The sequence below is a fragment of the Perca flavescens genome, chromosome 23, assembly GCF_004354835.1.
Source record: "Perca flavescens isolate YP-PL-M2 chromosome 23, PFLA_1.0, whole genome shotgun sequence".
Lineage (NCBI taxonomy): Eukaryota > Metazoa > Chordata > Actinopteri > Perciformes > Percidae > Perca > Perca flavescens.
Window position 1 is genome coordinate 13,503,420 of NC_041353.1, and position 144,179 is coordinate 13,647,598.

At 40.3% G+C, this 144,179-nt stretch overlaps 4 protein-coding genes and 1 long non-coding RNA gene across 7 annotated transcripts in view; all 5 read right to left on the reverse strand.

The window, feature by feature from the left end:
* LOC114549815 (uncharacterized) overlaps positions 1–28,533 on the reverse strand; it is a 36,764-nt gene extending 8,231 nt beyond the window's left edge. Inside the window, exons 1-3 of one of the 2 annotated variants that reach the window (XR_003691582.1) lie at positions 28,271–28,533; positions 27,950–28,028; positions 21,785–21,860 (exon numbers count right to left, since the gene is read on the reverse strand). This is a non-coding gene — a long non-coding RNA (uncharacterized LOC114549815). Of the gene's footprint in view, positions 1–21,784; positions 21,861–27,949; positions 28,029–28,270 lie in introns of those variants that run through there. The other variant, XR_003691581.1, reaches the window with a different exon arrangement.
* A 22,119-nt stretch (positions 28,534–50,652) lies between these two features.
* Positions 50,653–71,227, reverse strand: rassf8b (Ras association domain family member 8b). The gene is made up of 9 exons (XM_028570758.1): positions 70,800–71,227; positions 60,256–60,426; positions 57,735–58,085; positions 57,397–57,602; positions 56,839–57,042; positions 56,609–56,683; positions 55,698–55,820; positions 54,790–54,916; positions 50,653–54,209 (listed from the first exon to the last, which is right to left on the reverse strand). Exons 2-9 carry the CDS (start codon positions 60,365–60,367, stop codon positions 54,094–54,096), a joined length of 1,314 nt encoding a protein of 437 aa, XP_028426559.1. The 5' UTR covers positions 60,368–60,426; positions 70,800–71,227; the 3' UTR covers positions 50,653–54,093.
* A 14,968-nt stretch (positions 71,228–86,195) lies between these two features.
* Positions 86,196–100,140, reverse strand: pkp2 (plakophilin 2). Its single transcript, XM_028570716.1, has 13 exons — positions 99,823–100,140; positions 98,935–99,005; positions 95,436–96,007; positions 95,140–95,278; positions 93,910–94,117; positions 93,529–93,706; positions 91,487–91,601; positions 90,980–91,141; positions 89,600–89,776; positions 88,959–89,112; positions 88,249–88,441; positions 87,933–88,020; positions 86,196–86,937 (listed from the first exon to the last, which is right to left on the reverse strand). The coding sequence occupies exons 1-13, from the start codon at positions 100,013–100,015 to the stop codon at positions 86,869–86,871; spliced, it is 2,319 nt and encodes a 772-aa protein (XP_028426517.1). The 5' UTR covers positions 100,016–100,140; the 3' UTR covers positions 86,196–86,868.
* A 2,624-nt stretch (positions 100,141–102,764) lies between these two features.
* Positions 102,765–121,288, reverse strand: nudt4b (nudix (nucleoside diphosphate linked moiety X)-type motif 4b). The gene is made up of 5 exons (XM_028570738.1): positions 120,846–121,288; positions 107,474–107,584; positions 105,541–105,585; positions 105,248–105,335; positions 102,765–104,480 (listed from the first exon to the last, which is right to left on the reverse strand). Exons 1-5 carry the CDS (start codon positions 120,939–120,941, stop codon positions 104,260–104,262), a joined length of 561 nt encoding a protein of 186 aa, XP_028426539.1. The 5' UTR covers positions 120,942–121,288; the 3' UTR covers positions 102,765–104,259.
* Positions 121,289–136,774: 15,486 nt separating this feature from the next.
* The window catches only part of ube2nb (ubiquitin-conjugating enzyme E2Nb), a 7,456-nt gene continuing 51 nt past the window's right edge, over positions 136,775–144,179 (reverse strand). The window contains exons 1-4 of one of the 2 annotated variants that reach the window (XM_028571031.1): positions 144,147–144,179; positions 142,204–142,450; positions 140,796–140,936; positions 136,775–138,691 (exon numbers count right to left, since the gene is read on the reverse strand). The exon at positions 144,147–144,179 is cut by the window's right edge and continues 51 nt beyond it. In XM_028571031.1, coding sequence (XP_028426832.1) covers positions 138,648–138,691; positions 140,796–140,936; positions 142,204–142,435 — 417 coding nt within the window. In that variant the 5' untranslated portion in view covers positions 142,436–142,450; positions 144,147–144,179 and the 3' untranslated portion in view covers positions 136,775–138,647. Of the gene's footprint in view, positions 138,692–140,795; positions 140,937–142,203; positions 142,451–144,079 lie in introns of both variants that reach the window. The other variant, XM_028571030.1, reaches the window with a different exon arrangement.

Consider the following 144,179-nt stretch of genomic DNA (forward strand, 5'->3'; position numbering starts at 1 on the left):
AGCTTTAACTAAACAGGACGTCACTGGTAAAAATGGCAGTGGATGCAGCAGCTGTAAGGGCAGAAAAAAAAGCCAATAGAGTTGTGAACTCAGAAGGTTTTTCCCCAATTTGAATTCCCATTGCAAATTTGTCTTTAAACAAAATTGTCATTCTAGTCTCCATCTTCTGCCGGTCATTGTTTTAAGCTCAGTGATTGGATATTATTTGCCGAAAAGCAACTTGGGAGTCGCAGTTAACTTTCATTCCTAATTTTTATTCACAGCCAAACTATCTGTGAATAGCAGCTGCTAATTAGTTCAGTTATTAAGAACAATTTATTAATTTATAATAACTACAGTAGAGGGGATAGGTAAAACTGTAAGAATGTGGAATACATTTTTTTGGTGCATCTCACAGAATCAACAGGCTTCTTCAAAATTAGAACACGTCGATGGCATTTGACAGCGATTTCCCCCCACAATCAAAAGAAATATGGAGGAAACATCAATAGACCCTATGGTGATAAAATATGAATCCAAGTTAGCTTTTTACTGCATGGCGCTTCTGTGCAGATCTAACTACTTACATACAGTGCGTACTGTTCCTCAACACAGCATGAGGCATACAAATCACATAGCACATTTTCCTACAGTGAGGAAGTCATTTTAATGCAGCTAGTCTCAAAAAAAGAAGCTTTTAGGATATGTATCTGTTTAAAAACTTAATGTCCCAACAAAACTGCTCTAAATAGCTGCTATTAGGTTCCATATAAACCCACAATATGAACAACATTACCTCTACAGTATATGGAACATTAAGAGCAGTCTTTCTTCACAAAAGGCAAACAGAAAGGTTTTGTTTCTGACTCAGATCTGGGTCTGATCCTCTGAGGCATTGTGTATACACACAGTGTGCCATGTTTTGACCCAAATTGCTTCTTTTTGCAAAGGGGATTGATGTAACTAGGCATTTGGAGGGATCTGTACTAGTTGTTTTACCTTGTTACATGACATTTTTCTTTAAGTGCTAGATTTTGTTGCGGATGGATGAAAAGCTCATGTTTCCTAAATGCCAACACTCCCCGATCCGTCCGTCTGTTTGTCTGGATGAGCAGTGTACAGCTGATCATACACATCTTAAAACAGCCCTGGGGGTCAAAGGCGTGAAGCAGCGACATGCCTCACCAAGCCTCGGTGCCTGCTAATGGCCCCCTGTTTGTAATGGCATCCGTATAGCACCGCTTGACGAGCTGCCAAAGGGGGTGTTCTGTTATTGCGGAGCCAATCACCCACTAAGTATTTGCTGGCTCCTATTTCCTCTCTGCTAATGTGTGAGCCTCCCCAATGCCGCAGCTAAATCGACTCTTTACGCCTGACTTGTCACCCTGCAGCGATGCACAGAGAATCCCAAAGATGCATCGTCGGAGGGCAGCCCGACGTCTCTGTTGCCACGGATACGTCCATGGGCAGGGATGTGGTTGGGCGGGTTATGATGCTTTGCTGCAGCCCTAAATCACTGAAAGTGATGGTGTTCTATGATTAGGATGATAAAGCTGACATGACCTTTGCAAGGGTGTTGTTGGTGGTGATTGCTCACTTTAATGTGTCTTTGGATCCACTGTGTCAGATGGCGTGTAGGACATGGGTGTGTATTTGTAAACTGTGGATCTTGAAGAAGTCTGGCGTGGAAAGAGCAAAAATAGCACTAAATAACATTCTGTTGCCAGCCTGTCCAATGTGAAGATTTGCTGCATTTCTTTGTCTTAAAAGACACGCATAATTTTCGGGTTCATGTAGTTTGGGTTTTTACTGGAACATGTTTACATGCTGTAATGGTGTTAAAAAAAAAAAACACATTATTTTTCTCATACTGTGTGTCGAAATATATACCTGTAATCATGCCTGCCATTGTAAGACTTCACTTTTAGCTAAAATTGATATTAAATTAAGTAACTAATTATTTCATGGACGACTTCATTGTGTTGTCAGAGCTACCGGCCCAAAACTGCATCACGTTAAACAAATTTATCCATTTAGTTTTGATTTAAGTTGTTTTCTTCATCTTTTTTGGAAGTGGTAGCTAAGTTCTTTTGACGGGAGCAGCTGCCAACTTGCTGCTTGTACTTCGGTATTCTTTGTATTGTAGAAAGCCATTGTTGTTCATGCTGCTTGGGTATCTTTATAATTATATAAAGCTTAATCAGTATAAGTATAATGAAAATATATTTACTGACTATTACAGTGCTGTGAGAAACCCAACAGACATCCAATAAGACAAAGCACTAATGAGGATAACAAAAGAAATGAAAGCCACTTAAGTAAAACATACAACAGTTCTGGATAACTTTCTGTTAAGGTTTCTGTGTAAGTACAGACTTTGTAGCCTGACGGCCTCATTATAGCTACAGTTAATATAATTCTGTGATGATTAATGACCAGCATTTTTTTTTTTTTCAAATGGGGTATATCTCATGCTGAAAGGAAAGTTTGTATAGATTTTTCCAGTCAGGTAGCAATGTCAAACTCAAAAATGCACCTGCACGGTAAACAGAAAGGTGCCCTGCTGATAAGAGCAGCAAAAGGCAAAGCTATGAAAGTGAGAGGCAAATAAACCCAGAGAGATGGGAGTCCTCAAGAGGTCTGTGAGGGAATGAGTAATATGTGAAAGCAAGTCGACGGCTAGAAATCCCAGACATACTTTGCCCCCCGTTATCGGCATGGGCAGATGTGCCTCAGTCTTCTCTGCAGCGCTCCCATTCGCCACATCCATCACAGAAGTGCACCTTGGGAGATTGAGAGGATGTTGCAAGCGCCAAGCCCACCATCTGCCGTCGTTTAGAAATAAATGACAGGCCCAAACCTAGTGGGAGACTGTCTCATTCCACTGCCAGCGCGGGTGCGATGACGGGTCTGCCCAAGCTTCCCTTTTCCCTGAAATCGATGTGTGAGACCCCTGCCAGTCATGCTGGATTGTGCCTCGGAGAGAGACTTGGAGTGGATTTGGTCGGTGAAGCACAGCCCTTTACTCAGGGGAGCGGGCAGGTGGAACAGCGTGGTGAAACCAGCTGTCTCCCCACTGATTACAGCAGCCAACATGGAGAGTTGGAGAGCTCATAGACTCGAGGTGGCTCCGACTGGAAAGCAGCTCAAGCTCTGCTTTATTTGATGAGAGGTTTATTGATGATCTACAGATAAATACACTCTCACTTATAACAAGCTAGGCGTTTTATGGGCTGTCTGCAGGTAGCCCTTTTATTCCAACATATTCCTACTGATTGATATTGCACAAACACACGTGCAAAGTCCACTGCAGAGGGAAACAAAACTGTGCAATTTAGCAGTTCTCCCAAGGTGAAGATTAAGGGAAATGAAGTAGTCAAATGAAGCAAATGGACAATCCAGCTACTCTGCGAATGATAAATTAAGCCAGAAAAATCATAAAACTAACACACAGTTATAACCCTCATCAGGAAGAAAAACTGCAGCCCAAATATCATTTGCCTAAAAGACAAAAAAAGCCTCCCCCTCCTTGTCTTTAATCTCCTAGAGGATGATTTCCTCAAGCTTTTCTTTGCCAACACTATAAGAACCGGCAAAGAATTACTTCACTTAGTTCTCGTACGTGACAGCTAATATAAGTTTGGCCCTAGAACTGAGAAGGGAGGTAGACTTTATTAATTTCATGGATTTGGAAATGAGCCGTGGTGATAAGGCTATCACTCTCTTATCTAGGGATGGCGGGGGCGTAATTAAGCCGATAGCCGGCGATGATGAGGAAGTGGTGTGAAAAAAAGCCTTGGGGATATGAGGGCGGAATCTTCAGGGCTCGTTTACCAGAGGGATGATTAGATTGGCACTTAATTGCCAACCTTTTCTATTTTTAGGGTGGGAGGTTTTCTTATGAGGAGCCCTCCCCCACTTCTTCGATTTTTGTCTTTCTTTGTGTGGTCAAGGTCAGTTTAAAGAATAGTTTGATTGCTAAATGGGCTGAGGCTAAGTCAAAGGGGTTTGCAGTGGGTTAGATTGAAGAAGGGGAACGTGCCTACCTTCCTCGCCTGTGTGGCTATCTGGGAGATTGGGGTCAAGAATAGTTGGACTGCAGTGTAATAGCACAACACAAGAATGTTTGCTAGAAACGGTTAAGTTTCATGTATTGAACTTTACCAAGAGCCTCAAACTCTGATAATTGTTTTGCAGCAACGAAACAGGCTTACCTATCAGTTTTTATTGATTCCTCGCCTCACTGTCTCACTATACTAAAAGTCCCAACTCAAAGCCTGGACATCTTCTGAATCCTATTTCATGTCTGATAATAACGAGGTACCTCGGACCAGACCTACAGAAAATAGTTTCAATATTCTCTTTGCAGTGGCGGAGGTATAAAATATAATATATACTTCATTCCAATCAGAATCTGCAGCACGGAGAGTTTAAACGGCTCTACTCTTCACTAACAATTACTGTCAGGGTAATCAAGATAGAGGCGGAGGAGCTGTACAGCGAAAGTGGATGCACTGCCCAACTCTCAGGCATGAAAATGTTTAGCTGTCAGAAAGTGTAAAACCACAACTGAAAGCTGAAAGTCAACCTGAACCAAAAGTGGTTAAAAAAAATCATCATCAAAAACAATTAAATCCCTGCTGTAACTCCAAAGTCCAGTGAAGTCCAGTCACCTTTAGCATTTTGCACTTCAGTAATTTCATGTTTCTAACTGAATTCAAGGTTTGACGGTTTGTCTTGATTACGCACCATTCCTAATCTCATGTAGCAAACGCGCCCATTTAGACATACAAAAATCACACTGAACAGCATCATAACCCTATTCTGTCGAACGGGTTATTCGATCCCAACAACGCATTAGTCTCTCCATACTTTTCGACTTCCCCACCCTGTACTTGTTCCATCTTTCCTATTGAAGATGTAAATCTTCAAAAAAAACATGAATCATGAATATCTACTTTTATTTATTTCTCAAACAGGAGGAAAGAGCGAATTTGTGGGGGACTACTTTCAGCTGAAGTTTGATACATATTTGGAGCTTTTGTGAGTATTTACAGCAGCAGTACAGTGTATTTGACATCCAGTCAAATTTAACTTGTAATAAAGGAAAATGTCAGCCAGTGCAACAGTGTGGCTCATTGTTGTGTTTTTGGAAAACAATGGAGCTCTAGGGCGCAGAGGAATAAGCTGCATCACACACTCAGACTTGTTAGCAGGTTAAATCCATTGTTGGTTGTGTTTTTCATGGGATTTGTTGACATTTGCCAAATTATAGTGTTTCTAATTCCGGCTCTGATGTAGTTGTACAACACCTTTGAGCTTCTGGACACAAAGGTGTCTGAAAACAAATTATACATGGCATTTCTTTAGGATTTTTTTTGTATCCTTGGAGTGCCGAAAACTTTGATAGGGTGACTTTAAATTACCTGTCCACTAAGATATGATTGCACAACAAGAAGCAATGCTCAAATCTAATGAAGACCTTTGTGCGAGACAGATGTGAGAATATCCCTCTGGTGCCCCCTGACACCTTCCAGTGTAAACATCTCAGTCTGCAGAAAGGGGTCTGCAAATCGGCAAAGCCTGCCTGTAAAACCATAATCCCTGCTCCTCCGACAGATGCACGGGAGAATAGAGTGTTATCACCCTGGTTGACACACTCCTGTGTTTTCTCCCAGCATCCTCGGGGGTTTATCATTCCAGGATTTATTCCATTATCCCCAGCACACCGGGGCTGTCCTCGGAGCAGGGGAACAAGATGACTTGTCAGGGTCGCAGAACAAAGAGGGAGCATCATGTCGAGTAGCGGATTAGACTGGGAGAGGAAGTGTGGGGCTTCAGGGGAGGGAAATCAAGGAAAAAGTGATGCAGGAGGAGAGGGAACGTGAGGAATGTACGAAGTAAAAGAAAGGAGGGAAACAGAGACTTTTTTCTTCTTTTAAAGCTATGATGTTGATTTTCCCCCTCTGCTAATTGTGGCTGATCAAACTTCCTGTTTTGTATATAGAAAACCTCCTACGTTCTTTTTTTCTTAACATTTATGTTAGATAAAAAAAAACATGAGAAAAAGTGGTATTGTTCTGTTAATTCTGTTCTTCTGCAGTGGATGCTGCTTGCTGTGATTTGTGCACCACAAGAGTAAGGTTGACATTGTGCAAAGGAAGAAGATGTACTGACCTATAAAAGGAGGTCTGAAAGAATGACAAGAGCACAGGGGAGTTTTATGTTGTTAGAATGGAAACTTTTTGCCTTTTGTTAAGCATAATTTCAATGTTCTCCCTCCTCTTAGAGATCTACTTCCTGTCTCACCTAAAAGGTCTGCTTCGTTCTTATATTTTTTGCTCATTATAGCTTAATATTCTACAGAAACAAGAATATGCTTAGCTATATAGTAAATATAGAGTAGTTGTCTAAAGGTGTTTACACTTTGCAACATAAAGGGCCGCAACAAATTATTATTTTCATTATCGATTCATTATTTTCTCTATCGTCGGCATCAAGGTAATGTCTTCTAAAGTCTTGTTTTGTCCAATCAAAAGTCCAAAACCCAAAGACATTCAGTTTATTATCATAGAAGATTTAGAAAATCAGCAAATATTCAAAATTGGAACCAGAACGAAGCTGTAGCTGGTGAATTTCTGACATTTTCAAATCGTTTCAGCTCTCATAATATTTACTATCTGTACTATAATGCTGCAGATACATAAATGTGAGCTTATAACTCTTTCACTGACTATAAATGCCTCAAGTCTGATGTAATTCAGTTGTGGGCGGATAGATAATGATTACAAATGCATTCCTTTTAGTGTTGAACCTGACTACAGCTAATATGCAACCTGATACTCTAAATTTAAATTAATATGCTTTGGTATTAATGTGTTCAACCTGAATTTAAAAACAGGACTTTGGGGTTTTTCCTTTTTTTTTATGTGCAAATTAAATTTGAAAATGTTCTTTGAGATTAAGATACAACACCAGGTTGCAAAACTACAATGAATATCTTCAACATATACTGTTATTCCGGGGTTACTTATAGGGAGTGTAAATACTGTAATCCATCTGTAGGTTTTGTCGGTTTTTTTCTCATAGTCAATCGATTACGCATTCAAGTGAAGCTTCCTGGAGACAAAGACCTAATTTTGTGTTTAACCACAGCAGACTGGACCTTACCATCTCCATGTAACACACATACACACACGCAGGTGACACATCATCCCACGTTACATCCAAAAAGCTATAAGGCGCAGACAAGCGCACGCGGCAACCCCTAGATCCCACACTTCATTACACGTCCAGCCAACCCTGACTGGAGTAAATCGATGCAGGATAATAGCCAACTCCCTCACCCCTCCATCACTCTCTCTCACGTCTCTCCCTCCTCCATCCCTCTATCCCTCGACCCATCCACCCCTTCATACCACTGCTCATCCATTCATCTTGCCATTTCTACATCCATTAATTTTCCTCTATTTCTTCCATCCCTCTATTTCTTTCTACTCCCTCCATTTAACTCCATATCACCCCACCATCCTCTCGCTAACAACCCCTCTACATATCTCTGTTTTCCCTCCACCCATCCCTTCTTTCCTCTCTGTCTCACCTGTCTGTTTTCATCACCACTGTGGATCATTCCTCTTCTCAGGTGCGGCTCCTGTAATACCGCTGTCGTATATAACATGTCTGTTGTAATCACTGACAGCTTGGCCGTGCTGGATTGACAGTAACAGGGATAATAAGCTCATTTTGTATGCGTTGCTGTGTCACTTCTGTCTGTCTGGGCTGCTTCCTATAATTTAGGTCTGCTGCATCTCTGGGGAAAGAGGTGTTATTAGTCTGCTGAGGATTGGCCGGGGTGTTTAAAAATTCCATTTTGTTAGGGGTGTTGATTTACACGCAAACAAAGAAGTTGCACTTTGTAATGGCTAAATTACCTTCATTTAACAAACTAAATTGATACTGGCTGCCAGTGGAAGGGTATAAAAGCTGCTGGAAGGGTCAAAGTTTTTACAATTCTTCAAACTAGCCTTGGAAATAATTTATTGGTTAATGGCTCTCTGCAGGCGTGTTGCATACAATTAAAGCTGTGATCCATTATCGCTAAAACCAACAAAATGGCCTGTCATGCTTGCTTTGTTCACTTTCATGAGGTCCAGAAATGAGCACCCTTAATCACTGTCGTTGGACTGTAATCTGCAAAAAGTACAAAATTAATTTGTATTTTTGTATTTTCAAGCATATTAAGCCACTTTAAAACATGTTTAAAAGGCCCAAGTACAGAACTATTACCTTAAAAGGCCATGTTAACTCATATTTAAGGCTTTATAACCACAAAAGGTAATTTTTAAATGTGACAGCAGTATTATATATGCATTATGAACTATTACAAAATGTGAAAGTGCTCAGTTCATGTCTATATCATTCACAGCAGGCAAGCTACAACTTCACTTTTCTCTGTCAGTCAAACCAAGTACTCAAAAAACACTGAATAATTAATAATTAAGCTTTAAACAAGGACTTGATTTGTGAGTCACAAGATTTTCTGGTGACTAAACAATGACAGTGGTTGAAAGGGGAGGAAAAAAAGAAGATGCATGAAATATTCAAGAGAACTGTGATAAAGCGAGGCTCGAGCAAAAAGCGGAAGACAGCTCTCTGAGAAAAATCTGACATCAAAGACCTCAAACCTCCCCTGCAATATTTCACACATTCAGGGTGCAAAACATTCCTGTGGCCTGAATCAAAATCACTGCTCACCAAGTGCAATACGTTTGCAGAAATTGGTGTTGATGCACCGTGCAGCACGCACAACAGAGAATGGAGAGATCATCCAATTGAAAAAATGGACACGTTAGCAAATGTCTGAAAGCTCTAAAGTAAATGTCAGTCTTGAGTTATTAATGACCTTTATCTCAGTAATAATTATGTGGTTGGAATCTAGATCATGAAATAATGAGTGTCGATTCTAGTACTTAAAAAGGTTTTTTTCCCACTCAATCTTAAAACTGTTGTATGTCAGTCTGAAAGCACATTTGTTCAATGTGTTGACAATTTAACTTGTCATCATAGTTAAAGCACAGGTGTTGGCTCTGTTCTATTCAAGTGCAATACCAGGACCCTGAAACTGAAGCAGCTAAATGTCCAATATTCACTCTCTTTTATCGATTTTTGGTCTCCACCAACTCCTGAGGGAAATATCTGTTTCTTTAGCTGCTAAATGCTACACTATGTTCACCAGCTAGTGTACAGTGGGCTTTTACAGTTTTTTCGCTGTAAGAGCAGTGAGAGTGAACCAAAAGTTGCATGGCGGACAGCTAAACAATAAGCTGAAACTGGCTAGAAAGATCTGAGAGGTGCTGTAGCTTCAGGTGCGATATGCCCTTTCATATTGTCACATTGTTTTCCCATTGTTGTGATACATTTAGGCCTATACCATAAAAATATAGCTAAATTTGCTGAATCAATTGTGTGTGATATTGGCAGAAATTGTGACTTTGCATCATTTTGTCACAGGTTTGTTGACTGATTTTGTAGTTTTTTTTTTTCTCCACAAACTGGGAGATATTGCAACTGTCAGAAGTTGACATGGCCAGATTGGACAGATAGTCTAGCTAGCTGTCTCAATTAACCCTGCAGAGATCTGAGAAGCAGTTAACCATAGTCCTCATAAATCGAACAGAGTTTAAAATTCCAACACAAAGAAAGCGGATAGAAACGGACATCGGCGAAAAGACATGCATCCAGCGGAATTTCCTGCGGCACCGGAGCAATCCCGGAAGTGAAACGTCGTGGATATAGACTAGAAATAATGTAACATTTGGTTAAACAGCATTACACCCACGTACAGACTGTGCCAGAGTTGAGTCTAAATAAGTGGAATTTTTTATCCTAAGTGCCAACACTCAAATATTTACTTACTTACTCCCTCAGGTTGTGTGTGCCTGAACTTAAACCATCTGTTCACATAACCGAGGCTCATGCTATCACACACTGGGTCTCTATGTGCTCCAGCCAATTTAAGGTGACACTATTAGAAGCCACACATAAGTGTGTGTGTACCAGCTACCGTGGGTCTACCAATCTGAAAAAGTCCATTCATTTTCCACACCTGGACTAGATGATGGGTACAAGAGGTATCACAAGCAGACATCAAATTTGGAAAGGAAAATTTGTCTGCAGCTTAACTATTGGGCAACATTTCCCATCAGTTCATCATGTGATGAGCCGTACACGTGTGTTACCTCATTTACCGCCTGGAATCCGCAGCAACACTGGCTTCTACAGTGGACAGCTATCAGCCAGCAGGTTATACAACAGTGTGAACACCACTAGCTGTCTGGAGGAGAAGACACATTCAAGTTTACAGTTGAAAGTCTTTAAAGAATAGCAGGTGGACAAAGTGACGTTTCTAGGAATGAATGAAGGCAGATATGGATGCACAAACTTCACACTCAACTCTGTTGTTGACAGTATGATGTGATTTATTTGGAATCGCTTGTCGGCTCTGAGAAACATTTCCAAAGCAAACAGACTACATGATGACACTGATGTCCACATTTCCAAAATCTATAGTTCTCAGCTGTCGTAAGATTGAAAAGCAGCCGCCTTCTTGTCAAGACTGAAGCGAATAAACATGAAAAACTATGTGTGACTCTTCATTTCAAGAATTCTTCTTCTTCATCTGACCAAAGGATGTAGTGAGAAAGGCCTGTGGACCAGTATAAGATAACACAACAACCTCTTTAACTACAAATGTCAATAACAATCTCAATACTCACGCCAAAACTTAAAATTAACTTCAAACATGTCGACCTGAAGCGTACTGAGAATCAAATATTCATGATCTCACCATAAGAGCAACTACGGATCAGTCACACTGATGCTAACAAGGGGGGGTATGAAGTAGATGTAACAGACGGTGGGTGAGGCAGAGCAAACACTGCGGCAGCAGCTGCTCTCTGCAGTACAACCATTAAGATGGGAGGAGGCGACCCTCCTAGGAGGAGGCGCATAATGAATGTGCATTGGTGGCGCGCCTCAACATCTGTGCACCCCGAAGCCCCGCCATACCTTCACCTTTTTGTAGATACACCCATCTCCTGCTTCTTTTTTATTTATTCAACTTTCACGTTCTTTTTAACTGCATTTTCTTGTGTGTGAAAGCGACGGCGACATGGAAAAGGTGGTAGAAAGTTAAAAAACTAAAGAGATAGAGACAGAGAGGGGGAAGTGTTAGGCGGAGGAGGAAGAGCATCACCCCCTCCCCCCCTCCCCCTCACAACTTTTCTTTGGGTGCTTCTTATAAACCAACCATCTATCTCCATTATACCCCCAAAATTGCTATTTGTCGCTTTGCGGGGAAGAAATAATCAATATGTCTTGTGGGGGCAGCGAGCGCATTAGAGGAAGCAAATTGATGTCTCTCGCCCCAGCGCTCCTCACCCAGCACACTGCACCACAGCTAATGGGAAGCCTCGCTGGCTGGCAGACAGGGAGCCAGCATGTGTGTGCGTATGTGTGCATATGTGTGTGTATCTCAATGCACATGAGTGAATGAATGAGCGAGTGGTCAGGCAATAGGGAATTTGTTAATGCAAAGTGAATGCCAGTGTTTGGCTTTGTGTTTGTGTGCTCATGTGTTTGTGTGTGTGGGCAAGTACACCAGCATCCAGTGTGTGTGTGTGTGTGTGTGTGTGTGTGTGTGTGTGTGTGTGTCCTGTCTGTTTGTGTGTGTCCAGTGCCGACACAGCCTTATCTCTCCCAGCCATCCGGTTTTAGGTCTTTGGGCTGTCAGAGGCAGATAGCCCTGTCACTACCGCAGCATCCCCTTTCCCCGAGAGCCTTGAAGGCTTCCTATACTGACTGACACTTCCAGAAAATCCTCACCTGATAAGTGCATTGCAGACGGACGTGACTGGCCCAGTAGTCTATCTCCTCTGCCCGGCTTTTATTTCATTACACTTCTCTATCATTCTCGACCACAGGCAAGAGAAAGTTAAACATCCTTTTCTTGATTTCTAAAACATCTGTTTTTCATCCAACAACTGCAATTTGTTTAATCTGCTGTCTCGATGTTGTTGGTTTGACCCTCGTCAGTATTGGCTGCGTGTTAGAAGAATTTTATTTGCAGAAAAATGCATAAAACTTAAAAGGTGAATGCAGGGGCTGAGACCTGTGTGCTGGCTATTAGTGATGAGTTACCCCAGTCATTTTTGCGTTTTATATTTTTGCATTTAACTGCATTTTATATTGCATTGCCCCCAAAAATCTATATTTAGTCTCTGGATTACACATAAAGCACCTTTTTCTAATCAATGGCTGCAAACTGCAACAAGTATTATTCCGTTTGAGATTTTTCTCTTCATCTATGAAGGACAAACCTCTCTTGTTCTATAAAATTTGGGCATAGGTACTGAGAAGGCCTAAAGACCAGGGTTTCCAAGCTATGGGGTATAGCTTGTATCTGTAGAAAGCACTATGAGCTACAGTACTGGATACTGTTTGGAGACAACTTGGTCAATTGCTCATTTTGACTGTTATTCCAATTCCATGTATGGATTTCTATTAGTGTTTTTCTGAGTTTTTTTTTAATCCATTTATCATTTAAATTTCTTTGTTCATTTTCTAAAACGTTTAAGTGAGATTCAAATCTTGTGCGTCCCTGCTTGTTCTTTAGAGGTCCACATGTAAATGCAAAAAGCACAAATGCAAAACTGATGCAACAGAATAACATCACTGTCACTGCATTAGGATATGAAAAATGAATATGTAAATAGTGTGACTGATAGTATGAAAGTCAGAGAATACATTCATCTTTCTGTCACACACACACACACACACACACACACACACACACACACACACACACACACACACACACACACACACACACACACACACACACACTCTATCTCTGGCTGTGTCATCGAAGTGCTCAGATGGCTATGTGTCGCATTTCAGACAGAGGACGGGGGGCATCACAACAGGATTCTCGATTATCCATTTATTCGCTGCAGAGGGCATTAGGGGCCTGTCAATCCTCATTTACCCAGGCTGCACTTGCACAAAATTAGAGCCATGACCACACACACATTCGGCATTGGCTAATTTTGTGATTTCTTTAACACAGTTTAATATTTTTATGTTCTTTTCCTTATCATGTATTAAATCCAAATGTATTCTGATTAAGAATTAAAGGATACTAATCCCATGAAAAAACCAACAATGTTTTAGTCTGTCTCTCAATACTTTCAGACTCAACCCCAAGATGTAAATCTTTAAAATTGGATGACAAATGTATACTTCTATATTTAAAAATAGTCTTAATAGCTTACTAACACTGCTGGGCACTATAGTTTTTGGCAAACATTACTCAAACTGGAGGAAATAGTGTATTTGTTGGGGACTGTTTACAGCTGCAGATTAATAATGTATTTGAAGCATCATATTTTGAAGCATCAGGACGTTGGGAAAACTAACTACAACTACAGTGCCCATGTTCATTATAATGAAGGAACATGTCACCCAGTCAACATTGTCAACACTAAGTTCCCATTATTATTCAGAAAAGGACAAATATTTGGTTTGAATATTCCGCATTAGACCTTTTTCTGGATATAGCATTTTCCCATTAAGACATATGGGATATGCCGGTAGGAGTATGCGTCACAATTGGGTTTGTTCCCACAGTTTAAGACCTCCTGCCAGTTTACGACTTACGGTCAGCTCTGTGGATTGCTATGGTTGTTGTACACAAACCAACCAGCCAACAGTTCGCAAGGCTTGGGTAACGATGCGTGCCTAAAAGAAAAGAAGGAGAGACACACCTACATTTAAACATTATGAAAGACTTTGATATTAACAGGCTTTTGCATATGTGCAAATTTCGCAACGCCGACCTGTTCAAGAAGGCGGTTGAAGGAATGAAAGAGGGAGGCTGTGTTCGCACGGTCCAATAAGTTCGGACAGCTATTTTCATTAGCCATGTGAACAGCTCAGTAGAATAATATTGTCCTTTTCAGAACAAGTGCAAAACCCCGAATATTTTCAGCAAGCAAATGTAGTCAGTGTGACTTGATGTGTTTTTGGACAACAATGGAAGTCTGAAATACATTCGCCGGCATTAGAAAATGTTACTGGTGTGTATTTTTGGGACCATTAAGCTCGGCAGCATCCAGCGTTTTGCTTTGTTGCAATATCTTTGTTGTGGTGTCTTTTCACTGCACTTCCCAGAGTTCACCTGTCATTCAGTTTCTCTTTAAATTTTCTTTTGATTAACTTTCTGTGTACAAACACAACAATTGTGCGTCGCCGCAGGTAATTCATGGCTTTGACGGATACCGAATCAAGGCTGTCACTGCACAGAAGAAACCATGGCAATTAGAAAAGCCCTGTGTGTGAGTTGGCTGCTGCATGCACCGCTGGGCATAAATGAGTCTAGCAGCCCAGGCAACGTAGGCAGAGCTTTAACACACGGCAGACACGCCTAAGACTCCCATTGTGCCTCTCGCTAATCCATTTCCACCCTAACAAGCTGCTGCCTTCGAACCCAGCCATCCAACCGCAAGCCTGTCCACCGTCTGCTGGGCTTGGTACAGCTCCAGTATTCTGACTTTCAGCAGCCATTTTAAGGTCTCTCTGGCAACACTCGCCCTCCTCTGTGTTGAAACAAAGCTGTAATGGTTTAGCATTGAAGTGCTGCTACTGTACTTGTTTATAATGCATGTGTTGAAAGTGGCTGGCTGTGAGTGTGTCTTATTAATCTGTTTATTTTTAGTCTGTGTATCAAAAGTGAAATTCTGGCATGTAATAGAGGAAATCAGTATCACATTTACAAAAGATTTAGTCTCATAGAAACGTACATTTGAAGATTGGCTGAAATAAAATGATCAGAAAATGCAGACAGCAGTATTATACTGTATTGTCAAGCCAGAATAGAACGCTGTCCTCTGCATTACCTTAAAGTCTTAAATATTTTTCTCCATTCGAGACTGAATGTTGATTACTTCACTCTGTGTGGAGCTCAGGAGACTGTTTATTTTTTTTTCTTTCACCAACGGAGGTACAAACGGAAAAAAAAAAAAAAAAATAAAGCAGCAGAGACACCACAGAGAAATGAACAGTGCATTTTCTCTATTGAGCTGAAAATTGTGGAGGCACTTGAACAGCACAATTTATTGTCCTCGCAGCCGAGAACGTCACCTCAGCTGAAAAGAGCGGCGCATTGAACAAATAAACAAAATGAATACGAGCATTCAAACCCTTTCTGTGTGTGTGATTGCTTTAAATAAGGTTGTTATTAAAAATCTCGGAAGAAATAAAGGAGAGTTTTGTTTAATTCTTTTTAATGCTTTGTGGTTTAGTAGGCATTTTGTGTCTTAGCCTGACTGCACTTCTTATCCCACCTGTTATCAAAGTGACAAACTTCCCTTTGGGCTTGAGCACCGGCATACTCCCACACAGAGACACTGGGTGTGATGAGATAAAATGAGATGGGAGAGATGATACAATATGTTACAGGGGGAAGCAGCATCAGGTGACTCAGCTTACTGAGGCGTCGCTGTCTACTCTGTAAATGCAAATCTTAAAAGTAAAACTTTTTTTGTTGTTACTTCTGCTCTTTCTCTCATCTTTGTAATAAAGTACAAATGCCATTCAAATAATCTCAGGGCAGTTTCCTAGAAATGTTAATGTGTAGGGGGATTTCTTTTTCTGAACCCTCTCTAATGAACAACTCTTAACGTGTAAATTGAATTTTAAATAATGAATGAAAGTCAGTGAAACAGGAGCCACAGTAAAATGTGTGTTAAACAAGATTGCTAATGGAAAATAGGGTTCAACAAAAATGTGTTTCTTTAAGCAACTGACTTTCATAATTGTCTTTTTTAAAAAGGCATTTTGCCTTCATTTAGATGGATAGAGGTGACAAGAAATAAGAGAAGATGGATAGCACGCAACAAAAGGTCTCTTGTTCGAATCAAACCAGGGACATTGCACACATGGTCAGCATCTAAAGCCACCAGGAAACCCCAACTTTCACTTAAATTGTCTTTATTGAGAGAGATGACCGTACAGTACAAAGATGACATGAAATGCGGGAAGAGAGAGGAAGCAGCAAAGGTTGGGCATAAACCAGTAGATATTGCATTTACATGGTAAGCGTCTTAAGATTTTTGCCCCCCTAGGGCACCTTGAATTTAACATTTCAAACACAACATGGTCTTTTATATAAAATTAGGCCTGCTGTATCTCCACAACGCAACAGGACATACTTCTTTTTCCAGCCACAAGCAGCAAAGCAGTTCAAAGCAGTGTGATATCTTTCAAATGAAGATGAAAGTCAGTGGTTGTTTATTTCACCTGCAGTTTGACTGTCTGCATGTATGGTAAGACAGTACTAAAGCAATGTTTTTTTGTTTTTTTTACAATGTTTGAATTAATAGTCACACAAAATAGAAATTACATATAAACCTAGCCTACTCTGCTGCTGAAAACCAACAAAGAGGCGTTTAAGATCAGTATAGTAAGGATTTTCTGTCCTGCTACTGCTAGTTTAAAAAAAAAAAAAATCTACTCATATTCAGACTGATAGTAATATACAGTACATTATTTTAAAATGAGATATTTCTCTTTCATTCAAATGAGCTGCAAATATTCCTTAGCACACATGAAAGAGAGAGAAGAGTGTTTTATAAATTTATGGAGAAGATGTAAATACAAGTGTTGGTCAAACAGCTGACCATTATAAGGTGTAGAGAAGAGGTAAGAAGAAGCTGAAATATGGTTGGATAAATGCCCTTTCAGACTGGTTTTGAGTCCCTATAGCTTGAAACTTTTGTTAGTGACCGGTTGCAAGGTGTGTGTAAGTTTTTCAATCTGAAAAATAAACCTCAAATGTGTGTCCTTGTGAAATATTACTTTGCAAAGTTTTAAAGAAATCGAAAAATTTAAGATAATGTTTGAGTACTAAACAGACATCAGAGCATTAATGTGATTTCTACAACATATTTTTTGCCTCAAATTTGCACAGCTGCTCCCATGTCTCGGAGCCCTTCAGTGTCAGTCTGTTCAAAGTAACTGCTTCTTAGCACAAAGGCAGACACAGTGAATATGAACAGAATAAGCTTCCAGACAATAAAAAGGCAGCACATCAATAACTGCTGGGCTGGGCTTAGCAGGGGGGGGGCTTATTGGTTTAATTCTCAAAATACACTGAGATGGGAGACTGCATAAGAACAAACAACTGAAGCGGGTGTAAGCTTGTGCTCGAAATCCAATCTAGCATCTTTTTCAACACGTACAGCAGGCCTAGTACAAATATTAGCACTACTATTGGGAAGCAATCTGGCTGTCACCATATTGCTGTTGTTTTTTTAGCAGAAGCGTCAGTAAACAGAGCTGAACAGACACTGAATTCCGTTTTGCTGCTCTAGGAGAGGTTGTACTGGTAATGAGCAGTAAGTTCAATGGCTTCCATCCTTACTGCCGCTGTGCCTCGGCGGGCTTGTGCAGCGCCCTGGAACAATGGCATTGTCTGTGTGTTATTTCAGTTGAATGTCATATTGTCTAGAGTGTTAGCACACTGAGCAGAATGGCGTGGAGGGTGGCATGTTAGAGTAATCCCATTACTTCTGTGTGGCAGCTAATCGCCCACTATAGCCATGTTTCCATCCACCGGATTTTGTTTTTAGTTACATTTCTGAATTGAAATGCAATTGCTTCAGTTTTCCTCACATTCGTTACATTTAGCAAACACATTTTTTTTTTTTCTTTTCATGAGAGACTTTGTTCAGTATTTATTTCAGATAACATCAGAACATGGAGAGATGTTTGTTGGTAGAATTGAAACAGAACCTGTGATGTGTCCTCCATACACTGGAGAAGTAAACACTAAGACAAATAACACTGGGAGTCAGCCAGAAAGAAAAGCAGACAATCCGACACTGAACAAGAGAACACATACAGGTGGTAACGAGGGACAGGTGACATTAGGGTTGACGAGGAACACATCAGGGCGGGGCAGACAATCAAAGGCGGGAAAACACACAAGGCAGGTAGACAAACAAGACATAAATAAAACAGGAAACTAAAGCCTACCTCACACTAGAAGACTTTGAAAAGGTTAAAGTCTGACACCATCTCACATCTAAAGACAATCATCTCACATCTAACGTTAAAGACTATCATAAAACCTACGATAATATCAAAAACGTTTCATTTTGTCGGAACGTCAAGACGGGAAAAAGACTGACTCGGACTGAGTTTTATGACCACCTCACACCAAACGATTGACGACGGGAGCGCTTCACAACTTTAGCAAGACTCTCATGATTTAATTCCGATATTGGCAACACTGCAAATCTGCAACAGTGGAACCACTTGAAAAGTCATTTGGTGTAAGGTCGGCATAACAAAACCCAGGATCATGACAGATCTAGCTTTGGATTTTAAAGCAATAAGCAAACACCACATTGGCAGGGCTGTAGCTACCACTGAGGAGTCATGTACTCTGTGATATCCATTTTATTGTGTATAATGACATAGGATACAGATATTATATGTTATGGATTTTTAAGGTTCATTTTTAACATTTTTTAAAACATAATTTGACTGTTTTTAGGTGCAAAACTAATGTAGAATTTAGGAATCTCCACCAGAATTACACAGTTGGAATCAGGCAACGCGTTCTCACTCCCAACTCGTCAAATACGGCAGCTTGGTCAGTGGCGCTCAGCGTCTGTACCGACGCACAAGGAACCCTCGACTGCTCGACTGCGTGAGATAGCTGAGTTTGGTTGGTAGTCAAACTTTTTTTTATTCTGAATGGGTTCTTTTGGGAGAATTTGACCATAATATTTCTAAAATCTTGGCTATGGTCCAGCGCAGTGGGCAGCACAGGATTACAACCACTTGTTACTTTTTTTTGAAATTTTATATATTTGTTACTCCCAAAGTGGCACTGGTGAGACTGGGAGCAGTTTTGTGTTGGTAAACCTGCCATTTGGGTGAAGCAGAACAACCTGCAAACAAAACAAAAATTACAGGCAAGCAGATAGGGAGCAACTTCAGCATTTATTTGGAGTTGTGTTTTTGACCACTTCATGAATCTAAGTCCAATATTCACTCTCCTACTTGCTCCGGTTTGACCTCCACCAACTCCTGAGTGAAATATCTGTTTAAGTGGGCCATAGGCTCAATTACCATTGTGTTACCTCATTCTGCAATAGATAGGGACTTAACTGAATTTTTTTTTTTAAATTAAATTATTTGATATTATTACTTTAAATTACTTTTAAAAAAGTAACTTTCCCCAACACTGGGACAAAATATTGTTAATAATCTGAATATCTATCTCTAATGCAAACTCATACCCATACTGATGTGTACACACAGGGACATCTAGGTAAACATGTCTCTGGATTCTTGCCCTGGATAAAACCGACAAATTTCCCTCAGTGATAATTTAAAGCCTCTATCTTAGGCAGGAGCACTGACGTCTATTAGATCTATAAATCATGTCGGGCGAGAGGGGTAGTAGTGGGGGGTGTGCAGTGAGAGCTCAGGGTCGTAAATCTCATTACCTGAGACTGCTGCCGACCCCCACCCCCTGTCCTCAATCTCTCCTATTATCAGCTGACCTTGACCGCCGAGGCAGACACTTACACTCAATCAGGGCTGCAGAGGGTGTGCGTGTGCCGCTGTGTGTGCGCGTGTGTTTACCTGTCACATTTGTGTCGTGATATTTGGACCCCCTTTGTCCCCCTCCTTATCTTAAATGAGGTCTGAGGAATTTTTTAAATGAAAATATCTGTTCATTTTTGCTCCTGTCATTGGCTTCTTTCCATCGAGCTTGCCCGTCACTGGCTCTTAGAGACACACACACACACGCACACACACACACGCGCGCACACACACGCACACTTCACTCTCAAATATTTGCATATTATTTTCAAATATTTTAGGACTGTACAATCAGAACTTCTGTTAAATTGAAAAATATGCCCCATTCGCTCAATTTAATTATTTAAACAATTTTAAAACAAAATAAATGAGAGCACCAGGCTAATAGTCCTTGATAAAATGATGAGATGAGATAAAATGATAATTTATCATCACAAATGGCCTATATGGTGAACTTCAGTTTATGAATTTTTTTTTGCTGTAAAACGGCTAATAAACGCACACCTGTAAGCACACCATGGTTCATTTAAAGTCTAATGATCTGATGTTAAAACACAGTGTAACACTCATGCTTTACCTGTCTGTCAGAGAAGTACAGCAGAATATGAGTGTCCTTATAGCATCATGCATTTATTTTCTATCTATTACTTTTGACTTTTCAGAGGCAAAAATCAGCATTATTTTTTAGCCATGTTTGTGGCATGGCTTTACGGATGGCAATATCAGTCTGTCAGTTGGTCGGCCAACCACTTTGATCCAGACTCAAATATCTCAACACAATGTTTGAAATTTTGTACACCCATTCATGGCCCCCAGAGGAAGAATCCATGTGACTTTGGTGACTTTTCCTTTAGTGCTACCAGCAAGTTGACATCTGTGGTTTTAAGTGAAATACCTTGCTAACTATTGGATGAATTGCATTGGCATTTGGTACAAACATGCATGTCCGCCTCAGGATGAATTTTGAATTTCTTGTTTACTTTGAAATACCTACAAAACTAATGGCATTCCCCATCAGCCTTTTTATGATATAAAATCAGGTCTACTGACATAGCTTTAACATAAGCATTGTTTTCTGAGCTTGTCTGTTGTGCAACGCATTTTTCAAAATGAAAATCTAAAATGATACTTTGCTAGTATATTTTCTAACAATGGTTGTGTCTATTGGTTGAAAAGCCTAATATGTAGTCAATTTTTGTACAACCTGCTTTGGCAGTACTGTATCAACATACTTGTTGAGGCCAAAAAAAGCATTCAAACCACAAATATTGTAATTAAATTGCTGCTGTTCGGTCTTTCATTACAAAGTGGTATATTACGGTTTATAAAAGCAATTATTTAGTTGAACTTGCAGTGGTTTTCTGCTTTGCGCAATGCCAAGCAACACTTCTGCTTTACTAGAAATACGTCAAACCTCGGCTTCTCACTGCAACTTTAGTTAAGTTCATAACTTGACACCTGCTGACATCACAAGTTGGATCTCCAATCAACACAGATGGAACGAGCGCAGGTATATGTACGTCGGCCAGCAATCACAGCTCCTGCTACAGGAATATTTACCTTTGGCTGCAGCAGTTACATAAACTTGGCAAAACTTCGACAAACAAGAACAATAGTCCTGTCCTGGTCACATAGGGTGAAATTTCTTTTTGTTGTGTAAATCAAGCCTCTGGCAGTGCCCTTGGTTTCTGTGCTGCCTGGCTGAGATCTCCTACTGCGTTTTGACTACCAGCACCAGTGAAACAGACATAATGAATGTTAGACTTCCAAACAGAGTCTGGCGCTGCTTGCCGTCTCCATATTTCTCCCACTTTCTGTCAGTTGTTTGTTTGTTTCTCTCCCTCCTCCTCCTCTTTTGCTTTCTCTCTTTCTTTTGTGTTTTCTTGCTAACCCTGTGCACCTAAGCCTCTCGCTTCCTCTCTAAAAGCGTACATTGCTGTGATTTTGTGCCATTAAAAAAATCATTCCGCATAATACCACGTGTCTCCTTAGGAACATGGCAGTATGTCCTCAGTATGTAATCAACTGTAGTCTTTCAAAGAAACAGAAACGATTAAGCTGCTGACAAAAATCATTTAATTAGAATTCATCAAATTAAAAGTAACTTCATGTAGAAGTGGAGATAATTCAGTTTGCAGCCTCTTCCTCCTTACATCATATCTTCAACTCTGCTTCCTCCAATGCATCTTAATGGGTTTTCATGCCTGGAGCAGATTGAAGGCTGGAGTTGGAATCTGCAGTATTGTGGTATATATCTGGCTGTTTCAATAATAACTCATATGACAACACTCTGGGCTATCACACAACCCCCAAACTGTCACTGTTCTACCAATGTGCCTTTGGGTCGACTCACCCTGAATAATTTAGCCACAGTATTCAGCGAGTGAGTTTGCCCAGAGGAAGTTCCTGAAAAGTACATCATGTCTGGCCCGAGGCACGATTCATGGGATGGAGACAGCTTCAGTCAAGTTTGGTGGCTGAGGATGTGCCCAGCACTAATCACTAGTAAATCCAGATATATCAGGACATAGTCTATATCCATGACATTACACTTCCGAGATTCTTCAGGAAATTCCGCCAGATGAATGTATTTTGCGTTTTCTTCCACTTTCTTTGTGTTGGAATTTTAAATTCGGTGGATTTATGAGGATCATTGTTGACTGCTCCTCAGATCTCTGCAGGGTAAATTGAAACAGCTAGCTAGACTATGTGTCTGATCTGAGTTTTCTCTCGCACAACTGTTTTGCAGCTGCTCTGTGTGGAGCTTAGCGCCGTCCATGACAATTCTGGTAGGTTTAAATAAATGCCATTAAACCAGAGCACGTTTTCCTCCCACCCCCGAACGTGATGTTGTGGAGTAGCCAGACCCTCCTTCAGCGTGCTTTGTAGGAGGGTCTGGCAAAGCGAGACTAATCAGGACATGACCCGGGGCGAGTGTCTGTGTGTTCGCCAACACTAACATGGAGATGGATTCTGAAATAATCATTCCACCTGGATGGAAACGTCTCAATACGTCTCATTAATGCTGATGGAAACATGTAAGGTTATTTAGGCTGGAATTATTGTTCACACACAAACGTCTTTGTGGGTCTATGCAGAGAAGGGTGTTATGGGTAAAAGTAGCTAATAATGCATAATACTTGTTCTTTTAGAATCAATTGTTTTTATTAAATGCAATTTAAAGCGCCCGTGGATTGAATTTGAAAATTGACTGTCTGAAAAAAAGAAAAGACACTGAGGTTCATACCAAGGTTATTATAGTTTAGCATTTTTCATTAGTTTTTATTTTTATTATGTTTTGACTTTGTTTTCAAATCCAGTTTAGTTTTAATTCGTTTTTAAAACGGGTTTGCAAGTTTAGTTTAATTTTTCTTTTTAGAAAATGCTTAGTTTTAGTTTAGTTGTTATTAGTTTTAGACTTTTTTTGGAATATGGGTTATTTGTCAGGGGCAAGATTCAAAAAGGTCAGAAAAAGGATTGTGTAATAATAACAACTCAACAAAAACATACAATTTTAGAGATATGTATTCACAATGTATTCAACAATAACACAAGTACATAAAATGTACATTTGATGAGAACAAATATGTAAACAGTGTACACAAGATGCCACAGTCAGAGCAAAATGTGTAAGTGACGTGTGGCAGGAAAAAACCTAAATAGCTAATAGACTAAAGAAGACAGACATGAACAGGTGTTTTGAACTTTGGTTCGAGTAAAGTGGCGAACTTTTTGAAGTCGATCGACTCACACAGTTGTAGACATCCCAGTATTAATACACATATTAACCCACGCTTCCTCCCGCTTTTGGTGTTCCTGCGTATTTACTAACCAGCAGCTATTGGGTCGCCGGTAAAAGCCCTCCTGTAGTGTTCTCTGTCCTACGGTTGTCTCGGTCATGCTGCCTGGTCCTGTACCCATACATCCATGCCCTGTACCGGGGTTAGCTTCTGTTTCGGGGGAAGGGGGCTTTGCGTTCTCCTTTACCTTGTTTATCTTGCTTCTCAAATTTACTTTAAAATTCGTACGATTTTTCCGTTTAATAAATTGTATATTTGTATTACACATATTTTACCACCTTCCACTGTAAGGCACTTGCTTTTATCTCACACACATAAGTCATAATCAAATAGGACTCTGCCGCTTTCTTCAGACTTTCGGTACCGCCATGATGTTGTGGTCAATTTGACATGAAATTTCTGGGTTCCCAGTCGGAAACTATATAAGTCTATGACATAGACTGTATGAAAACAGGTCTATGGTCGGAAATGTCAACTCTGAAAGATAGAACGTTATTTGCTCTATGAAAGACATTGACAAAGACAAAAACTAAGGACATTTACTTGATTATTTTATTTTAGTTAGTTTTGCCTCGTTTTATTTCAGTTAACAAAAATGTTTTTTCCTACCTAGTTTTCGTTATTTTGTTTTGTTTTCGTTAACGATTGTAACCTTGGTTCACACCAATTCCCCCTTCCACATAAATCAAACAAAAATGAAATGGAACAAACCAATTTCCACCTGGATCGTCTAATTTTTTTCTAAAAACAAAAGAAATCCTATCTTATCAGAACAATTTTAAAGATGCAACAATCACATGAAGAGCTCTATGTGATTACTCAACCCAAGAGTGCCACCCTTGTCAGAACATTCATATCTGGAGACTGCAATTTTGGACTACTGTATCATCCTCTACACATACCCGAATAGTCAATAATGAATTGTCTTACGCGAAGCTCAAGGCTTTGTTATGTCCTGTAGGAGTCAACTACAACATTGGTAAGAATTAGTCTTGCATTGCCAGACCTATCTCTACGTTTAGCTTTCTAGCTCAAAGTTTGTTGTTATTTCCTGAGGTGACCAGAGTTTGAGAACGCAACACACAGAGAGTGGATGGCGATGGACATCTGGCGCATGATGTCACGCAATTATCCTGGAAATGTACTTCCATTGATCCAGACTAGGTAAGAACTAAATAATAATACTTTACTGTGAAAAAGTCATATACGGCTTTAAAGTCTGTCTTCAGTGCTATACCACCTGTACATTCCATTTTAAAGCCAAATACGTAGTTTTTTTTTTTTATTACATCGTTTTCACGGTCTTGTGTGAAAATATGCACATTGATCATTACATGTAGTCAACTTTTCCATCAATTAATCTATTTGTTATATTTGCCTGTTCAGTGTCACTGGGGCCTTTAGCCAATCCCAGCATGCATTGGGAAAAAGGCAGGACACACACACACACACACACACACACACACACACACACACACACACACACACACACACACACACACACACACACACACACACACACACACACACACACACACACACACACACACACACAGAGTCCTGTTCCGCTCTGCCATGCTCTCAGGACCACCTGAGGGTACCACATCGCAGGTTTGTTTTTCCTGTATCTGCTCCATCAGAGAGGAGCAGGCCTCATTAGTGTGTGGCCCCTGTAGAGTCCTAGGGCCCCAAAACCCAAACAGCCAACCTACAGTTGCCCCTTGGGCCCTGAGCCCAAAACACAACAAATCACTGAAACAAAAACGTGTGCTAGCATCCCTAATACCCAAATCTTTACACTTCAAAAACACAATTATGCTAATGCCAGGAATCATTTGCCATTCCAACTCTGATTTAATGCGGCCTTTTAGTGGGGAAAGCTAATTAGAGGCTTTAATTAACATGTGCGACACAAACTGAAGAGCAGTGCGAAGGAGCCTGTCGATCATGGAGGAGCACAGCGAGAGCGGTGAAAGAGGGAGAGCGAGAAAGGGAAGTCTGAAAGCTATGCAAATGAGTCGAGGGAGCGCCACAGGGAGGCGTGGATATCTGCCGCTACAACGGTTTCTGTAAATATCACCGTGACCCGTAGACAGAGTGGAGCCAGCTCATTAACACAGATTGGAAGGTGTCACCAGAATTCAGGCCACGAGGGTCAGCGCTGATACAATGCAATCTGAGCTGAGGGTACCATCATTAAACCTGGGACAAAACACAAGATATAAGCTCATGCACTGTAATGCAGATATTCCATTGCAGTCACATCATCCTTTACTGTATACAGTAAGGACCTCAGGGTGGATGGCCCAGTGCACTGCTGGAAACTCACTACACCTCTATACTGTGCCTCTGTAGTTGCAGATATATTTGCTGCCCAAATGCACACTGTGATTGCATTTATAGGCTTCTCATTAACACAGATTGGAAGGTGAATTCTACACAACTCTGCATTATTGTTGCACAACTTGAGCTCAGGATATCATCATCATTACAACAGGTAGCTACGAGCAGAAAGTGAAAATAATCACCTTGGGTTTTTGCAGCGCTGCAGTTTTCCCCCTGAATATAAACTAGGCCACAGAAAATAGGAAATTGAAAAAGAAGATTGGAGCTGAAAATAGAAAAAGTCAAGGAAATGTGGCTGTTAACGCCGAAGCTTTTACTCTGTTTTCACTTAGATTGACATTTTCACAAAGTTCTGCTGCACAAGGAATGCACTTAAAAATTTAATAGAAAGATGGTTAAGGGCTTTCTTCATTTCTCATTTTTATTGGTGAAAGTACATTTTGTGCCACCAGTTTAAAGTGGTTCTTTTGGGGGGTTTCATTAAAACACATTAGTAATTTCCATACTTGATCTATGTGGTTCTATGTGATCTAATAGTTCTGCTTAAACTATTACCTCCTGATTAGTAGATCATATTGCTTAGCAATTTTAACCATTTTCCATGTTTTACATTTTTCAAAAACAGTACCATTTATGCGAGGTATGGAGTGTTTTAATGTACATTTAATCAAGTGAATGGTTTCTTTCTATTGCAGTTTATGTTGTAGTTTTCAAAGCCACATTGTCGTTTAGTTGATTCAGACTTAACTACTTTTAAATCTCTTCTTAAAACCCACCTTATTTCCTTGGCCTTTCCCAGCAGAGGCTGACATTTTTGTGTAATTATTTTGATTGTGATACTGTTTTATGTTTTAAATGTAGATGTTGTAAATGTTTTAAATTATTTAACATTTTTCTGTACAGCACCTTGTGCCACGTTGGCTGCTTTTAAAGTGCTTTATAAATAAATTTGATTGATTGATTGATTAACTGTAAGGCTCATTCTGTTTTATGCTTTCAATTTAGACTTTGTAAAAGGTTATATACTGCAGGAAATAGTCATTATTGCTGCAGTGTGAGTCTCTGCAGGCAGAAGTTACTTTACTTCTACATTGCTGAAGCTCTCAGTGTAGAAATCTGACTGCATACTGTACTGTATGGGCACTACAGGGTTTCCTCTTGGGGATCAATGCAGCGGCAGGGGAGTGAAAGTGAAATGTGCAGCTTGTCTGATGGTTACATGTGTAACCACTTTAAAATTCATAGAAAGAGCAGTCCAGCTAAGTCCTCGGTGAGGATTACAGTTTTGAAGTATTGAGCGTTATTCTCTGAGATCCTGACCTTTTTTCATTCACACTGTAGACTTTCCAAATGTACAGACACAGACAATGAATAGTAAATGTATTATTAGAATTAAAGTTGCACATTTCATGAAATCACTCCCGGTTATTGACATTATTTGTGTTCTGTATATTTTTTAGCAATAGCCATTTAATGTAATGTAACGCAATGTGTTTGTCATTGCCAACATTAATAACAAATTTGTATACTAAACAAGACATTGTTTTGCATGTTTTGCCAGCAGGTCAGTTTTACATATTTCATGGAGTAATGAAAGAAGGAGCAGCCACAGTGAACCTCCAACTCCTCATCAAGGTAATCAGGTTATCTATGTCCTGCTGTTGTGCTGAAAACTACATCCGCCGTGTGCAGCATGAAATTAGATTGTGGCTGCCGCTTTTATTGACTGACCCCTTTTATTAAAACAACATGAGTCTGTAAGCAGATACACCAGCTGCTCTTCTGTTGTGTTTCCAAGTGTCTGCTTAAAGTGTTAAATCACACAGTGTTACACACTATCACACTTGCTGTCGATATAAATCAAGTGGGACTGAAATCTTGTAGGATTTAACATTTCATTCAATCTTTCTTCTGCAGTAGATCATGTTTAAGTAAGTAGTGAATGGAAACCTTGAAGCTATGACCAGAACACTACTTATGAAACCCCATAAATACACTGAGGGATCACTTGTCTTGTCATTCTGAACAAATTGAATACTGCTCACACTTCATAATGGCTGATCTAAACTTTCGGCTACCATCCGTCATTTCAAGGATATTTGTTATTAATCCTTAACAGGAGACAGTGAGAGTATAGTGAGGCTCACCTCTGTGTTCGGTCTTCTGAGGTTTAGTCACAGCCAACAGTCTTCATGGCACATCATGTCCTCTTCACCTGAAGACAAGCTGTACAAAAGGAAAACAAGAAATTCAGTGTTGTAGTAACATCCATCTCATTCCAGCCAAACTAAATGATGATGATGTTTTCACCCTGGAGGTAGAAATATTTCCAAGGCTGCAGTTTCAAAGTTTGAACAAACCTTAATCCAATGAAATGTTTGGGTAGACTATGAGCTAGTTTACGGTTAAGGGTTTACTCACACCGCTCTCATGCTGTAATATTTGGTAGCAGCTTCAATGTACTTTACCTGGCCAGCAGGAAACGGCAGACAGACACAGTTAGCCACTAGCATGTCAACATAGCAGAATAGCATTTAGCAGCTCAGTCAGATTTGTTTTCTTCAGAAGTTGTTGGAGACTTAAAACTAGCTAAAAAGTGAAAGTGAATATTTGACTTGTGGCAAGAAACGCAACTTCCAAATGAATGCTTGTGATGCTCCGTGTCAGCTGGATGTGCAAATAGGCAGCAGTTTGCTAACATGTTTGCCTTATCAACCTGAAGGGTGATGTGGCCATGTTGTGTTCACGGCTTGATTCTACTGCCCCTAGGTGGCCCAAAAAGTCAGTCACTTAGAATATGACACTAATTTGCCTGATGGGGGTGCTAGAATCTCTAACTTAACAGGGCACAGCTGCCACACTTTTGATCTGACAGTTTTCAGTGTTTTCAAGTTGAACAAAAAACATGAACAGTCGGTTACTGGCCTGTGTTCTGTTGATTCAACTCAAAAAAATAATTGAACATTAGGGAAACATGTATTTTAACGCCTCACTGCTGCATTGTTATGTTAGCTACAGTACTTTTCTGCAGATGTTTTGCACAAGGAGCTCTTTTTGAGTCACTGAATGAACAATGCAGCAGTGTGACATGTATATCAGAGAATCACTCTCAAGGTCAGTGACTATTAAGTGCTTATAAAATGTTTTTAATAATATAATACAGCAGGAATATATTTGCCTGAGGACAACAGGGATAAATGGCAGTGCAAGAGGTGAGCCCATACTGAGCCTACAAAAAAAACAACTACAAATCCCACCTGTTTTCAAAAGAACAAGGTTTAAGCAAGTGGTGGAATGTATCTAACTGCATTTACTCAAGTACAATTTAGAGCCATGTGTACTTCACTTGCTTTCTTTTTATGCTACTTCATACTACTCCACTACATTCAGAGGGGAATTTGTACTTTTTACTTGATGACATTTATATGAAGCTAAAATAACTAGTTACTTTACAGATTGAGAATTAACATTAAAAACACTTGATAATCTTATAAAATACAATGCATTGTTAAAGATTATTCCAACAGTTTACAACCTTTTAGGATTTTGACTCCTTACAAAAAAACAGTATTGTCTATAGGCTACTTGGAGCACCTTGTCGTGTTTTTGCATTTGCAGGTTTTAATGTCTCAAATGAGGATTTAACACTTTTCTTCATAATTTATTAGTTACTTTTGCATTGCTAGACCTAGCTCTATAGCGTTGTGTCAGCACTGGAGTACGGTCTGGCTACACCGCTTATCTATTCTGGGATAGGGGGGAAAAAAATGCTCTGGCTTGTTTGTATTTCTTAAAACCAATCACAACCCCAGATGCAGCGACGGTGCCCTGCTAAATAAATAGCAGAGATAGCTGAAAGGTACAGGAGGGAAATTCTTTAACCCAGCAATGAACATCCATAATATTTAATAGTTAATGAAATATCTTGGAGTTTTTTTCTAGAAACGGGCTGTGGGACATTTTCATGGGTGTTTTCCACTACTTTGTCATTTCATAGACTAAATGTTTAAATCGGTTAGTCCAGAAAATAATCTTCAGATTAATTGATGTTTAATAATGGTTAGTCCCAGCCCTAATATACTTTTTAAAACAAAAAGTTATATTTTGCTGATTAAAGCCTACTTCTGTACTTTTAGTAAGATTTTGAATGCAGGACTGTTGTTTTTTTGTTTTTTTACATGTACAGGTACTTTTACTCAAGTAAAGATCGGAGTAGTTCTTCACTACTGAGTTTAAGGAATGTAGAAAACCATGTCCAGATTAGGGCCATGGACCTGCAGTGCAGCAACTGTGGTTCTTTTTAAAAAAAACGTTGTGGCCCAGAAGTAGATGCAGATATTTGAAAAATGAGGCCTCCACTTACGAGCGCACCAAGATTTGTTTCTGTCCTGGAAGAGCAATAAACTCAAAGAGAATTGTCATTATTTCATACCACTCATGAAGATATCAATATAATGTAGAGAGAAATGCAGCTGAAAAAACAAAATGGTAGTGTTGCTGAGGTTGGCATCAGAAGGGCATTTGTAGTGAACTTGATTAAAATAAAATTGCTTTCAAGAGCTCTCAGCAGGCTGGAAGGTTGAGTGGGAGTGCTCTCGTGTGCAGCGCTGGTGGAGTTTCACAAACTCTGCTTTCAGAGTGAGGAAACAAGATGAAGAAATGCTTTGAAAGTGCCCGAGGACAAAGAATGAGGAGGCACTAGTGACATGGTGGTGCAATACTACCACTATTATTATTTTCAATACATTTTCATTTACATATCTGAGGCTGGTGAGATGAAATCCATATATGTCTTAAATGTGATTTTTAACTATCTGTGATTAAAGGAGTTTAGGTTGCTATGTAAAATAGATTTTGTGTTTGACATTTAACCCTTGTCGTTTGTAATTACTAAACTACACTTTTCCATGCCATAAATCAGATAACAGCATTTACAATACATGTGTTACTCCTGACTGTAACTACATGAAAATGAAGCAGAGGAAAGAATATATGTGTGGGCATGCATGTGGAAATAACCCAGGGGTGGAATTTTTCTTGTTAAGTATTCACCTGACAGGAGTGTCAGATGGATTGTGATATTGGGAACTGTCAAATTTGTGTAATTATTCCCTCTTGAATTCAAAAATGACATTAGGAGATCAAATACCGTCCCTGATTTCCATGAAACGTTCACCTAATTGGCTTTTAAAGGGTGGAGCGAGTGCTGGTGAATAATTGAACTACTTGGTTTTAAAAGTAGTCTGACTTTGGTAAGAATACTATTGGAAATCCATTATTGTGCAGGGTTAAACTTGACTTTTTATAGTCCCACTATCCAGAAATGTAATTTGCATTTGATTTCAATTTTCATTTTTCATCCAGGATGGCATTAAAACATCATGTCAATCTAGTCATGTGTGAACCCAGAAGCAACCCCAGCAGAAAGACTCTAACATACATGCCATATCATTGTGTTTAAGGTTTTCTTAAAACATATCCGTCTTCGTGTAGTTGCTTTACAGGTCAAACAGATCAAAGAATCTGCAAATAATGACAATTATTCAAGAGTTCACCTCTCTGCATCGGGTTTACTTTGATTCACACTAACGTTGTAGCAAACTCTGTAAACATATTCACTGGTATTTGAACATCATCCAAAATGCATTTGCATATGCACTGTAGTGTAGCATAGTAAACAACAGACCCAGAGATTAAACTACAAGTAATCTATTGTTACATGATAAATGAGCTTGTCATCACAAACATATACAAACATGTCTTTCTTTTGTAATTTTTGCTATTGTATTATTTTCTTATTTTATTTTTAATAAAAAATATATTTTTACGAGACTATAATGTGCTTATTTTGTGCATTGGAAATATGCTTATTTGCTTTCTTGCCTACAAAAAAAGATGAGGTGATTGAGTGGTATCAATCATTCATCTCCCAATTTCCCAAAATGTCCAACTGTTCTTTTAAATTTACATTTCTATACCAACTTATTTCTGTTTAGTGTCACTTGGGTCTTAAACCAATCCCAGCATGCACTGGATGTAAGGCAGGGAAACACCATGGATTAGTCGCCAGTAGTTCTTGCAGACTCAAGTCATTAGATTTAAAAGATAGAGTTTATAAAATTTTATATTTTATTCAAACAGCCACCCTCTCTTTTAAGTTTGTGAATCACTTATTTGGACTCTCAGAGATCTTATTTTGGAAAGAAACTGTGAGATGTAGCTGACAGTAGCTGGTAGTGAATTGGCGTAAAAGACAGAACATGTAGCCCACAGACAGACACGGAGACAAGACGGGACACTTCAGTGACCACGCTCAGATGGGTAAAATCCCCCGGTCAGACAAACTCATCCCACACGATCGATAGCTGCTGTGACAACAGCCCCTCTCGTCACAGACTGGAGAACAAGCTGTTGTGAAGGTCTGAGAATGGAAGATAGGCCCCTGGAGGGGAGGCTTGATTTACGAGCCCAAGTCAAGATAGAGGCACAGTCGCCCACGTACTGTGGATGGCCTTCCTACCGCATCAGTCTCTCTGCCTGCCTGCTGCTGTACTTGTCCTCCTCCCAGTGTCTATTTCCCTGCCTGTTGACAGCTGTAATGGGCTGAAATGACATACCACCCAGAAAAACAATTCATTCCTGTTCTTTACCTTCAGTTGGATCTGTTGGATAGTTAAATATTAATGTCACCTTCAGCTTGTTTTAGTTATTTTTTGCAAACTTAACCAGATGGGGAATGGCGCTTGTTGATGTTTAGATAGATAATGCCAGAGAAAGTGCTGATTTTAACATGTCATGTGGCTGTCGACTACAGGGAGAAACAAACTGATGACATCAGGAGGTTAACTGTGTGTTAGACAATACAACGACCCTGAGGGAAGAAACACAGTGCATTATTTTGTGGGGGACATATCACCTTCGTAAACTCAGTGGTATCTGTCGTAGCAGACATTAGGCAGAGAAGAAGACAAATATTGGATTCTAATGGTACAGAATTGATTCGCTTCGGTTACTGACTGCAGTAGCATTTACTGAAATGACTGAAAACATGTTGGCCATTAAAAGAGGGCCAGTGGAACATTTGAATGTGGATGGAGTGCGTTTGTATGCAAATCTTAGACGTGCATTCCTTCCATCACAAAATTTGTCTTAGTTGACGATAGGGCTGTAAGTAGCAAATGTTTTCATTATTAATTAATTCGCCAATTCATTTTTAGATTAATCTTTTTATCCACACACTGTCCAAAGATATTCCATTTACAATGGTTTAAAAACAGAAAAAGGCAGTAAATCCTCACATTTTAAAAAGGCCCTGAACACCAACTTTCCAATCAGCTTCTTACCAATGGGTTGCGACATGAAAATATTTTCTGCCAACATTAGAACATATATGGTTGTTTAAGAGATTTTAGTATTTATTTTTATTGGGCAGGGCTCAGCTGGAAAAAGATGATGTCACATATTTCTCTGCACCAATCAGGATTTAGGGACATTTGAATCCGAATCTGACAACAGTTGGTGGGTTGTTTGGTCACTGTAAATCCAATCTGATCACAACCAATACAGTCTAGATAGGGCAGATAAGATGAATTTTTTAAGTGTTAATAAATTAGATTTAAAAATCAAGATAAAAAAACTTTAATTGTTGCATGTCATGAATATTTAAGGTTTAGAAAAATACTTTTGACTTAAAGTTTTCAGGGGCTTTAAAACATGATAGAAATGAATAGCCGACTAATGTGGTAACTGATTGTCAATCGGTTAATCGACTAATCGTTTCAGCTCTATTTCATTTAAAATCTCCAACGAGGCCTTTAAAAAAAAAAAAAAAAAAAAAAAACTCAATACGTATCAGTTCTTTTACTTGGTTGTTAGTGTGGGAGTTTAAAAATATTGTAGTGTTGCACTCACTGCACAGTAAGTTGATGTAAGTAATAGTATCTAGCATCTTGAAGGTAAAATATAGATAGAGACAAGATATTTGAAACAGCTTTAAGAACTCTAAGTGAGATCTGCCAGCCATTTAGCAGTGACCACACATTCTGGCGATATATTTTAAACCCCAAAATCCTTCCACAATACATGTTGCACCCCCCTCCCCCTCTTTAATTTATCGGGCTGCTGTTGAGCGAGTGAAGACACCCTGCCTCCATCTCTCTCCTGAGCCGTATCAATATTCATGGCTCTGCCGAGTGCGTTTGTGCAATGGCTGTCTCATTAGCCTTTGATCCCCTTGCGCGAGGCCTGTCGGAGCGTTGATGCGCCAACAACAGAGCAGCGTTTGAAGTGCAGAGAGAACAGCTGCTTGCATTGATCTCCATATACTTTCTTTGCCATCCACCCGCACGTCCACACATACACAGATGCTGCCCACAGGCACATGAATACATGCATCTACTGTAGGTCTACTTAGTAAAGTCTGACCTCAACACTGCAAGCCTATCATGTTTATACTATAGTATGTACAGGTCATGTAAAATAGGGAGCTGAAACAAGATGTCAACAGAGAATTAATCAGCAACTATTTTGATATTCGATGAATATATGATCATTTTCGAAGCAAAATCTTTGATTAAAACCTAAAATTCAATGCTTCAAGCTTCTTCAATGTCAATGTTGTCTGTGTCTTTTAGTCTCCTGTAATAGTGAAGTGAATACTGTGGGTTTGGGATGGTTGGTCAGACGTCACTTTGAGCTCTGGAAACTTGTAATGGACATTTTTTTAATAGTTTCTGGCATTTTATGGACTAAAAGATTAATCAAGAAAACAATCTGCAGGTTAATGGATAATAAAAAATAAAATTAATTGTTAGTCGCAGCTCAAGTAATATATATTAAAATCTGTATCTGTTAATCCTCAATAATACGATTAATAAGTGGCAGGATAATGTCTGTAATCTGTAAAATGATGGGCTGAATATCACAATTATGTTGTCTCAATCAAGACATGTAGCAGGATAGTCTTGTACTTAATTATCTTATCAACAGGTATTATGCAAAACACACCATCCTAGAAATTTTCATTGACGGATCAAATAAAAAAAAACAGTTTGAGCTAAGATCACATAAAGAATATGATTCATACTGAAGATTCATAATAGGGTACTTTCTCTAACAAGATAGGAATGCTAAACTACTGAATGATACTGCAAGCTGGAACAAAGCGGTGAAAAGCCCCGTAAAAAGCTCTTATTTGCTTCCAGGAGGCTGTTGAAATTACAGAAATACTTGCTGAAATCAGGGGGATTGTGGTGAATCCCACAAACATAATCAAGTGTATTCTGTTTTTTATTGCATTTTATATAATATAATAATCCACCTTCCCTTCATAAATTATCAACAGTAATTGTATGAGAAATCAGTACAAGCAGCCAAAAAGGACATGACATCATACGTTATGCAGCCAAAGCACAACTACTGATCTACCACAACGCCACTGAAAGACACAGGCTCTGCTCAGTTCTTGAATTTTACTTGAAATTATACCGTATTATGCCATAAATTGCCACCAATGTTCTTTGTTATTACAGGACAGTTCATGTCCTCTATAATGTTAAGACGTTTTTCGACTGTGCAGCAAGAAGGAGAGGGTCCAGTTAGTATGACATCATGACATCTGCACAAAGACAGTCCCTGCGCTAGTCCACTCAATAATTCTCCACTCTGTTCTGAAATCTGCTGTATCTGAGGAGCACAGTTAAAGATGAAGACTTGGAGTTTGTCTGGGCTATTGCCCCTCTGGGAACAGGTTAGCAGATCAATACGGCCAATGTGCCTGATAACATTAGACCGTGCTTAATGGCACTAATGAAGAGAGTAGTTGGCAGATACTCAGGGAGACTTAGGTCAGAGAAACAGACTGTTAGCCGCAGAGCCAGTTTAGAACATAAAATGGGGTTTGGGGTATTTTAATGACTGTAGTTGCACTGGAAACTGTATTAATTCACTGTTCCTTAATACTTAAGGATTGGTATAAGATATTTTAAAAGATAATGTCAATTTTTCTTACAATAGATGAAGATCACAAGAATAGATTCATGAAGCAAATGTGGAGAAAATTGTAAAAAAAAAAAAAAAAAAAAAGGTCAAAAATAGTTCAAAATAATCACTGGTACCATTTCGAAACTAATCATTCACTGTAAAATCTCACACGTAACAATAATGGGAGTTAGGACAAGCTTTGAACTGCACATGCAAGTGAGTCATTTTTAAGGTCTCAGTGATGTGAGCTGTTCTGTACACCAACTGTGAGTAAAGGACAAGAAGAATAGAAACAATGTCAGAGCCAAGTGTTTGAGGTGATCAGCTCTTTTCAGTGTCCTTTGTAACATCAGGTCACACTGTGCTGAGAGTGAGTCTGATTGCACAAAATGTTATCAGTCTTCAAATGTCAAAGAAACTGCATCTCAGCAGAATCGCTGCTGACATTTTGATAAATCAGATCCTTTTTTGCTCCATTTCCTCACACCCATATCACACACACACACACACACACACACACACACACACACAGCAACCTGCTGCTGAAAAGCCTCAGCAGGATCTTTGCGCACACACGCGCACACACACACACACACACACACACACACACACACACACACACACACACACACACACACACACACACACACACACACACACACACACACACACACACACACACTAAATACCTCCAGCGCCCGACTGCTGCTAATCCACAGTCCTGATAAAGACGAGGAGAGAGAGTAAAAGGAGTAGAGGCACAAAGAAAACGTACCTCACAGCGGACGTTTTGGTTTGAACTTCAGGAGCTGCTGGGATGCACTGCTGAGGCGGGACTGTCTTCTCCGGTCTTCTCCGGTCTTCTACCCCTCGGTCTTCTCTGGGATGGAGACTCAGGAGGAGAGCTGCTCCTTCGCTGCCTCCTCCCTGCCTCTGGCTCGCTCTGCTACTGTCTCAGCCCTTCTCACTATCATACCTCCCTCCCATGCTGCTCCCCCTCCTCCTTTTCCCCCTCCTCTTTTTACTCCTCCCCTTTCCTATAACCTGCTCCCTCCTGTCTCTCGTCTCTCCTACACCACCCTACTCCTCAAACTCGAGGGTGACAAAGGGAATCAAGGCTTCTATCATTAGTTTTTAATGCTAATATTGCACTGTGGACTAGAGCTGTAACTAACGATTATTTACATTATCTAATTATTTTTCCAATTAATAGATTAGGGGAAAGATGCCCATTATAATTTCCAAGTCCAACTTGACGTATCCACATTCCTAGTTTTATCCAACCAACAGTCCGAAACCCAAACACATTCAGTTTACTGTCATATGATGAAGAAAAGCAGCACAATTTTAAAACGCAACCCAACAAATGTGTGACATTATTAATTAATCGATTAGTCGTTTCAGCTCGCCTCAAATGATGGTCCAGTGTTGCTGAGATGTTGCATGTACATGAGGTAAATTAAGGCAAAAGACTTGTAATTTATTGATTTCCCTTATTAAAATGATACAGCTCCCAGAGGAAGAGATGTAGATTAAGAGAAGCAAATGAGTTAGTAAATTATTTTTTAGATTTCACATAATGTATGCAGGATAGGGATTGTGCAAAAGGGGCTGAAACTCAATAAAAAAAGGCCGCTGGTCGTGTTTTGTAGTACTTTCAGTGATTGTATCGAACATCTGGTGCGTTCATAGCTTTCCCACCGTCTCAATGAAAAGAAACGACTGGACTTAATTCAGAAAGGAAAAAAAAGAGGCACTCATGGCTCAGTAAGGTGCTTTGATGAAATGATATCCCCCCTGTGTGTTTCCACCTCTAACAGGTGAATAAGATTAATTTGTTACCTAGGTTTTTTTTAAATCAGATGACCGTTCTTTGATTCTTCGGCACTTGCCAGTTCTCGGTCTTTTTCACTCTCCGTCTCTTTTCCCCTCTCTCCAATAGAGAGCCCTCCACTGCCTCTGCCCCTGTTTCCATAGTGACACTTTCCCCGACTCTGGCTCAACATAATCAAGTGAACGGGATAGGGGTGGGGGTTGGGGGCGACAGAGGGAAGAGGGAGTGGGTAGAAGGAATGGCCAAGATGAGAATGATAGAAAAATAGGCGAGAGATGAAGAATCAAATAATGAATAAAGAGAATATCCATAAAGATGGTTTGTCAGTGGCAAACAGTGCATCTATGCCTGATGTTGGGTTCAGATAAGGTGCTTTGGAAAGCCTTGGCATATGGTTGAAATAATTATCATGCTCATCAAACAACTGGATGGCCACTTGTGCTTTGTGACAATGCTCCCACCAGAGCAGAAATGAATTATGGGATAGAGTTGATCAATCAGAATTTTAATGCGAGTGGTGTGCTCATCATGAGTCCACTGCATGATGCCAGGCAGAGATGGTGTAAACCGCATCAACTGCTGGAATAAAATAATGTTCAATGTTTAGACCAAATGTGATATTTAAGCCATTCTGCTGCAGCTTTTTAGCCATGCTAGTGACAGGTCTCTACTCTGGAGGGTCGATCTGTCCGTCGGTCAGTCCACCACTTTGATCCAGACTAAAATATCTCAACATCTTTTGGGTGTATTGCCAAGAAATTATGTAGAGACATTCACGTTCCCCACAGGATGAATACTACTAATTTTCATTTGCTGCCACCTGACAGTCAAAAATGTTGCAAATCCAGTGAAATATCTCTACACCTACTAGATAGATTGGCACTAATTGGTACAGACATTCATGAATTTCCCACAGGATGAATTGTAATAACTTTGGTTATGCTGCGGTTTCATTTACCTCAGTAGTCAAAGGTCGCAACTTGCTCCGTTGCCGAAATTCTGCCGGATTTCACTCATTTAGGCCAGATAGCCGTTGCCTTGGGCTTCCTTTGGGTTGGCATTTTAAACTCCGGTCGATTTATGAGGACTATGTTTAACTGCTCCTCAGATCTCTGCGGGCTAATCAGAGTTTTCTGTTGCACCACTAAAACAATTTTTGAACGTTTACATGTTCCACCGCGGCGCTGCGGCTGGTCTGGCAAAGCGAGACTAGATTACTGTGGACTGCTTTTTGTATTGTGTGATTAACGAATGGCATCAAAATGGCTTGTGAACTTACTAATTCTCTATCGATCCCCGAGCTGTTGTGTTGCTGCCTGCCTCCCTCCACCAGGAAGGTCAGATGGCAGGGTCAGCCACTCGAGAACCCAGTACAGATTTAGAGTTGTGATTAAAAGGACACTTCTTCAGGGTGGACGCCAGGGGTCATGAGGATCGTATGTGGGACTTTATGGCTTATAGGATGATTTCTCTGACCATGATGCTTCTCTGCGGTTGTTGTGCTCAAGGAAACACAGTGGTGTACATTCATACCTCCACCGCCAAGAGAAAATAAATTGCTTTTTATTTGTGCTCTGAGAAGCCGAGCTGGATATTGTGCTACAACTTTGGAGAATATCTGGGTCCCACCCACAATTTATTTTAATCTATTTTTATTCTTTTCTTTGTGCACAGACAACAAAAGAACAATACATTTCTTTCTCAACAAATAGTTCTTTTTTTTAATTATGAGCATTTACCAAAAGGTAGAGATTAACATTTACAGCAAAAGTGCATTTCCAATAATCTGCATACATTTTTCTCTATTAAAGTGATATAAAGGATATTGTACCACCTTAAAAGGTCTGTTTCTGGAGATTCTTTTTGAGTCTAACATACTTAAAATGAGTGCCAGAGATGACTCAATAAGATTGAGTTACGTGCAACTAAAACATACAAGTGAGAGAACCATTAACCATTTGTTTTGATTTGTATATGAACCAGAGCTGAGCATCTATTCAGTATTCTTATTAGGGCTGTCTCAGTGTCATTTTTACACATATGGGACAAGAAAATTGCCCATCCTGTCTCCCTGTAAAAACCAAATTGGATGTTGGGCTTCCCCCTAAGTTCCGTATGGACAACATCCCTATCAACCAATTTGGTGATAGCCCTGTCTATAAGAGTACTACCAGGCCGAGCACAAACTTGTCGGAAAGATTTAGGTCTCTCTAACTCTAAATTCCAATCTCAGCCTGTTAGTTATCCCTGGCTTTAGTTTAGTTGGCAGAATGATTGACAGCCGGCTGATTGGGGAGCTGTGGATTTCTGTGCCCTCAAGTCAGATTCTGGAGGGATTCAACCAATTACCGCTCAAGGGCATCAAGACAAGGTGCAGAGGGTTGACGCGAGTGCAGGTTGTACTCTAACCCCTCGTGGCGCTTTTGCACGCCAGAGGGTACAGTAGGATGCAGAGACAAGGAACTGCAGAGATTACAGAAACACAATCAGACCTGGCAGGTTATGTCTCTTGTAATTGGAAGAAAAAGACTGTTTCTATTACTTGTGAGAGAAACCTTGAAACAAAGGAAGAAGCAGGAGGTAGATGACAAGCTTGTGTCACTGTCAGTGATTGTGTGAGACCTTGCCTAGAATATGGGCTTTCCTCTGAACAGCATTCAGACTTTCACCTATTTAGGATGATAACTGCCAATAGGTCAAACATATTTATCGTAGTATAGTACACCAAATCATCTACTTTTACATTTACTGTAAATATATTGGTGACACTTTACTGTACTTTATAGGCCCATCATTTCCTAATCATTTGCTAATGCTTTCCAAGGAAGTTTCCAGTCAATACATGGTGTAATTAGGTGGTAAACAGGAATTTCCTTGAAAGGAAAACTTTATTTGAAGTACATATGTATCATGTATTCATGTATTATTGGAAACTACATTCTTCATTCATATGTGGAATTGTATGCATGCCTTTTGACACATTTCACATTTTTGTCTGTTTAAATGACCTGCTGTTGTGAGTTCTGCATCCTGGTCCAAAACTGACAAGTCCCAACAAGTATTGGGGTTTATGTTGGGTTTGATTATTTTCATATTTGATTCAAATTGTATTTAATTTAGTAAGAAAAAAGGCAGAGTATAGCTAATGTAAGACAAGCTAACAGTGAGTAATGGCTAACATATAAAAGAACATGGCTTCAGATATAGGTTTGGGTCACAGATTAAGCAGTACCAGCATGGTTTAGTCAGGTTCAGGTTTGCGCCTCAGTTTTAGACTTGAGCAGAACTCTTCTGTGTTATGGCTAAAAGACTAAAGGGTTATATAGCAATTAATTGAAATACATTTATCTATTTAGAATGATACCAACTGACCATTGTCTCTATTTTTCCTGTAAGTAGTACCAAACATACATAGTTCTTTTGAGGAAACTTGAAACTTATTAGGATTTTTCTGAAATTACTGACACAGAAAATAAAGCATTACCATTATAATACATCCACTACTTTCTTTCACTAAAAAGTGAAATGTCACCTCAGACTGAACCTATGAATCTGCCCTCAAAAGGTTACAAGAGTTTAAATTTAGTACGACTGTTCTGTTCAATACACATCTGCTCCTACCCATTTAATGTCAGCATGGATTACTATGTTGTGTTAACAGGTAACTCAGCCTGGGCGATCTTCAGTGTTTCCTCTATATTGATTTTGTAGTGGCGGCCCACCATGGCAAAATTTCTGCCACCACGGTATCAGAAATAGGGCTGTACAAAAAATGTAGTTGCGGTTGCCTTTTAAATTATCCTGCCGGCATAATGCCCCCCCCCCCCATTAGCTGCCACTCACATTGAAATTTAACAACAACAAGTAGAACAATTCAGACGTCATTGGGCCCATCCAGTTTAACTCCACATACTGTTGTGTTGATGTAGTTTATTGTCAGAACGTTCGCTTTCTTCCGAGTTGACTATTAAACGAACAGTTCCACTAAAAACGTCACTGCAGTGGGTCTGTTCTAAGTGTAGACCTGTTGTAGATGTTATGTGCCCTATAGTTCCTCAAAAAATACATGTGTGTGAATAGAGTTTAATAAATATATTAGTTTGTGTTGCAGCGAAGTGTCAGTTCCGTTTCATACGTAAAACATTTGGCTTGGGGGTTGTTGTTCGGACAGACCTGCCCCCACTGCTAAAAAAAAATCCTAAAAGAAACGCTGATCTTGAATTATTAACATCCATTTACAGCATTTGCCGGTAGTCAGCGAACATTTACAATACTTGTGATACTTATTATTTATGCATTTATTGTAACAGGTGTTCCAATCTCAAATCCAGTGAAATAAGAAATGAATCACAGCTGAAAATGAACGTAATTAAAAAAAGAAAGAAATGTTTATAAAATATTTTGTGGTTTTATTGGTAGCCTATAAGTCAGGGGTTCCCAACCTTTTTTGTGCCAGGGACAAGTAGGCCCCTATATTCATACATTTTAATAGCCTAATTTTAAGATGCATCGTTTTTAAACATAGGCTGTTACTGTTTTACACAGTGCTTAATCTACAGTGGTTTTATTTGCCTAACAATCTATTTCAACTTTCAGACCAGTTCACAAAAAGTTTCCCTTTACAAATCAGGTCTATTTCAAAAGTAACTCACACAGCACTCATTCACTCACCAGCAGGTGGCAGGAATGGCAAATTGTATTTCACCTGTCAAATCTCTCCAGAGCCACTAAAGACAATTACTTCAACAGCAACTCAGTGTTTCACTCACCAACAGGTGACAACAAAGGCTAAATGTATGAATATAGGCCTACGTAATAAGAGCCCATTTCAACAGACAGTTGACAACATACAACAGAACTACAATAACAACTCACAGTCATTTCAGCCAATCATTTCTAAAAGTGTAAAATTAGAGATTGAGCTTTAACCACAACAAAAAAATACTGGACCAACAAGAACAAAACGATTTCAATGTGAGCATAAACTGTTTAGTGATATTACTGTATTTTTAGCTGTGCACAAGACAAGCTGTTCTTCCTGGACTTCGAAAAAAAAAGCATAGGTCTATATTCCATTTTTCAATTCAATTCAATTTTATTTATAGTATAAAATCATAACAAGAGTTATCTCAGGACACTTTACAGATAGAGTAGGTCTAGACCACACTCTATAATTTACAAAGACCCAACAATACCAGTAATTCCCCCAAGAGCAAGCATTTAGTGCGTCCAAAACAATGCATCCAAAACAATACACACAACTTCCAGGATATGAAAACGAAATAAAACAATGCACACAACTTGATATGATAAAACGAAATTAAAAAAAGGACCACTTCACAAATATAAATGAAAACTAACTTACAGTCTGATATCCATATCAGTGAGCCAGGGATTGGCAGCCACAAGAACAGATAGCAGATATCAAAACTTACCGCTGAGCGTCCAACTCACGTTTCTTTCTTTCTTTCTTTCGAAAAACTCCGTTCCTCTGAAGTTTTGACGGCTTCATTGCTTCATCGCGTATTTCACCACAAAAAAACACACAATGGATTTGGCGCTAATAAATCCATAGCCTATATGAGGGAGATGTATACGATTGAAGCATGACTTGCTTTTCTTTTTCCGCTATTTTCTGGTTGTTAATCGCCCTTTCTTTTACTGGAACAGTGCGCTATTAAACGGGCCATGGACGTTTGCTGGGCCCGGCTCACCACTGACTGCACCTGTGCTGCACCCATAGGGCTGCACCTGCCACTTCACGTGCACCGCGCCCCGCGGTCCGGTCAGATACATAGGCTACGTCCAGAACCAATGAGCCGCTAAGCATCACAAGGCTGCAGCTTAATGGTACACTTTTTGATCCAGGATATTTATTGTTTAGGCTATCTTTTGGATTAAATAGCATGACTGTTATAGCACTTAAAGCATTAAAAAAAGACAATTATAATAGGAAAAGAACACCATTATTCTGGGAATATTTCAAGGCCCAGTACTAACAGGCCCACAGATCCGGGTCCGGGTTTGGGAATCGCTAGTTCAAGTGATGCCTCGGTTCATTGCTGTATTCACTGTGTCATACACTGTGTGTGTGTGTGTGTGTGTGTGTGTGTGTGTGTGTGTGTGTGTGTGTATGTGTGTGTGAGTGAGTGAGAAAGACACACAGAGGGAGAGCAGACACCGACTTATAAATTATGTCTTTCATCTCTTGACTTCAGATGTGGCTGTCACCCACTTCCATTATACAGCAGGATGAAGTGGGACACACAAGACAGACTGTAAGATGGGAGTGTGAGAACAAAGGAAGCTGAGAAACGTGCGTGTGCTCACACACACCCACACCCTGGACAGGTTGGACTCGTATAATCACAGAAACCGAGAAAGGAATTATTCTTCTTACTTGAACTTTCAATGTAAGTTTTCGGGGCAGATAATCTTGGCGATATCTAGGTGTGGAAAATGAATGAGCAACACTCTCAGCTCCCTCAACAAACACCACTGTGGTGCCCTTGAGGAGGCCACTTAAACCTCAAATCGCTCCAGTGGAGCTGCTCAGTGGCCAACAGCCTCAGACTGTGGCTGCACTGAGTGAATGTCTGCATGAATTTGAAGCACAAAGCTGAATAATGTAGCCAGCAAAACCCCACTCAGGATATATTTTAAAAGAAATCTGAGGAAGTGCCCAGGGGAATAGCAATTCCTTTAAGCCAAGGCTACAATGTGTAAAATAAAAGTCCCTTGGGAGAAATTAAAGTGTGATAAAACAGGACATCCACATATTACAGTAATGCAGCCAGCCGTGCTCACCTTGGATTTCCCAGATCCCAGTGTAATTAACTTTACTCTTTCCTATTAGAATCACTTCTTGTGTTTTCAGTGACAGTTTGGACAGCAGTCAGCAGTGAGGAGAAATTGAAATTGCCTTTCAGTGTCGCCAAACTCATATTTCCAGGTAGATTTCCTTTTTAGAAGAATAATCCATTGCTGGATTTCATGAGGAAGTCTCACTTGTCAGATGCAGAACATCTGACAAGGTGTCCTCGCTGAGACACAGATTATGGATTTTTACAGGCTATAAGGATGTATTTACAGTATTTATTCATTTAGTGTTGCACCAAGAGTTCAAGTAATTCATTCTCACTATTGAAGTGCCCAGTGAGGTCTATGTTATAATGTAGCTCAACCTGAACTTTGACCTCCCATGTCAAAAAACAATGGTATCAATAGCTTAGAGCTTTTCTCAAAGACTCCAGCTGACATTATGTCCAATGGGTATTTCTTTTGTTAGCTGTATATTCTCATTTTCCAGATCAACCAAGACTTAATGTGTTTTTCCCTGAAAGATAGTACTGACTGATAGTAAAGACTAGAAAGAAAGACAGGACAGGACAGGGGATGGGCTGTCCATGATTCTCTAAACATGGAGAATCTAATACATTTTAATCCAAGAGTGCAATTTATTTTGCTGTGACTATGCCCCCTATTAATGCTTGTTGGTCATCATACGAAAAACTCCTTGACGCCTTAAATTTACCCAAGATTGCTAAGAACAGATCTGGTTATATGTCTTACCCTAGAATTGTGGATCCCAACGTTTTTTTGTCTTATGTACCTGCAGTGATATCCCTGTATGGGAATCTGAATATTTTAAGACAATAATCACATAAAATAGGAACAATGATATTAATAATAATAATAATAATAATAATTAATGAGAGAGTGACCTTTCAGCTGATTCACACCTGTGACATGATGGATAGAGTTTACTGAGTTTGGTTTAAACTGTATTCATTTGTATCTGCAGTTTATAATCTACCTCTGTGATATAAACAGTCCCACAGTACAAATCTCTTCTGGTACATCATGATTTAAATCAGGAGCTTATGACCAGTGGATATATTTGTTACAGACCAAAATAATGTCAATGTGATGACATTTTGTTTTTACGGGTGTTTGTTTTGCTTTGTTTTTATCAAGGACCCTATTTGTTAATGCCAAAGGCAATCACTGCTCCTCCTCGGAGGGAGCTGAGCTGAAAACACAATTAGATAAACCTAAAGTACAGCAACAATTCACGTAGCATTGGGGCAGCAGTGTTAAATAAGTTTAACAGACATTTGCTCGAGGACAGAGACAGAAGAAAAGTGGGGGCTGTTACTATTCACCAGCAAAACGGATCCTAATGAGAGCTGCATGCAGAAGAGGATGAGCAGCACTCTTCACCTTACATACCAAGACCCTGGCTGCCGAGACGGCTTCATTAAGTCCAGCAGACTATGGGCTGTCACTCCTGAAAACGGGCAAGGCGGCCAAAGGAATGGGAAACAACAACACAGTAATAACGTTGACATTTACAATAGGCGTCGGATATCATATCCAATTTCTCCCTGCACACCCTTAATTCTTTTTTAATTGCTTTTCCGTGTTGGTTCCGGGATAAGGCTGTCTCTCTTCATTTATGAAAGTGAAGAGATGGGGACAGTTGTGTGTGGGGGGACGGCTAAGAGTGTATGTGTGTGTGGGTGTGTGGGGAGGGGGAGTATCAAATGCAAAAGGGGGGGTGGGGTTGGTTGCAGGCGAGTTGGAAGGCCAATACTGAGATAATTGGTGCCTGTTTCAAACAAATCAAATACTTTTTAAAAGAGCTTTGATTAAACACTTTAGAAATCTGACATCATTTGATGAAAATAACTGAAGAATTAAATGATTATGGTATACATGATTAAATATCCTGCAGCATGCTACTGAATGAATATGTTCAGAGTTTCTTAGACTCATCCTTAAAGAGTGGATTATGGTACAAATGAGAAACAAGAAACCAAATCCCTGTTGTCAGGAAAATATATTTCTAAAACTGGACATATGGGACCCTTAATAATACAACATTATTCCATGTTATTGTGCCAAAACGTTAGACAGGATGCACCAATAAATTTAAAATGGGAATGGCCACCTAAAGAAATACTTTGACATTTTGGGAAATATGCTAATTTGCATTCTTGAAAGTTAGATGATAAAATGGAGAACATTTGAATGTCTGCACGTTAAGTGGAAAGCTGAAGCCAGCAGCCAGTTAGCTTAGCTTAGCATAAAGAGTGGAAAGCAGCAGGGAATCTTCTAATTAGTGAGCTTTAGAGGTGCTGGTAGGCAGTTTTTGAAATTTGGGCAGTCGGGCTATGCTAAACTAAACTAAGCTAATTGGTTATATTTCACACACTGAAATGAGAGTGGTATCAAACTTCTCATCTAACTCTCGGCACGACAGTGAATACTTTCATTTCCCAAAATGTCAAACTGCTCCTTTACCTTGGACCAAACTTAACAGGAAATACATGAAAAATACAGAAGTTTTGTTCTACACTTTATAAGATTAATCAGTAAGCAACATCAATCAAGCATCAGGTCCATCACACCGCTTCCTGACTGACGGCACAGCCCAGTGCAACACATAACTTGGCAACCCTGTAGTTACTTTTATCCAGCAGAGTGTGTGGTGGTTAATCAAAGCCCATAATTTCCATAATTCATGGATGCCCATCTGTTTGCCACCTCCTCCCATGCCCAGTGCAGAATAAACAAATTCAGGAGAAGGGCCAAGGGGCTATTTAATGACAGCATCAGCCCTGGCTTGTGCAAATATCTGCACATCACAGCACACACACACACACACACACACACACACACACACACACACACACACACACACACACACACACACACACACACACACACACACACACACACACACACACACACACACACACACGTAGTCTAATCAATCTTCCAGCACAACTATAATTCATTTTAAACACAATTGTTTAATCCGTCTAAGGTGCAACATTTGCATCATAATTCATTCACGAACTGAGGTTAACTAATTAGGCTTTATGAGTGTAAGAATATTACTCATCCCCATTGCACTGTGCCTTTTAGAAGACTTTCAGATAACTTACATAAAATCTCTGATCTCCATGCAGTTTCTCACAAAAGTCTCTTCACACTACCGCATCGTACAGATTTCCTTCTGATAAAATCAAACTGATGTTATTGCAAGCCCTGGGACGGCTTTTTGATTGAATCAGCAGAGCTCAGGATAGAGAAAGGAGCCAATAATAAAATAAAAAAATGGATTTGTTGTGTCAATCTAAACCTAACAAACATTTTAGAGGTAAAGCAGCCAATAAAGAGCTAAATCTGACTCTTCCTCTGACTCAGGGAGCGGTAAGATGAGAACTATTAATGCGGTAATTTAGAAAACTATTTTGATTGACAACATTTGGTAACACTTTAGATTACAGCTCACAAATTACATTGTTCATTTTGTACATATGGGGTATCAATAAAATACTCAGTGGGTACATAAGTATACCAGGACAAATATGCGGGGCAGAACATAATAGGGAATAGGAATGTAACAACTTTGTGTTTAAGAGGGACTTGCAGTGTTGATATTGTAATGAAAAAGGGGTTGTGGTATCATTTAACATCCAATCATATTTCTTCCACAAGCCTCCATTTAAAACATTACACTGACGTAGAAGAAAAACATTTTTAACTAGTGGTTTAATTGCTGGAAGCTTGGCTGGTGCCTGCATACTGAGAGCAGCTGTCACTTACTCAGGAGTTTTATCCCCTAATGAGAGATAGGATGCTGTATGATACATCACCAAAAGGTATGCCTGCTAAGAAACTATTAAATCTAAGGATGGCACCTTATAAACAACAGGAGACAATGATGGTAATAAAAAAGAAAAGTTTGGATGAATTTAAAGCTTTAGTGCGTCATTTTTGATATTAATAAACGTCTGTTACATTCAAACCATTGCCAAATGAGTTGTTACAAAGCTAATTAAGACTATCAGCTCCACACAACTCTCTCTGTATTTCTCAGTATGGCTGTGTTCAGAAGATTGTGTCATCCGGTGACATTCGCACGCAGAAACTTGAGTGAAGATAATGATCTCTTCTGAAGAGTCCATCATGTTTTTTTTTAATCCTCCATGTCCACCTTGGCTACTAGCGACTGCGTGGAGGAGGGGGGGTGGGGGGCGCGTGCGTAATCACGTAAGGCTTCTATCATGTGGACGCGCAGACAGTGTTGTTGTCATTACTTGGAGACAGAAACTACGCACTATAGCTAGCTAGGTGTGAGAGGGTCAAAAATGTAATAAGAGCCCCTCTGACCCAGCTGTTGAGCTCCATTTAAAGCATTAAAGCACTAATACTCTGGGGAGAGACAAATGACTTTTCCCTCAAAAACACCTGGTGTGAAGTTCTCCAACTCTGTAAAGTATCAAAAGTTGAAAATGAATCTGAAACTAGTTGTTTGGGGAAACTTTTATTCCAGTCGATCTTGGCAATAGTCTGTCTTGTCTGTCTTGTCTTTGAACACAAAGGCGGCTGACCAGAGAGCACAAAGTCATTCTGACACTTACTTGACTTCTTAAGTGCAGGTACAGTTAGGAGGCTGCTGAGACTCCTACTTTCTGCAATTCAGAAACATATTAAAAATTAAGTTGTTTTTATCCTGCGCAGATTTAGAGAAGGTCATCTGTGCTTTTATCTCATCTAGTTTAGACAACTGCAAAAGCCACCCTCACGTCTCCAGCTCGTTCAGGTTGCAGCAGCGGCTTTTCTTTGCTATAAGTACGAGAGCCAATTTTTCATAAGTGGCAGCCCAAAAAATAGATCTACGTGTCACTAACATTTCCTGATATCACTAGTGCTTGATATGGTATTAATAGTAAGTAGTAGTAATACGTATTTTGATTTTAGGGATACAATACTGGAAGACAACACATATTCTTTGCTAACTCATTTCTTCTGTCTAACTGAGGTATGTGGTTCCCTTTACCCTGTCCAAAAGTGAAAAATACAACCAGATGTATGTAACAACTGGTAAGTCACTGGTTGCAATAGCAGTACTATTTTAAATTTTTCTCCACCCTGCAATGCAAGAACCATGCTGTTTCTTTATTTCCATGCTTCAACATGAATCATTAACTGGGAGGATAGCAGATATTTTGCCTGGGAGCTTTAGTCTCAGCCTTTTAGCACAATATCCTCTCATCAAATTCTTATTTAAGACCCATTTACATGGTTGTTGTTTTAAAACAGTTTGGTTTGGGATCACTAAAAGACAGTTGTCATTTCAGCCGGCAAAATTGACAGTCATCTGTTTTTGTCTACATCTTTGTGAAATCAAAGACCCTGTTTATTTTTTTTAAATACTAAGAATTTCAAAAGAAAAAATCAAGCACCAAAATTCCATCATTTGTGCAATAGCGTAAAGCTTGAAATGCATATCAACAGTAGCAAAGGGTGGTGGGGCTTAGCTAACAGTCAATTTGTAGAAGGGTTTTATCTATCCATCCATCCATCTTCGTCCGCTTATCCGGTATCGGGTCGCGGGGGGAGCAGCTCCAGCAGGGGACCCCACACTTCCCTTTCCCGAGTTTTATAATTTATATTATATCAAATTTTAAGATTTTAATCATTTTTTGCACTTTTTTTGCCCCTAAAAGGTTACTGGTCATATATTCTATGTCCACAATGTTCCACTTCCGGGATTGCCAAATTGCCCCCGGAAATTCTGCCGGATTTCACTCTTTTCAGCCGGATGTCCATTACCTTCCGCTTTCTTTGTGTTGGAATTTTAAACTCTTTTACCCAATTTATGAGGACTAGCTAGACTATCGGTCCAATCTGAGTTTTCCGTTACACAACTAAAACAACCTCTGAACGTACACGTTCCACCAAAACAAGTTCCTTCCCGAGGCTATTTTGCAGCGGCACCATGGCTCTGCCCGGTGCTCAGTGCCGCTCAAGACGATTTTGATTTGTTCAAAGAAATGCCAATAAACCAGAGCATGTTTGTCTCCCATCCCGGAATGCTGTGTGGACGAGACTACTGGTCACATGTCTAGAGAATCCTGTAGATTTTCTATCTGAGAAATATAAAACGCAATCACAAATAATACACCACCTTTCTACCACAGTTCTCAGCACTGTATAGCAGTTTATTCATTTCTGGCATGTTTTTAAATATATTTTATTAATTTATTTATATATTTTACATTAGTCTTGAATGTTATTTCCATGTCTTTCGAACATTGGTGGCTAAATGAAGACCCCAAAAAGAAAATGTGATAAATTCAGAAAGCCAAAAAATACAGTATGTGAATTTGTGAGTAAACAATACCAAATCATAACATTTTTACTATACAATAATTAGTCTAAATGTTGCGTTAATGCGAGTCAGTGACGTTAGCCAAGCACAGTTCATCTAGCTTAAACATGAATCATGAGCCAACCGAAACACTTTACTTTTCAAATAAAGCTACATCTCTCTCACAACCAAATCATTACTTCAGTTACATTTGACGTGTTGTATCTAGGAGCCAATGCTACATGTTAAAATTGTCAAAAAGCTGCTCAAGTCCCCATTAGAGCAAATACACGATTGAACATGTCAAATGGCTTGAGACATCCTGAACAGCATTCATCCATAATTACTTTCTGCCCATTCTTGTCTGGGTTATTCTGTGTCTTGAAATATCCCTAAGCTGCAGCGTTTCTACATTAGCTTTCGAAACCCCTTGATGGCTGTCTCCATAATGGCTCCATCTTCTTATTTGTATATGCTCTTTTATTGAAAAGCTCCATTGATGGCACAAGAGAAACCAATCATTGGCAATGTCTGTAAACTTATTGGCTTGTTATAATGAAACACAAATCTCTTTTACATCCATGAGATTTGGTCTTTGCCAGAATTACAGTAAATGAAAAGGCAAGAATATGTGCATGTTTTTGCCATTTTTATGCTCGTACACACTGAGCTGTCTACTCTTTACCAAAGCTCGAATCTCCATCAGTGTAAATGTCAACAAGGCAAGAAGGGACACAACAAACCAAAAGTAAACTTATTCTCAGATGAATTGTTGCCTCCTTGTTAGCCACTAATTGGAAATCCAAATAAACCAATCACACATTATTGCATGCACACAGAGCTGCCTATTGAACAGCAGCATTAAAAGCTAACCTCTCTAGCACTCTGCATATTTCAGACTTCAAACTACTTTTAAAATAGTCTGTAGACTGATGTGATATGTAGACACTATTTACATTTTTTTTTTCCCCAGTAAGGCATGCCATTATTCAAGACTTATTCAACGATTCGACGATAATACTGCATACTGAGGGAGGAAAAAAACAACTTCGGTCACTGAACAACTTCTGAGAATAGTTTGCCAAGTTGTGATGTAAATTCCTCCGTTTACATTTGCAAAGCAGATCACACAACGAAGATCCCTCACACCGGAGGGAGGAATTCACTTTGTTATCTTATACGCTCACAGCACTCACAATACGAGCTTCTTCTCATGGGCTCCAACGTGGGTCAATGAGATATTGAGCTAGTGAAATGATTTCAAAGCCTGTGGTTCTTTAAACCTGTGAAGAAAAAAAAAAACGGCATGCAAAATTAAAGTTTGTAAAAGGGTAGCAAAAAGATTTGGAGATGTTGAAAAAGACCAGAATAAGAATGTGTACTCAAACTTTGTCAGTGGTGGATGAAGTACTCAGATTTAGATTTGGAATTGTGCTCCAAATTCCCACACTGTGCGTGACTGTGTTAAGTTACACATGCATGCATACATTTAAGTTACAAGTACGAATTTTAGTCCCGTCCTTGCAGCCCAAAGCAGGGCCAAAATGCATTTGTCTGCATGTAGTGCGGATATAATTTGTCCAAACATATTTTTTTAGACATTCTCACAACTGCAATTCTTTTCTCCAAAGTCACAATTCTGAGTTTTTTCACAAGTTTCACATACAACCACAGACTTTGAAATTGTTTCACATTCAAAAGCGTATTGACCCTCATTTGAGCCCATACATTTTCACACAGTTTGCATCAGTTTTATCCCAGAAACCCAGCGAGAAATCAACTAGCAATAGGTAAATGCAAACAACCAGACTTTTGTGAAATTGGAATAACAACAGCAAACCATTAAAACTGAAAACATGACTATTTGACTCAAGTTGGTATACTTCACGGGCATAAGTTGCATGTATATAAAAAAAAAGTACATTCATCTAAATATTATAGATTTTCACACTAGCTTTGGTTCATATGAGACATCTTTAGTATCATTAAAAATCAGATGGTAATACTGTTTTTTAGAAGTGTGTCCCTGCTTGATGAACACAGTGAAACAATCTAAGTGGCACTTCAGATTATACACTGGTCATGTCTGACCCGTGAAAATGAATATAATATTGATATACATCAATATATGATAACATCAGATCTGAAGTAGCTTTAACACAGTTAACTTTCACCCATCTGAATAATATATGTTTTGTTGCCACCCGGTGGTCAGATGGGGCATGATGTATTTCCAAGATGGATTTACACTGCAGGCACAAAGGCCTCGGTCATCACTCATCACTGCTTTCACATTTCAGAGCTTTTGGAGAAAGTGATCGAGTAAACAAAGATGAGATTAATGGCTCTGCACCAGATATGACATAAAAATAAACCTAGAGCCAAACTATTTCACCAAAAATGTCAAATAGTTGATGAGGTTACACAATCTATTTTCTCCTCTTTATTATTTACGTTATAGGATAGGCAACATTTTTTTTTCATTTTTGTCAAATAGGAAATATGAAGCAAATGTATTCCAGGTTAAAAACGATAAAATAAGATTCAAACTTATGTGAAAGAAAAGGATTGAGCCACTAACTCTGAGTTAAACTGACATCAGTTGCCTAGACTATCACCTGAATTGATTCCAAGTATGTTTGTATGTACGTATGTATATGTTCAAATTTATATCGCGCATAGTTCAGGTAGCTACCTTTAGTTCGGTTTGAACATTATTGACGTCTGGTTTTAAAACACACAGAGTAAGGCAATCAGATATGGCTATGGTTATAGCACAGGTACGGTGTCAGTGTTTGTGCATGCTTGTGCAGGAATTATGTTTACATGTCCGATGTGTCCAAACTTTGCATCCTACAGTTCATGACTTACAACATAAAAATAAAGTTTATCTGCACTGTTTGGCTGAAGCCTTCTCACACAACAGAAATGCATCTGCTGGCTTGAAGTTTGTTTGTTTTTAGTCCAAGAAAAATTGGAATTTTAGTAGACTGCTCACCCACTGGAGTACTAACAGATTAAATGTTAGTTTGCAAGTGGATCAGTGTGAGTCCCAGTCCTGATAAAAGAGGAGGCAGAGCAGGAAAGATGTAAAACAGATGCAAGAACTGGTTCTTGTGATATCTACAAACTCATCCTCCCTGTAATGGCTTTGCCAACATCCTCCACACTTTCTTTCAGTGCCTTGCTCAAGAGCATTTCAGCAGTTTGGGGAGTCAATTATTGGGGCCTTCCAGTCATATGAACAGCCCTACCAACATTGTGCCGACCCTGCTGTTAAAATAATGTCTCCCGCACAGTTTAAGGGGTCAAACGTAGATGCCTTCAGGGTTGAGGCTAGAGGACACGGTGCTTTGAAGAGTGCGAAGGTTGCTGGGTAAGAGCCGAGAAGAGCCAAGTCGTTTCAGAGAGCCAGAGTCCACATCTGTAACAAGCAACAAAACAAAAACACAAAAAAAGGGACAGAATTTAAATTTAACAATCTGACACAACATTCTTGTAATCTAGGACAATGATGTAGGATCTACTAGCTACTGAGCTTACTGGTAATCCTTTTCAGTAACTTTGTGCAAATGTTATGCATTTGATAATACAAAACAGTTGATGGGGGGGATTTTTCTTTTTCTTTTGAGAAAGAAAAACAGGGATTTTCCTTTTGACAGCTGTGAAAGTCTAGCAGCATTTCAGGGCGGCTCGTGATTTGGTCCATGTAATGGGGTTACAGACTAAGCTGTTATGGCACAGCAGCTCAAGTCTACAGTTTAATGTACCATTCTCAGGATGACCACAAGGTGGCACTGTGTACACACACATGTAAAGACAATACTGCATGTAAAGCACTTCAGTTTCATAGCTAACCGCATTTTGATTGAACTTTTTGACATGGTGTTGTGTGTGTGTGTGTGTGTGTGTGTGTGTGTGTGTGTGTGTGTGTGTGTGTCCTGCCTTTTTCCCAATGCATGCTGGGATTGGCTAAAGGCCCCAGTGAGTGTGTGTGTACGTGCCGTTGTTGTTTTCTCCTGTAGGTTGAGCAGGCAGCACGGTGACCTTGGTACCAGTCTGCTGAATGAACTGCTGCAGGTTGACCTGCCGTAGCTCTTTTGTCAGTTGCTCCAGCTCCTGCTCCTTCTCCTGTGATGGAAAAAAACCCACCATGACAACTAAATTAGGTGTTTGCCAAGGCTGTTAAATAATCACTCAATGTGCACTGTGAAAAATGAGGACTACTTTTAAAATACAGAGAAATTACCACAGAAATTGGTCTGATAATACTGATAACATAAATGTATTCAGCTGCTCCACCTAATTTGGATCCTTTTTCTACCTTCACATGACTACATTTACATATTTGCATTGTGACTGAGTCAGATTTCATACGTGAAAATCAATAAGGGATCACGCTCAGGAAGCAGAAGTCATAACCCAGTTGAGACAGCGAAAGAGCTAGCTCCGAGATGGTTATACAACTACAGGCGAGGGATTGTGTACTTATTCAGGCCCCTCTCTAATCAGGCGAAGAATGTTAAAATACCCTCCCTCCCTTCCCCTTCTCATTACCTCATGCTTTCCACAGCCTAGAGGACCTCGCCTGTACATAGAGCACTTTGCTTCATACAGGGATGCACAGAGCCAAGGATCCTCTGCACATCGCTTCAGGCCAAAGATTAAACTTCGCTTCACTGCCCACAACTTAATGAGCTTAGATTTCTATGGTTCCACCTGTGTGCAGAAGTTCCACACACTGCAACTTTCGAATGAGCTTTTTTAAAACGTTTTCCAAAATAAAATAAAAAATCAACATCCTCCGCACGTATTTCGAACTGCCAAGGGTGCTTTAAATTCCTGACAGTTTTGAGGCTTGGGTATTAAAAAATAAAAATAAAAAATACTTAACAGTAGAATCTGAACTGACCTGTAATCTCTTGCTGGACTGGCCTAGCGAGCGTTCCAACACCCTGCAGCTGCTCTCTAGCCGCGCTGTGTGTTGGCTCTGCATTTCAAGCTCGGCCCTCACTTTCTCCAGCTGGTCTTGCACCTGAAATGAGTGGAAGTGAAGAGAGAAAGCTCATCACAACTTTTTAGCAGAAATGGGCAAAAGTAACTAATCCTCATAGTAAAGATGTAGGAGGGCTATTTCATGCTTTCATGTGTTTAGAACTTCAGAATTTGAGTTCCTTCGCTTTGGAAAACAAAGCAGCGTTAGGAGTTGTATTCATCTATGTGAAGAATAACATAGGTCAGAGATCTTCAACAGGGGGTCCGCGACCCCCTAGGGGGTCCTCAGAGTTACCGCAGGAGGGTCTCCAATATTTTGTTTGATTTCCTTTTTAAAGTTTATTTTTCTTGTAAAATCTAAAAACATACAGTACGTTAACATTAATTAAACATATTATTAGCAAAGATGAATTGAACTATTCATAAAAACAAAAACAATTAATTTACACAACTTTAATGATAGGGCTTACTATAGGTAAGGTAGCCACTATGGTAGCCATCCAAAGATACAGTTAAGCTTAAGGATTCACTGTGAATTCCGCATATACAGTATGTTTAACATCAAAACATGATGTATAAATAATACATAAATATCTATCAATTTTCGTCCATCTGACCCAGTTAATATGCAAGTAAATTATATAAAATAGGGGATCCATACTCCATCTCTCTTTCAGCTAAGGGGTCCTTGGTCTAAAAACCCTGACATATGTTAAACATAAATGTTTGTATGACCGAAACCGAGAGGTTTCTTAGCTGTTAAGACTTGAATAACTACGTTCCTCTCTGTTTGCATGCTGTTGTGTGTGTTTTGGATCCGGTTGGTACCTCCTCCTCATTGACCCTCTGGTTAAGCTCGGCCTCCTGCTGCAGCCGCTCCTGCTCCAGGCCTCCCTCCATGCTCTGCAGAACATGACAGATAATAAACAATATGGAAAAACTGGCATGAAAATAGTCATAGAAAACTAAAGTAATTCCAAGTTTTCATGCTGTCCCAGAAAATCCAATTAGACACCATCCAGTGGAACCAGGTAGCTTCTCTATGATGCCGAGCTCACCTGTATGTGTGCCAGGTACTCTGAAAGCTTGGCCTCGCTGTCGCGTACGCGGCCCTGCAGCTCCACTAGCTGTTGCCGCAGATGACGCTCGCTCTCGTGTTCGATCTGCAGCTCGTTCTGCCAGAATTCCTCCTCCTCCATCTCTGCATCGTTCCTCCTCACCTGCTGCTCTAGAAGTAGCAGCTCCCCCTCCAAGTTTTCTCCCTGGTAAGAGAAAAATTATTAAACTTGAAAACTCTCTAGCCCCAATGTAAAATATGTATATAAAAAAAACATTGGTAAAAGGAATAAAAGAAGATGCAGGAATGTAACGGGGCCATTCACACACACAGACTCAAGAGCTGGGACAGTGATAAACTGCTATTAATTGTGAATAGGACCTGGCGTGTAGCTCAGCACCGCCTGCTGAGCTACAGAGAATTAAAAATGAACATTGTTGTGTGCGATAGCACAGCGGCTACAGTAGATCAGAAAACGCAGGAAAATGCAGGTGTTATGGATCTGCACACATCATCTTTTCCTGTAAGTAACAGCACTGGCAGCTGTGGCTTTACTCACTTCATCAGCCATGTCGGTGGCTTCGTCCCAGTCTTGCAGCTCGGCCTCGCAGCCCAGCAGACGGCTCTCCAGGGCCTGGAGTTTGTCTCTCTGCAGCTGCACCAGCCGGCTCAGCTCTCTGGCTGGACTTCCAGGTACAGAAGTTACTCCAACACCTCCAACCCTGCTCAGGTTCAAACTCACACCCCGCTGCTGGGGCTGTTTGGCTGGATGGATGAACGGGTGGGTGGGAGATGAAAGGATGGGGATTGGATGACAGTATGTACACAACTAATAACACAACTATCACTGACAACAGTAAGTTGGATATACTGACTAAACTAAAAAACACACACTACCTTCAGCATCTCTGCTTTTCCCAAATATTTCCCGCAGACCCTTAGCCCCTCCAGTGAAGGTCAGAGACTTGCGTTTGGGTTCCTTTCGTTTAAGAGAGCGGTCTGTCCCTGATGGGCGGAGCTTGGCCAGAGGTGGTAGACTCTGCCGGTAGAAGCCACGCTCTGGGACGCGAGCCTGCACGTCAAAAGTGGGCCGCTCGCTAACAGACGGGCCGGTTCGTTGGAGGATGAGCTGGACATCGCTGGCATACTGACCCCACTTGTTAAGGGACACTACAGGGTTTTCATGTGGAGCCAGGTGACGTTCTGTCTCACGCCATTTCTCGATCAAAGTATACCTGCCGGTGCGTCCTGGGACAAAATAAGAACATGTTTGCATGTGGTGCTTAATTACAAGCCATGATAACATATTTTCTCAATCAGGTTCTTACTAAGAGTGGAAACCTACATGTACACAACATAATCTTACAAAATGGTTTGAATAATTCATGAGAGATTTTCTGTATTTCCTTTTTTTTTCTCAGTACCTGTTTTGAAGTGGGCGGGGCTCAGTTTGGAAACCGGTAGTGTCATAAACTTCCATGCACCAATCAGGATTTAGCATAATTTTAATCAAAACATGATGACAGCTGTAGGGTTGTTTTTGCCAATTTTAAATTTTAAATCCAATTTATTTCAGCTTTGCTTCTGATTATTGCTTATGAAATGGGTTTCAACCATAGATTGTACAGTATATAAAGATGGACGACACGTCTCCACTTCCTCCAACTGTACAAAAGTGGAGCCAAAATATCCCAGATACAGGCGCTGCCATCTTGTTATTTTAGAGCCAGAGTCTGTGGAGTAGTGATCAGGCAGTGGATAAGCGGTATTGAAGTCCCGCATATAAACCCGCCTGACCAATCACAGCTATCAATCATGATGTTTCACCCCGTTTTTATAGCATCAAATAACTAATAAAAATAAAAATAATTAGAAAAATGAACACTTCAACAACCTAAAATGACAGAAACCGTGTTTGAGAACAATGTATTTTGATGTGTACTTAAGATTATTTTTTTCGGCCCATGTCCCATCCGCTAACATGGAATGGATGGGATTTATGTCCTATACTGCAGCCAGCCTGGCTTCAGTCTATGTATCAACCCCTGGTTTCAACAGGGATGATGCCTTCCCCTGATTCAGCTCACACTTTAAATAAAACTTTCTCTGTTGTGGTTGGTATTGCTCTCTCCTTGGGGGGTCCCTCTGACCTGTGGTGTTTCCCAAGGATCTATTCTTGGCCCCTTGGACACATGAATCACTTTCACTGTTATGCTGATGACACCCATATTTATGGCCTGTGAAGTAACATGCATCATTTAATGACTACCATTTAATACTATTTGTGTATGTTGTCATGGTGCACACTCTCTGTGATAAGAAGTTCCTGTAAGCACAAAAAGACAGAACAGATACATTAAACTCTTTCACAAATCTCCCATTTGTGCTGCATCGATAGTTTCAAAGAACTTTACCAGCATGTTTAGTGAAAGAACCTAACAGTGGGAAAATTCAACTCAATAAACAGTAATTGTGTTGGCGGTAAGGTTCACTGCTCTGTGTGTGTGTGTGTGTGTGTGTGTGTGTGTGTGTGTGTGTGTGTTTTCTTGTCTGTGCACATATAGATAACAGTAAAACACTGCCCATTGCACCCTCACCCCCATCTACACAGTAAGGCTCCTTGTAAAAGAGGCACATTCATTGCTACAGCCATTCACATCAAAGTACCCTGGCCTGGACAAAAGGAACAGAGAACACAAAGCACAGTAAATGCCATAACTCCTGCTACACTGTCACCATAAAAGACACACGTGTTTTAACTCTGAGAAAAATCTATGGGAGTAGGTGAGAAATTCCTAAAGAAATATGTCCATTTTAAAAACAGTACACATCTTTCAATTTGACGAAATCATATGTATTTGGTATTGGATTCCCAGCTACAGTATATGCACAATACAACCTAGTCAATGAGTAACAGAGAAGGAGTGTCAACTTATTCCTCTGCAATTACAGCACGTAAGTAAACCAAAGTCTGCAGCATGACTCATCTCGTTTTTTGCAGCCGTTATGGTGAAAATCCCTTTGTGCCCTCTAGCCACTTTTCATTTTACAGCAATTTATCATCTCCAGTATGTCTGACAACCTGCCTGGCCAATATCAGACACAACCCACATAGCAGAATATCCCCATATGGACTAAATATCATTCTCACCACTTTAGTTTAGCTTTTTAAGCATAGGACCCATATGGAGAGGATTTCATCTTATGGTGTTAAATCCACTATTCTTGTTAGTGGTCTTTGTCATGTTATTAGTTTTGTATCTATAATGGGCTGTGAAACCCCCATCATATAACCAATAATAATTCATATCTACTGTTCATATTCCTCTTATGTTGAATCTTTTTCGGGCATCTACCTCCTGTGAACACGAAAGATGACTGTTTCTCATATTGTTGTAGTAAGTACTTTTAAGCTTACCAATGGCTTGTGCCAAAGCAATGACTACTTCCTGGCATGTGGTAAACTCCGTGACCCCGCACACGATGCGCTGCACTCCGTCCACCCACACTTTCAGCTCCATGGCCTTCATCCAGAGGCCCTCATTCCTCCACACCACAAGGGGGTGCTAATAATGTTTAACTGTCCATCCTTAGAAAGGAAAAAAAGAAAATAGTGTTCAGTGCAATCAAAGATTCTCTATAACTAAAGATAGCGCATTACACACATTACATGCTGCCCCAAAGGTATGAAACGATACACACTTCCTGTCTCCTAAGTGGGCGCAGCCTTGTTTGTAAGTGTAGTGAATGTCATGTGGATGGATGACAATTTGCATCATGTATTTATATTTTCTATTGCTAACATTATATACATTTACACAGCTAATAGCCCTATTAGCATTACGGAAATAAGTTATCTGTGTTGTTTGCGATTGTTAGTACCCTGGAAATTCAGAGTTCTCGCGTGAGCACAATTTGAATTTGCTCAGCGAGTCACTCTGGCATTTAGTAATGATGCTCATTAACTATGCCCTTGTAGCCGAACTGCACCATTCACATCGATGTATCTGATATAGGCGGGCCAGAGGCGAGCTAAACAGATGATGACAGTTTAATCTACCAGTTAGCTCCACTGATAGCTAAGCGTATGGGGCTCTGGATACGTCACCCCGTGGATTGTTGTGATTGGTCGTAGTGTTATCCAATTGCGTGCAGTGATATTTTCAAATGCATGCTTGGTGCCGCCCCTCGAGTTGGGCTATTTTCATTACTCATTGGCAGACCCTTAATCTTTCGGATTTGGGTCTGGATTTCCAGGCTAGACTGTTAGTTGACTTTAGCCTATCTGTGTTGCCAGATGTCACAAGAGTTTGTTCATGAGACTGAAACAGGTCTCAGACTAATTTAATTTTCTCCTGATCCGTCCATCTGATGAATGCCATTTTAGTGAAATGTGGATGTGAAAAATGGTTCAAATATTTACTTTTATTTACTTTTGTTTTTAGAGATTGTTCCAGTGGTGATAAATTGTGTTGTGTGTATTACATACGGGAAACCTTGTTTGTGCTCATGTCTTTGTATTGTTGCCTCTATTTGTATGTTGCTTGAATGTGTTTCTTTTTTATCTTTCACTCCTGACTGCATATCAAGTTTCCCATTTGGAATAATAAAGTGACTGAACTGGACTGAACTGAACTCGGTGGCAAAATAATCAGTATATCAGCATAATCTGTGTTCATGTTCACTTCTCCCTTTGGAATCAATACACTCAGGACCTCTTTCTAGCCTCCTAAATAGGCTTGGAAGTTGCAAAACCAACGTCACACAGATACAGGAAATTACTCTGAGTTGGGACGTCTTGGTTCTAAACCGTCTGGTGCAATTAACAGTTACATTTCAGACAAAACTCTTCACACTTGTAAAACAAAAACCTTAAAGCTGCACTGCAACTGCTAACATATTAACCATAGCAACTTTATAAGGTGATAACATGTCAATGGTGTGTTTACAGCGCTGCCCCCCAAGTGGCCAAAATATTGCAGGGTTAATAACTCATTTTGTTTACTTGAAATCATCAATTCGGCCAGCAGAATTTTGTCACAATATGATTGCACTAAAAAAGGTCTATATCCCAGCCCTTTATCGCCTCAGCCTCATGTTTCAATTAGTCCCTTCCTACATTTTCCAGAATGACTTACAATGACATGACACTAGACAACACACTCTGTTTTGCAGTGACACCAGTGTGCTTTAAACGCAACTCTCACAACAAGTTACAACACTTGTTCTTCTGAAGCGGTTTCCTGTAAGGCTGCTGATGAATTGCTGCGAAAACACACTTGTGGTGCAGTGATTGTGACCATCTAACAGGCCTCATCCAATATATTTTTCATCTGCTGGTGTTGGTGCAGGAAAGCTCACAGCGGTCGCATGCATGCTGAACGAAAGCCATTTCAAACTGCTGACACAAGCACCTCAGCAGCGAGGCAGTCATTACGAACCTGGCAAGGCCACGACAGCAGGGCCAGCGCAACAGAGCAGTGAAGGAGCTGCTACCTAATGCTCCGACTATTGCAACCTGATTGGGCAGCAGCCGTCCTTTTTCCTGACTGGGCCATCAGCTCAGCTCTGATCCTTGACGACCATATCTCTGGAGTCCTCCCTTCACAATTTAGGCGCCTTCCATCTTCACAGCTGGAATGAGACACCCATCCCTCCTGCAATTTAACTACCAGTCCCCCTCAAGGCCTTTTCCCGACTGCATTACATTGCACACTCCTCTGCGCTAAAAGCATCTGGTAAGGGCAAGACCTGCCTTTGGTAAGGAACGGGATGATTTGTAATCGTATAGACAGATAGTGCGGGATGTATCTGAACCCAGATGCCTGTTACAGCACCGTAAATTACACTATACCCATGAATACAGCTCAGCTGAATTGGGGACAAAAGGGGAGAAACTAAAGAAGAAAGGGGGAATGAAGGTGAAACAAATGGATAAACAAAGCAAAGAAGAAGGTTGGAGGTTGCCACAAAAAAGTGTGCAAACACTTTTAGGATGAAAAAGAAACAATATTCATTTGGTCATGGTTCAGGCAGAAAGTCAGAGCAGGAAACATGTCATACTTACTGTAAGACTATCCTCTCAGCAAGAGGTCAATTGAGTAAAACCCTTTCTAATCTGGACGCATTGTTCATTGGAAAAGTTGGACTTGGAAGAGTATTTCGAAACAATATTGTTGCATTGAATTTTTGGTCAGCTTAACAAAAGCTCTGGGACATGGTTTCGCAACACACAGTATCCTAACAGAAGATGTGATGACGCCTTTAAAACTGCCACAGCTGCAGCTGCAAAGTTGAGATTCAATGTTTATTCAATGACGGGTGATATCGAAATCACACCAGGAGGAAGAGCCGGTGTTTACACAAGCTTGTAAATCTGCTCACTCCCTCCTATCTCCCTCTCACACATTTTGTACACACACACACACACCTATGTGAAAAGTCGTTATAAAGTCATTCTCTCCTCCGTGATACAATCATCATGAACCATCCAAACAGAGAGCAAAATAAGCTGCAGCAAATTTATTTTCACTTCATTCATGTCCAAGTGAGTCAAAAACGACATACTTTGATATGCAAATACTCATAAATGAAAGGTGAAAAATATAAGCAATATTATGTTATTATTATAAAACTGGGTCTGGCAGGGTCCCACATAAGGAATTCTTGGAGTGTCTTTTCAGGTCTACAAGTCACCTTTTCAGTTATATTAATATATAACAGTTATATTTAATTAAAAGATTATTCAGATCATTGGAGACACTTCTTAGCTACGAGTGCAGACTGTGGCTCGCTAAAATATCAAACATGTTCATAAAATGTAGAAAATATTAGTTCAAATCCAATCTCACTAACACATCTTTGTGTTGTTCTTTTGTTCGAATTTAATTTCTCGATTTGCATGCTCCCACTAGTCCTCTGACACAAATATCACAACATATGCTGGTAGGTATGAGAAGCATGGTGCAGCGCCATAGGAGCAGGCAGCTGTGCAGAAGCAGATGTTCTTTAGTCAAACTGAGCAGGCCTATAGGTTATATTCTTGGATCCTAGATGTTGAAACAGCCTTTTCATAACCATTCAATGGCTGACTTTACTAGGAATCTAAATCTTGTACCTCTGAGCTGAAGTCCACATTTAGAAGCTGTGACCTGGGAGCATATAAGGTCAACGTCAAACTAATTGCATTCTCTGCACATCACCACTGCAGTCTGTTTTCCTTCGATTTTCTTTACCCCGCTAATAACTTCCAACACTTGAAATCACTAAGAGGCTCACTGCCCCTCAGCCACCTCTGTGCCTCTTTTCACAGCCGTTGCTGCTATTGTTCTGAATTTTCATCATTCTATTTCCATACTTTCTCGCCGGTTATGTGTTTGATCTAAATTACCATCACTTTGAAGCCCCTGCTGCCAGAGTGTGAATAAATAAATCATACATGCTACATGGTGAGTGTACACAAATTAGTATGCTGCAAACATGTGTGGTTCTATTTCGGTTCAGCTTCCTTGTAAATTGTATACTTTCCATATTTAGTGTCAGACTGAGCTACAACTCTTCACAACGAGTAACCTCAGAACCTGTGGGAAAGGTGCCATAGCAGTTAGAATTTCCTGTTCCATTAGTCACAGTTTAATAAACACACAGACTCAATGCTTCACATTCCAACTGCATGCTGAATCCATCACGTAGTCATCCATTCACAGAGGATCAAGGACAGTAAAGTTCACCCTACTACAGACAGAGTTACTACAGGTAGAATTATGTTTATAAAGCCAATCAGTGTGAGGCTGTGTTTTTTAAGGTTGATAGTTGTGGTTTTGGACAACTTTTTCTGCAGTCAGACAGTTTCAGACGTGAAGAAGACCATGTCATCTTGGCTATAAACCGTTGAGCTAAACTTAGTCGTGACTTCAGTCTGCCTCTCCTGAAGTTTCATTCTCAGGATGCCACAAGAAGGCAGAGCTAGGGAGGGGACACAGTGTGGCATGTCAGTGTTTCTTTTATGGATTTCCACTAACAGGGATAGTGATTCACAAGACGGATCAACACAAAAATACCACTTAAAAGCCCCTTTTAATATCCTAGAGATGAGCATATTAAAATTGAAAAATGTAAAAAACAAACAAAAAAATGTAATGTCAGACTAACTACCAGTCTGGGTTTCAATGCAAAATGCCCACCAAAGAGTTTATATACTGCCTTGCTTCAGCCCAGTGCTCCCACACTCAATCACCTAATTACACTTTAACAAACTCATTGATTAAGTCTGAACCCCCCATGACCCTGGCTTCTTTCTCCAAGCAGCCTACCTACAACAAACATAACAGAATAATGTCGTCATTGATTGCCATGAAACTACAATTTTTGACTAAAGGAAATCCAATTAAACCTGCACATGTGCATTCCAATAGCACAAGCCAAATGTGAAACATTATTGTAGATTTCAATTGCACCAGTGTCACTTTGAAAATATAATTATTATTAATGGAAAACCTTTGTAAAAACAAGAATAAATTGCAGTTAATTTATCTATAATGCCATTAGAACATGAACAATGTACTTGAAGTGTGCCAACAATGAAGGGTTAATGTATTAATGATAATTATTGAAATTTTATATATACAAAAATACTCTTTTATTTCAGCTATTTTGAGACACTATCAAGTTGTAATTAGGTGTGCATAGAGAAAGTACATATTTTTGTACTGATGATCTATTTTCTTCCACGTTTAAAATAGCACAGTTTTATTAGTACAGATATCATAGCAGACTTCTGAGTCAAACTATTCTTACATACAATGAGAAAAGCAATACATATGAAAAGGTGATTTTAGTGACTTTGTATCATAAAGACGTGACATTTTAAAGCAGCAGCACTAATGAGCAGTTCAACAACAGACAATGATGAAATCAGGGGCCAGATTTTAAAGCAACAAGGAGGTTGAGGCAGCAAGAGGGGGTCTACTGAAACAAGTGGTGCACAGACAAAAGAGCATGCTGCTGTGTGAGTGTGTGAGTGTGTGTGTGTGTGTGTGTGTGTGTGTGTGTGTGTGCCCACATGGCTATAGCGGCATGACTGAATGCAAACAATCCCTCACCATGGTGACACAGCTCTGGCTTTGTCAGAGGCCTTACACAGATGACTGGATTGATTGGAGGGCACGGTCTGGGAAAGTAGACCAAACAATCACTAACAATTAAGAAGCAACCCATGCTTCCCTGTCACTTCCTCTTTTGTTTCCTCTGAATGTGGGCTACGATAAAAAGTGGAGGTGTGTACTGCAGCAGGGCTTTTCAAACTCCGGAGTAAGTGGGGTGTTGCTGGAATGTCTCAGAGTTGGTCTGCTGGTGGTGATTAACAACAGAGTTTCAACTGGAGCCATCATACAGTTTAGTTGACCTCCAAAAGGAGAAATAAATCTCTGGCTGTAGCCTACAGGGATACTTTAAGTGAATAAAACACACACCTCATTTATTACAAAGCGTATTTAGAGAACTTTTTTCCTATACCGTGAATATTAGTCTCGCAATTCCAGACCTTCCTCCACAGCGCTGTCAATGAAGGTCTACATTCCGGGATAGGAGAAAAACATGCCCAGGTTTATTGGCATTTCTTTAAACCAATCACAATCGTCTTGGGTGGCGCCAGGCACCGGACGCAGGTACGATGCCTCTGCAAAATAGCCGCGGGAAGGAACTTGTTTTGGTGGAACGTGTGCGCGTAAGGAGGCGAGCTCTGGAATTCAAATGGCTGTCGAGTGTGTGATGAGAATTTTACCCAAAAGAAAGATAAATATAATTTGATTGTCGGTTCTACTGTGGAGGATGTTTCCCGAATCGAGTTAAGAATGCCAACACAAAGAAAGTGGAAGGTGAGGGACATCTGGCCAAAAATGAGGGACATCCGACCAGAACCTCTGGCAGCCCCGGAACAATCCTGATATAGACAACGTGAATATAAACCCTTGGATGTTTTAGCTAACGCAAATTTATGAATTTATGAAGTCCAAAGTAATTCTAGCAGCTCTGTAAGGCTTTACTTAGTCGTGCTTTGAGCTAAATGCTAACATTAGTAGGGCTGCAACAACGAATCGATAAAATTCGATTACTAAAAAAAGTTGGAAACGAATTTAATTATCGATTCGTTGTGTCGCTCAACTATTAGGCAACCTAGTCGCGGAGATAAAAAATACGGAAATACGGAGAGAGACCAGAGAGGCCCGTAACGTTGTTCTGAAACACTCGGCGGAGGCAGAGAAATCAGTACGACCCAAGTCATCCAAAGTGTGGGAGCATTTCACACTAAATAAATCAGAAACGTGTTAATTGCAAGATAAGCAAAAGCAACACGGCATGGCACGGGCGCACCACGGTGATGAGTCAGCACCTAAAACGTAAACATGTTGAATCCTTGATGAGGAGGAAGGGAGTTCAACAGCAGGGTAAAGTCACTACACTATCCTACTTCTGTTCTGTTCTGAAGTGAGGAACGTACCGTCCCTCCAGTAGCTCTTCTGGTGTTCCTGTTTACTCGTTATCCAGCTGACTAGCATGACAAGCTAGCGTTAGCTCTGTAATAACAGTAATAAACCAGGGATGGTATAGTTTGCGAGACTAAAGACACGGTTTTATTCACTCGCCTTTCTTGGCCCATTAATTTTTCAATCTGTTATGTATATTATGTGCTTTGTCCCATATCAGTTATTGTTGACAAATATAATGGTGTGTGGTGTATAAACGAACTTAACTTGCACTTACTACAATGATGGTAATAATTTAATGAATAAGTGTGTGTGTGTGTGTCTGTCTGTCTGTCTGTCTGTCTGTCTTCAGTCTGGACTAAAGTGGTGGACGAGCCACATTGCCATCCATAGAGCTGCGCCACAAGAATGCTCAAGTCAATTTGAAATATAAAAAAGCTAATTAAATTAGGATTGGACCTGTGTCCTCAGACAAAATGACACCATGAGTATGGTGGGGGGCGGGCCCAGTGGTGCTTGCAGTAATATGCTCATGACTTTGTGATTTGATTTTGAGTTGGCATAATATCTTCCTGCTTTCCTGTTTCTGTTCACTGTTCCCACTATATACACTGTTAGTCCATCCTTAGTCTGGATAAACGGAAGTACATTTCCAGGATAAAGCCTGACATCCCTCACCTTCCACTCTCTGTGTGTTGCCGTTCTCAAAATCTCTTTGCTTGGGGGAAACAACAACAATCTTCGAGCAACTATGTTTACAGCATTTATTATCTAACTGGGACGTTTTGGGACAGATTGGTGGGATTGCTGTGGACAAAGTACACACTGCAATACACTGGTAAGAGCAAATTACATTTAACCATGAATACAGCTCATTTAAATAGCTCATGTTACTGAATTGTGTAAACAGTTTACTTCATTTAATATTTTAAGTGGCGTTTTCTTTTGCGGGGTGATAAAGATATTAAAATTATTCAAATGGGAAATTGGATCCAAACCGACACATTACAACCTCCCATTTTCTTTTCAATTTACGACCTCTGCTTCATTCTCTCCATGAGTGCTCTGCTAGATGCAGTTGTGTACTGCTCAATGGAGACGCCTTTTAGAGATTAGCACCACGTCAATTTTGTAAACTGAGGAGAGGGAGATGGCTGCAGCTTAAAAACAAAAAAGCTGGAATAAGCTGAGTGATAAGAATCAGGGAGCAGACAGAACTGCTTTCAATTCAGGAACTACCAACCATCTATTCTGTGAGATCCAATCTAAGATGTTCCTGTGAACAAACAAGCAGTGGAGTTTTACATGGATGGAACATTTTAATCCAAACTACTGAAAACATCTTAAATGGCAGTGGACCAGTATCAAAATTTCCACCATCATGTGTGGAATTAAGTTGGTGAACTGCTGAAGACATGGAAAAAAAAAAACATTCAAAATCCCACTCAGCATTATATTGATTATATTTCCAGAAGCCCTGAATGAGCCCCATACTGAAGTTGGGTTACCAAACTGCCACATTGTCTCAAAAGTTAAAACTAATCAGCTTGGTGGAGACAATAAGCCTTTAACCCTGTAAGACTCGGAGCTTAGCTGACATGGAGGTGGTGGGAGGGGGAGTCTGGGCTGGATTTACACTGCGAAGTCTGTGAAATTAGAGTTTTCTTCTAGACTGGGTAAACCCAGCCGGATCTGCCAGCGATTTGATTTTGCCCTGCAGCCCAGGCTGGAAACCTGTACGTTTATCTATCCTGCTTCCGTTACAAATTTGCGGGAACCAATCACAAACTGGCTTATCCACCTGGCGCGCTATTGGCGGGTTTAACACAATGACGATAGAGAAGCGACCAAGCAGCTTATTGTTTACACTCAACACGGCGGCCACTGAAGCGCAGCAACCCGTTGCCGATGCCGGCCGCTGTCGCTGCTACGTCACCCAGATCGTTGGTCTGATTGGTTGAAGGACTATCCAATTGCGTACAGAGTCATTTGAACTACACCCGTTAATCGCGCCTCTTGTGCAGTAGAAAATACAGAGCAGACTCCCCAGACTAATGTTCAATCTGAAAAGATTGAGCTTGTTCTGGTGATAGCCAGACTAGTTTTCTGCTTTAGTAACACCGTCTGACGTTCAGGCAAATATCGACTCCATGAAATGACATGTTTACTCATCTACATAGCTATGCATTGTGAAATGAATCCTTTTGATTATGAATATGACTGAGGTAAGAAAAACAGACACCAGCGAGGGCTGTGTGAATGCAGCTTTGATGCTCAGCTTTAAAAATGAACACATATCTCAAGCAGAGCTGAAACGATTAATCGAATAGCAAAAAAAAAAAAAATCATTCAATTAATTTGTGAGGATTTGCTGCAGAATCTGTTTGGGCTTAGACATTTTTAGTAGGGCAAAACAAACAATTTGAAGACAAAGAAATTGTGACAGGCATGTTTCTGTTTTTTTATTATTTACATTTTTTTGGAGCAAAAGATTAAAATAACTGGCAGATTAAACTGATAATGAAAGTAATGTTTATTTGCTGTAGTTGATGTTATGCAGCATTGTTGTGTAGTCAAAGCACATTACTTTACTTTTGAACCAATCTCTATTAGAGACAAAACAAAGAGATGTATTGGGCAGGGGCAGGGTTTAAAAGTTATTCCTCATCTCCAAAAAAGAACGGCCTATTAAGTTATTCAAAAAAAGTAATATTGTATGTCAGAAGAAATACTTAGTTTGCAGAAGCCACATTTTTTTTTGTATAAATGTAGGTCAAGTGACATATCAAAGGCCTTTTATGTTCTATTGTTGTATTGCAGAGTATTTCTACTACACACACAGTGCCTGTGAATGAGTTTTGCCCTTGCTTCCATCACACCTGTGCTTCAAAGACTTTCTACTCTCTTACTGTAGCTGGATGACTCAGTTGAAGGAACTCTGATTAAAGCCACTGCTGAGTGAGCGCTTATTGCCCAACTCTATTAAGAGATTCATCATTGCAGGCCTCAGCAGAACCACTCACACACTGACCACTCACCCACTCATTTCCTGCTGGCTCATGGACCAGGTATGTTACCATGTGGAACACCAGTTTCACTCCATTTAAGTATGTATTCTTGTGTGAAATATGAAGTAAAAGTAAGTCGTAAAAATGGTCTGCCACATTAGTGTAGTATTTAAAAAGGGAGCATAAGGAGAAAAACATGAATAAACACACTCTTGCGAAAATAAAGTTATGCAACTACAGCTGACCAGTGCGTTTGCTAGTTCTTCTGTTTGTTTTTCTGTCTTCCAGATATAGGCTACTATGACAAAAAGGATCTTCAGTATAAAATTAGGCTATATAATTGAGGTAATTTAATAGCCTACAATTCTTGTTTTAATAGCAGCAGATTTTAAAATGTTGGCTTGACTGACGCATTCGAGCCACAGCAGATAGTGAATGCATTCAGCCCTGTGTAAAACCCAACAACATACCTGTTTTCAGCAGTAGATCACTTTGTGTCAAGAGCATTTAAAACTCTCCTGTCGTGCTGTAGCCTCAGTATTTCTCTCCGGGTTCAAATCTGGTACTTTCCGCTGCATGTTATGCGGGTTGCATGCGGGAAATTCTGTTTATCCGCGCTGCTCCGCGCCTGCATCAGATGTGTGCGCACATCCCCGCCTTTAAAACCCGTGTGAATGTAAACATGCGTCCGTCCGGTCACTGGACATCCGACATAGGGTTCTCGACATCTACCGCTCTGCCTGTTTGCTTTCTGCTCTGATCATCAGTGAGGGAGGACCACAGAGCTTGTTGTAAATTGCATCGGAACTGAACTGGGACACCGCAAGGCATGATGGACCGGTTAAAGCTGCAACGCACTGGCAACGCAAATGGACTGATGCAGTTTGCAGTCACTGTTGAAGCTGGAGGAGTTTATCCGGGAAGCAAAAAGGCAGCGATGTATCTCAAGACCGTTATGTTTTTTCAGATTAAAAGTAGCGTTTTCAGGGCCACAAAGACAAATCAGTTCATGAAAGAGTTTTTCACATAGTTTATCATGGTATCTATTTGTAGGCCTACTGTATACAATGTCAACCTCCAATAACATGTAGCCTAGGCCTATTTGATTTGTTTTTATTTCTTTAGGGTTTGTGTTGTTCTATTTTTGACAGCGTGGCTTGGTTTTCAATAAAAGCTTTTGTTTTTATTATTTTAGTCTCTTGGGTTATAGTAATTAAAACCCCTCATGTTTGAAGACATGGAACTATCTGATTACATCTACTTAACTCATTCTCCCTTATTAAAAAAAATCCAGAATTGAATGTGCAGATATGCATATTAAATTTCCTAATTTTAGCTACTGGACTGTCTTCTACTTCACTGAAAAGTCTATATGTGCACTGGATGCTTCACGTTTCCATCTTAGGGAAGTTGCATACTGAACAGTGATCCAAACTAGTTCTGATGTCACAAAATCCTGTTCTCAGGTACACAGCTCCAAGGTGAGCACAAAGAAACTGTGATGTGATTTCTAGTGTTAAACTATGTGTGTGCGCACACACAAACACACATTAGATCAAACATCAATCAAAGTAACAATAAGCAAAACACATTTTTAAATGAAGGGGGACTTTAAACGTCCTTTTGATAGTGTCTCTCTTCCATAGAGATCATGTTTACGCAGTGTTTTACTCGAATAAAACCATATTTAAGTGTATCCATAATATAGTCTTCTAGGCTACTCTGCATGCTCTGCAGACATTTGCCTTCTTTAATATTGATTATCTCTTTGAGTTTTTTTTAGATTTAGAAAAAAACGATGCAAAACTATATGGTATGCTAGCAGCTGGATACATAATTTCACACACATCACCAAAGATACAGCTAGATAATTGGAAGCTTTGGGCTCTCCACTTAAAAGCACTTCTGTGTAGCTGCACAACATGCGTTGGATTGAATTTAAGAAGTTAATTCATGAAACAGTTTGAATGGAGATTGATTTATTACGTTCTCAAAGAAATGTGTAATTCCAGCAAAATGTTTATATTCCATTTTCCTTACATTTCATGTCCTGTTGCTTTTTAGGGCTCTAGGGCAACAGCCAATAAGCTTCACTTCTTAGTGGTCATTATGCAGCCCAGACATATTGTCTTGCACCAATAACTTCAAATTCACTTCTGTTACAATTTAATTTGCCTTATCACAGCAGCAGCATGTAAGAAAATAAAAAGTGTCTTATTGTGTTTCTTTGTTGTATGGGTGTGTTTGTCCTTATTTAAATTCCAGTCAATACTTGTGTCTTCATGTCTCACAGCATTAATCATGACAGCCGTCTGTTGTGCTGATCAGGCAGAATCTCAGACGACCTTCAGCTTTCCAGTTTACTGTAAATTTAAGTGCAGATATGACGCAGTACTGTTCAATCTGAAAAAGTAGCATTTTCTTTTGAGGACATTTGCACACAATAATTGCTGCATCTAGTGTTTAATCTGTTCTTTGACGCTCAATTAAGCCATCTCTGGCAAACCCCTTTTGTTGCCAAATGTCTTTACATGAGTCATAAATTCGATAAAACCCACGATATAGTTCTTCTTCAAGCCAGCTTTAATTTTAATAGCACTCATTCACTCCAGTGTTGTAGGTCTATATATCAGTTTAGAACTTAACTCTGCAATTCATCCTCAACATATGATTCAGCTGTTGTGACAATCAAGCCATATGTGACTGATGTTCTCTTGCAGGCAGTGGTGACAACGTTTGACAGATGCTTTCAAGATTTAAAGCCCCATCTTCAAACTTAATGCGCGCTATAGTCAAGTTTTTGCTTATAGAGTGTAGTCATGATTTAAAAGCATATTTGGTTATTCATCGCAGAAAGTTAAAGCATGGGGATTGACATTTTTGTAATGTATATACGGTTACATTTGAGTTAGAAAAGTTTAAGCCAAAAACCATTAGTCATTAAGGTCCCCTGACAGGTGATGTTGCCTCATCAGACATTCCTAAGATTCCTTGCGCAACTCCACCAAGCATCAAACCTGAGCAGAGGTCTAATCAGCCAGGACAGGTGAAAACACCTGTGTGGGTTTGCAGCTGCACCAGCTCTTCTGAACTTTAAACTTAGAGTAGTTATAAGGTGCTCAAAGTGGAGATTTATGCGTTACTGAATTAAAACTGGTCGCACCACACAAGTTAGTTCTTACATAAAGATTAGTTTTATCAAACTCTGACTGCCAGGTGTAACTGTTGCATTAACAGACACATTTAACGTTAGCTTGCTAATATCTGAGCCATTTAGAATGAAGGGTAAAAGACGTAAGCCTAAAGATAAGATAAGATAGACTTTATTAATCCCACACTGAGGGAAATTCCTGTGCTACAGCAGCTCAAAGATAGTTTTTTTTACACACATCAGAATAACAACAAATACACATTAAGTAGACATAGGAGAAAAAATATACGTAAAGTAGGCCTATAGGAAATAGAAAAATAGAATAGAATTAGTTATAATAATAATAAGTAATAATTTATTTACACAATAAACAACCTTACATAAACAGATAGTATATAAACACAGATATACAGATGAGTAAGGTGCAGATGAATAGAGATGACATATTGCACAGTTGGAGGTAGCAAAGAGTGCTAAAAAGGAACACAGACACTTTTTTAATGATCCAAACTGGGAAGATTTTAAACCACATGTCACAAAATAACACCACGTGCCTCAAATAAACTAATGCCTATAATATTTTGCTAAATTACCTAATAATGTCCATTTAAGGCTGAACATAATGATGATATATATTGTCAAAATGATATTCAAATGTCTATATATTTTATATATCGTTTCTATCATGTTGAAAAACCAGCGGCTGAACTGGCGTTTAACGTTTTGATCCCTGCAGGTTATGCTAATTTTGCACTAAAGTTTTTAATAAAATGACAGATATTCAGTACTTTCCATTTGCAAAGTCACAAAGGAGTATACAAAAATAGGCTTTACCATGCACTTATTTTATTTATTGATTGAATTACCACAAAACATGTTATGTCCTAATATATATCGTTATTGAGATATGAAATTACCTATATCGGGATAAAGGATATTAGCTATGTTGCCCAGCCCTACGTCAAAGCATAGCCATATTTTGCTCTGCTAAACTTACTAATACTACTACTAGCTTAACACACATTTCTCCATCAATGTATAAACAAAAACAAAAATCATACCTCTTAGTTAGCCATGGTGTTCCACAAGGCTGGGTGCTTGGACAAATTCTATTCACCTTATATATGCTACCTGTAGGCAATATTATTAGGAAACACCCAATTAACTTTCATTGTTATATGGATGACACCCAATTATATCTATCAATTTAGCCAGATGAAACCAATCAGTTAATTAAACCTCAGGCATGCATTTAGGACAAAAAATCCTGGATGACCTATAATTCCCTGTTAAACTCAGACAAAACTGAAGTTATTGTACTAAATACCTCTGAAGCTCAATATCTAAAGATATAGCTTCTCTGGATGGCATTGCCCTGTCCTCCAGCACTACTGTCAGAAATCTCTAATTATTTTTATTTTTATTTATAAGGACATATCCTTTAACTAGGTGCATTGAACAAATCAACAACTGGATGTGCCAAAATTTTCTTAAATTAAATGAAGAAAAAACGGATGTGTTAGTTTTTGGAGCAAAGGACGAATGATTTAAGGTCAGCACTCAGCTTCAAGCGGCAATGTTGAAAACAACAGACAAAGCAAAAAATCTAGATGTAGTCATTGACCCAGACCTGAATTTCAACAGCCACATTAAGACAATAACAAAATCAGCCTATTACTATTTTAAGAATATATCAAGGATTAGAGGACTAAAGGAAAAACGTGTCCATGCTTTTATCTTTAGTAGACTTGACTATTGTAATGGTGTCCTTACAGGTCTCCCTAAAAAATCAATTAGACAGCTGCAGCTGATTCAGAACGCTGCTGCCCGAGTTCTAACTAAGACCAAGAAAGTGGATCACATCACTCCAGTTCTGAGGTCTTTACACTGGATTCCTGTGCCTCACAGAATAGACTTCAAAATACTTCTGCTCGTTTATAAATCCTTAAATGGCTTAGGGCCAAAATATATTTCAATCAGGAGAGACTTCATTGCAGATATGTAATGATTTATTGTACATGTGCGTGAAATTTACAGTACAGTCTTTGGAAATTAGACTCCATCATCATTTACAAATTCTGAGAAACTTTTAAAAGGGGTAGAAGCCGAAGTATGAACCCCCCGATGGAGTCTAGACACCGATGGTGGTGTGAGGAGCCCGAAGACCAACGCCAAAAGCCGCCGGGAGACACCTGCTGGAAGAGGACCCAGGAGCCGTGAGGGGGGAAGACCGGAAAAGCAGGGGAGGAGGAGGGTGGTGCTCGTATCCTGAAATGGCAACTGAGCAGCAGAGAGAGAGACAGGTTTAAAACAGGGATGTCGTGCAGTGATTGGCTTGTGATTTTCATGGCCGCTTCTGATTGGTTAAGACTAAAGTGAACACCACAACAGCTGATCCATTCAGGGGAGTGAGAAGTGATTATGTTTTAAGATGTTGTCCTGAAGGAATTTTCGCTTAAGCTCCACTTCTGATCTGTTATTCCACTATGAACCACCCAGACCTCTCAGGTCATCTGGGACAGGCCTGCTTTCTGTCCCCAGAGTCAGACCTAAACAGTGGGAAGCAGCGTTCAGTTTTTATGCTCCATATATTTGGAACAAACTTCCAGAAAGCTGCGACTCTCAGCAATTTTAAATTAAAGACTAAAGACCTTTCTTTTTGATGTTGCCTATTCTTAATTTTTATATTGAACTGTTAATTCTATTCTTGTATTTTATCTTGTATTATATTTGTATTTGTCAATGTAGTTATTTATTTTTGAATTTCCTATTTTTCTCTTTGCTTTTTAATGTTTAATGTTTTGTGTAAAGCACTTTGAGTTGCCCTGTGATGAAATGTGCTATATAAATAAAATTGCCTTGCCTTTTATGCCTACATAAAAAAAATCTCAAGAACCACTTGCGTAAAAATGCCAAAATTTAGGCACATTCTGTCTCAAAATGATGCAAAAAAAACTAGTCCTTGCTTTTGTTACCTCGAGGCTGGACTATTGTAATTCCTCATTGTCAGGCTGCTCAAACAAGTCCCTAAAGACTCTCCAATTGATCCAGAATGCTGCAGCGCATTTACGGACAAGAAATAAGAAAATCATATTTCTCCCGTATTAGCTTCTCTGCATTGGCTTCCTGTAAAATCCAGGACTGAATATAAAATCCTTCTCCTGACCTACAAAGCTCTTAATGATTAGGCACCATCATATCTTCAAGAGTTCATACCTATTGCCCCACTAGAACACTACACTCCCAGAATGCAGAGTTACTTGTGGATGCCAGAGTCTCTAAAAGTAGAATGGGAGCCAGAGCCTTCAGCTATTAGGCTCCTCTCCTATGGAAGCAGCTCTCAGTTTGGGTTCGGGAGGCAGACACTGTCAGCTTTAAACTCTTCTCTTTGATAAAGCTTATAGTTAGGTAGTAATGAGTGGCAGAGAACGCCTAGACCGGTGGGGGAGGGTGTATATCAGACATATATAGCAGACACTACACCCCTTCTTAACTCTGCTTCTCTTCATTGATTTCAGATTCATCTACCAACCCTTTGTGACTGGCTCAGGTTTGCCTTGGACCAGCTCTTAGTTATGCTGCTATAGTTTTAGACTGCCGGGGGACTTCCCATGACACACCGAGTTCCCCTCTCTTTCCATCTGTGTGCATTCATGCCCCATGAATGCTTGTTACTAACGGCCACCAAATGCCTGGTTCTGTCTGAGGTTTCTGCCCGTTTAAAGGTGCTCTAAGCGATGTTGAGTGACGTCACTTCTTGTTGACGTTCGAAGTATTGTCAAACAAAACGGAGGCTAGCTCACCCCTCCCTCCTCCTCCTCATCCCTTCCCCTCCCGCTCCCTTCCGTGCTTCCTGAAACAGTCATGAACGCACTTTGTGGAAGTAGCCTACGTGCTAACGCTGCTGTGGTGATGGTTCAACCAACTCCTTCTTGTTGGTTATTGGCTGGAACGCTGATGTTTCGTGGTGCAGGTTGGCGCAGTTTGTTTTTGTTGCCGTTTGTGGAGCCTGGGCTGTCTACAGAGACCGCGTTTTTTTTTTACAGTGTGTTCAGGGGACAGGCAGCTAGCGGACAGTGAGGAGATGTTTGCTGTATGTGACAAAAAATGTTGTAGCCTAAAAAAAGCGTGACATTGCTTAGAGCACCTTTAAAATGGAAGTTTTTTCTCGCCACTGTTGCACCAAATGCTTAGCCTGGTTGGCATCACACCCTTCTCAGTTGTAACTGAGAGTGGGTCTTGGAAAGGTTCATTGACAGTTCATTTCCAAAGAGGCGTCACCAACGGACGCCGCTCAAATGCCGCTGGGCGCATAGGATAGTCCTTCAACCAATCAGACCAACGATCCGGGTGACGCTGCGCTTCGGTAGCCGTCATGTTGAATGTGAACACAAAGCAGCTCGCCGTCGCTGCGCTCGTCGTCGCGTAAAGCCCGCCTCAACGGGTTGTGATTGGTGTAAAGCCCGCCTCAGCGGTTGTGATTGGTGCCTCGATTTTGGGTTGAATGGGCTCTTCGCCAGACTGACTTGCACAGCAAATCTCAAATTTGCCGGAAGTTTGTCAAGGTTTACCCAGGCTAGCAAATGCTTGCTCCTGGAGAGGGGAATTGTTGGGTCTTTGTAAATTATAGTGTGGTCTAGACCTACTTTATCTGCAAAGTGTCCTGAGATAACTTCTATTATGATTTGACACTATAATTCAAATTGAATTGCAATTTAATTGAATAGTCTTTGATAGCCAAGATTTTTGTTTTGTTTTAATGGTGCAACCAGATTTAGTAAATCACTAGTCTTTACTTACAAACTTCAATGGATTTAGGAATAGCTGGTGGTACCCAATCCTAGACCTTCATGAATACGAGGTTACAGTAAATCAAACAAACAGGTCTTATCATCAAGTTACATTTTCTTGAAAAGGACAAGGTTAAATTAAACTCTGTTCCTTGTCTCTCTTCACCACCCTGATACATTCTTGACATGTTTGTCCAGCAGAACCAACCAAATTCTCTATTGACAGCCACATCATTGTCCCTCTCTCAGACCACTGCCATTGACCTTCTACCTTTTCGTATATCCATGTGGCTGCGTGCTGTTTGCCATCAAGTCAAGAAGCCTGCTCTTGACTAGTCCTACAGACTATCACTCTTTTGATCCTTTTTTCAAACTCTTAAAATGCCTTCTCTGCACCCATCACAACACAACCTCCGTGACCCCAATCAGTCATGAGTCAAGCAGGCACTCTTACTCTCTGGATTAGTAGTTCTCATGCTGCCTGCCCTTTTCACGGCCCTCATCCTTCTTGACCCGTTTTCTGTGTTTGGCACAGTCAGCCACCAGTTACCAGACCATGATATCTGAGAATTTAACTGCATATGGTGTCTTTCTGCTTGGCTGACTGCATCTATCAGGTTTCATTGCTGGAATCCTTATCAAGTACATGCAGTCCTTGGCTCCCTCCTATACTTGTTTTCCAAGTAGTGAAGTGATGGAGGTGTGGAGGGGGGGAGGAGGGAGGAACCTGGTACATCAAATTAGATTGTGGTCTACCTGGAGACTTTTGTTATCCCTTACAACAAGGGGAACACTAAACTTTCAAAACTGGTTCAGGTACTTGTCTTGTTGTAAATGTTTTTTTTCTTGATGTTTTTGACACCTTTTTTGTTTTTGCTTTTTTTAACATTTTAAATTGTAAAATGTTTCTTCCACGCATTTTCAGCGCTTATTTCTACGTCCCATATTTTCTGATATAAAACAAAAATTGAAAACGGGTCGATGTGACCCAAAGTCAACACAAGGGTTAAACATATACCAATCCTGTGTAAGTGGACACATGTTCTAAACCAGTGGTTCCCAGCCTTTTTGGCTCATGATCCCCACATGCTTTTCTCTAAAATAGTAAAACTATCCAGTTATTCAAAAGAAAAAAAAGAAAAATTTGAAGAAAGTCTGAGGGGAAACAAAGCATAACTTACTGTTATGTAACTGTTTTTCAGCTTTGCTTTCTGCAACAGCTCAGATTTCCTTTGCAACCCTTTGTGCTGGTCCTGACCCAAAGGTTGGGAATCCCTGTTCTCCATTGATTGGATGTATTATGAACACTCTTTCAGAGTGAAATACACCTCATTTTTAAAGGCTGAGCAGTTTGTCACAATTCAAATTAAACTTGGCTGAGATTTTCACAAGTCACAAATTACAACAATTACTTGTTTTCATTCAAGTTGTTTGGTAATAATTCAAGTTATTACCATTTTTTTTAATGTCTAGCTTCTGTTTAGGTTATTTGCAATCTTGTGACTGCACAGCCTTGGGAAATTCAGCTTCATCTAAGGAGGGTCTCACTACTAACTGGTAAAACCTTTGTCCCACTTTCATAAGTTCTCCTTCCAGGGCTCAATGATTGCTTTGTTTCTGCCAGTTGATGACTGAACATCAGGATGCCAATTATCTGGCAAACTTACGTGTTTTTAATTAGTTGTGCTTCTGCTACTCCCCGAGACAGAGATTAACTCAAACACCGACAGCAACAAAACAAAGGCAAGAAAAAAAATGGATTTTGGGGGACACGGGTTCTCTAAAGAAAAGGTGTTGTGCCAAAAAAGAAAGAGGCAATTGCTCTGAGTTGACTCCAAAGCTGCCAAAATAAATTCAAAAGTGGCCAAACAAAACACTCAGCCACAGTGCAAGTGACCATGTGCTGGGGGGGCTTTAAAAACTAAGCTCAGCTGAAGGCAATGCCTCCTAACAAGCAGGCATGCCCACAGCTGAGCTCGTTAACAAGGGGTTGGAAACTAACATTAATCAAGTATTTAATGCTAAAAGTCTGTTTTTAATAATAGCTGAAAGGGGATGCTTTGACATTTTTATTACTGCTTTACACAGCAGGCAGAAATCAATAAATGTGTTGCTTATTCATATTATTCAGTCAAAAGAAATGGAAAATGTGTAATTCTTTTTATATTTCTATATGTTTGATTGTTTTCTATTGTACTGTATTGTCGTGAGTATTTTTTGTTTGTTTTTTTAACTTCAATACACAATCTACTCCAGTTTCCTGCTCTTCCCCCCAGTTGAATGCACAGCTGTGCCTTCGGGCACTTGTGAAGTTGCAATATGCTCTGGACTTATAACCGTCTGGGCCTGACTTAAAACACATACCATTTGTGACATTACAGGGTGGTACTTCAATCTAGACATTCTCAATAGATCAAAGAGGTAAAGACATGTAGTCCGAGGAAGCCATGCAAATGCTGTGCCGAGTTCTGCAAAAAAAAAAAAGAAATCACTTGATTATAGATTCCAAATGTTCTTGAGTGATTATGTCAGTGGAAAGCAATTTGAGTGCTGACACCCATGACAATAGCGTCAGTGTACAGAAAAAAACTGGCTTCCCTTTTAGCCTGTTTTCCACTACTGCTGTCCTGTGAAAGAATCCTTTCTTTCTTACTTTCTGTGAACTACACATGTTCAGTTGTAATGTGAAAACCCCAGTATGGTCCACTTCACTCTACTCCAGTAAACAAACTCATTCTCATGTGTCTTGACACCTGTTACCATTAGCTATTTTGGTGTTTTGGACATATCATTTCTATGTTGGTCTTCAGGCTTCAGGGTAGTTAATCCCTCACACCCCGAGTGATGCTGACAAAGAAAGTAATTTATGTTTGGCACTTTTGAGGGAAAATTATCATCTGTTCATTTCATTTGATTAATCGCATGATACTTTTGTGTTAAAGTCTGCTCACCTAATTCATTTTGTGACAAGAGAACGAGGCTCTTCTTGTGAAATAAGAAATCTGACCAATTATCAGATCAACATAGGCTGTGGAGAGACAAGTAGACTATTGTTAAAAGGATTTGGCTTCTTCAGAGCTTTTTTCTTCTCTCTTTGCACCAAAACCAAGACTTGAAAATCGAGGACTTTGTCACCGAAATAGTTCACAAAGTGGATGAATTAGAGATTATGAGCGAAAAAGAGGAAAGAGTGGAGTTTAGTTCCTCAAATAGAAAGGCTTAGGGTCTTAATCTGAAGGCTAAACTACTTTGAAACATGTGGGACCAAGAGTTTGTGAATATGAAAAATAAATGTTATGTGGGAGCAAAGTACCACTTGGGGACAATTTTACAGATCAAAACCAAATCTTTTCTGGGCTCTTCATTGAGGTGACTGATGAGCAGTTGTATTAATGCTACACCACTGCCCTCTGCAGGATATATTAACAACAAACCTGTATTTCCCCTATTTTACTGACTTATAAAAAAGGTTCTACATTTTTAAAGGAAGTATAATTACATCTGAAAAGTGGACCATTCCATTATTCCTTTGTGAATTACTTTGCATTGTCTGTATGGTAAGAGATGCACACTTTCAGCTTTTCAACTTTTAACTTTCAAAAGGTTTCAGCTCAACACAAGGCCTGGAGAAAATCGGATTAGTGCTCAAAAGCAATTTTCAGTCATGTCATGCTACATTATGCACCTGCAGATACAGGCTGGAGAATCACTGATACGATGCTGTAATTGCTTGCTTTATTAATTTGATTTAGGAAAATTCAACCACCGCCTGAAATCCAGTGAGGCCTTTGTAGATTTCCCAGCTGAGATCGGCTTCATTAGACAGAGAAGTGGATCTCTGGGGGAATTTGCCTTTGTTTTAAATAAAAAATGTCTGAGCAAGACCTCCGAGGATGGGATTAGTTCCTGAGCTGTTACTTTTACACCTGCTTACATGTATTTTTCAAGTCATATATCTGACGCACACTATTTCCAATCTTAGTCCACTGTATCACTGTTTCTGTGTCCGCCCCCTGGCCACCCAGCCTCCCCACTCCTCCACCCTTCGGCCGTACCGCATTGCAGCTCGTCCTGCCAGGCCCGCGCAAGGTTACGCTGTTCCAGGGCCTCAAAGTCATCGGAGGTCTGATCCATTGGCACAGACCTCATCCCCCACATTGTTTAGTTCGGTTTAAATGTTGTCCATCCTGTAAATTAGGGTTTTTCAAAGTAAAGGGTCATAAAAAAATAATCTTTTAACTTATACATATTGACCTTTGGCAGTTCTGAGCTAGTTTTTGATTAATGAGTCAACCTTTTCTCCCACAGAAATATCATGTACTGTAACTATGGCCTTCTCCGTGAACCATCACCTTATCGTGGTGGAGAGGTTTGTGTGTCTCTGTGAACCTGAGGGCTGTGTTGTCTGGAGCTTTGTGCTCCTGGTAGGGTCTCCCAAGGCAAAGTGGTCTCAGGTGAGGGGCCAGACAAAGAATGGTTCAAAAACCCCAATGAAGAAGCAAGGTAGAGATGGAGTGACCCTGCCCGGAGGAAGCCCGGGGCCCCCGTCTGGAGCCACGAGCCGTCTCGTCGGCGAGCGCCTGGTGGCCGGGTTTGCCACGGAGCCCGGCCGGGCACAGCCCGAACAAGCTACGTGGCTCCCATCTCTCCAGCCCATGGGCCCACCACCTGTGGGAGGAACCGTTGGGGTCGGGTGCGATGCCACACGGGTGGCAGTGAAGGTCAGGGGCCTCGACGGACCAGACCCGGGCGGCAGACGCTGGCTCTGGGGACGTGGGCGTCACCTCTCTGGGGGGAAGGAGCGGAATTGGTGCGGGAGGTGGAGCGCCACCGGTTAGATCTGGTGGGGCTTACCTCACGCACAGTCTCGGTTCTGGAACCATACTCCTGGATAGGGGTTGGACTCTTTTCTTCTCCGGAGTTGCCCAGGGGTGTGAGGCGCCGGGCGGGTGTGGGGATACTCACAAGCCCCCAGCTGAGCGCCGCTGTGTTGGAGTTTACCCGGTGGACGAGAGGGTCGCCTCCCCACGCCTGCGGGTTGTGGGGGAAAACTCTGACTGTTGTTTGTGCATATGCACCAAACAGGAGTTCGGAGTATTCGGCCTTCTTGGAGACCTTGACTGGAGTCCTGCATGGGGCTCCAGTGGGGGACTCCATTGTTCTGCTGGGGGACTTCAACGCACACGTGGGCAATGATGGAGACACCTGAGAGGCGTGATTGGGAGGAACGGCCTCCCTGATCTAAACCAGAGTGGTTGTTTGTTGTTGGACTTCTGTGCTAGTCATGGATTGTCTATACTTGAACACCATGTTCGAACATAGGGATGCTCATAAGTGTACCTGGTACCAGAGCACCCTAGGCCGAAGGTCAATGATCGATTTCATAATCGTTTCATCTGATCTGAGGCCGTATGTTTTGGACACTCGGGTGAAGAGAGGGGCAGAGCTGTCAACCGATCACCATCTGGTGGTGAGTTGGGTCAGGGGTGGGGAAGACTCTGGACAGACCTGGTAAGCCCAAACGTGTAGTGCGGGTAAATTGGGAACGTCTGGAGGAGGCCCCTGTCCGACAGACTTTCAACTCACACCTCCGGGCGGAGCTTTTTCGTGCATCCCTGTGGAGGCTGGGGGCATTGAACCCGAGTGGACAATGTTCAAAGTTTCCATTGCTGAAGCTGCGGCGAGGAGCTGTGGTCTTAGGGTCTTAGGTGCCTCAAGGGGCGGTAACCCACGAACACCGTGGTGGACACCGGTGGTCAGGGAAGCCGTCCGACTGAAGAAGGAGTCTTTCCGGGATATGTTATCCCGGAGGACTCGGAGGCAGTTGCAGGGTACCGGCGGGGCCGAAGGGCTGCAGCCTCTGCCGTGAAAGAGGCAAAGCAGCGGGTGTGGGAGAAGTTTGGAGAAGACATGGAGAAGGACTTTCGGTCGGCACCAAAGTGCTTCTGGAAAACTGTTCGCCACCTCAGGAGGGGGGCGGGGAACCATCCAAGCTGTGTACAGTAAGGATGGGACACTGTTGACCTCAACTGAGGAGGTAATAGGGCGGTGGAAGGAGCACTTTGAGGAACTCCTGAATCCGACTAATACGCCCTCTATGTTAGAGGCAGAGCTGGAGGATAACGGGGATTGTCGCCGATTTCCCAGGCGGAAGTCACTGATGTAGTCAAACAACTACACAGTGGCAAAGCCCCGGGATTGATGAGATCCGTCCAGAAATGCTCAAGGCTCTGGGTGTGGAGGGGCTGTCCTGGTTGACACGCCTCTTCAACATTGCGTGGAAGTCTGGGGACGGTGCCAAAGGAGTGGCAGACTGGGGTGGTGGTTCCCCTTTTAAAAAGGGGGACCAGAGGGTGTGTGCCAATTATAGGGGTATCACACTTCTCAGCCTCCCTGGTAAAGTCTACTCCAAGGTGCTGGAAAGGAGGGTTCGGCCGATAGTCGAACCTCGGGTTGAGGAGGAACAATGCGGATTCCGTCCTGGTCGTGGAACAACGGACCAGCTCTTCACTCTCGCAAGGATCCTGGAGGGAGCCTGGGAGTATGCCCAACCGGTCTACATGTGTTTTGTGGATTTGGAGAAGGCGTATGACCGGGTCCCCCCGGGAGATACTGTGGGAGGTGCTGCGGGAGTATGGGGTGAGGGGGTCTCTACTCAGGGCCATCCAATCTCTGTAAGTCGGACTCGTTTCAGGTGAGGGTTGGCCTCCGCCAGGGCTGCGCTTTGTCACCAATCCTGTTTGTAATATTTATGGACAGGATATCGAGGCGTAGTCGGGGTGGGGAGGGGTTGCAGTTTGGTGGGCTGGGGATCTCATCGCTGCTCTTTGCAGATGATGTGGTCCTGATGGCATCATCGGCCTGCGACCTTCAGCACTCACTGGATCGGTTCGCAACCGAGTGTGAAGCGGTTGGGATGAGGATCAGCACCTCTAAATCGGCCATGGTTCTCAGCAGGAAACCGATGGAATGCCTTCGGAATGAGTCCTTACCCCAAGTGAAGGAGTTCAAGTACCTTGGGGTTTTGTTCGCGAGTGAGGGGACAATGGAGCGGGAGATTGGTCGGAGAATCGGGCGCAGCGGGTGCGGTATTGCATTCAATCTATCGCACCGTTAGGACGAAAAGAGAGCTGAGCCAGAAGGCAAAGCTCTCGATCTACCGGTCAGTTTTCGTTCCTACCCTCACCTATGGTCATGAAGGCTGGGTCATGACCGAAAGAACGAGATCCAGGGTACAAGCGGCCGAAATGGGTTTCCTCAGGAGGGTGGCTGGCGTCTCCCTTAGAGATAGGGTGAGAAGCTCAGTCATCCGTGAGGAGCTCGGAGTAGAGCCGCTGCTCCTTTGCGTCGAAAGGAGCCAGTTGAGGTGGTTCGGGCATCTGGTAAGGATGCCCCCTGGGCACCTCCCTAGGGAGGTGTTCCAGGCACGTCCAGCTGGGAGGAGGCCTCGGGGAAGACCCAGGACTAGGTGGAGGGATTATATCTCCAACCTGGCCTGGGGGCCTCAGGATCCCCAGTCGGAGCTGGTTAATGTTGCTCGGGAAAGGGAAGTTTGGGGTCCCCTGCTGGAGCTGCTCCCCCCGCGACCCAACACCGGATAAGCGGACGAAGATGGATGGATGGATGGATGGATGGATGTAACTATGGCATTTAAGGGGATATTTACAGTATTTTATTAGACTTTGCAAAACAGTAATTTGTCATCATATACTTTTTGACCTTTGTTATTTCATACTCGTAAAAGGTAGTGATTTATTAGGGGAAAACAATTTACTACACATAACAATCAAACAATTATTCTCCTTAATTTTCTTATAGCTATGGTATTCTGACATTTTCTAGGGTAATTTATTAACGTTTCCAAGAACACAATGACAAATACGTTTTATTCAAAACATTTTATTAATTTAAGGAATCCACTCAAGTCAGGCAGTAAGAAATCAGCTTGTTGTTGTTACAATAGGAAATCATTGTAAAAATGTATTTTATATACATTTGTATAATTTGATTTTTCCTCCACAATTTCTTTAGTGTGAATATTTTCATTGTGGTTCTTTGTTTAATGACTAAAAAATAAACAAAACACGCAGTTAGTTTTCTCAACTGCTAAGTTGCTGCTACAGTAAACAAACCTCAGTATTTTTGCTGGAGAGTGGTTGCTTTTTCAGTTAAAGTTTCTACATTCATCTATGTCAGTTTTTCTAACCGTGAGGCACCAAGACAGTGGCCAGAAGTATCTGATGTATCAAAAGAGATGTCAACATAACTCAAAATATTTGGTAATGTACTTTTTGTGTAAGCTGGTTTATTGTTCGGTTATCCATTATTTGTAATATAACATTCTGCTCTTTTCCTGTGTCCTATAATCCAAAATACATGTTTGTCCTTAAGCCATAACTAACACTAACAGCATCACTAACTAAATAAATATACACTTTTAAAGCCATTTCATGGGACCTTTAAGTGAAATGTAGGCACAGTTCACAATGTTTTCAGCATTGAAAAACACACAGGCGCTTCATTAAAAGGAGGAGCAGTGCATCAAGTGATTGTTGCCGTTATTGTCAGCAGGTGCAACTTGAGTTATAGATCTTCGGCTCAGCCTCGTCCGGAGTTCACAGCCTTTGTTGTCCTGGCATTAATGAAATCAACTTTCCTGTACCCACCCTGTTAATAGGAAGAAGCATTGATTATGGATACTATATGCGTGTTGCATTGCATTGCAGAGGGATTCTTAAAGTTGTACCGGTATATGATTTGAATTTGTTTCACTTTGGTGCCCCCCAGTGATAGTATTTAAAAGACACGATCATCTGTTAAACTGTCAGCAAATAGCGTAATTCTTTCTAATAAAGATAACTGCACCACTCTTGTCACATCAAATCTATGTTTAATGTATCAATATCTATGTAAAGTATGTTATGCTGTACAAAAATGACTGGCAGCTAATTGCTTCATCTAAATCACGTGTCAAACTCAAGGCCCGCGGGCCAAATCCGGCCCCTCGCAGTTTTTGATCTGGCCCGCGTATCATTTAGGTTCACAATAAATTTTGGCCCACCTAGTTTTTGTAGCCTTTTCAGTGTTTTGCCACTTTTTCTGACATTTTTTGGGCCTATTCTGGCAATTTTTCGCTTTTTTCTTTGATGGCTAAGTTACTTTTTTGGGGCTTTATGTGGACTAAGCTGTAAGTGAGAAGGCTATATGGGACACACAATAATCCAGTAAAAGATCCTTGACTTTTTTGATGAAATAAAAGCATGTGAATAAACTAAACATGTCCGGCCCTGTGATTCTTAGTTTACAGTGTGGCCCTTAGTGAAATTGAGTTTGACACCTCTGATCTAAATGAAGCAACTCAAAGACAAGAAGAAGTGAATTGAAATCCCTAGGCCCAAAACAAATCACTTTACCGGTACTATCTGTGCCGTGACACTTGCAAAACCTTAAACTCTGATGCGGGCCTCATAAACAATGCAGAGCAAAAGGATGAACATCAAAGAGGTTGCAAGAATACATGCTGATAGGATGGCAACATGTTGCAATCAGCGTCTCAAACCATGTCTCCAACTGTGCTCACTGTGTGCAGACACTATGGGAAACCCTGATAAGTGGCAATTACAGGGTTATACTTTAATGTTGCACAGAGAGTGGGAACACACCTTCTTGTAGGCTCCATGGAGATCACTGTGTTTCCACATGGTGTGCAGCAGGATGCATGCTGCCTGACCCGCTCTGGTTGGTCCATGACTAGGATATTAGAAGTTACAATTAGTCTCTCATTAGGGATAGATAGATAGATAGATAGATAGATAGATAGATAGATAGATAGATAGATGTTCTCTTCTTCTGGATGAATTCTGAAATGGGAGGTGGTACTAACTCATAAGTGTGTCATTATATTCTTCATAAAGTGCTATTCATCAAACAGGAAATGATTCACTTTCATAGAAGAGCACTTTATGAGCAGTGACTAACCCGTTGTCCTTGCTGCTGATGTTGATTATCTTTGGGAGGGCTCCCTGGTTGACGATGGCTCTGACATGCTGCCAGTCACTCTGACACAGGTTGATCAGAGTGTGACACAGAGAAGCCGTCACCTCGGTGGGCTGTTCGGTGCTGGTGTCGTCGTTGGGTAGCATCCTCACCAACTCTGGCATCCCCTGCTTTACTTCAGGAGGAGGAAGCAAATAAGAAAGGGTTTTAAAAAGTAAAAAAAAGAAGTTTGTGAGCTGGCTAGGGTGGCAGGGTTTGAAAAGATGTCATATAAAGTTTTTTTCCAGATTGGATGTCTACACTAGGAAATGGGCTCCATAGGAGCTTTGTGCTGGGGAGAGCCGTGTATGATGGGCTTATGGTGTTATCATTTATACATATGTTTATTTGGTTTATAGTGTGTCTATTTTGTTATTATGCTGTTGTATGATCTTGAATATTGTAGTTCATGTGTCATCTGTGTGTGTGTGTGTGTGTGTGTGTGTGTGTGTGTGTGGGGGGATGTTCATGTTTCAAATTGTATGTTTCTTGTGTTCAGTTCAAATAAAATAAAAATGTTAATCATAAAAAACTAAACATTTAAAAGGTTACTGTTTGGGAAACAAAATGGTCGGCAAGCAAATTCTTTGTGGAGGAAAATGACAGGCTATTTCAAACCTCCAAGTATTTTAGGTTGTAATAGAAACAGTTACCAATGTCAGGGTGCAGTTTCTGGTAGTGCGAGAGGTTTTCTATTAGAGATATGCCCATCCTCTTCACATTAGTTTCTCCCTCTTCCAACATCTTTTTGACATGCTGAAGGCCATTTTCCCGTTGAACAATAGTGAAGGCGATGGCTTCAGACACCTGCTGAGCCACAGAAAATGTATCAAATATGTGATGTTACTCTGAATTTAATTACAGCTCTTAATACATAATTACAACTAATTTCTGATGTTAAAGGTTTGTTTACGTCAACAAAACTTGTAAACAGGAGTAAAACCGTGTGAAAACATCCTTGTACTGTACGTATATATAGTCAAAGAAATACTCATTGTCCCTTAAAATAAGTTAATTATTTATTAAATTGTTAAATTAGTAACATACTACATCCACAGGCAAAAGTTTGGGATTCTTCCATCATGAGAATTCCTCCATAATCCAGTGAAAACTGATGCCCCGATTAAAAAAAAACACATGCAACTGATCTCAGCTGGTAATCTGTCTGGAATGGAAATTTCTAAGTGACCCCAAACTTTTGACCGGTAGTGTATATGTTGTCATTTTCCTCTTTACAGAATGAACCTAGGAAACTCTGAAAGGAAACAGAATGTTTTCATCTGTCCCATCTTACCGCTCCTTTCCCGGCTGTGATGTTCTGCAGGGCTCCGATGGCAGCCTCCTGGGTTTGTTGACGCACACTGCGGGCCATCAGTGACAGGTACATGCGGATAGTGATGGTGCTCCACAACCACTCCATGCCACGGGGGTTAGCCTTCTCCTCCAGCAGGGGGCACTGTTGCTCCAGATGCTAGAAAGAAACAGTTCATGAGATGCAGCTGGTTTTGTATCTGTGGGTTCACAGGGTTCATATTGACAACAAGAGGCAGCTATTATGCAGCAAATTAACAATGACATAAAATACTTTCTTTTCTCTTGTTTTCTTGCTCTTTTTGTGCATTCTTTTGTTTACTTTGCCAGGGAAGACTGGCTGAGCATCCATGCCATTTTTTGCAGCATCATCATACTATAAATTTACATTGCAGCCTCACTGAGTAGCTGCAATGCAGGTGATTGTTTAAGGGGTTTAATGGGCATGCAAAGACTTTTTTAATTAAATGAAAATCCTTTTACATTCTCCCCCTGTAATAAACATTAAAATATTTTTGATGACTCTTCTTGAACTTGTGTGTCAGCAGAAACGTTGGTTCAGATTTCCAAAGATACTCTGTAATGTGTCATATTTCACTCAGAACAATGACATATTACAGGACACTGTTAAGTAGCATTATGGGAAGTGTAGGATCCAGTGTTTTTGGTGCTTGACTCATACTAGGGACTAAACGTCTGGACATCATTAATTCTAACTGTACTTTTTTTAAATCCATTTCGAGTGAGTCCTGCAACTCTACTGAAGTGCAATAATAAGTCTCTTGAGTATTGCTTTAAAAAGAAATTGAGAAAAATTGATAAAGCCAGTAACATACTGTAGTTAGAGCACAAAGGCTTTACACAATTAACTGCACTATGTGGCCAAAAGTATGACACACTTTGGTCTGGGACAGGTTTTCATGGCTTCAGCCAGGTCCCTAATCTGAATGCTACAGCATACAATGACACAATAAACAATAGTGAGAGAGCTGAGGTGAACTACAGAGTTGGGGATAATTCTCTGTGGGTTTCTGACTTTGGCCGTCTCCTTTCGTATTACACGTGGTCATTTGCTGCATTGTTATTTAGCTTTAAATGAAGCATTGCAACACTAAGTCCATAACAGCAGGTCTGTCTGCTGCTGCTGGATAAAGCAAGACTGTAAAATGTATAATTTGCTTTGATTTTTTTTCTCTCCACATTATAATAGAGAAAGATAAATATGATCGGCTTCTATTAAGATTATTCATGGGTGATTAAACCTGCAGCAATGCAGCAGTTTTCACAGAATATTGCACTGAATTATTATACTGCAAGAACATCACTTGTATAGTCAATGTGGATTATTGTCCAAAGGGATTACCTCAGTGATCTTGGTACTGCGATAATTAAAGCAGCCAACAGCCTTTTGCTTAGGAGCCAAGTGTTGTCGAGATTCTCGGAGATCTAAGGTGTACCTCTTAGGAAGCTCTGCCTCTATCTGATAAGACAGGTTGTGCAGGATGCAGACACAGTTCTCTGTGGACTTCAGAGCAGATATATAGACAAAGATCAAATTAAATTCAGTATGTCAAGCTGTTTAATCACATAGATACAACACACTGAAACTTTAATGGGAGTAATAGGTATAGTTCCATTAACTATGTTTTTGGGGGGATTTTGGTCTGTGACTTTTTTAATCCAGAGAGAAGCAACATGATTTATGTGAATATCTGATATGTACTACAGAAAAGAAAAAAGTATGGGTCCAGTGTGCATCACATTACAAAATATATGTACATATACAGTATGCATCAATACTCAGCAGTTTGTTGTGAAACAGCTGTGAAGATAATCATTTTCTCTGGAATGCTTATCATTTTCATTTCACCTTGTCATCTGTCTTGTCAGCTACGGCTCCCCGGATGTAGTAGACCAGAGAGTCAATAAAATTCTCACACTCCCTCATTGCTTTCCTTCCATCAGGACCAGTGGAGCTCAGATTTCTGGACACAATAGATACAAAACAATCAATGTAATGTGACATTTGTGCGTGTTTCAATCAGATACACAGTTTTCATTCCCAATGAACCATATTAGAGAAGTCAGCAATGTTAATAACAAAGAATATCTGGCTCACATCATAGTGAGCCAGATAAAAAGATGAAGTCCCCTTCTGTAACACACACACTTAAGTAATCCTATTTCCCGAGGATAATAAATACAACAATTAACATTCTAACTTCACACAACAGGTTCTTTGTGCGGTGATGAAATGTAAATCGGAGAGGAACTCAGCATTTTTCTCATCCACAGGGAGCTCAAAAGGTTTGAGAACATGATTAGGAGAACTTGATAACATTGGGCCAGCGAGGACTGAGTGATTTCAGTTCAGCAGAGCGGAGAGAAGAGGGAGCTCGATGAATAATTCAGTCGTTCACTCGTTTGACCCGGCTATAGTTGCCAGGGGAGGGCTGCATCTCCTGCTTTGTAAGCAGAGAGAAGACATATAGTATGTCTTGACAACCGTATGATACATAATCTTATACCACAATAGATACATTGTGGTTCAACACAATGCAATGATAGTAGAGAAATTGTATATATAAATAAAAAAAAAAAATAGGATGGTGATTACTTCTCCATTTTGGTGACTAGGCCTGATGAGAAAGCAGTATCGGTTTTCATTTAGGCTTTATTTGATGATGTAGTTAGTAGCCACTGAACTGATAGTTTGTGGCTCATGAGGAAGAAATTGCCAATATCAAAAGCAACTAATAGATATGATGAGCACAAAGTTATTATTTTGCGGTGCTGGCAGATGTGTTAAATTAGTTGCCACTTTGACTGCCTTTCATCAGTTGTTGTTTTTAACATTTGTGGTTTTATCTGTTAGAAACTATTAGAAATGGCTTGAATAATTGGTTTATGACCAAATACATGCACAGCTAATGGCATTCCCCTCAGCCTTAGCAGACTTTGGATTTAGTGCCAATTAGCAAATGTTAGCAGACTAATACACTAATCTAAGATGGAGAACATAGACATTATACCTGCTGAACATGAGCATGTTAACAACGTCATTGTGAGCATGTTAGCATGCTGATGTTAGCATTTAGCTCAAGTACAACCTCAGAAAGCCACTAGCATGGCTGTAGACTCTCACTAAGATGCTATCACTTAAGGTGCTCTAAGCAATGTTGGGTGACGTTACTTCTTGTTGACGTTCGAAGTATTGTCAAACAAAACTGAGGCTAGCTCGCCCCTCCCTCCTCCTCATCCCTCTTCTTTAAATTCCTTTTATTGGGTTTTTGCCAACAAGATTAACCATCAATTGAAAAGAGGGATAGTTATTTCCACATAAATACATTCAGTATTTTCTGCTTCCTTTTACAGCAGGATTCAGACAGATGATGATAACAGTTTACACCATGTTGAGAGACTCATAAAAACTCTGCTTGGCAGAGGCGGGTACTGCATAATATCAATCAATCTTTATTTGTATATCACTTTCCATACAAAGGTCATGCAACCTAACCTGCTTTATATTACTGTAGCTCTGCCATCTGTTATCTCTTGCCCTTTGTGATATTATATAATGAATGCCTTATACTGCACAGTGACTAAACATGGGCTCTACTGTGCTTCTTTTACTACATCTGTAGCTTATATGTGCCACTCTGGTCCACACTGATCAGAAAGTATGATATTATGGTCGCTGGTGATGAAATCAGTGCAGTTTAATCCATTTTCCTTCAGGATACAAAGTAATTTATAGGATTTATAGCAAAGTGCTTGAATATTTTTTATATATTTATTTTGGTATGCGCTGAATATCTGATACCAGTAGTGGTGTCTGTTTACTTTAATCTATTAATCTACACTGAAAAAGCTAACTGAGTATCTAGTTTCAAAGCTAACAAAGGAGCCTACCGCAGGCAGCCAGTAGCACTGTGGAAAGCATCAGCATCAGCTAGGAGCTCGTCTTTTGGGTTCTCGCCTTCAGAAAGGCCAGAACTTGGTACCAGGACAAACTTGGTGAGGACTGATAAGACTTCTTTGGATAGATGCTCCTTCAAAAGGTCATGAGAGGAAAGATTCCACAAAAGACCTGAAGTGAGATGGAAATATACTTTATTATAGACAAAGACATTCATCTCAAAATGCTAACTAAACTGGCCCATAAATATGTATATAACTCCCAAAATAAGATCTTAATCTTAGTATGTGTCTATATACAGTGAAGAAAATAAAGCCATTTTGGGTGACTTTGGGTGAAGCAATCGTATATTAAAGCTAAGTACAAAAACTGACCAGTAAGTTGTCGTCTGGTCTCCACATCACGGCTGCTCTTCAGCGCACGCAAAATAGTGGCCAGGCCATCATTTTCCTTTACCTCCATCTTGTTTTCGCTACTCTGGTAAACGACATTACGTAGAGCCCCAGCGGCAACATGTTGCACCTCCTCATTGTCATTGCACAGGAGGTGCAGGAGCTTTCCAATCCCACGGAGATAGTACACCTGGAAACAAGAGTGGATTATTGATTGACAGATTCGTTGGCACACAGATAATATACTTAAGCCATTGCATTCAAGAAGTGTTATATGCTATTATTTACCACAGCAATGCCATTAATCAAAGCCATTTATCAACAACATGAAAGGGCTGGCATCTCTTCCAAAGCCATAGCAAAATTAGTTAAGCTATTTTATTGTTCCTTATAAACCCTAAATTACTGAATCTACAATCCAATTCAAAGTGTCTCAGGGAGGTCTTTGCCAAATGTCATGGGGATGGGCTGAAAGGAAGAAATGTGGAAGGTATTTTGTACTGAGTTTAAAACCTGTTTGGATATACTAGAACTCGTAGGATTTCACAACAACTTAACTTGCCTTGGGTCTGTTGAAATGTGGCATAAAAACCTTCTATACACACACTATCCGGAGCATTCATTATCTTGTCTGTTTGAGTATGTCGATGTCCGATCCGTACCGGAAACCCGATTTGTTCTACGCATGTGCAAAGACGGTTGAGGTTAGGCATTGACCTTGAATGGTTGGGGTCAGGATAGCCCATTGGTCAGGGGATAGGACCTGAACAAATCGGTTATCCGTATGTATCAGGTAGTGACAGGGTAGTAGTTAATGCTTCCTTGTCAGCTGATGCACAAAGATCCCCATGTTCTACAAACTAAGCAATTTTGAATTTTGGTGAAGTGCTACAAATGAAAACTTTGAAGACAATTGGCATTGCATTACCCATGCCAACAAACATTAGGTTATATCCCTTTGGATTGGTCTCTCAAACCCAAACCAGTTCAGAAAACTTAAGCTGTTACTGGAACAGTGGCTGTGTGTGAAATTGGTACATTTAAACTGTACAAACAGAGGCACAGGGGCTCAAAAATACAAATACTACAACCCACAAAACACATCAGAAAAATCCAGTTGAAGAATTTCTTCTCTCATATATTTTAATGCCAACAAATTCTATTTTGAATCACTGTAAACTGATCCCATACAATGCATATGATGAAACATACCATCTTTTTAGCATTGTCACTCTTGAAACATTGATTCTGTATGTGGCTGGCTGCACAGATGAGCATCTCCTCATTATCCTGGGTCAACAGGTTCACGGCCCTCTCCAACGTCATCTCTGGGGGCTTGTTCTCTGACTTCCTGTGTGAGAGGACAGCCATGAAGGAAAAAAATGCTCCATCCCCAAATGTCTCAAAATAAGGTTCATGGCCTGAATCACACACCAGGACAATGCAACAATATATCATATCTTAAAATGTACACACAGAGAAATGAACACAAACAAACACGATCTTACATTGTTATGATATTCTCTGCATACATCTGCTGAATGGGGAGTTCTACTTCCGTCTGCCGCCCCATGTCCACCTCCACGCTATTGACCGAGGGTGGGTATGAATTCTGTCTGTGGTGCCCCCGACAATCCCTCCTGAGCTGGGCCAACCAGGAAAAGGTGTTTTTATCCTGTTTGACAATAGTTTGGTTATGATCCAAGCAAGAGCCATATTCACCACTTGGCTGAAACGCTGCATTTGCAAACACAGGCTGTGGTGTTGCTGTCTGTCTGAGTGACCTCCGGTGGAAGGTCCTGTCTGCAGATGTGGATGCGAGTGACCGTTTGACACGGGGTGCCTCTGAAAAAGCATAGCGATGAAATGAATCAGAACCAAGTGAGTGGTCCAGAAGGGTCCCCCCCCTGTGTGACTGTCTGGGCCCTGGGTGGGTGTAGGTCCCATAACGGGGGGTACTATAATTGAAGCGGCTGCGAGGTAACTCTGGGCTCTGTGGTGGAGACACTTCCACCCTCCTGAATGGTCTCAGCACATGGTTACTTGAGAGAGAGCGGTTGGCGAGGCCCAATCCTTTTACCTGTGGAAAAAAAAAAAAAAAAAAACACAATCGGCACTTCAATGCATGTTTATTCGGCTGGTCCTCTCACTTTGAATTTCTCTGGGAAGACTTTAAATTTACGTGGCATATTAGTCCAAAATGCACAGTATTGTACTATAACTAACTAAACCCTCAGTTATGTTGTAACCTTGGTTCTATGAGTGAACACTGTTACATATTCCATATGTACGGGAATGATTCGCTGAGGTCAAGTACATGGAAAGTTCTTTAAGACACACCAGCATGTCCGGCCATGCCCTACAGTCAGCCCCGAGACCGCAAGCAACACGCTGGAAAAGGGAGACACACAGCAGCAGTAACGCTGGGACGCTGGAACTGCTGGAACACAATTGTCTTGACAGAGAGACTATCAGAAACAGCTAAACTGTTTTCGCTTTGTTTTTGGAACAAGAGAAACAGCAATCTAAGGAGGCTGCCGGCAGACAGGGCCCCAACTACAAAAGGTACGATTTACTCTCGGTTTGACCCACACACTTTCCTTATCTATCTTTCAAAATATAACACAGTTTGCTTTCAAACACTACACCACCATAAAAAATGAAAAGCACAGGTGGTTTATACTGCCCTACAAAGGCTAAGAGCAATATCTCCAATTTTTCAAAAAACATTTTTTGGCACAAATAACAAGTGGAGGATCTGCTCTTCAATCTGTTAAAATTTCATATGGCTACCTAATAAATTTCTTATATAAATTTACATTTTTAGTTTGCAGTTTGTATAGAAAAGTAGAGTGAAACCAAGGCAGAATGCATTATCTGCCCGTACTGCAGTCTGCCTTGGTTTCACTATGATACTGCAGTTTGCCTTTGTATCAGTATGAACATTGTTGCAACTAGCTAAGTGGCATGAGTCAGGTTTTATAGCATACAGTTACTGTATGGCATACAGTAACTGTATGGCATACAGTAACTGTGGGGAATACCTTAGAGAAAGGTCAAAATTAACGTGTAATACTGACAGCTAGTGTTTAAAAAAAGAGAGAGACATCTCCCCCGCCCCCAGCCCAGACTTAAGGGGAGGAGTTCATTCCCTGAATGATTAAACTTAAACTGTTTGTAATTACATGTGAAGACCTATTCCCAAACTGAAATAAAAGCAATACGTTAATGATTGCCATAAAAGACAGCACTTTTGTGATACAATTGAAATATATGAATCTAATAACGCTTGTGTTTTTTGTTTGTTATATAATATAATAAATATTATATAAATAAATATAATATAATAGTAATAGTTTGGTAATAATTAACATATACTGTACTTTGACAATACTATAAGCAGCAGTGTGCAAAGGTTTTGGTGTGCAGCAATGCAATATTGCTTGACATGAAGGTCTACAAGAATACCCAATTGATTTTGTTCATATATGTTTACATACATTTTTATAAATGACGGAGTTGTGCCATTGTTAAGGCATCAAGCAGCAAATCTGTAGAAAATGTAATAAGTGCCTCCTCAATAAATTATTTGATTTGATTTATGATATTAACAAGTGATTATGATCACTTGCTACACTTACTGCTATATGTTATTGTATAGCCATGTAAGTATACGCAGTAATGCAAAGGCAAAGCGCAGTATAGCCTATAAAACTACCAAATTTTGCCTGACTGTCAAAAAACTAAATGTTTAATATTCACCTCCCGTTGATCTATCTAATTCTTTGTTGTTAAATTTAATTGGATGCTTATATTTGGTGTAAGAAAAACACAAAAAGCTGTTTTTCTCAGTTTGGCGTTTTTGCTGATACTGCTCTTTGGCTTTGTAGGGCAGTATAGATAACCGTAGTAGAGAGTGGCTGGGCAAATAAGTATCCTCATACCTGAACTTAGGGGGTCATTCCCCAGACATATGTAATGGTGGAGAGATAGTTTCAATACAATAAAGAAAAAAGGTCATATGATCCCTGAAGTTATTCAGTTATATAATACCCTTATAGTCTATGGAGGCCCATTCAGTCTCAGGATATACAGAACAAACCCCACTACTGAGGGATATTGGTGCAGTTTAAGTTACACAATTGAAATGTTGCATGTCTTAAACTGTGCTGTATCACAAGAAATGCACATACATTGTGCTTTATATTAATAATATTATATAGTGTAGTTTACCATTTACATAAGTTGCAAAGGACTACTTTTTTAAAGACAACAACAGGCCCATTTGGACACATCTATATGGAGCCCTGCAACTTACAAAATGTTGTAAAAGCTTATTAGACAAAAACATAACTGAATGCACCAAAAATTAAAAGTGTATTAAATAATTAAAATAGAGTGTAAATAAAAATGTAAAACTTTATATTTTAGTACATTATAATTTCAACCTCCAATCAGTTGGTAAAAAAATAAAATAAAAAAGCTTTAAATAGCCTACATGAATATATTTTATTAACCGATTAGTGGTAAAGAAATTATTATCATCAGTTGGCAAAATGTATTAAAACGTCATTTATTCAGTTTCAGGGCTCCATGCACCTTGAGCTAAATCTGTTAAAAAGTCACAATGTATCTATAATGTCAAACTACGTGTAAAAACACAGTGATTCACTTGAAATGCCTGGCGGCTCTGAATGCAGCAGCAGACCATTTGACTACATTCAAATTACGGCATGCAACATGTCCATTTGTTTTAAAAAAGACAGGTACAAAATCTAGGCGAGGCCAACGAAAACACAAAGCATTGAATTGACTGCACTTGATGGCTATCTGTCACGGAATACGGAGTACTTCAAAAGCCGATCAGATCCATTTTATCAGGGATAAAGGACAATACGATTATTATTATTTTTTAAATTTTAGGGACCCATACAGAAGATGCTGAATGTCACTAAATTGTTTCTGTGAATGCTTGAGTAAAGAGAGCAAGGTAAAAGAGTCCCTTACCTTCATGTTTGGTAAAAGTCCATCTGTAGCATCAAAGTTTTTTGCAGTGGTTTTCTGTAATTGGACACTACCTGAAACAAGTTGAAGAGTTTTGTTAGTGTAATGTTTCACACTATAATTACCTATGGCAACAATAATACCTGGCTGCCTGAGGTACAAAAGGTACAGTACACACTCATAGTGCTGTGAGCGTTTGTAAACTAATACTAACGCTTCAGGCTAATGATGACATAACCTTGTGGTAAGCAGGCCAGTGGGGGAGATTCAATTCAAGCTATGTCAGCTGTAACATTCATTTCCCTTTAGGCGGATGAATGAAAGTACAGAAACCTGTTGGACAAGCAGAATACTATGCAGCATGCATTCCAGTCACAAAACTTTGTTATTTTTCTTTTATATTAGGCCTAAATATAGCATATTTAAATTACAGGATAGTTTGACATCTACATGCTTTAATAGTTACAATTATACAATAAAATGAAGTCATCTGCAGTTTATAGTTGAACTGTTCACATGTCGTAAACATATTCAACCAGTGACAAGCAGACACTGCTTCATTTAAAGAGGTCACCAACCCATAAATGTTGGGAACTCTTGTTTAATAGTAGCCTATGGTTTAACGGTCTTAAATACAGTGCTTCCCAATCTAAAGGTCAAAATGAGATATCATTTAAGATACATAGGCCTATTCTTTGTTGTAAGAATGAATAGTGGGAGGGAGCCATGTGAATGTACCATATCATCAGCCTTTGTACAGTACAGGCAATTCTAAAAAAAAAAAAAAAAAAAAAAAAAAAAACCACAAGTACAAGAGCCTCTTAGTGGTATTCTGTATTTCAGCCAAACATTAATCATAACCACGGAAGAAAACTTCAAACGGAACATTACCATTGGACACAGACTTTCTTCCCTTGCGTGCCAGTGTGAGCTGAACCTGCTGGCTAACACGCAGACTCCGGCCGTTTGAATTCACTCCCATGGGGGATCTTAGAGTCGGCTCGGCCGGCAGAGCCAGACTGGTGTCATGCAGCACGAACGAGTCCTGCGCAGGTAACGCTGATTTAAAAAACACCTCTTCCATTGTGGACAAATCCAAATCTGCCACGAGTCTAGGTCGGTCGCTTCATTTAACTCGATGGGTAGGCTAGTGTTGCTGCTTTGTTGTGTGCGGTGGGCGGGGCTAGAGGCGGCGCACCTGAGGTGTCAGGTGTCGCTGCTGGCTGCTATTGGTTAACAAGAAGTTTAGGTAGGCCTACATAGACTACTCAAGTATTGTAGGCGTAATTGTACTCAATATTTTCTGCCACTTTACTGTGTTTCAGAGGGAACTACTGTACTTTTAAACTCCACTACATGTATTTAACAGCTGTAGTTTAAGTTGAGTTACTATTTATTCCACCTCTGATTAAAATGCATTGCTTTATTATAAACACACCTAATGTGTCAGAGGCACACAAAGTTGATCTTTAACTACTTTTGTGTATCAACCTTAAATTTAGATTTTGCAAAACAATGACTTTGGTGACTATTTAGGGCCAAGATGGGGGGATTCTTCAAAGATGAACTTCTTTTCTGTTCTATTGTTAAGATAGTATAATTGTGTTGCTTGCTTGTCAGTGTGTTTGTGGTACTAGTGGATCAAATGCAGATTTAGCTTGGGAATATCCACCATTTATTTGTGTGGGAAGTGGCACACATTTCTACCCTGGGGCCCTATTGCAGGTCATGACCTCAAAGGACACAAAACCTTTAAATATTTTTTTTCTTTTGATTCAAACATCAGCTGCTGGGCCTTTCATTGACAGGCCTTCTTTTTCTTTTGCAGCTTCTACAAACAAAGCTAACTGAAACAATTATCTTTGACAATTATGACATTTTGCCTCATAGACAGTATATTTAAATAAATGAGAATTCAACAACAGTGACGATACATTTTCTTTTCTCCCTTTAATGCAATCTTCTCTCAAAAACTTTTCCAGTCCACTTCTTCAAATCACTTTCACGTTAAACTTTTATGTGTCTAATATTAATGAGAAAACTGTGAGAAATCTTTAGTTTGCTTTGAGAAAAATGCTCTGGATACATCCATGTGACATTACAATGTGTTCAGCAGACAATCAAGCTGTCTACATCCACCAGTCATTTAGTGGACGCTCGTGTCCAGGCTGTCTTATATTTTTGAACTTGAGCACATACATTTAATTTGTGGGATTCTTATCCTTATTGTCATGCTTTACTCATCAAAGGAGCATTTACAGATCAACACAGAGCCAGGCATCAAACAAAGGTTTCAAAAAAATGGAGGAAGAAGGTGTTTTAGGTGGCCATTGAGATGCAACACATCAAGATGAATGGGTTTACATTAAATTGATGTTATTTTGATTGTAGTCTGGGGTAGTCTTATAGGCTCAGTTACATGACAAGTGGATTTTAAAAACAGTATGATGTCAAAAGAATAACTGGCTGTGGTTCATTAATCATAATTTCAAGAATGAAGGATGCAGTCAATCTCCAAAAAACACACTTTTTTCCCCCACAAAGCGGTTGGCCTAAAAGTATGTATAACATCAAAAATAAATCCCACCTGAATACTGACACATTTTTAAATTTGGCACACCATATTTCACATCAATCAACCCACAGACACACACACAGAGGTTTGAGGTGGTTGGAGTTTTTTTTTTTTTTTTTTTTTTTTTTTTTTTTACCAATCAAACAAGGCGGAAAGTTTATATCTGAATTGGTGTATCAGAGTTTACTGCAGGTAAGATTTCATAATGGAGCAGTGACTCTGGGGAAGGTGAAAGGAGACCTAGGTTTTGAAGCATAAGTCTGGTTAACATGGGACAACTTATTAGAGGAGACATTTTACTCCTTCAGAACAATTGGAATCAACAATAAAATAAAATTTGTCTGTGAAAGTGTATGACAAACTATTTTTCACTGTCTTACCAAAGCTTCCAAAACATTCCCCCTCCCCCAAATGTTATCAAAATGTCTATACTCAGTCTTGTGTATGTGACACACACAAGTTGATTAGCAAGATGCTATATATATTTTGTAAAAAAAAGAAAATGCATTTAGTTAACCCAAAAATCTCTAAAATATTAAAGATCCAATATATCATTTTTTTTTTTGCTGATCTAAAGATTACTTTATACTGTTCTGACAAGCATTGATTTCACCAGATCATGATTCAAAATGCATTCATTTAACCATCTCTATTTCATACCAACCAACCTTCATATCCTAAACCCTTGGCACATTGTCACTGATACAAATATACTGTACATATTGTTCTCACTGGGGTTTTTGTTTTTTTCCTGCCATTTATACATTGTTAAAAAATATATAAAATATTAGGATACATTTTACAGTTACATTCAGGTTAAAAACACATGTTCAATGTTTCTCTTCAAATCTATTTACATATCTCTGCATGGTTACGAGTCGTCATTCAGCGGTCAACACAGGAGTGAGTGGGTGTCTCTTTTCAGTGAGAACGGTTATATGAGCAAAAAAATATCATCTGATATGGGACATTTTAATTGCTAATTTGAGCTATTTTTTTCCTTGGATTTCTGTCTTCATAATGAAAATGTAGTTTTTTCATTTAGATTATTTTTGAGGGATGTTTTTGCCTTTAATTGACAATATATAGTCACGATGCAGACAGGAAACAGAGAGAGAAAGACAGGGATGACCTAGAAACATTGCCGATGTTACATGGAATGAGTCTTAGACCCCATTATGCACCCAAAACTGCAGTTGTTTAGGCAATAACAAAAGAAATTTGAAGAAATATTGACGTATTTATATTAAAAACTACATCACTTTATTTTTTTTTTATTTTTAACCAGTCAAAGCTGTGATGGGCATTTTTCACAAATGACATTTCATAGACCAAACTATTAATAGATGAATCAAGAAAATAATCGGCAGATGAATCCAGAGTGAAATTAATTGTAAGTTGCAGCCCAAGGCGCATGTAATCTTGGTTACAAGTAGGTGATGGGAAAAACAATCAACTCGTACATGGAAATGATGTCATTTGGTGGTCAGTTTCTATCAAACTGCCCTGCAGCACCATGAGACATGATAAAACTGCTAAACGTTATTTTGAGAGCAGTCAACAATGATTCATTTTCATTTAAAGAAAATCCACTTTTTTAATTACCAGAGAGTTGAAATAAACTCAATTGACCCTAGCAGCACGTAATACGTAAGGCAAAGATGTCCTTTACACCATTAACAACGTTCACTTTGACAACGTGGGAAACTGTAACAAAGGTATGTGGCTTTAAACATTCAACAGACCAGTTTGTTGGATCAGTCAAGGTTAGTGGAGTAGGAACGTCAAAGTGAAACCATGAACACAGCAGCGTTGTGTCAAAGGATATCGAACACGGCGACATGACTCAGATCCTGTTAACGGAGGGGTCAACTCACTGACAGCTGGTGCAGTCATGTGAGATAGTACGTCTTTGACCTTTGACCCTGCCATTTAGGAAAACAAGCCATTTCTGGCATGGCCTTTTCAATTTCATTTTGTTCTCTTGTTTTTATTAATTATGTAAAATATTGTCACTTTAGTTACTTCTATTTTAACACAATCATCCATTTCTTGAAAGGAGATGTTGGGGCTGGCGTTGTCTTTATAAGCCAAGTTACTTAAAGTTTAGACTAATGTCAATCATCGATGATTACATGGTGCAAAGAAAATCCCACTTAACATGAAAATGCAACAGGGGAGATCCTTGAAACATATCAATGCTCAGGTGTCTTTTTAAAAATGAGATCCATGTAGTAGAATATGACATGTGCTGCTGTCATCATGGGTTGATGACTAGTGAAAGACATTATTATGTCTGGAAACATTCCCCACGTGGATGTGCTTTGGGGTCAATTACTCTTTTATTGACTAGAAAGCATATCCATTCTGCTAAAAATAAAATAAAAAATGACTGACGACCCAAATACAACATTCATACAAAGTTACTGTAAGGCGTTCCTTCACCAGGTCATTCACTCCAGCTGAGTCTGCAGCTTCCTCTTCCCAAGCTTCAGCTCATCGGTCTGGTGTTTGCCAGCAAAAGAAAAATGTTCTTGAGATATCTGAGGTTTTCCTGTCAGAGACTTCTGCTGCTCTGTCACACAAGTCTTTTAAACAGTTCTGGTGATGGCTTTGGTCTGTCCTGGAGCTAAGACTAGAAATGATACATACAGGAGAGCCATGTCTCTGAAAAGTCATTTGATTCATGCAAGACTGTACAGACTTTCAGTGAACTGTCCAAGCTTGACAGGACACGAGGTTTAGTTGCAGTCCTATCTGCACGAGGAGCCCAACACGTTGCCCGTCGAGGGTGTGGTGGCGGTAGCGCTGTAATGGGGGTAGTTGTCGTTTGGCGGAGGGCTCGGGAGGATTGAGTTTCCGTTGGTTGGGGAGCAGCTGAGCTGGAGCCTCCGCAGGTACTCGGCGTGGACAGGTTTGTGGCTCTGCAGCACTTTGATGGCCTCGTCCACGGTGAACCACTCCCGCTTACGGCCTGCAGGGGGAGACAGAGCACAATGTATGAGTTGAAAGAACGCTTTCATGTTGGGTTTTCCTTGTATCCCTAAATGTAGTGAAAGTAGACAGCCAGAACTGACACATTTTAATTTTATATATTACTATACAGATGATACACTAGACATGTTTGCCTCTTCCACAGGTTGAACTTACACTGTATCAAAGCCATTTCATCTCGTATGCAATACAGATCACGGCAATCACAAGCTTCAACATGTTACTCTCTCTTATCTATCATAGGAAGCAATGGTTCACTGTAATAACTGGAATAAGTGTAAAGTGATACGGTACTTTAATTGTGTCTAAGCTAATTGCTTTGTCCGGTTAGTAGGATTATTATTGTCATACGCACATGAAAACATGACATATACACCTACAAATGTGCAGACAATCATATAGTAGAACATAGTGAATGTAGCAGGCTCTGTTTTACACTGACAGGTAGAGGATGCTCTCCACTGAGCACATAACAAATTAAGGCTGGATACTGGCGTCCAGGCAACTGACAGCTGTAATATACTGCAGCTCAGAAGCACTGCAGCTACGACCAGCGGCCTAGATTTATAGGCACCTGTTGTCACTGCATACCCCAATGCCCGTATAGTCTCCGTACAGTACACTGGCCTTCTCGTAAATAAACAAACAGTCTACTGTAAAAGGTGAGCTAGTCATCGGCAGAGCAAGAAGAAAGAGACACGCCACAGCGTTCGCAAACATTCATGAGAAGGCGAAAGGAAACTGTACCGATGTTGACGGAGTCTTCCCAGGCCTCTAGTGTTTCTGTGACAGTCAACACATACACATATGTCCGGTGCTTCCGATCCTGGTTTTGCTTTAAGGATCAGAGAGACACAAACGGAATATTTAAAATGGTCATACACAACCATGCGTACATATTTCACCTGTCCCAACTATTCTAAACAAAACTACACATTACACACAAATCATATATTGCATGCTAATGGCTTACAAAACTGCACTTTGTCATGTATCTGTATGTTAAACTGCCTGAGTAAGACAAAGCTGCGAAAGCTTACCTCAAACACGCCAAGCAGACGTCCTAGCTTGCCCTTTACACCGGCCTGAGGAATAATTGAAGAAAAATCATTAGAATAATTTTTGGTGTGTACAGAACCAACAGACAGCAGAGGACATTTTTTTGTGTGATTTTCATAACGTTTTTGAGTACCCTCTATTCAGTCACAAAGATGAATAGAGGGTGGGAACATTAGAAAAGCAGTGTTCAACCACGGACTTTATTCGGTGTCAAAACAATGTGATGTGTATTACATTTCAATGTTTTAAAAGACTCCGTACTGAACTCCACTGTAATCTCCCAGGCTTTGATTTGATGTAGAAATGCTGGACAAACACAAAACAATGTTGGCCTCTGTTGCCTCACAGTTTCTTAAACTGACAGCCAAGCTACAATCACTGTTTCTCTTAATAAAAAGGTGTAATGATTTCTATATGGAACTATGTACTGATGTATTTAAGACTGGTTGAAGTCTTTAGGAAGGATTTACAGTAATTCTTATTATTAGTATCATTATCAATCCCATTCGCTTGAAAAAGAAAAAACCTGGCACCAATCCTGAAAGAGTATTATTGTGGAAATGTAATTACGTGTCTTTCATAACACTTAACAGTTGCTTTATTAATTCACAGGTTTCTGATTACTGTTGAGACATATGTCGAGACGGTCTTTCCCCCTCTCCAGTTCCCTGCTCAGCATACTTCACAAGTGTCACTCTGTGCCACCGATGTGTCCAGCAGCGGGCTGCAGGGTCCATGAAAGTCCAGGAATCCAGCGAGGAGCCACGTTTAGACTGCTGACGTAGCTGAGAACACAAGGTTCTCAACCAGAGGGCCCTCTGGAATACCAGCAGACTCCTCAGTCACCCAGCTACCGACACCGTGGCCCTTCAAATATATCGCCCCCCAGCCAACTGCAGCATGCAACTCCACTAGTCACTTCAACGTGTTTTTTTTTTTTTTTTTTTTTTTACTGTAAATGGACAACTGCAGTGACGTGAGAGAGTTGTATGACCCACAGATGTGATGCACAGATGTGTATTTAAGCATTTTAGCAGTATTTATAAATCATTATGAAATATATGATATGACATAACCTTTCCCTATCTATTTTCCCTTACCAAGAATTTGCCAAGTCACTCTCAAATTATAAAAATAATGTTTTACTTTTTTTTCTGTACTTTTTTTTTTTTTATTATTTACTTTGCTTTATTGATATAAAGTATATGGGGCAACCCCCCTGAAAAACAAATCATGTTTCTTGGTTAAAACTAAAGCAGAATGGGATGTTTTGAGGAATACCATAATATTTAGTATTCAGTGCACTAAAATAAAAAATAAAAGTGAGAATTATTCGGAAAATCTTGCAATTTGAATTGAAGACAGGGAGATTACTTTTTTTCCGGGAGCATTTAAGGCCTTTATTTCCACAGGACAGATGAAGACATGAAAGGGGAAAGAGAGAGAGAGAGAGAGAGGGGGAATGACATGCAGCAAAGGGCAGCAGGTCGGAGTCGAACTTGTGGCCGCTGCGTCAAGGCGTAAACCTCTATAGATGTGTGCCTGCTCTACCAACTGAGCTAACCAGCTACAGGGAGATGGCTTTTCAACATCAGGACATGTGGCCTTTGGATGTAGATGTTAAGATCAAACTCAGTAAAAAGGGCTTTTTTTTTTAAGATTACTTTTTTGGGCATTTCTGCCTTTAATGGATAGGACAGCTGAGATAAGAAAGGGGAAGGGGGGGGGGTTAGACATGCAGGAAATTGTCACAGGTCAGACTCTAACCCTGGACCTTCTGCGTCGAGGAATAAACCTCTACATATGTGCGCCTGCTCTACCAACTGAGCTAACCCGGCCACTGTATGTGCTCATTTTATGATTGCACAAAAAGGATTCTCAAAAAAAACAAATTTAATTCTTAGGCCTATTCACCTCCTCAAACACCTCTCGCACGGCTGCACCGCATGGCTCCTCCTCTGGCTCCATCCCACCTCCGGGGACGATCCACTGCTCCGGGTGCCGACTGCTGCTGACCAGCAAAACCTATATAAAAAAAAGCTCAAGTTTTAAGAATTGTATAACATATTATTTTTACTGTGAAATAAGGTATGTGTGTCTCCATACGCCCCTAGACACAGATAAACAGGACACATCAGGGGGAAGTGCCTTCAGTTTCGTTGGTGCATTAAGTTACATATTGAAACTGAGGACTTGCCATGATACATGACCCATGACCCTTTTGACTCTAGTCTAAAGGGCAGACGGCTGATGATAGGTGCTGCCTCGGCTATTTATTCTCTGTTGCTGCCTACAGAAACCTAAATCCACCACAGCCTTCAAAGCTTTAAATATTGAATCCTGACATGGTATAAATGGCGGTCCCTCCAGGAACTTTTCCGCAAATTTGACCAATAACCGGAGTTTCCCGCGACTTCAACCAATCACAGCAGTCCCACGTGTCAAACTTTGTATCAGTATGTGACTCTGAGAGCCAATGATTAAGCAGGAGTGAGAACGGGTTGACATCACACGTACGTCGCCAAATTCATTTCCTTGTTTCGGTTATGAAGACGAGACGTGTGTGTGACTCGAACATCTCACATTTAACAAAACGTACAGCGAAAGACCGTGCATAATTTCAGACCATCCTACATTTACATACAGGTATACATTTTAACATCAATGTATGCTGTAACGTTTTTCACTTTGAAGTCGCTGAAAGCGGCTGCTGTTTCAATCCTGTTGGCTGGCGGGCGGGGCTGCTGCATAGTTCCCCCCACAACTCACACACACACACACACACACACACACACACACACACACACACACACACACACACACACACACACACACACACACACACACACACACACACACACACACACACACACACACACACACACACACGAGATGAGACGTAGGCTACAGGATCACCTAAATTGAGGACAGCTACGTTGGTTACTGTAAGTGCAATGATAAGTTAAAGTCCAATAAGTAACGTTACTTTATCAACCGTATAAATGTGTGTCCCAGGCCAGGATAGGAAATGAACTAACAATGTAAAGATCAACAAGCCACTGACACATATGTTCAAATTTGATTAATTCAATAAATTATTATTTTTTGTCTTAAATCCACTAGCCATTTTCATATTATACTAACATTTGCAGCATCCTGAACCTTTTTGGTAAGATTACTAGGAAAACTCAGCCCAGAGTAATTTTATTCTCCCCAAAACAAGTTTCCTTTTTATTTTTAAAGAACTATCCAAAAAGAAATCGCAACTTTTTTGCAAATTTCATTGTCTCTCGCAACTTCACTGCAACAAAAATACAAAAGACATCGCAATTCTTTACAAAAAGCTCCCACGAAATCAGGCATTTTGGGCCGCAACAATCTCAAAAAAAGACCGCGAAATCCTGGAGGTGACTGAAATGGTCTTCTGAGTGGGCACACACACACACACACACACACACACACACACACACACACACACACACACACACACACACACACACACCTTGTAATGGGACAACACTGAAGAAATTACACTTTGCTACAATGTAAAGTATTAAGTGTACAGCTTGTATAACAGTGTAAATGTGCAGTCCCCTCAAAATAACTCAACATACAGCCATTAATGTCTAAACCGCTGGCAACAAAAGTCAGTACACCCCTATGTTAAATTCCCATAGAGGCAGGCAGATTTTTATTTGCCTGCCTCTGTTATTTCATGGATCCAGGATACTATGCATCCTGATAAAGTTCCCTTGGCCTTTGGAATTAAAATAGCCCCACTTCATCACATGCCCTTCACCATACCTAGAGATTGGCATGGTTTTATGTTGGTTAGCCTAATAGCTAGTTTGATTTGCATTGAGAGATGATTTTATGGAAAGTACCCCATGCCAATCTCTAGGTATGGTGAAGGGTATGTGATGAAGTGGTGCTATTTTAATTCCAAAGGCCAAGGGAACTTTATCAGGATGCATAGTATCCTGGATCCATGAAATAACTGGCCTTTAATAATAAAAATCTGCCTGCCTCTATGGGAATTTAACATAGGGGTGTACTGACTTTTGTTGCCAGCGGTTTAGACATTAATGGCTGTGTGTTGAGTTATTTTGAGGGGACAGCACATTTACACTGTTATACAAGCTGTAAACTTAATACTTTACATTGTAGCAAAGTGTAATTTCTTCAGTGTTGTCCCATTAAAAGATATAATGAAATATTTACTAAAATGTGAGGGGTCTACTCACTTTTGTGAGATACCACACACACACACACACACACACACACATACACACACACACACACACACACACACACAATATATAAAAAAAACTGTACTTTACTCCTTTCAAATTTCACCTGGTAATTCCAATTATTGTAAAATATCACCTGGGTAATAGAGTGAGCTAACTTCCTTTTTTACGCAAACCACTAACTAGAATAAACTGAGGATTTTTGGGAACCTTAGCATGTATGCATCGGTTATATTTTTCAGTGAAAAACCATTCTCCTGTTTTCATCAACTATTTTTGGTTTATTCTTTCTCAGAGGCTCTGTATCATCAAGTATCTAGTCTGCTTTGTCAATAACCATCCATCCATCTTCGTCCGCTTATCCGGTGTCGGGTCGCGGGGGGAGCAGTTCCAGCAGGGGACCCCAAACTTCCCTTTCCCGAGCAACATTAACCAGCTCCGACTGGGGATCCGGCGTTCCCAGGCCAGGTTGGAGATATAATCCCTCCACCTAGTCCTGGGTCTTCCCCGAGGCCTCCTCCCAGCTGGACGTGCCTGGAACACCTCCCTAGGGAGGCGCCCAGGGGGCATCCTTACCAGATGCCCGAACCACCTCAACTGGCTCCTTTCGACGCAAAGGAGCAGCGGCTCTACTCCGAGCTCCTCACGGATGACTGAGCTTCTCACCCTATCTCTAAGGGAGACGCCAGCCACCCTCCTGAGGAAACCCATTTCGGCTGCTTGTACCCTGGATCTCGTTCTTTCGGTCATGACCCAGCCTTCATGACCATAGGTGAGGGTAGGAACGAAAACTGACCGGTAGATCGAGAGCTTTGCCTTCTGGCTAAGCTCTCTTTTCGTCACAACGGTGCGATAGATTGAATGCAATACCGCACCCGCTGCGCCGATTCTCCGACCAATCTCCCGCTCCATTGTCCCCTCACTCGCGAACACAACCCCAAGGTACTTGAACTCCTTCACTTGGGGTAAGGACTCATTCCCTACCTGGAGAAGGCATTCCATCGGTTTCCTGCTGAGAACCATGGCCTCAGATTTAGAGGTGCTGATCCTCATCCCAACCGCTTCACACTCGGTTGCGAACCGATCCAGTGAGTGCTGAAGGTCGCAGGCCGATGATGCCATCAGGACCACATCATCTGCAAAGAGCAGCGATGAGATCCCCAGCCCACCAAACTGCAACCCCTCCCCACCCCGACTACGCCTCGATATCCTGTCCATAAATACTACAAACAGGATTGGTGACAAAGCGCAGCCCTGGCGGAGGCCAACCCTCACCTGAAACGAGTCCGACTTACTACCGAGAACCCGGACACAGCTCTCGCTTTGGTTGTACAGAGATTGGATGGCCCTGAAAAGAGACCCCTCACCCCATACTCCCGCAGCACCTCCCACAGTATCTCCCGGGGACCCGGTCATACGCCTTCTCCAAATCCACAAAACACATGTAGACCCGGTTGGGCATACTCCCAGGCTCCCTCCAGGATCCTTGCGAGTGAAGAGCTGGTCCGTTGTTCCACGACCAGGACGGAATCCGCATTGTTCCTCCTCAACCCGAGGTTCGACTATCGGCCGAACCCTCCTTTCCAGCACCTTGGAGTAGACTTTACCAGGGAGGCTGAGAAGTGTGATACCCCTATAATTGGCACACACCCTCTGGTCCCCCTTTAAAAAGGGGAACCACCACCCCAGTCTGCCACTCCTTTGGCACCGTCCCAGACTTCCACGCAATGTTGAAAAGGCGTGTCAACCAGGACAGCCCCTCCACACCCAGAGCCTTGAGCATTTCTGGACGGATCTCATCAATCCCGGGGCTTTGCCACTGTGTAGTTGTTTGACTACATCAGTGACTTCCGCCTGGGAAATCGGCGACAATCCCCCATTATCCTCCAGCTCTGCCTCTAACATAGAGGGCGTATTAGTCGGATTCAGGAGTTCCTCAAAGTGCTCCTTCCACCGCCCTATTACCTCCTCAGTTGAGGTCAACAGTGTCCCATCCTTACTGTACACAGCTTGGATGGTTCCCCTTCCCCCCTCCTGAGGTGGCGAACAGTTTTCCAGAAGCACTTTGGTGCCGACCGAAAGTCCTTCTCCATGTCTTCTCCAAACTTCTCCCACACCCGCTGCTTTGCCTCTTTCACGGCAGAGGCTGCAGCCCTTCGGGCCCTTCGGTACCCTGCAACTGCCTCCGGAGTCCTCCGGGATAACATATCCGGAAAGACTCCTTCTTCAGTCGGACGGCTTCCCTGACCACCGGTGTCCACCACGGTGTTCGTGGGTTACCGCCCCTTGAGGCACCTAAGACCCTAAGACCACAGCTCCTCGCCGCAGCTTCAGCAATGGAAACTTTGAACATTGTCCACTCGGGTTCAATGCCCCCAGCCTCCACAGGGATGCACGAAAAGCTCCGCCCGGAGGTGTGAGTTGAAAGTCTGTTGGACAGGGGCCTCCTCCAGACGTTCCCAATTTACCCGCACTACACGTTTGGGCTTACCAGGTCTGTCCAGAGTCTTCCCCACCCTCTGACCCAACTCATCACCAGATGGTGATCGGTTGACAGCTCTGCCCCTCTCTTCACCCAGTGTCCAAAACATACGGCCTCAGATCAGATGAAACGATTATGAAATCGATCATTGACCTTCGGCCTAGGGTGCTCTGGTACCAGGTACACTTATGAGCATCCCTATGTTCGAACATGGTGTTAGTTATAGACAATCCATGACTAGCACAGAAGTCCAACAACAAACACCCACTCTGGTTTAGATCAGGAGGCCGTTCCTCCCAATCACGCCTCCAGGTGTCTCCATCATTGCCCACGTGTGCGTTGAAGTCCCCCCAGCAGAACAATGGAGTCCCCCACTGGAGCCCGATGCAGGACTCCAGTCAAGGTCTCAAGAAGGCCGAATACTCCGAACTCCTGTTTGGTGCATATGCACAAACAACAGTCAGAGTTTTCCCCCCACAACCCGCAGGCGTAGGGAGGCGACCCTCTCGTCCACGGGTAAACTCCAACACAGCGCGCTCAGCCGGGGCTTGTGAGTATCCCCACACCCGCCCGGCGCCTCACACCCTGGGCAACTCCGGAGAAGAAAAGAGTCCACCCCTATCCAGGAGTATGGTTCCAGAACCAAGACTGTGCGTGAGGTAAGCCCCACCAGATCTAACCGGTAGCGCTCCACCCTCCCGCACCAGTTCGGCTCCTTCCCCACAGAGAGGTGACGTTCACGTCCCCAGAGCCAGCGTCTGCCGCCCGGGTCTGGTCCGTCGAGGCCCCTGACCTTCACTGCCACCCATGTGGCATCGCACCCGACCCCAACGGTTCCTCCCACAGGTGGTGGGCCCATGGGATGGAGAGGGAGTTGCCACGTAGCTTGTTCGGGCTGTGCCCGGCGGGCTCCGTGGCAAACCCGGCCACCAGGCGCTCGCCCGGCGAGCCCGCCGTCTGGGCCTGGCTCCAGGCGGGGCCCCGGCTTCCTCCGGGCAGGGTCACTCCATCTCTGCTTAGCTTTTGCATTCGGGTTTTTGAACCATTCTTTGTCTGGCCCCTCACCTGAGACCACTTTGCCTTGGGAGACCCTACCAGGAGCACAAAGCTCCAGACAACACAGCCCTCAGGTTCACAGAGACACACAAACCTCTCCACCACGATAAGGTGATGGTTCACGGAGAGGTTTTGTCAATAACATTTTTGGGAATTTTTCCAGAAGTGCGATGAAGCTCAATAAAAGCCAGTGTTGCATTGTGTGAAGCATTCCAAGCCCAACATGACCCCAGCAAAAAATGCGTGTAAACCAAGCATGAGCCACTCAAACTCTGTCAGTGCTCCCCTAAGCGGCCCGCAGGCCTTGAATTACACTACAGTTGCAGCGTACACTGATATGCACAGATCAGATGTGCCTGTGTCTGCAGTTTGTGGAAGTATCCATATAGCTACCACAACATACACAAGCCCATCTGCTGTAAACATTATGACATTTGCAGGGAGCAATTAGCTCATTATTAAGACACTGACAGGACATGCCATAATAATATTAACAGCCAATTCAGGTTGTCAGTGGTTCAATTATTTGTGATTTATCAGCATTTTCGGAATCTCTTACATTGTGTGATTGTCAGTTCAGAAATTATTTTATAATACACAACAATCAGTGAAGGTAAATGCATTAAAAAGAGAAAAGTGTGTTAAGCAGCTTACAAGTTACAAGTCACGTACAGTTACAACGTACAGTTACATTTACCTCTGCCAGCCATCTGATCACCATATCCACTTATCTGCCAGAGGAGTCATTCTGTGACTTAATCCTAACTCAGCATTTATATACCTTCCCTTATGTTCTCTAATGGGATTGTGGCTGCAGCTACTAGAGGCCTTCTGAAGCTCTTCTAAGGGGCTTTGACAGTGTGCTGCTGCCTTTCTTATGTGCCCATTCAGCAAACTCAGCAACTTGCTTCTTCCCAGACGATGTACTGTAGATTATAGGATGAAGGGCAGTGGGGTATATGAATGCCAAGCATGATGATGTGGATTTAGTGTGTGCATGCTCAGTAAACATTTCCTGTAGATGAAAAGGTTCAAGAAAACCCCACAACAGGTGTTTGTCACATTCAACAGGTGTATGTCTTATATGGTGTACAGTAAGTGACGTGTGTTAGAGGAAGGGGCATTGACACTAATAGTTTTAAACATTGCTGGTGCAGAACATGACGTCTTCTCAGTAAAGTGCAGACTGTAAAAAAATGTGCAAAGTTGAACCTCGTAACCTGCTTGAGTGACAGACTGGTCTCATGAAGTATGTATGACACGCCAATTCGTATGCCATTATTGCCGTGTTATAAAGACGCATACTCGCTTTTTAGCATGTTTATCAACGCCGTTTGGCCTCCATTGACTAACATTACCTTGCAATTGCGTGTGAATTTACGCCGTAGCGAGTAGTATGAAAGGGCAAAAATCCACATAGGGAGTTTGGTCGGGGTGGGGGTTGGGTAAAACACAGGACTTTCACCCAGGAGACCGAGGATCGCGTCCCGCGTGTGACGTTTCCTTGTCTCGCGTGTGACCCGCATGTGACTTTTCCTTAACTCAACCGTTGCTTTCTTCTTTTACTAAACCCAACCGGTGCTTCTTTTCCTAAACTCAACCGTAGCTTTCTTCTTGCGATAAAGTTGGCGTGTACATTTACGCGAAGTCATGATGCCATGTTGTGAGTGAGCTCTTTGATGTAAAGGCTGGCCTTTGCCAGTGAGGTGAGCTAAAACAAAAACATTTGTCCTTTTAAAAAAAAAAAAAAAAGAAAAATCTCAATCTGAGAAAGGGGCAGTGAATTCAACTAAGAAAAAAACATAAGAATGTGTGTCATATGCAGAAAGGGTTAATTTGTCCTCCTTTTGAACATGAATGTTACCTGCCGGAAGTCTGATTTCATATGGGCTAATATTGTGCTATGTACTTCCATGCCGGATGGGTTATTTCAGTGGTATGACATAATAAAACATTCATTATTTATGTTTTGGGTGTGTTTGAGATCTCCGAGCACTCCAACCCGCTGCCCTCGCTGTCTGATTGTGTGCGTCTGTGTGTTGGGCTGCACAGCGAGGCTTAAAAGGGACATTACTGGAATCAACGTGTCCTAATCCTAAAGTGTGAAATGTATACAAAACAAAAGCCACAGACAGGGCAGCGAGAACAAAGCAGATATCTGCTCTGGTTGTTCCATTTTTATCTTGTCATTGTTGCCCTTCATCTGTCCATCCTCAGAATACAGCGCAGGCTACATTTAGTTTTGTTTTAATGAATTGAGGAATGTAGAGCACCCAATCGACATACTACAAACTGTGTATAATTAAGAATTTGTTTCTTCACATGTGCTTCTGAGATGAATACAGCTGCACGTTCATAAAAGGGAGCAGCAGGGGTTTGGTGTTGCCTTTAAGCTTTGCAAAAGGACACACAGTGAGACGAGACATTTGTCATCACACCAAAACCAAGCCTGCAAGCTTCTATTAATCTCTCTAAGCACCAAGTCACCGGGACAAATATTACAAACCCAATCAATTCACTAAAACGCAGGTATATTAAGTGCATTAAGCGGTCAGCGATGTGAATGTCATGATGACAACCTTTTCGATTGATGTACCCCACAGCCCAGTTATCCATCTTGTTTTAAATGTGTGTTTTGAATAGATTGTAAACTGGATGTTATTTAACACTATAATTTATTTTTAAAAAGTGGATATTTTTCTCTGTTTTGTGCGCCATCTGACATTACCTGTCACACATTGTGGAATTTGTTTTTGTATGTCTGAAGTGCTAATAAAAAATGTATCACAAAAAAGGGGATATTGATTTAAAAAAGCCATTCAGTTTGCTAGCTATTTCAATCATTGACATTTATACATTGCTTTTAGCTAGCTTTTTAAACTGTTAATCCATTATTTAGACAACTATTTCAACCAGTTATCTATTACTTTTAGATAACTATCAACCATTCGACCATTACTTTTAGCTTACTATCTCAACAGTTAATCTACTAGATTTGCCTATTCGAACTTATTATTCATTGTACGTAACTATTAGGGCTGTGTATTAGCAAGAATTTGGCGATACGATACGTATCACAATACATGGGTCACGATTCAATATATTGCGATACTGTGCATAAGGAGATATATTGGGATTTTTTTAAAGTATAATAATTTTAGAAAAACTAATGTTTAAAAAAAAGACATGATGTTCATCAAAGTCAAAGACGTTTACTTTAGGTAAACAATTCAGGACACAGAAAATCAAACTGCCAGTTTGAGATTGTGGTTCACAGGTTCTTAGTGAGCAAATGTTTATATGCTAAAGTAGCCAAAGTTCAGCCATAGCTACGTTGTTAGCTTCTAGCAAAAAGTCAGGCACTGCTAGGCACTGCTAGGCAAGGACACTAGTGGTGTGTCTCAGCATAGCCATCTAGCAGTAGGGGGTTTGAACAAAACATAAACATGAACCACTGTCTAACATTAATATTTTTGAACGTTTAAAAAAAAAAAAAAAAAAAAAATTTTGCCTTTTTGAAAATCGATGCAGTATTGCAAAATAAAATATTGCGATACTCAAGTGTATCGATTTTTTTTAATCAAAAATTGTAGTCAAATGAGTAAAGCTACTCTACAAATCTTTCCAAGTAACCCTGGTTGGGAATCATGATATGTACCCAGAGCTTTACTCTTTCTGACCTTTCCTATAACTTTTGACTTTTTAAACAGAAGAGCAGCACTGCTGTAAACTCCATAGGCGACAGTTAAAAGTGTGACGAAAAACCCAAACAAAATAACTCACACCGTCATGATACATAGGTCAAGGGTCAGCTGGCAGCTGAACGCTGAGTACAGGAAACCCACTTATATTTGGAAAGAGTGGCAGGGTGAAGGAGAAACCCCAGAGGGAATACAATGCAGCGTTTCCCAGTGACATTTTGCAACTTACGTCACTTACCAGGGGCCCTCAGTGTTTAAAAAAAAAGAAAAGAAAAAAAAGGATGTGGGCACATTTTACGGTAACATGCAGTAAATCTTTCTTCTGGGTAATGAAAAACACTGTGGATTAATGTCAGAACTCATGTGGCGTTACCTAACCTTTCTCTAGTGTCACACTGCCAGACCTTCCTCCACAGCGCTGCGGAGGAGGGTCTGGCTAGTCCACACAGCATTCCGGGATAAGAGAAAAATGTGCTCAGATTTATTTTATTATCTAATTTCTTTAAACCAATCACAATCGTCATAGGCGGCGTTAAGCCCCAGACACGACACCGCAAAATTTTGAACGACAACACAAAGAAAGCGAAAGGTAACGGAAAACCGGCTGTAATAGAGGGACATCTGGTGGAATTTCCGGCAGCACCTGAACAATCTCGGAAGTGGAACGTCGTCAATATAGATTTACCTTTCTCTAATCCAAAAATCAATCCGACAGTGGAAGTTACAAAGAACAAGCTTCAACTCCTGGATGAGGACATGCCACAAGTAAAGTGCATCTGTATCTGACTTAGAAAAGAAGATCATTCATTCATAACTCAGTATCTCAATTTGAGATATCAGAACCACCATTGGTAGTAAAACAGAGGCTGTGACAGTGAGTCCTCTGGCATGGCCTCACGCAGGGATAGCAAGCAGGGATATTTCGGAGGACATCAACACCTACTCCTACAGGAGGAATGCCTGTAGCTGTCAAATAAAGGCTCTAAATGCCAAACCGAGAAGAGAGAATGATGGAAAGTGTAAAGACACTCAAGTACACAAATGCAGGGGCAGAATCAATAGCGTTAAGACAGTAATATAGTCGCAACATTATACAGGTATCAACAAATAAGAGAGCAGTCGTAAACAGGGACTGTCAGAGACAAACAGCACGAGACAATACCTACATTTCTGACTTTCTGCTGAAGCATCCAATCACACCGATAACCTCCAACTCCCATTCCCAGTAAGACATGATTTACAGTCTGCTGCAGTACCTTCAATATGTAGCCGCTGGGACATAAATTCAAAAACAACATGGTAACTGCTGTCTCCATCAGATCATTTCTCTCACTCTAAATAATGCATGAAATCATGGCATTATATTAAGTTTATTTTAATTAAGCATCAACACTACCAAGCACAGTATGGAACACATTAGGTTGCTCCTAAATCATGAAACAAACATTTGAAATGGTACAAGTTAAGATTGACAACAGTTAACTTAAAAAGTTTTGTTTCTGTCCACCTGACTAATGTGAGACCATTAGTCACTCTCCTTTTAGCACCGTTTTGGTCTCCACCAACCTCCCAAAGGCAAGTTTCTGGCTCTTTAGTTGCTAAGTGCTCCACTATGTTTACCTGCTAGTCGCTAACTCTTTTTGATAAAAACAGCTACCTGCTGCTGCTGGAAACAACACTAATAAGAGTGGTGAACCAAAGCAGTAAATTTGCAGGTCATAAAACCAAAACATGTAGTCGTTACCAGATCTGAGGGGAATTGCATAGTCATTTAATCTATTGTTAATATAAAAATATGAATTACAGCAGCTTTAAAGCTTTACTTTTACTGCATTCTGATTATTTCTGTGCAGCAACCAGGTGAGAAAGTTGTGATACTTTCACACAAAACACACCCACAGATTTGTGGCTTTCACCGTGAGCTTCACAATATCCAATCACAATAACTTTAGATCTCTAAAAACATTAAGCTGGGATAAATCTTTGGGTTACTTGTATAAATTTGAATCAACTGTATGAATGAGTAGACTTCATTTAATCTTTCAGAAAATCTAGGACTTCTTATTTAACTATGGGTTTCTACAACCTACCACTACATTATTATGACGTAAAATAATTAAAGAAGCTCTCTTGGCACACAGTCCACAAGCAACTCACATATTGTGAAACCCTAGTTTTCTGTAATGTCAGGTTCCTGTTTTCCCCTGTTGGGAGTTTCATTGTTGTAGTACCTCGCCCTGGGGGCTCAGCTTTCTCCTATCCTCTCCAAAAACAAAACAATCCAAAAGCATGTATTGCTCTTATTTCCCTACAGTTGGGTCTCCTGTGTCTAGGAACAGATTGTATATGTATGGCATGCTTTTAAGGAAATCTTGATGACACAAAGCCCCATATCTCAAGCTTCTTTAGACAGAAAATTGCCATTGTTAATAACAAAAATCATAAATCAGATCACCAGACTGGTTCTAATACTTCAAGCAGTGCCATCTATGTGATTGCATGATCAGACATGCTGATGATGGTCACACCTACACTCTTATGTTGTCACAATGTTCTCGGACTGTCATTTCCTGTAATTACAAGTCATAAGAATCAGTGTACAAACAAATTCTGAGTAAAATGAAGCACGAGTGCAGTAGTACAGTTACAAAAGGTGTGGGTGTGTGTGTGACACGTGTTTTCGGACTTCGACCAACCCTTTTTAATTTCCATTTTATTTATTTAGTTAATTTTCTGCAGTTTTTGTACCGTTTAATTAGCCATCTGTATTTAATATGGGTCACTGTTTTTATTGTTTTTTTGTTTGTGTAGGCCTATGCTGCATGTTAAATATCGTATGTACAAATGATAATTTTAGCGTAATAGTCTATTCTCTTAGGAGTATCACAGCTAATGTATTTTTAATTAGGTTTGGGGTGGAAAACACTTGGTACGGAAATCCGCTTTGAAGTTCAATATACTGTATTGTATATCACCGAGAAAAGACAACAACTATCTCTGCTACCCCATATTCATTATTTACATGGTGAGGTCCCCTTTAAATCCTCATCCACATACGCAGCTGACCGCTCAAGGCCGGCGAGATGCACCATAATCATGAATGGACACTGCTGTCATGGATGCTTACCCTGTCGTGATATTAAATCTGGTGAAGTGACGCGACATTTGATAGATATATTTAATAATAGCCTTCTGGCCTTATCCTGTCACCTAACACACGCCGATGTTGTCGCCGGTGTTGAACCCGCTATTGAAGGAAACGTGCAACAGAGCGCCTCGCCCCCTCTATTAGCTACCTCAAGCTAACAAGACGCAAACCGGAAGTTGAGCGGCTTCGTCTTCAAAATAAGAGTTTTGCTTTAATTCAATGCTGTTTCAAATGGGGTTCTTGGTTAGTTTTTTTTATTTTGAAAGTCATAGCCGTTAGTAGTTTGTTATTAATAGAAGCTACCTTGACAACAGCCTTTTTCCCCTCTTTCTCTACGAGCTCCTCAAACTAGCCTAAACTGGATGGCCCAAGGCGCATCACCAGCAGCAGCAGCAGCAAACAAACCAAAACAGTGGCATTGTGAGAGACAGAAAACAGTGTAAACGCAGCTACACCTAGAAGGAGACGCTAATGTCAAAACCAAAATGTGTTTTATTAAAGACCATTGTCATGTTGTATTCATAATCCCCGCTGTTCTGTTTGAATGACTGGGTTGGGTGCAGACGAGGGATGACTAGGCCACAAAGTCAAACACAGCCCCTGGATATTGTCCGTGTGGTCCAGTCACACATACTGCGGAACCTCTTACCTCTTCTTCACGTTCATTCTTGAAGCACAGACATGCTGCTCGTTTCTTGAAGCCCTCGCCATCGTATGTCCTGGTCTGGTTCGGTTTGAGCTTCATTATTGGTTTATTCTGCCTCCTTTAGATAAAACCGGCAAAAACAGAGGGAAGAGGGTCCAATGAGTTAACAGCAGAGCCACCGCATCGCTGCTGCTCTCTGCATCCGTGGTCCGAGATGGTCAGTAAGGAGGAGGGAGGGGGTTGTTGGAGAGATCCCAAGGTACCCGTCAGACTATGCTGGATTATTTTTTTTCCTAATACAATCAGCGAAAGACACATGCGGGTCAAGGCTCTAGCTGCTCACTGTGATTTCCAGTCGGCAGTGCGTGTGCAGCCCCGCAGGCAGAGATCTTATGTAGACTACAGCCTACACAGCACGGCCCTCCTCTGGATCCATTTGCGCATGGTCGCTGACTCAGTACAATGGACAGGCAGACGGGAGTTTAGATATACAGATCACTCCTCTGAGGCAGGAATGAGCTCATTGGTTGAGTTTGGTCTCAGTGGGTGGAGCTACACTTCTGCTCAAAACAGTAGGCTAGATAATAAACAAATGCGTAATTTGTGCTGTTCTCCCCCAGACTGGTGCTGCACACCATGGGACAAGTTGTCCTGTTTCAGAGTGTGCGTTTATTCAGGACTGATCTGGGCTTGGTGAAATATCTACAATAACTTGCCATGACACAAAATATATAGGAATAATGTTCAGGTTTTATTTATTTACTCATTCAGTTAAATATTCTAATTTCTATAAATTCCCAACATCCCATTTCCCAATTTGAATGTTTAAGTGCTGTTTCAAAGCATTCTCTACACTGCCAGGAATGCAATTCTAGTTAGGAAATACTTTAGGTCTTACTTTGTTTTCTACAACGGTTCAAATCCAAATATACTAAGTCGAAAAATAATGTAATCAGCCAATGCAAAAACAAAATTGTTGAACTTAAAAGCCCCCCCAAGGTTGCTACAATTCCCCCCAAAAAAAATACAGATGACAATATGATACATGATACAAATGTCCGTGTTGTTATGATTGGAGAAGAAAAAAAACATCTTTAAAATAGACATTGTAACAATATGTATGCTACCAAGACTATCCAGACACAGAAAATTATTTTTCTAAATAATGTCAGTAGAAAAAGCATAAATGAAAATATTAAAGTTAATGCTGTCTGAATCCCAAAATATGTCAACCACGCCACATTAGTCATTATCACCAGGCTTGGTGCCTCACCTATCCTCAAGTTATCAAGCCTCAGGTTCAGCTCAATATTAATGAATCAAGGCTAATAACAAATAAAACCAGCCCTGTTATAAGTATTTGTCATGATGCAGTCAGCCCATGACTGTTTTATTGCATTTTTATGGGAGTTTATTTTGGGGAGCTGTTCCACCTGTTCCAAACACGTAATGGTACATTGTGACTCCTTTTATTTGCTATAGGAAAGCTATAATGTTACATAAAGTTTTTGTTTATTTAATAACTTAAGTCCACTGGCTCCTTAAACTGAGCACTACAATGTTACTTGTAACACCTCCTGGATTCTAGTTTTGAGGTTGTTTTTGGTAAAATTGCACGTATTACAAGTGAAATAGTTCATGGGATAGTTAGATCATTCAGCGACTCCCATAACATAACTGAGGTCATTTTCTGAATATGTCAGTCCCAATCGGTGTGGAAAAAAAGGTATTTACACAATCATGTAAGCGCATGTTCAAAGGTGATATGACTACAACATTTTGAGTTTTGTGTAAATTTGGTGTTTTAACTTAGGGTCAGAGGTCACAGTGTTGTAATACAGTCTGTTTTAGAGGGAGTTGTCACTGTGAATAAGCACCACTCCTGACTGCTCCCTCTCACTAAACACAATAGAGTAAAATCTGTCTCAACTTATAAGCCCTTGTTGTCGCTGAGTTCATATGAAAGTTAATATAATGTAAGGTGAATGAATTAATAAAAGTTAATAAAGTTAACTTGACTTAATCATGCCATCCCTTCCCTCCGTGATAACCCCACAGGTGGGTGGTTTTAGAAACTGTAATCGCATTATGAGCAGCTGCAACTTATTAACTGATGAAATGTATTCATTGCTTCAATTATTTAATTCATATGAATGGCGTGGGATACAGTGGATAATCAAATGACAGTAGAGTACTCTGTTCCTTATCCCTCAGTTCACCTTTGATCTGCAGGCTGAGGAGGATCCACGTGTTGTAACTCCACAGATAACACCAGCCAATTCTCAGGAGACAAAGATCGACCAAAGAATGAGAAAGATCAAAGTGGGTCAAAGAGTGAGACAATCCACTTGTTTGTGAAGATAATCTAGTGTTTTTGCCAGTGAGTCTTTGTCTTATCTGACTGCCTTTCAACAACTTTAAGTGGACTGCCACAAAAAAAGATGAAAACACTTGCACAGTCATCTACTTGAATCAAATTTATTTTCTAAGCAATAAGAGCATGAGAGATACAGTATGCACAGAACATAGTCTCTCACATAGAGGAAGGGTCATCAATAAACAATCAACACAGCTGAGGAGATAGATTACAACACACTCAAAGAGGAAAACAAGTCAACAAGTCTTCCAAACCATATGACGATATAGGTCGTTCATTCCTACCCTCTAATACGAAGAGCGTTTTACAAATTAGCTCCTAGCGGTGGCAGGACAAACAACTCACAGGAGCGTTTTCCAACCTCAGACCTAAACCAGAGAGTTTTAAACATGTTGTTAACGTTGTGGAACAGTTGCAGTTTAGGTACAAAAACTACTTAGTTAAGTTTAGAAAAATACAGTACATTTTCAACAAATTTTGGGGCTCTTATACTTTGTCACCTTGCATCTAAGGGCTGGGCAATATATCGATATTATGTCAATATCGTGATATGAGACTAGATATTGCCTTAGATTTTGGATATCGTAATATCGTGATATGACATAAGTGTTGTCTTTTTCTGGTTTTAAAGGCTGCATTACAGTAAAGTGATGTACTTTTCTGAACTTACCAGACTGTTCTAGCTGTTCTATTATTTGCCTTTTCCCCACTTAAACATGTCCACATTATTTATCTAAAATCTTAAGTGTGAAGATATTTTGTTAAAGCACCAATTGTCAACCCTAGAATATTGCCGCAATATCAATATCGAGGTATTTGGTCAAGAATATCGTGATATCTGATTTTCTCCATATCGCCCAGCCCTACTTGCATCCTACTTTGCTTCTGCCATGATTACTACGGCCACTAGAGGGGGTCGCCACTATATACGTAAATATGCGTCATAATTGCCGCTTGGTCAAACAACTTATAGTAGCATTTGTCGTGTATATTAATCTCAGTGTTGATCAGAAATAACAGCTTTCAAAAGCAAAGCGATACAAAACATAGCATTTCACCCAGAGACACAACATAAAAGTTTAAAAATGCCCAAAACACAAATGTTAAGCAAAATGGTAATGCAAAACCATAGGCTGAATAACATAAAAAAAAAGAAATTTTGGACCGACATTTAAGTTCCCCAGAGGATGAATCCTATCGTGATCCCCTGACTTTTCCTCTAGCGCCACCATGTGTTTCACAATTGTCTTTCACAGTTGTGTTTTTTACTGAAATAGCTCAACAGGTATTAGACATTCATGCCCCCCTCAGGATGAATTGTAATAACTTTGGTGATCCCTTAACTTCTTATGTTTCATTATCAGGTCAAAACTGCATAAAAAAGGTCTCCACATGTTGATCCCAATAATTCCTTTCCCCCCACATATTCCCCCTTGGTTGCACACATATCTTGAGTGAATGGTGGAGATAATTGCTTACCAGATAACCCAGCAATTCCTCAGCTTTGATGAAAAAATCACTACGTACACAAGTCATGTTATCATTTCAATAAATGTGATGGAAATACAATAAGCCTGCAGGTTAGTGTGTTACTGAAAGCCATACAACATACATAAAAAAAATGTAGTAATCAAGTTAAAAATACATCAAATGACAGAATACTTATAAAGACATACACACAAACAAAACATCCACATGATGTATACAACTCAAATAAACAAATAAACATGTGGATTGCTATAGATCAGGTAACTGTATATTTGATGGATTACGAGGTAATAACGTTTAGGATAAAAGGATAAATCTGATTATATAAATAAGTCTGAACATTTTGGAGGATTATTACAGGATTAGTACAATTTTTAGAGAATTGTAGGTTGTATCAATGCTATCAGGGTTATGGAGACATGTTAGAAAATTTATGTATTTATAGAATTGTAATGGTGTATCATATATGATGGTAAGTAATTTATAAATGACTAAAATTAGAATCTTGCTCCCACATAACAACGGATGCTCAGTCATGTTATCATCTTAATAATGTCATCAGTCACCTCAGAGGAAAGTAAATCTTTCTGTCATCGTGCTACTTGGAGTGGTTTATCATCATCTTCTTGCATAGCAAAGGAAGGCAATTAAAAGGGTCTCCTTTTAGCCAAGGTGTGCGGTGGGTGGAAGGCTCCACTTTCTCCTGGCTCGCATTGGGACAGAAGAAGGAACCAGAACTGAACAGGTGCATGTTCTCACTTTATCAGAAACGTCAGATGACATCAGCCCTCTGACATAACGATGAGCTTAAACTACATTGTAACACACACAAGCACAAATATGACAGAGATTGTACACGTACACATGTAGTTACACCGTGTAGTTATATATATATATAAAATTATATGTGGATCTTGCTGTTCTGAGTTTGTACCTTCATGGTTTAATGCACTTTTTGGAAGTCGCTTTGGATGAAAGTGTCAGCTAAATGAAATTAATGTAATGTAATATACACATTCATAAACTCTGACCCATGGAGTTTAATGTCTTCATTTGTCAGTGTTTCACTCAGTAAAACTCAAGTAACAACTCCAATCACACATAAAAAAAAATCCTGAGCTGATTAACCACATAAATCTCTTCCTTGACCTCAGCTACGAGCTTTTAGACATGAGGCCTGTGAGGGAAAGGCTTGTTGCCACACGGGGAAAATTAGAGCCACAAAAAGCTGGAATGCCTTCTAACACAAAAGATATTAAAGTTGGGGTCAAGACACGACAACGAGGCATCATTTATTCACTCCTAAATTTAGTGCATTCATAATCATGCAGTAGCTATCAGGCTATTTTTAGATTGGGCCATCTGCTTCCCTGTAATGTCTCCGTTATTAGACGCTTCAGCTTAAAACTAAGCTTTAGTAAACTCAGCCTTCCTTTATATATCTACTATGACGAACACAGATAGGACAGTTGTTTGCAGGTGCTCACTGTGAGGTGAATGTTCTCATGGGATGGCGCTTATCCAATGATGAAGTGAGCTCCTGACAGCCGGCCAAGGTTGCTAAGATGGATGTGAGCTGCTATCACTGTTGAATAATAGAGCCTGAGACACCTCTGCTAATGGATCCATGCCTTCCACCAATGTAGCAACAGGACGCTCAGAGAACCTTTTTCCTTTGTCCTGAGCCTAGTGTTATCTTCACCACAAATTCAATTTTAAAGAAAAAATAATATCTTCAACTTTACTTAATTTATTATTAGCCCAGTAGTCTGATAGTTAGCAGTTGACGTTGGTACTGGTGGCTATGGGAGCATGTCTATGTTCCCTCAGCCGTATGTTCCCTCAAATCAGTTTTCGATAATGAGGTAATGTTTTTGCCACTGTCTGTTTGTATGTCTGTCCATCTGTCAGACAGACAAACACTCAAACTCACCTTTTATTAAAAGTGAAATATTAAAGCGAGATAGAATATTGTTTTGTGTATTGAAAAGATCATCACTGTCAGACCCTATTATCACTCTAATGTTCCTCGTTCTTGAATAAGGACATTTCTCTGAAACCAAGATGATCAGTATTTATTTTCTGCAGCAATGAGGGGGGGCCCGCCCTTCGGAGGACCCCAAAAGCGCGTAATGGGAGGGCCGGGTCTATTGTTGAGGGAACATAGGGATAAGGGAACATAGGGAAGAACCTGTAGCGGGAGTCTGGGATCAAGTTAGTTAGTGTTTTTTTTGTCCAGGTTTTGTAGGTTTGTAGATGTACGGAATTTCATGTGTGATGCTCACAACATTCTTTTTAAAAGCCTCTCCGTGAGATCATCGTGGAAAACAACTCAAATCATCATCTCTCAGTTTATGCAACAGAATAAACACGGTTCTCAAGGCTGCAGATGCAAGAACGACAATAAGTTGGTTGTGAGGGCTGAAGGACACAATGGGTGCGTGTTGGTGCATATTAAAGCCTGTCATCATGATAGTTGTGGCTGAAAAAGACTCAACATGGGTAAACATCACTTAGGGATGAAGTGTAATCAGAAAGACAGGGACAAATAGGGTGGGGTCATAGCATTTCTTTCATTTATTAGCAGATTAAAAGAATATTAATAGAATATGAACAACATAAAATAATATATGAGAAATATTTTTTGATGACTTCACTGTGACTACTAGACATATGTGATGCTACTGGTAACTGCTGCTGCTCAGACTGTTGAGGCTAACTGCGGGCAAATGTTCCTCTCACAATGATGCCTCTGTCTCCTTGAGGTAGAACAAAAACACAACCACTCTATAATCATGTGAAGATTAGGCTTTAAGGGGCATAAACAAAACCAGACAGGGACAGTGTGACTGCCAGAATGTGGGAAAGTTGACTGAGACAAAACCCCACAGTGATGATGACACAAGCAGGCTGCAAAAGATGTCATTCCCCTAAACAAGTAGCTTCTACACATGCCTGAGAGATGCCCTGAACAACACCGTCATCTCTGAGCTCTACTGACACATCAGAGGATTAAGTGGCTTCATTGATAAAAACAGGACATCTTTTTTTTTTTTTCTTTTCTCCAAGAGATATAGATGGCACTACTCCAGTAAGACATTTTGAGAGAAGAGGTTAACCTTTGGGTGTTTAACATAAGGGGACAAATATCAGTTCACTGACTTAAATGCTGCTTATTATTGTATGAAAAAGGATTAAATATAAAGTATAAATAAATTGAGACGTTTTAAAGCTTTAAGGATTAGCGGAAGGTGAAATAAAATGATACACCTTGCAATGTCATAATCTGACATTGAACTTTCGTCTGCGTAGGTTTTGTGTCCAAAAATGTAGCTCAGGTGCGTATGGTTCAAAAAAAAAAAAAAAAAAAAAAAAAACATGCATACTAAAATCTTTACAAAAAAAGCCAACTGCACACAGACATAGTTTGCTTACATAAAGGAAGTGACAGAACGGTGTTGCAAGATGTTGCTTTTGCTCAAGAACCATCATCAGTTCAGACACAAAAGCTAATGTGGGAAAAAACCTATAAGTCAGCCATTATGCTGTTCAGTATTATGTGTTCTGACAGGCCTTATACTGAAGGGCAGGAAATAAAGTAGGTGACACGGGATGAACTACATGAAAATCATTCACTGAATTAATGGAATTCAAACATCTACTTTACATATGCCTTACAGCATGTGGCCAAAACAAACAGGCCTGTCAAAACACATGTTATTGAACACTTTATTATTACCAACAGAAGGCAAGTCTTACATGTACCTGGATATTTTTAAGGAGCTTGTCACCCTGTCTCAGTGTGCCTTCTGTTGTCATTCAACAAATTCATTGATCTATCTGTGGACAGACAACACTGACTGGCCTTTTTTTTAATTGGAAGACCCATGGCCCATGGTGACTCATATGCCCTACTTATCTTAGTCTTATATATATATATAAAAAGGAGTTGTTTTAATGTAAGCAGAAGGCATGATAGTCTTTTGACCAACATGTTTATGTTTGTGTACTTCTTAAAGTTTGTTATTGTACACTTCAGCCTAATTTTGGAGTTCTTTTTCTCATAATGTGCATGGTTCTCAGTTTTGTTTTCCTTCATCTCCCAGTTTTCTCAGTGGGCCCTGGTCATTCAAAGCATATTATTTGTATGTTGTTAGATTGAAAAACACCAAAATCTGATAAATTGTCATAGAAATCAACCTAAAGAGGAGCCATTTTTCCATTTTAATTTCAGGGTTTCCTCCCAAAAGAATTTGTTGAGAAGAGGTAGAAGGCCACCCAGACGCTGAAGCACCTTGTCTAGTGAGGGAACTATATGACCCACACATTAAACATATGGTATTTGCTTTAATAAAATAGGACGACGACGACGATGACAATGTTTTATCTCTGTACATTTCACCATGGCGTGACACAACCTTACACAGCTATTTAACACTGCAGCTAAATCCTCCCTGTGGAGCCGTTTTCTATATGTCTCAGCAGATGTCTACAGTCTTTCTCTCATCCCTTCCCTGAGGTGTGGTGCTGTTTTATGAATGAGTTATGTAAGAAAAAATGACCTGAATATAGACACAGAGAGAGAGAGAGAGAGAGAGAGAGAGAGAGGAAAATACTGTATGGATGCAAGTGGCATTGTTGTGTTGGGGGGAAAAAAGGGCCAAATCACGATTCATTTTTGTTTGCTGCTACAAACAACTGCTGTGAATCAGGTCACATCAGGTACTATTATAAATACTAATGTATTTGCCAGTGTAATTACGCTAAAGATAGAGATTTACTAGTGTTTACCAAATGTCAAACCAAAAGTATAATCATCATAATGACCTGGTAATAACCAGCACTGATTCTGTGGTTGTGCCATCTGTGCCAGACGATGTGACAGTGTGCAAAGGAAGCAGGGCTTAGGTGCATGTAAAAACTCTATTACTCACCACCTCACAGGGCAATATTTGAACTTTGTATGCAGTTTTGTAAAGTAAAGCCACTTAATCTCACACCACTGCCAACAGCAGTTTCCCTCTTGAGTGAGACTGATTAGACTGAGAGAGGGCAAGAGCGTGTTGATGATATATATGGAAAAAATATAAAGTACTTTAATAAATAAATTAGACACAGGTTAGTTTACAGACTAAAGGGTATAACCTTCATGAATTAGACTGCTTGTGTTTTAGGGATTTGCGCAATAAGATGGAAAATCCTTTCCAAATTATTTAAAGTTTCTTGGAGATCTTTGTTACGTTCTCTTTGGCAGCACCTATGGCGATAAGCGGTAATTGCAGGTGTGTTTTTGGATCTCACTTTCAATTTGACTTGTTTTTATTAACTTTTATTGTCCGTAGTCATTGCTTTTTACTTTTTGTGTTCGGCCATAGTAACTGTTAACTCGCAACACTAGCAGAGGCCGAAAAAAAAGTAGGCATACGCCGCTTCACACACAAGTGAGTTGAAGTGCGGGTGATAGAAAATGTGTCACTACCTGGGACTTAACAGTTATTTAAATAAAAATCTTGGAAAAATTGCCCAAAATTCTCTGGTTCCAGCTTCTCAAATCTGACTATTTGCTGATTTTCCTGTTCTGTCAGCTGTCGCAAACTGGTGTCCCAATAATCGGCCAATCTCTAGCCTGTGTTAATCTAATCTCGATAGAAATCCACTCCAGCACAACACAGCCACACAGACAAGACATATTGAACCCTGAGTGCTAAACCTTCCTGTCAGCACACAGTTTGACAGGTTATTGATCAGCACGGTCAGCACCAGCATGACTTACACTGGTGAGACTCCCCCCCGATACTGTCGACTGATATCGATCTATTAGTGCACAGTTGTGGGTTTATTTTCATGTCTGGGTGGTGGCTTCCCTGCTCAGGCCCCATAAAGAGATTCAATGAATGGAGACGGTTAATTATGTAAGGGATAATGTAGAGCGAGCTGGTCATTATTGCAAATTAGAACCCTGCTCACTCTACATTCTTTAACATTGCTGGGCGAGATTACCACCAAGCCCCTAATGACGAAAAGTATGCACGTGTGTGTTGTGTGCGTGTCTGTCAACATCTGACAAGATCAGTGCTCAGACATAATTATTTCCAGTATCTGATCAGATCTGCGTGGGAAAGTCACCGGACGACACAATCTTCTGAACACAGCCATACTGAGAGAGTTGTGTGGAGCTGACAGTCTTAATTAGCTTTTTAGCATCTCATTTGGCAATGGCTTGAATGTAATGGGCGTTCATTAATATAAAAAATGTACACACTAAAGCTTTAAGGGAACAGAAGGATGTTCACTCTTGCAAATTTCAACTTGTAGATTACCATCTCAAACCACACACTGATTTTCATATGTGCCTACAAAGCGTGAGCCATCATAATAATAATCAGGAGATGAATGGAGGGAGGTGAGATGAAAGATGAGAAAAGGAGGCTGCTGAACAAGTCCTTGCTGATTTGAAGTGTTTGAGCTGACATGGAGGAGCAGAAAAGCATGAGGGAGTTTGTTACTTGTGCAATAACTTTTACAGTACTTTCCGGCACTTGACTGGAAAACGAAATGACTACTACTACCAAGAATAAGGAGTAAAGAATAAGGAGTGGCAAACACAAACGGCTACTAGTACCAAGAATAAGGAGTGGCAAACAAAAACACAAACACACGTATTGTACAAGAAATAATGTATTAAAATGAAAAAATGCATAAAAAATATATTGGAAAGATTCCCTTCAGCTAAATGCATACATCAGCATGCTAACACACTCCCAGTGACAATGCTGGTTAGCATGCTAACATCTACCAGCACTAAACACAAAGTAGAGCTGAGGGAAATGACAGTAGTTTTGCAGGTATTTCCTTGAAACAAAGTGTTGACCTGATGATGTAACCAGATAAAAGGCAAGGGATTACCAAAATTGTTACAACTCATCCCGAGAGGACCAGGAATGTCTGTACAGGTTTATACATGGTCTGTACCAAAGAATTTCTAATAAGGGAAGAAGTTCCACTCTCTCGATACTTCCGGCTTCTGAACTGGTTGCAGTTCCACTCTGGTTCCACTATACGGCGCTCACAGGCGAGTGCAGAATAAATGGGACTCTATGGAGCTATACCCCTCAAAATCCACTTTTCTCAGGATATAATTTTTTGTCTAGTAATTTGAATGTTGCATTCGAAATGGGAGGCAAAGAAAATACACTGCTGGGTATTAGATTTTTTTTAAGTCACTTTTTTGTTCTAAAAAGCCTTTTAAAATGTCAATGACGTCATACACATTGTACGGCCGAAGATACTGCTTTGCGGCAAGCTCTGAGTCACTTCTCTCGAGGCATTGACAACACAGCTGACAGGTTAGGCCTCCCTGTCAATACAAAGAGGTTCGCTAAGGTTTTAAATACCACGCCGAAATATTCACTCTGACATTCTGGTTCCGCTTTGGATGCCGTCAAGCGGGATCCCTGGTCTTAATCAGTCCTTCACTGACCAATCAGCATTCATTAGCAGAATGCTAGTGTGTTATGGGCAACAACGACTCAACCTGTAAGAAATCAAAAGGACGCAAGTACTCGTTCATTCAACTTTTGACCTATAATCCATGTTGAACTTGCAAAAACTACCATCAAATCTGATATTTCTCGACGGCAATCAGGCGAAAGAGACAAATTTAGCTGTCTAGCTCCATGAAGTCCCATTCATTTTGCACTCGCCTGCGATCATCCCCAGTGGAACTCTGGTGGAACTGCAACCAAATTCGGTACAATGGGGCTAAATAGGGAGTGAAAAGGCTTTCAGTAGACGGGCTTTGTCTGTACCAAATGTCATGGCATCATCAAATACAGTAGTTACATAGTTATAAAGAACAGGATTTATACTCCTAAATAAAGAACTTCTAAAATTTGCTGAAAAGGCTCCTTCCTAATTTACATTTACAGCAAGCTAAGCACTGCCTGCATTAGTATTCCATTGCAGCTGTCTTGTATAACAGCTGTAAAAAGAAATCCCTAATCTAACTCTTGAAAAAGTGATAGAGATAGGTGATGAGAGTGGTGGTTCTAGATACCTGCTGTGGCCAAAGGAGGGATTCCCTTTTGGCTGGCGGACTTGTTTTTTTTTTTGTTTTCTTTTACACATGGGAGGGTAATAAAAATGTTTATTTAACACCAGGACGGTAAATGTGCGAGGGTTCTGACTGCAGTACCCCTCCACTTCATCTGCAGTGGGACAGAAAGGAAAGGAGAGATAGAGTGAGGAGAGGGAAGGTAAGAAACAAGAAGATGAGAGTCGAAAGGAGGGACATTAGAGGAAGCAAAGGGGGAGAGGAAAAAAAGAGAGAAGAAGAAAGGGGAGAGAAGGTAGAGAAGGGGAAAGGGTGAGGAGAGGACGGGAAAAGGAAGTAAGATAGATGAGAGGAAGAAAGGGAGATGTGAAAGGAGAGGAGCAGGAACAAGAGGGAAATCAGAGGAGGTAAAGGGGGAAGACGAGAGGAAACAAAGAGGCAATGAGAAGAGGGTAAAGTGAGAGAAGAAGAAAAAGGAAGTGGGGAGAGGAGAGGAGACGTAAGTTAGAGGGAGATGGGTGGAGGGAAAGGGGAATAGGAGGAGGAGAGGAGAAAAGGAAAGGGGGTGACAAGAGGGGAGGAAAGAAAATGAGGTAAACGGGGAAGAGGAGAGGGAAGGAGGAGGAAGATGAGGAGATGAAGAGGGAAAGAAGAGTAGAAAAAACAAAAAGGGAACCGAAGCAGAACATACTACCATCAGCTCTCATTACAAACACACCATTTCAACATGCTCTCCATTTCAAAAAGCGCACTGACCAACACAGGTCTGGTTTCATAGAAGTGCTGACGCCGATGACACGCGACTGCCAGAATAGGATGTTTTTTCAACAATGTTTTCACCTGCAGTCAGCCATCACAGCGAGACATGATCTGTCAGAGGAGCGGGGCTATTTTTAGGATGCTGGATCCACGTCATCTGTGGCAGCGATCACTGTGGCTGTAGCTCTTCATCACACACTGACATGATAAATTACACTGTATTGGGGCCAAAATTTATTTAATGTAATTACAGTCTCAAATAGTACATGTGCTGCAGTGAACTGTTTAAAAGCAACCTGTGACATTAACTGTAAGGATAAACTGTTAAGTATTACAGTTAGGCTACTAATGTTCAACTCATACTAGACACGAGTCAGAGCAATTGCCTGAAAGAGTGGATGGGGGGCCACACACTAAAAAAAGACAACATTTAAAAATGCATTAAATGTGACATTAAATAGATATTAAAATATTATTTTACTAGCAAATTAAACTGTAGCCTACACAGGGGAAGGATATTCTTAAAACGTGCAGTTCTGTTCTTCTGAACTCCATGTTGATTGCTTGCAATTATCTTTTTTGGTCAAAAGAGTAATAGTCTACTTTGAAGGAATAGTTTTGACATTTTGGGGAAGTTGCTTTTTGGCCAAGTTAGATTAGAAGATACTACTTTCATTTCAGTCCGTTAAATATAGGGGCTACAGCTAGCAGCCGGCTAGCTTAGCTTAGCATTAAGACCGGAAACGGGAGGAAATGGCAAGCCTGGCTCTGTCCAATGGTAACGAAATCTGCCTACCGCCTCTAAAGCTCACCAGTTAACACATATAGTTTGTTTAATCCGTACAAAAAATGTACAAGGGCTTATGTGCTGGACTACTGCCAGTGGAGAGACTCCAGGAAATTACTACTAGCCAAGAAATAGTCCAGCTCATAAACACCTCGCCCCGAAATGTCCTTATATCTGGTTACAAAAAGGGGGTGGGGGGGATGGGGTTGCACAGTTATGTGTTGCTGTATTTATTAAGTACTTTCTTGTATTTTGCATTAATCAATCTTGAATAAAGGCATGTTCTATAGTAAGTTTGGAAACAATCATTTTGACATATCTTACTCAAAGGTGATTAAGGCCGCTACTCAGTTAAAAAAAAAAAAAAAAAAAAAAAAACGATGGTAGTATTTAACAGGCAGATATTTATATTTGAAAACACTATTTCCCCACCGTAGTTTAAGTACTGGCAGTGTGGAGAAGGCTTTGAAACAGAAATTACGTAGACCTTCAGATCTAGTCTTTATTGCCCCAGAGGGAGATTTGTTTTCACAACCGGTGAATATTCTGTTCATGTTGGGAAATTTAAATCTCAGAAAATAGTTAAGTGAACAAAGAAAATACGGAAAATCTTAATATTTAAAAATCATTCTCGGGAGGTTGTTGTGTTTGGTTTGAACTGGCCTCAACATTTCTAAATTTGTCCTAGCTACAACCCAGCATTTGGGACTCATCAGTGCAGAAGTGTTAGCGCCTCTGCCCCAGTAAGTTTGATGATGGTTTCCGGCAAACACTCAAAAGCATACTCTGGAGGGACCGCCTCATGCTTCTATTTTCAAAATGTCATTCATCCGTCAAAAACAAACTATGAACTGGAGGTACAAATTATTCTTCACTCAAACTCTATAAAAGCAGAGGCCATAATAACTAACAATGTCTCAATTTGTTAGTTCTGCTGTTATAAACCCAACATGTATTGCTTTTTGTATCAGTGGTGGCTATCATGAGTTCATATTTATAAATGGGTTATGTTGAATGACATCAATCTCACTTCAACCAGATCTTTTCTTTCGATGGACAGTGCAAGAGAGACAACAGCCTATGAGACTAGTTCATGTTTAGTCAGGTATTTCAGATAGTGAGGGGAATCATTTCCTGCAATTCCACTCAAAGAGTGGCCGCATACCAGCTTGAATGACACACAGTTGCCATATAAACAAAGCCATGATTGTAAAACATTGGAAAGCCTTTGTTTCTGGTCAGGAAACATGAAAACACAAAAACATGGGCCTCCAGGACGGGTGCCTCCTGCAGGAAGGCAGACGCTGTAAAACTATTGCAAAAGATTAAGTAAACCGATTGCATTTGCTCAGGTATCCGAACATCTAGACTGGACAAATACCTGTGATATAATGGGGTACTACTGAGAGGATGTGATTTAACGAAACCTAACAGAAATTTATGTAAACCCTGAAAAAAAGTCCACATCTCAAAACATAGTTATTCTTCAGTACCTCACATCTAGTAACCAAAAGGTGTGAAGTTGTCTGATCCAGGTAAAATGTGCGTGTAACGCCATCTTGTGGAATTCTGTGGACAAGTCAAAATGTCTGCTGTGAGCAGAAATGATCTATTTATTACAAATTTGGGAAATGGTTCCAAGCAGTTGTTAACCAGGTGCTATCAAGGCTACGGAGTCATCAATTTCATCTGAATTATTTTGTATGTTTAAAAGTGTGAATCTATGAAATGAACTACTGCAGCGTACCTGGAACCCTCAGATCAATTAGTCTCGATAGGCTCAGGCTAAATACTCGTCCCTTTAAAATAGAAATCAAATAAATGTAAAAAAAGTATTTGAAGAGCCATGTATGCAAATGTACTGAAATTACTGACAAAACACAAGGGGAGCTGATTTATCAGTTTGATCCAAATATTTTTTTTATCTAGACGCTTTAAAAAAATCCAGTGACTGACTGTTTCTTGGTTTAGATTACCGTCAACTCTCTCAGGAACAATAAATTAACCAGGTTTTAAGCCGTGCTCCATCTTCCAGACTTGAGTAAATGTAGCAGTTATAAACAGTTGGTTAATAATTCTGGGCAACTACGGGACACAAAACAGATCTACGGCAACACCAAGCCTGCGATAATCCAATAAAAAAAGCGAGACAAGAGATCAACCAAAAAAAGAACGCTTAACAAAAGTAATTTTACTACAACATAGCGTTATAGTCCTCCCTCAGATGAGCCATACAGAAGCGATATGATCACAGAGGGTATAAGCTTACGGGCAATGGGCCTTTTTAGTCACCAACTGTTGTTGTTGATCCCTCTAAGCCTGAGCATTTTAAAAGGAAAGTTTAAGGATTTTAAAGTTTTTTCTACAGGTCAACAACAAATCCCAACCTAGAATTTGAAAATTTCCACATTTGCAATTTTGAGGGACTCTTGAAGGAATTTCTAGCCAAAACAAAATCTGTAATAGCCTTTAATGTTGAATACTTTTTATTTGTAATATCACTTTTTTTGCCACCACAATGACCCAATTAATTCAATGCACTTGCATAATCATCACAGATCAGTTATCATAGAAAGAGCGAAAGCAGGTGAGACCATCTAACGGTCAAAGACAACTTTGCAACCATCAACAAAACCTTCCCCCCAAAAAAAAAAAAAGAAAAAAAAAAAAAAGCCTGAACTTTCCCTTCAAAGACACCGTAACAGCTCAGCTCTTACAAACACCCCAAAGAAAAAACTAGGTTTCAACTGTCCTGATATCAGTTTGGTTATGGTACATGCCTTTTTAATGAAGTAACACTGAAAATAAAATAGAGAACAGGCAACACAGATAGCATGGACAGACGGTTAAAAAAAATTAAATAAAAACAAAAACAGTTCAACGACCTACACCCTTAAAAAAAAGGACATTTTCAACACATCATAGTAGTTACAACATGCATACGGATCCTTTTCAGCACAAACAATGTGCGTCATTCTACCTTTCTGAATGTGTTGGGAATGGCTTTTTAAAAAGCATGTGGACGTAATTTGCTCACCCTCCCCAAACTGTCTATTTTACTGAAAATTTTATACTGCTGCCGAACAGAACTTTCAAAAAAAACAAATAAGACATTAAATCATTGATTTTAGATTATTATAAGCAAAGTCCTCATCTAATTGGGCCCAGGCATCTAATCACACAATATTCTTGTCTTTTCTATCAACGTAAAACAACTGTTAAGATGTAAATAATGAAAAGAGATACAAATTACATCTGCTAGGGCCCCAAGTTGACACTAGCCATGGACTAGATGCTTTTACATGTTAGCTGTGGCTGTTCAGTACTGTGTATTCTCTACCTGCAAATTTGGCAGGTATACAGCAACCGACGGGGCATCCTTAAATTTATTTTTCATTTAAAATGTTAGAATACACCTCCCTTAGTTGTCTATGGGTGAAAATGCTTCACCTCTACCCTCTGAGACCCCCTCTGTTTTTTCAGTGTATAATTACAGCGTCTTTAACATCTAACTCGATTGGTGCTGTGGTTACAGACAGTGTCTTTGATGTGGCATTGAAGGTTTTAGGAAGTACATCCTGTGGGAAAGCCTCTAAAACGTACTCGCTTTTATGTCCAGTTTTACAAATGAGATCGTCTGTGCTGTGCCATGAACATATTAAAGAGTTTCACCTTTGTGCTCAGTATTAAGTGCCCCATGTGTACATGAAATGATTTTACACTACAGTTGCTGCACCACCAACTAAATGTTCAGTGTTGTGACGAGTTGGTATGCACAGACACTAACCTTCTTGTTGAGTGTTAAGGGCATTTTTCCAAAAACTCATCGTATTTCCTAAAAAGAGTAAAGACAAACGTCATCATATTCCTATTTTTCATTTACTTACTAGTACTAGTGAAAAGACAGCTGTACACACTACGTGTTGAAATAACAGAACATGTCATCTCTCACAAAAGACATACAGATGTGTTGACAAATGTGTTAAAAGAAGAACAGCTTTAATGCAAGTATATTTTGCAAACGTACCAGTATGTGCCTGGTTCAGGACAACATATTGCATGTTATTTTCTAAGACTGTAGTGGGGAGGGTGTTGTTCTCTGTCCATGCATTTAAATAGCAACACAGGAAAAGAAAAAAAAAAAAGGCTAACACACACTTAACGCGTCAGAGAGGAAAATAAGTCACCCAGAGGTCTGCAGCAGTAAATCTTGTCATTTCTTTCAAATAGATTTGGACTTATAATCTTTTTTTCTCTTTTTTTTGTGTCCGTTAAATTCGAATGTTGACAGAATAGGAGTACATTTTGTGAATCACATTCAGAAGCCTCGACTCTCTTCTTCTATACTTCAGTGTTGCCCGCGTAGAGCTTGGTCCATGATCGGGCTGGGGGGAGAGAGACAAAGATAAAATGGTGGTGAAGGGTGTGAAGGGAGGGGGGGGTGTGGTGCAGGACTGTGGATAAGGAAAGTGTTGCAGAGTGAACGCAGATGATCAAACAAACTCCCACAACAACAACAGGTAGCTGAAAGTAAATGTCCCAGTATTTCTAAAGAAACGACCAAAACAATGAAATCACTTAACCAGTTAGTCAATCAATAGAGAATTAATCACCAAGAATTTTAATGAACAAATTTATCATTTAGAAAGTTTATCAGGAAAACATGCCATGTGTTGGTTCCAGCTGGGGCAGCAACTAAGGATTATACTTATTATTATCGAATAATCTACCAATTATTTTCTCAATCAATGGACCAATCGCTTGGTCTTTAAATTCTCGGGAAATATTTTCCAAAACCTAAGTTGACATATTTAAATTGCTTGTTATGTTCCACAAATGGTTGGAATTTTTGCTGGTTTTCTGTTTTATATCATTTTAACTTGAATATCTTTGGGTTTTGCACATGGCCAAACAAAACAAGCAATTTCATCTGTTATCACGGTATCACAAAGCCATCCTGCTCCTCTACACTGTACAGAAGTGCTTCCGCGTCAAGGTGGGTTTTCACTGTCAGGCTCCGAGATAACAGTATCTTCTGCGATCTGCTTAGAAATGGAATTTACAGCTCACTGCATCTTATTGGCTTTTGTTTGATATATAGGGTCGACAAAAAATATTGCTGCACATTTCTGCAGTTAGCATTCATTAGTTGTCACTAGGGCTGTCCCAAACAATTATTTTTTAAATGATTAATCTAGCGATTATTATTTTTTCAAAGATTAATCTAGCGATTATTATTTTTTCAATTAGTCAACTAATCTAACGATTCATTTTTTGATTAATTAATGATTCATTTTTCAATTAGCGATTATTTTCCCATTGTTCAATTATTAACAATTTACATAAAACCAATTTCAATAAGGTTCAAATCTCTATTTACTAAAATTGTTTAACACTGCACTTTTAAAGTAAAATGAATTTGTAGTGCAACCTGAAGCCAGATGTAGGCTATCAATCCAACCACAAAATAAAGTCACATTCAGGAGAAATACAAAAATAAAAACTTAAAGTAAACAGAGCAAGTGCAAAAAGAGTAGCCTGCATTTGCTCTTTTTTTTTTTCAAAGTAGGTAAAATAATGAATAAGCTCTTGTTTAACATCCAAGCTCTTTTCCCTTTAATTTAACTTTAATTATTTGTATCTAAAGGCTGGTTAAGCACTGTAGGGAGGAGAAGTTGGACTGTTTTTTTTGTCTCGTTCCAGTGATTGGCACATCGGGGTGATGGCGTTGTGTTTATACTAACACTTAGTCAGTTTAATTGAGGAGAGTGCAGACGCTGGTCTGTGCATCTGGCTGTTGCCTTAATGTCATAAAGCCGTCTAACGAGCCGCGCACCATGCATGTGCAAACTGTCAAATAAAACAGGCTTCCGCCACAGAACGAACATTTGTATTGGACAGCCAAATCTGATTCAACTGACAAAATTTGCAGCGTACAGCCCTATACTCTATTACACATTCTGACACTGGCTTCTTCTTAGACATTTAACAATGTTTTTTGTAACATGTTTAACAGTGTCTTAACAGTTACAATAAAATTGTTGGACATCTATTTTATTGTCCCTGTGCAGTGCTTGCCCAGCCATCAAGACACGCCTCTCAGCTTTTTTTTTTTTTTTTTTTTTTTTTTTTTTTTTTTTACAGGGCCCTTCATCGTGGACATCACGAGAAAAACAACTGTAAACCATCAATACTCTCAACCCTGGGAGAACAGCATAACATCTTTGATTTGCAGAATTGTCTTCAATGAACTGTGCTGCTCTAATTTGAGAACCTTTTATCTCACTCAGATGATTTACAGACTTAAAAATGGCATCAATTTCAACCATGTTTTCTTACTGCCATAGTTGTCTGTATTTACAGTCAGACTATGCTGTCAACTTGGTCCCAACCAGCTGAATCATATTGGACCACCCGTGGCACTGGCAATATAGTTCAGTACAGCTCACCCTGAGTGCTTTAATTCAGAAATATTAATATCATCCTCACCTGTCTCAATGGCATTGCTTTCGTTTTTCTTCCACTGCTCTGCAACATCGTTTGCCAGGGGATCATCTGGATTGGGAGCACTTAATAACGCCTGGATAGATAGCAACACTGTGCGGATCTGCAGGGCAGGAGACCACTTATCTGGAAAAAGATGCAAAAAGACAAACAACTCAAATTAGCATATACAATGAGCTCAAATTAGCAAAAACAAGGGAAACTTCAGGGCGATACGGCATTGGTATTAGGAGATAAAGATGGCCATGCAGCCACAACATGCCAGTGACAGCGAGCAGCAACCCTCATGGGTGAGAGATGAAGCCCATCATTAATTGAGATCCAAATTACCCTAAGGCTACTTGATAATGGAAAACTCTAGTAAATCAAATGATTCAAAACAATATGAGCTAGTGTCAAACGGCAGATCACTGTGCCTATAAGTCACACAGTCTGTTCCCATATTTTCTTTATTACCTTAGAACAAGTTTAGCAACCCTGCTGCTGTTGTCTGTTCTGCTCTTGTCAAATAACCATTACCATTGTTTACCCCAAAACTTGATTTAGCGCTTGTAATCAATTCTGCTTACTGTGGCTTTATACCGCAAGATTGCTTTCTGCAGCTATGACAGCTGCTTTTCATTCATCTCATTAAAAAAAAAAAATAATAATAATTCTCCTCTCATTCTGACAATAAAAACTAACACGGCTGGAGACTAATAATGTGTTAATAATCACTTTTTTTAGCACTTAGGTGACAGAGATGTGTAAACCTCCCAGTCAGATGTGAGGTCACCATACATGCATTGCTTCCATTGATTGATTTGGTAGTTGCCAGCTAAGTCGCTGAGTTGTGGCGTTTAGAGAACGCAAAGCACTGCAACCTAACAGCAAATAAAAAGGTGTAGTCTATATTATATTGTGTCACAAAGTAATTAGTGCTAATGTGAATTTCTAATCTAAATATTCTCTACATCCAGAATATAAAATGGTCAAGTTTTTTACAGAACTGTGAGAATTTCCAATGAAACAGTACTACTTAAAATGTAAATAGCGAATATTGAATCAAATGGCTCTGTGCCATGTTAGAGGGTGGAAAGTACTAATAATGCCACAGAGAATCAACACCCCGCTTTCACAGCTCTGTGCAGCTTTTAGCTGACGTTTGATCATTATTTTGGCTTACCAGCTCACATTTAGACTGTCTAGATTCTTAGCAGCCCCCCTCCCCCCATATTATCTAGTTGTAGCTTTAACTTTCTATTTTTGGCTAATTTTAGGGTTTGATAGAAAACCATGCAAGCAAAATGTTTTACTTTACAATCTTGCAATTAGCTGTGACAGTGGTTTGACATTGATTCTACCCAGGGAAAACAAATTATGAAATTTAATTGATACAATCTTGTTTTCTTACCTTTCAAAATGTCTAAACATATTCTTCCCAGTTTGTCAACATTGGGGTGGTAGATTTTGGTCATGAATCGTACTTTGGGAGCTGCCATGGGATACTCTTCTGGAAGAAATAGTTCAAGTCTAAATGTGCCTCCTTCAAAAGGAGAGTCTTGAGGCCCTGCAATGATCACATGGAAGTAACGTGCATTCCCTTCATCCGGAGTAGCCGTGATCCCTGGAACAGGCTCTGCCATCAACCGCTGTGTCTCCTGAGTGTGGTCAGAATGAGAAATACATAACACTATTATTGACAATTCTGAGTAGAAAAACAGGGCTGTAGGTGTAGACTTCACCCTGCTTAGTCACACACCCACACTTCCAAACTCACAGCCACATACAGACAAAAGCACATTCCATTCCACAAGCTATTGTTTAGCACAGAAACTAGAAGGTAGCTAAGGGGCTGGGACACTTCTGATGTACTGTAAAATGACTGACTTTAATTAATACACACAAAAAGAACTTCCCAGCATGGTTAACTTTTAATTTGTTAAATAAAATTATCAATTTCGGAATGCAGCTACCAATAGTGCCATATATAAACTAATACTAATTCTTTGGTATATAAAATGTCATAAAAAACTGAAAAATGTCCATAATTACCCAGAACCCAAGGGAATTGAAATTGCTTGTCCTGTCCACCCTAACACCCCAAACACATTGTGTTTACTATCACATAAGGCTAACTCAACCGGCATATTCGAAGTTTCGATTATTTGACTAAAATGTCTAAATAACGATCAAAATAATTATTGATACATTTTCAGTCAATCGAAAAATTGATTAATCGACTTACTGTTTTAGCTCAAATTTATTTTATGATGCATTTGATTACAATAATTCACTTAACATATGATTCCAGTTTGTCGTGTAACGTCGCATACAATTCTATTATCAAAAGCGCAGTTGCAGAATTTTGAGTTTTAAAGTATTGTGCGACACTAAGGGATAATAGACAATGGAAATCTAAAGGAAGAATTGTAACAACTTCCATATTTCTGCATATAATAAAGCAGGTGCACCGGGACATCTGCAGTCAACAAGAAGGAAACTATTTAAATCCTGCTGTAAATATTGTTAATGTCTTCGTTAAGATTGGAAAACAACGACAGGTTCCCATAGTGGAAGCTTATGTCGTGTTTTCAGTTGGTCAGCGGTATGCTACTGGCTGAGAAAACCAGTTTAATCCGAGAAATAGCTGCTAGATGTGGCGGAACAGGCTGATCGCGCCCACAGTTGCCGGGCCTGGCCCAGTGAAGTTGCGGTGAGGTTGAGGGAGGAAACCGCAACAGACCATAGATTCCTCCCTAAATCATTGTTTCGTTTCATAGAAAAAGAAGCAACACGAACATGTTTGCTTAATTACAAGCATTTGAATGTATTGAGACCACCAGGACAGCGTTTCACATAAGCGCAGACATGTGTATCAATCACCGAAGCTACCGCTGCTAGCCTAACGTTAGCTAACATAGCGAAACCATTCATAAGGCGACTAGGACAAATTGTCAGAATTTGTTGATCCATACTATAATATTAGCAGCCAAGTGATGTGAAAACTAAAATTTTCAGAACAACAACTCTACTCTAACCAAAATAAAAAACACATTTAGGACAGAAGGGAGTAAACGGAAGTGGCAAACAAAACACTTGCAGCAACGATCAGCGAGCTAGCTTGATAACTAGCTAGCTAGATGAGAGCTAATAGTGCTAGTCGCGCTAACGTCAGGCTACACGTTGAATGGCAGTAATTGTACGTCCATATTCTCACCACATAAACTTTAAAATACCCACACACGGGTTATATAAGATGTATATACAATGCCCGGTGTAAAGTGTACCTTTACAATCCTACGAGGCAAACCGGCCATCTTGTGTTAGCTATTTTATTTTTAGCCGTGGACTCGCCTTCTCTTCAGGTTGGATTGACTGAGCTGCCGG

Coding starts and splice junctions, on each gene's coding strand:
- rassf8b (XM_028570758.1), bottom strand. CDS start 60,367: ATGAAGGCCATGGAGCTGAAAGTGTGGGTGGACGGAGTGCAGCGCATC. Junction 57,043..57,396: donor CCACCGACATGGCTGATGAA/GTGAGTAAAGCC, acceptor TTCTCTTACCAG/GGAGAAAACTTGGAGGGGGA. Junction 55,821..56,608: donor AGAGGGTCAATGAGGAGGAG/GTACCAACCGGA, acceptor CACTCATTTCAG/GTGCAAGACCAGCTGGAGAA.
- pkp2 (XM_028570716.1), bottom strand. CDS start 100,015: ATGGAAGAGGTGTTTTTTAAATCAGCGTTACCTGCGCAGGACTCGTTC. Junction 91,602..93,528: donor AGTGCTACTGGCTGCCTGCG/GTAGGCTCCTTT, acceptor TATTGTGTCCAG/AAATCTGAGCTCCACTGGTC. Junction 89,777..90,979: donor GCAGTACCAAGATCACTGAG/GTAATCCCTTTG, acceptor GTTTCTTTCTAG/CATCTGGAGCAACAGTGCCC.
- nudt4b (XM_028570738.1), bottom strand. CDS start 120,941: ATGAAGCTCAAACCGAACCAGACCAGGACATACGATGGCGAGGGCTTC. Junction 107,585..120,845: donor AGAATGAACGTGAAGAAGAG/GTAAGAGGTTCC, acceptor TTTTTTATATAG/GTTTTGCTGGTCAGCAGCAG. Junction 105,586..107,473: donor TGCGAGAGGTGTTTGAGGAG/GTGAATAGGCCT, acceptor ATTATTCCTCAG/GCCGGTGTAAAGGGCAAGCT.